At 45.0% G+C, this 128628-nt stretch overlaps 6 protein-coding genes and 1 pseudogene across 7 annotated transcripts; 5 read left to right on the top strand and 2 right to left on the bottom strand.

Annotated features, from left to right (window-relative positions):
- The first annotated feature begins 10410 nt into the window (after positions 1–10410).
- On the top strand, positions 10411–16199 carry LOC109742000 (disease resistance protein Pik-2-like; annotated as a pseudogene).
- Positions 16200–26667: 10468 nt separating this feature from the next.
- On the top strand, positions 26668–28997 carry LOC109742022 (uncharacterized). The gene is made up of 5 exons (XM_020301107.4): positions 26668–26972; positions 27073–27231; positions 27890–28000; positions 28121–28187; positions 28280–28997. Exons 1-5 carry the CDS (start codon positions 26757–26759, stop codon positions 28555–28557), a joined length of 831 nt encoding a protein of 276 aa, XP_020156696.1. The 5' UTR covers positions 26668–26756; the 3' UTR covers positions 28558–28997.
- An 18259-nt stretch (positions 28998–47256) lies between these two features.
- LOC109741991 (uncharacterized) lies at positions 47257–52451 on the top strand. The gene is made up of 9 exons (XM_020301082.4): positions 47257–48253; positions 48762–48817; positions 48896–48978; positions 49204–49282; positions 50298–50408; positions 50982–51091; positions 51225–51308; positions 51825–51862; positions 52030–52451. Exons 1-9 carry the CDS (start codon positions 47359–47361, stop codon positions 52098–52100), a joined length of 1527 nt encoding a protein of 508 aa, XP_020156671.3. The 5' UTR covers positions 47257–47358; the 3' UTR covers positions 52101–52451.
- A 147-nt stretch (positions 52452–52598) lies between these two features.
- On the bottom strand, positions 52599–54698 carry LOC109742027 (protein DEHYDRATION-INDUCED 19 homolog 6). The gene is made up of 5 exons (XM_020301112.4): positions 54430–54698; positions 53499–53611; positions 53307–53384; positions 52961–53199; positions 52599–52869 (listed from the first exon to the last, which is right to left on the bottom strand). The coding sequence occupies exons 1-5, from the start codon at positions 54518–54520 to the stop codon at positions 52761–52763; spliced, it is 630 nt and encodes a 209-aa protein (XP_020156701.1). The 5' UTR covers positions 54521–54698; the 3' UTR covers positions 52599–52760.
- A 12223-nt stretch (positions 54699–66921) lies between these two features.
- Positions 66922–71702, bottom strand: LOC109742017 (transcription initiation factor IIA subunit 2). The gene is made up of 4 exons (XM_020301101.4): positions 71473–71702; positions 70735–70873; positions 70553–70603; positions 66922–67342 (listed from the first exon to the last, which is right to left on the bottom strand). The coding sequence occupies exons 2-4, from the start codon at positions 70861–70863 to the stop codon at positions 67202–67204; spliced, it is 321 nt and encodes a 106-aa protein (XP_020156690.1). The 5' UTR covers positions 70864–70873; positions 71473–71702; the 3' UTR covers positions 66922–67201.
- A 12600-nt stretch (positions 71703–84302) lies between these two features.
- LOC109742025 (uncharacterized) lies at positions 84303–88245 on the top strand. Its single transcript, XM_020301111.4, has 2 exons — positions 84303–87673; positions 87789–88245. The coding sequence occupies exons 1-2, from the start codon at positions 84958–84960 to the stop codon at positions 88028–88030; spliced, it is 2958 nt and encodes a 985-aa protein (XP_020156700.1). The 5' UTR covers positions 84303–84957; the 3' UTR covers positions 88031–88245.
- Positions 88246–115441: 27196 nt separating this feature from the next.
- On the top strand, positions 115442–126912 carry LOC109741993 (ABC transporter D family member 1). 2 transcript variants are annotated; one of them, XM_020301086.4, is made up of 25 exons: positions 115442–115987; positions 116116–116407; positions 116963–117187; positions 117950–118147; positions 118270–118724; positions 119263–119401; positions 119481–119559; positions 120650–120888; positions 120988–121292; positions 121377–121482; positions 121566–121727; positions 122154–122253; positions 122327–122435; positions 122642–122732; positions 122958–123082; positions 123181–123330; positions 123436–123508; positions 124100–124280; positions 124379–124537; positions 125076–125222; positions 125307–125513; positions 125660–125814; positions 125904–125956; positions 126046–126124; positions 126283–126912. In XM_020301086.4, the coding sequence occupies exons 1-25, from the start codon at positions 115926–115928 to the stop codon at positions 126367–126369; spliced, it is 3978 nt and encodes a 1325-aa protein (XP_020156675.1). In that variant the 5' UTR covers positions 115442–115925; the 3' UTR covers positions 126370–126912. The 2 variants fall into 2 exon arrangements, with proteins under 2 accessions (XP_020156675.1, XP_020156673.1); XM_020301084.4 differs by having other exon boundaries at positions 124379–124552.
- Positions 126913–128628: the final 1716 nt, after the last annotated feature.

Below are 128628 nucleotides of genomic sequence, written 5' to 3'. Positions count from 1 at the left end.
TGATGGAGGTGCATCTTTGCATACCTCTCATCGCTAACTCAAGCTATGGGCACGAGGGGTCAATGATGCGGAACCAGCACCAGAGGCCCGTAAGCCGCTCAAGTGGTCCCGCACGCCCATCATCTCTGATGAGGAGGACCACCCTGGCCGCACCATTGCGGTAGGGTGTTTTCCATTGTTGGTCTCCCCAACGATTCGCAACCTCAAGGTCACAAAGATGTTGGTGGACGGTGGGGCCGGGTTGAATTTGATTTCCCCGGCAGTCATGAACAAGCTTCAGATAGGAGAAGAAGAGCTAGAGGTTACTGGCACGTTTCAAGGAGTCAATCCCGGCAGGAGCCATCCCTAGGGGAAGATTACGTTGTCGGTGACATTTGGGGGAGAACTGAACTATCGGACTAAGAAGATTGTGCTTGATGTGGTTGATCTCCCCTGCCGTACAATGGGATTCTGGGACGCCCGGCCCTGGCTAAGTTCATGGAAGCATATCTCTATGCTTATAACACTTTGAAGATGCTTAGGCCACTGGGAGTCATCACTATCCCATCAGATGAGAAGGATGCAATTATCTGCGTGAACAAGATGTACTGGGACGCAGTCGCGGCAGAGGCTGTGGCAGCAGCAGCTCCCGCCAAGGAAAGAAGAAGGATTGTAGGGCCTCCGGCAATGAGTCCGGGAAGTGTGCCCCTCCGAGTGCACGGCACCCGTTGACGACATGCCGGAGTGTTCCAACAGCAAGAGATCCGAGGTTGCTGCACCCCAAGTGAAGAAGGTCCCGGCAGGGCTGGCTGGCGTTGACGGTACTTTCACTATCAGCGCCATCCTTGATGACAAATAGGAAAGCGCTCTCGTTGCCTTCCTGCGGGCGAATATCGATGTGTTTGCCTGGCAACAATCTGATAATCCCCGGTGTTCCCAGGGAGGTAATCGAGCACCACCTTGCTGTCTGCCCACACGCCCGACCCGTCAAGCAGAAAGTCCGGAAGCAGGCCTTGGAGCGGCAGCAGTTCATTGCCGAGGAAATCAAGAAACTAGAGGTAGCTGGATTGGTCAGGGGAGTACTGCATCTTACATGGTTAGCAAATCCAGTGGTGGTCCGGAAGGCGAATGGGAAATGGAGGCTTTGCATTGATTTCACATATCTCAATAGCTTGCCCGAAGGACCCATTCCCCTTGCCGCGCATCGACCAGATTGTGGTTCCACTTCAGGTTGTGATTTGCTCTCCTTTCTGGATGCATACTCCGGATATCACCAGATCTTCATGTCCAAAGAAGATGAGGAGAAGACATCGTTCATCACACCATGTGGTACATATTGCTTTGTCCGCCCTCCTTTCGGATTAAAGAGTGTCGGGTCCACTTTTGCAAGAGCAGTTCAGATTGGTTTTGAGCCACAGTTGCATAGAAACATAGAAGCCTATATGGATGACATCATGGTTAAAACCAAGGACAAGACCACCCTTATCCAGGATTTGGAGGAGACATTTGCTAATCTACGCAAGATTAACTTGAAGCATAATCCAGAGAAGTGTGTATTCGGTGTTCCCTCCGGCAAGCTACTTGGATTCTTCGTATTCCATCGGGGGATTGAAGCCAACCCCGACAAGATCAAGGCCATTGAGCAGATCCAAACGCCAAGGATAGTTAAGGATGTAAGGCGCCTGACGGGATGCGTTGCCGCACTATGCAGATTCATTTCCAAGTCTGTCGAGCGTGCCCTGTCGTTCTTCAAAATTTTGAAGAAAGCAAGGCCCATGAAGTGGACCCCGGAAGCAGATGCAGCTCTGCAAGAATTGAAGGCCTACCTTGGTTGCACCCAAACCCCAAGAGCCTTTGTTGCTTTACTTGGTGGCAACCAACCAAGTGGTCAGTGCAGCCTTGGTAGCACAACGAGAGGTGGATGAGACAGAAAGTGGCCAGATCACGGCAAAGTCAAAAAAGGATCAGAATAGCAGTGAGCACGACAACGATAGCAACCCCAAGGACGCGGCAAGGAAGGAAGTGGTGCCGCGCCCAGTGTACTTCGTCAGCTCCTTGTTGCAAGGGGCTAGATCGAGGTACTCTGGCATGCAAAAGTTGAACTTTGGCCTCATCATGGCCTCAAGGAAACTGCGCTGGCAGAGTTTATGAAGAATGGACGCCAACCCCTGATAAGGAAGTGGCAGAAACAGCTCTCCCCGGCAAGGAATCACCCCAAGAATGGATTATGTATTTTGATGGTGCTTTTTCCCTACAAGGTGCAGGGGCTGGCGTGCTTCTTATTGCCCCCTCCGGGGAGCACTTGAAGTACGTCGTCCAAATGCACTTTGCCCGTGAATAAGCTACCAACAATACAACTGAGTATAAAGGGCTCCTTGCAGGGCTCAGGATTGCAGCAGAATTGGGAATCAAGAAATTGATCATTTGAGGAGATTCACAGCCTGTGGTGAGACAAGTCAACAAGGATCATCAAAGCCCATTGATGGAAGCATACGTCGAGGAAGTGAGGAGATTGGAGGAGCACTTTGATGGGTTGCAAACAGAGCATGTACCCCGTGCGGAAAACAGCATAGCTGATCACCTGTCAAAGCGTGATGCGCAGAAGCTTACTGTGGAACCAGGAACTTTTGTTCTCCATCTCTCTCAGCCCTCCGTATCAACAGCCATATTGGCCCGGAAAAGGAGAAAGTTGGACTATGGTAAGCCTTTCCCGGTCGAGCCATCCACCCCCGGCAGAGACCCTGCCGGAAACAACTCCTCACAGCCTGTCGGACCACCCCCTCCAGCCGGGCCTATGGACCCCACGAACGAGGCTGGTGCTCCCATAGCAGAGGAGGTGCCGCAAGTCCTCATTGCCGAGCCCCAGGCTCCAACTTGGGCAAGGCACATCGTCTGCTTCCTCCAAACCGGAGAACTTCCCGGCGATAAAGGTGAAGCTGAGAAAGTAGCCCGGAGGGCCAGTATGTACCAGTTTGTCGATGACACTTTGTACAGAAGGAGGCCCAACAGTGTGAAATTGAAGTGTGTTTGCCGGGAAGATGGAAAAGAACTGCTGGCTGAGATTCACAGAGGAATGTGCGGCTCACACATTGGATCAAGGGCATTAGTTGGGAAAGCATTCCGGCAAGGATTCTATTGGCCCATCGCCCTCTATGATGTAGTTGAGCTTGTCACGGCATGTGAAGCCTGCCAGTTCCATTCCAAGAGAACACACCTGCCTGCCCAAGCCCTTTAGACAATCCCCTATCATGGCCATTTTCGGCCTGGGGGCTCGATATCCTCGGCCCCTTCCCCCGAGCAATCGGGGGCTTTGAATTCTTGTTCTTTGCCATCGACAAGTTTACAAAGTGGCCGGAAGTGACTGCCGTCAGAAAGGTGACTGCTCAGTCAGCTATCAACTTCTTGAAAGAATTGATGTGTCATTTCATAGTACCGGCAAGGATCATCACTGACAAAGGCACCCAGTTCACGAGCCACGCCTTCATGCAATACGTTCATGCCCTTGAATGCAAGATCTCATTCACTTCTGTGGCACACCCCCGGAGCAATGGACAAGCTGAGAGGGCGAACGCTGAAGTGCTTCATGGACTCAAGACAAGAACTTTCGATACGCTGTAGAAGCACGGCAGGCGGTGGATCGAGGAGCTGCCGGTAGTTCTTTGGTCCCTCAGAACGACACCTAACCGAGCTACCGGGCAGACTCCCTTCTCCCTGGTCTACGGGGCAGAAGCAGTTATCCCCACGGAACTCATTTACGGATCCCCTTGAGTGCTTGCCTATGATGAAGTAGCGCAAGATCAGCACCGGCGTGATGACGCTGTGCTACTGAAGGAGAACCGTCTCCGGGATGCTACGCGTGTTGCACGCTACCAGCAAGCCCTACGTCGCTATCATAGCCGCAGGGTTCACGCCCGGTGTTTTGAGGAAGGTGAACTTGTCCTTAGGCGCGTTCAGTCTGCCAAGGGTACAAACAAGCTATCACCGAAGTGAGAAGGCCCTTACCGGGTGGTACGAGTCACCAGACCCGTGCAGCCCGTCTGGAGACCGGAGATGGCACTCAGCTGCAAAACTCATGGAATATTGAGCATCTCCGGAAGTACTACCCGTAATGCGCGAGGCTCACCCTTTTGTATAGGCCTTGCCTCGGCTGCATGTAACCCCTTGTACAAAGCCAGGGCGATGACCCCATGCAAGAAAAATTAAAGAAGCGCTGTAGGGGGCCCCAACTAAGATTTCATGCATGCACGAGAACACCCAGATCACTGCATAAGCATTTCATGAGCATTTTCATATGCATATAGATAGGATTGCATCCTTCATTCTCATCTACATGGAGTTGCAGGTTCCTACCGTGAACTTAGCTTCGACAAAGGACGAGAAGATTACACGGCGCAACGATCCCCGGCAAAGCCAAACTGATAAGTTTACTTCTTGTCCATTAGTGTTCTGTAAGGCTATAACTTCGCATGAGAAAACCTCGCCTCTCTCTTGAAACTTAGGTGCTCCCATCCATGACTCAAGTGTTGCTTCGGTCAGGATGGTCGCAATTGCCTTTGATAAAAAGGAGTTGGCAGGGGCCTGGCCCCTTTGTCTGTTCCCCGGCAGACGTAGCTCTCCGGCACACAAAGAGGGTGCCGGCAGGATATCCTGCCGGAGAAAACTCGTTTATTTTCATTAAAGAGGCACTCCACCTCTGCATGGACATACACATGCACAGGCTCCTGGAAAGGTTTATCCTTTTCATTCATATGCTGATACAAGTACAAGCATTACATAACACAAAGATGGACTCAAGAGATTACATTATTTGAATTAAAATTTGGCAATTGCCTACTAGTTTAAGATTGAAAAAAGATAAGTGCCCCGTTCGCCTTTACCCCTGTCCATCCCCTGCAGGAAGAGGTCGAAGGAGCTGGAGGCGGGCACAGCTGGGATTCGGCGCCTCCCCAGGATCAGGACGGCGCCGCTCCCCAGCAAGGAGGAAGAAACCGGAGGGCAGGCATGGATGGTGACGCTGCCGGAGGACCAGATGAGAGACACGGAGTCACCGGCAAACACGACTCGTCGGAACGATCGTCCCCGTTCTTGGTGCGTCGTGGGTTGCCGCTGCCGTCCGCATCACTACCACCTGAAGACCTCGGCGCGACCACAGAGAGCATGGTTGTCCCCGGGAGCCCTGGCGTTGGAAGCTACCGCACGTCTTGAAGACGCGTGAGAAAGCAAGGAGCCTCCCTGATCGACGAGATGACCGCACCCAGGAGGAGCCAGATTTGCCCCCGTTAACGGCAAATCCTTCCTACGGCTCCTCCCCGATACCGCCGGAAGAAAAAGAATGAGGAGCGGTTGACTAGCACGCATCGTGCCCTCTTCGATCCACGACATGGTGTCGGCCGTGTCCACTCCCACTAAGATCAAGGCTACGGGTGACACAGCAGCGAACGCGCCGGGGTTGCCGCCCCTGGCATCAGCGCCTCGCCGCCCGAACCTTCCTCCCAGATCCAAGGGAGACCCCAAGCAGAAGCCCGGGGGCTGGCTCCAGGCTCTTCTCTTTGACATCACCAAAAGAAGCAAAAACAAGAGAAGAAAAGGAGGAATGCAGAGATGGATGGCTTCGCCCTGCTCCCCTTCCTTTATTAGGCCGGGTGGGGAAGGGCAGCTGCTCCATCAACAGGTGATCACCGCCCTCCACCACCAATTCAAGGCAGGCGGGCCCTCTCCAAGATGCTCTCCCGCGCCATGCCCCTCCATTACCTACCCCGCGCGATGCATGCAGCCTACGTGGCCAAAGGATAAGGGCGCGCTGTGGGAAGAGTAAATTGGCAGTTTCTACCCCGTGCGTTAAAGTCATTCATGGGCCATCACTGGAGCAGCCCACCACTATTGGCTTTACACCGCGCGCGGGGAAATCGGAAACCGCCCTAAGATCAGGACTAATGAAGCAGTAAAGGAAACCTTAAGGGGCCAACCCCTTTAGTGATCCTGCCTGTGCACTTATTAGGCCCTACCCCGACGACGCTCAGCAGCGCGTTCGGGGCAGGCCCGGGGGCTTCTGTCGGTGCAACAAACCCTGGGTCTGTTGCCCAACTGTGCACAGGCACAAGATCAAGATTGAAGCACCAGCTCAAGTCAGAGATTAAAGAGCCAACAGATTTGAGGAACCAACATGCAGCTCAGAGAGACCATGATCGAGCCAGAGGAGCAAGATATTGGCAAGAGAAGGGCCTCCCTTGCCGGGCAGACGAGCCCGGCAAGGGGCGAGGCAACCACCAGAAGAAAGCAACCAAGGATCCCCGGCAGAGCCTGCCGGGGCTCGCGGGGGCTAAACCACCCCGCCAACCACTCAAGAACAACCCACGTCGTCAATCAGTGCGGTGTCAAGCCGCAAGATGATTAAGTGGCAGCAATTCGCCACATGGCAGCCATTTCCTACAGGAGAAACCCACAGATGACACCCGTCCTGCGCCGTGTCAAGGGAACAGGCGCGGAGCTGGCAGGATAGCCCGGCAGGCCTTGCCGGGCAACCAGTGATGTGACACTAAGTGGCGCATTTAATGCATCCTGTCAGCCCGCAGAGTTAGGTATGATAGCACTGTTTGCTATCATATCACTGGATAATGACCACTTTGCCACCGTGGTGACCCCTTAATCTATAAAAGGAGGCCCATGGCACTCGTAGGAGGGGTTAGAAGGTTTGAAAGTTGATGAACCCAAGCCACCATATGCGCCTAGTCGCTACGGCCCCGAGGCGAACCCTGCCGGACAAGTGTACTACGCACCAACACACTCATTCCACCATCAATACACCAAAGCAGGAGTACGGTCTTATGCCTCGCAGCGGCCCGAACCTGGGTAAATTGCTTGTGTGCTCTCTGCCATGCTGTCGTGCGCTGATCTGCTCTTTGTGCAACGCGACGTCCCCCCGCCGAACCAGCAAGGGGCCACCCGGTCCCATAGGTGGCTACGGATATCCCGCGACATAGGGTTTAGCCCACAACTTACGATCTTGAGGTAGATCAACTTTGTACTTTGATACACCCATAATACAAGCAACAACAGAACATAGGGCTTTACCTCCTTTAAGCGGGCCCGAACCAGGGTAAAATGATCGTGTCCTCTGTCTCTTGTTACATATCGATCTGATTTCACAACTCATGCCCCCCTACCCGAGGTCTGTCGGTTTTGACATTGACACTAGTGCTTTCATTGAGAGCTCATTGTGTGATCGCCTAGGATTGATGGCTCACTTGCAGATCGATAGCAACATTGGTTGTGGTGACATCTTCGTCCCCGGCAAGCTCTTCGCCTTTGGCAGCATAGTGTTGCACGCTGACCTGACTAGCCGCCTAGGCCGTGTCGAGAACTTCGCCCCAAACCAGGTCATCATGTTTGGAAGCCTGGAGTACATCATGGATGCCCGAGGTGATCTTGTTCTCGCGGGACCGATCTTGAATCAACTTGAGGATCCCTCCAGCGCAGGAACTCCAGAATAGGTTTCCGATCTTATCCTCGAATCCGACCTCCCGATGGAGCCAATCCCGGAGGTAGATCTGGTGGCCACCACGTCCAATCCAAGCCCTGCCTCCTCGGATGATGGCTCGGAGCCGAACTCATCTTCGTACCCGACAGCGGTCTCTGAGGCAACTTCTCCGCCCGCCAACATAGGGTTGGCCTGGAGCGATCGAGATGACCGGGCCCGCGCCAAGCGGAACGAACAAACCACTTCATATCAGAACGGTTTATAGCCAGGTACTCGACACCAAGGAGCTCTCGCAAACAAATGAGGTGCTGGATCGAATCCAAAACTTGGCGATCTCGTTTGCTGTTTATGATCAAATCGGGTGTCAAGTTGCTGATCGGGAAATTTTCATTCCGCCCACCACCCACCTAGTCGCCACGATCGAGGACGTGACCGATGCGCCTAACTACGGCTCCGACGAAGCAGATCCACCCGCGGCCAAACCCTGTACAGGGAACTGGGCTGCAACATCTATCTACGACGTCTACATGGTTGACACCCCGAAGGACAAGTCTAAGGAGAAACCCAATGAAAACCCTAAGCGTCACCACCCTAAGAGGCAGACGAAGGGTAACAATGGAAGCAGAAGTATGACCAACACTACGGGCGCCGCCGATAACGATGACGCCGCCACCGCCCAGAATACAATCGAGGAAGGGCACGCCTCACCCGCCCAACAAGATGGGCCCGTAGGAACACCACCGAAGAACGACCCCGAAGACACGGGTACCCACGACGATGGTCGGACAGGGACTACCTCCCCGGATCCGATGACGAGCTTAGCCTCGGACCCGAAGACTTCGTGGTACCTATAAACACGTCCGAACAGGCACGGTTCCAACGACAACTCATCACAACCGCGCGAAGCATGAAGAAGAACCAGCAGGAGTAGTATACTCACGAGAACACGCTCAACGACAATTGGATGAAAATCCTTGTGGTCGAAGCGAACCTCGAGGACTGAGGCGTGGCCGCCAAATCGTTCCCGAAAAGGCAGCTGCTGCCCGACTTTGACGATGAGGTAGCTGATAACGAACTACTCATGCATGGCCACGCAGGCCAGGCTGACCGCCCCCCTAGAGGGCGACATTGCCCAACAGGCACAAATAAAAGAGCTCCCTATAAAAACCCGCCCTCACGGCAAGACCGCCGTCGAATATCCTGAGCCCTTCGATTTGCGCGACAAGATACAGGCCAATAAAGCCCCTCCTCGATCTATTTATGGATCACGTGATCGCGCACCTGCCGGTCCAGAGGGCTACGATGCTTGGTTAGACAGGCATGAAAGAGATCGGGAGCAAGCTAGGACGAAGGCCAACGCCCGCCAAGACACGGATCAATATCGAGGGTCCGCACATCCAGTGTGTTCCACAGACGAGGTCATGGAGCATCACTTCCCAAAGGGGTTTAAACCAATCAATATCGATCAATACGATGGAACGACTGACCCGGCTATCTGGATCGAGGATTTCCTCCTCCATATTCACCATGGCCCGAGGTGATGACCTCCACGCCATAAAATACCTGCCACTCACATATAAAGGACCGGCAAGGCATTGGCTTCACAACCTCCCCAGAAATTATATTCGAAGCTAGTAGGAGCTCGAAGAGGCCTTTAGGGCAAACTTCCAAGGCACCTACGTTTGACCCCCAGACACCGACGACCTCAGCCACATCGTTTTTGAACGGCGAATCAGCTCAAAAATTCTGGAACCAGTTCTTAACTAAAAAGAACCAGATTGTCGATTGTCCCGACGTCGAGGCAATTGAGGCATTCAAGCATAGCATCCGGGACGAATGGCTCGCCCGACAGCTCGGGCAGGATAAGCCGAGAACCATGGCGGCTCTTACCTCACTAATGACCCGCTTTTACGCGGGCGAGGATAGCTGGCTGGCCCGTAGCTCCCGCAGGAGCGACTCTGACACCTCGGAAGCACGCGACGGGAACGGGAAATCCAGGCGCAACAGATACAAGCACCGGAACAAGAACAGTGGCAGCGATGCCGAGGACCCAGTAGTCAATGCAGGGTTCAGTGGCTCACTGACCGGACCCAAGAAGAGGCTCCTCAAAGTTCAAAGAGAACAAAGACGTCTCAGAACATGTATTAAACTATTAATACAACATATTTGATAACATCATTGTTTCTCTAGGGCACTGCTGGTTTTACTTCCTGCAAAGTGTAACGTCGTACCGCACATCATATATAGCGGAAAAATCTTGTTTATTGACCCAATTCGAATTTTGATCTGAAACGGGGCACTTTCAGATAGTACACCAATCTTTTGCCGCTTCCTAAAATTCAGAAATCACACATGTACATCTTTGAACAAAATAGTACTTCCTCCGTAAACTAATATAAGAGTGTTTAGAGTATTAAAGTAGTGATCTAAACGCTCTTATATTAGTTTACAGAGGGAGTACGTATTTGCAGATTTCATGTGCCTGTGCAGAAAAGGAAACAAAAACCAATTTCTGTGCTGAAAAAGTTGCTAAATTGCCCCTTTATCCCTGTCTTGTCTACTACTAAATGCTACAGTAGTGTACATCTGTCACTGTTGACTAATCAGGTTCAGATCGAACTAGTACATTTCGACGAGATTCGCATATGCTCACCCAGCACGTAAAACTAAGTCTAGTTAAATGTACATGTGGGTGTCAATGCATGTTTGGGGACCAAATTTCTTGCCTCGGTTCGATTAACCTGAATTCATCACGGCTAATGAGGCTCTCTTCATTAACTCACTCACACACCCCCACCTCTGGTTGTCTACTGCACTTGCACATGTGCCATTGTTGGGTGAGCCAAGGAAAAAGCTCGCACTACTTGTCCGAGTTCACTCCGCTAGCTTAGCTCCCATCACATCACACAAACTCAAAGAGAGGTGGAGTGCAGAGACAAGGAAAAGAGAGACTGATGGCGCCTGTGGTGAGTGCTGCACTGGGCGCATTGGGCCCCGTGCTGGTGAAGCTCACCACGTTGCTCACCGATGAGTGTTACCGCCTGAAAGGGGTCCGGCGTGAGATCCGCTCCCTCAGATCAGAGCTGACCAGCATGCATGCTGCGCTCCAGAGTTACAGCATGCTAGAAGATCCCAGTGTCCAAGTGAAGGCATGGATATCGGTGGTGAGGGAGCTGGCCTACGAGTACGACACCGAGGATTGGATCGACAGGTTCATTCATCGCCTCGGCCTTGGCGGGCAACAGGGCGGCATCAACGAGTTCTTCCGCGGCACTGTTCGCCGTCTAAAGACACCTCGATCTCGGCGCCGAGTAGCCAACCAAATTGGCAATCTGAAGGCTCGTGTCATGGAAGTGCAAGAGCAGAAGAATCGTTACAAGCTGGATGATATTCCTCGTGCCACCTCTGGCCATGTTGCTGTGGATCCTCTGCTGTCTGCTCTTTTTGCCGAGGAGGCACACCTTGTGGGTGTTGAAGGTCCCAGAGATGATCTTGCCAGGTGGATGGGGGAAGAAGGAAACGGCTCGACCGAGCATCATCGCAGGGCGCTGTCTATTGTTGGGTTTGGAGGACTGGGAAAGACAACACTGGCGAATGAGGTACATCGCAAGATTCGGGGCCATTTTCGTTGTCGTGCTTTTGTATCAGTCTCGCAAAATCCAGATGCAAAGAAGATTATCAAGGATGTCATCTCCCAAGTGATCTCTCAAGTAACTTGCCAGGATGGTTTCACAGAAGATATCAACATTTGGGATGAAAACAAATCCATAGCAAAGCTAAGAGAACTGCTACAAGATAAGAGTTGATTAATTTCGGCCTTTACACAAAGCATGATGCTCCATTGTAGTCCTCATTATTTGGGTAGTTGCTACTGCCTGTGCTATTAATATTCACATACCGAGTAACACTGCACCACTGACAGTGCTTGTTAGTTGTTACCACATGGCCTGAACAATTTCAGGCATCCTTGCAAATTGCCACACCTACCAGAAAGTTTCAAATAATGTAACCAAGGACACACACAATACTGCATACCTTTACCGGAGGTGGAAATCTTCTTCAGAAACCTGGCTAATAAGCTTTACACAAGTAATATTTGTCATCATGCAAATATGTAGTATAACCTTACTGCATGGGGATATGCATTATTAATTAGTTGAGTACCTGAAGGCATTTACAAAAAGGATGTTTCCTTTTTCTTGTTGAATTCCTTATAATAGTTGTTTGACTATGTTCTACTATCTATCAGCTATCTCGTCATCATTGATGATATATGGTCTATACCGGCATGGGATGCTATTAAGTTTGCTTTTCCAGAGAATAAATGTTCTAGCAAAATTATAGCTACTACACTCATTGTCAATGTGGCAAGGTCATGTTGCTCAGGTGGTGATGACCGCATCTATCAAATGGAACCTCTGAGTGATATTCACTCCAAATATTTGTTTTCTGCAAGAATATTTGGTTCTTGGAACTGCTGCCCTGATATGTTCAAGGAAATCTCAAATGAAATTTTGAAGAAGTGTGGAGGGCTTCCATTGGCAATTATCAGTGTATCTAGTTTGTTGGCAAACAGAGCAACTGTCAAAGAAGAGTGGGAGAGAGTAAAAAGGTCTATTGGTTCTGCACCGGAGAGAGGCAAGAGTTTGGAGGGAATGAATAGCATATTGTCCCTTAGTTACAGTGATCTCCCACCAAATCTCAAGACTTGCTTGCTGTATTTGAGTCACTTTCCTGAGGACTCTGTGATTGAGAGAGAACGGTTAGTGAGGCGATGGATAGCAGAAGGCTTTATCTCTGAAGAGCGTGGACAGAGCCAGCAAGAGGTTGCGGAGAGCTGTTTTTACGAGCTTATCAACAAAAGCATGGTCCAACCGGTGGACGTTGGCTATGATGGTAAGGCTCGTGGATGTCGAGTCCATGACATGATGCTCGAACTCCTCCTATCAAAATCCATGGAAGAGAATTTCATCGCTGTGGTAAACGGTGGGCAAACAGTCTGGGAAAATTCCCATTGTTACATTCGGCGACTCTCGATACAGCATACTGATCATGAGCTTGCATCTATGTTGACAAATAAAGATCTGCGCCATGTTCGTTCGTTCACAGTAACATGCTCAGGTTGCCTCGAACATTTGCCTAGTCTTGATGAGTTTGAAACTCTGCGTGTACTGGATTTTGAAGGATGCAACAGTTTGGAAGGGTATGATATAAACGGTATGGACATGGATATCAAAGCTACCACCAGAGGTTGTGATGCTACATGAGCTAGAGACACTAGATATCAGGGATACATATATACAAGAGTTGCCTGCTGGAATTGCTCGACTAGTTAAACTACAGCATCTACTCGCTACCAGACATACTATTCATGGGAAAATAAGGATACCAAATGGAATTGGAAATATGAGGAACTTAAGAAAGATCTCAGGGTTTAATGTGACCATGAGTTCAGTTAGTGCAGTGGAGGAGCTGGGGAACCTGACAAGTTTGGATCAACTCCATGTAGCGCTGAATAATGGAGGATTGGATCATTACAAGAGACATGAAGAGGCGTTACTCTCCACACTACGCAAGCTTGGCACCTGCAAACTCCAGACTCTATGGATATACAGTGATAATGCAACTCCCCTCGAGTTCTTAGATTCTTGGTGCCCTCTACCATCTTCCCTCCAAAGATTCCAGATGAGCACCTACTACTATATATTTTTCAAGAACTCCGACATGGATCACGCAAGCACTCGCCAGTCTAGCTTTTCTAGACATCAGTTTAACTCAAGTAACAGAGGAGGACCTGCGCATCCTTGGGAAGCTGCATGCTCTGCTTTTTAAAAAAAAAGGCTTTCGCCCCGCTTTATATATAAAGCAAACCGCCAAGAGCACACATACACGGACTAGTTCAAAACACACACACCCAAGTCACAAAACAAGAAGTACCAAGGTTCTGCTGAGGGCACAGCTCAACAAGCCCAAAATAAACAAAAAGGACGCGGCCGAGGCAAGGCGTCTAATCCAGCTCCGGGGGTGGCGGAGGGGGCGGCGGCGACAGACGGACGGCCATCGAGCGAAGGTCGGCGATGAAGGCGGTGATGGCGTCGCGGTCCTGAGGGCGCCTAAGCGGCCGCCAAAGCTGCAAGTAACCAGACAGTTTGAACAGAGCGTCAGTAGCCCGTCAAAGAGGAATACGCTGGATCACAACCTTATTGCGAATCGTCCAAAGAGTCCATGCTAGAACCCCGATCACGAGCCACCTAATGTGGCGAGAGGGGGAAGGGGAGTTCTGGAGTTCGGCGAAGAGGTCGGGGAAGTTGGTGTGACACCAATCGCCTCCCACTGCCTCCCTAAAGCAGCTCCACATGAATTGAGCTGAGACACAGGAGAAGAAGATGTGATTCGAATCTTCGGGGGTACCACACCGGGGGCAGATGCCGGACCCAGGGCCATTGCGTTTGCGGACCTCCACCCCAGACGGAATCCTACCGCGGATCCATTGCCACATGAATATCCATGCTCTGCTTTTTTTCAGGACTATGGCTGGAATCAGACCCAAAGGAAAGGATCACAATCCAAGGATTTTCATGTCTGAGGGAGTTTGTCCTAGTTTGCAGAGAACGTACAGGCCAGGCGTATGTTACGTTCGTGAAAGGGGCTATGCCGAAGCTTGAGAAGCTCAGGCTGCCATTCCATGTGTCGATGGCGACAACCTGTGGCTTCTACTTTGGCATCGAGCATCTCCCATGTCTGAGAGATGTAGTGGTATATCTCTACAAGGAGGGTGCTGGATACTCTGAAATCAGGGCTGCGGCAGCTGTAATCAGGAATGAAGCACCAACCCTCCCAGAGTTATTATTTCTGGAGAGGATGATGAAGATTCCGATGACTAAAATATTCAACCATCCGGATGAATTTCCCTCTATCGAGTTACACGAGGTATCTTAATGACATAGGCGCGTTGTTTTGTACAATCAAAATGCATATCCTCTTTTACCTTTTTTCTACTATATGTCCAAGTTGCCCAAGGGTTCTCAAATTCATATCCTCTGCTGTTCCACGTTTCCTGTGCAGGATTATCATCTGTTGCTCGCTTTCCTGTAACGTCATCCTGTACGGCCACGGCATCGAGGGGCTTGGTTTCTTCCATCTTGAGGTCCCAGATCTTCCCCCGCCCACCCCCTCCCTTCAGGCGATCGTTACGGTGGTCGACGGGGTGGCATCCCCGGAGATGATTGAGGCCGAGCTCAACCACCTCTACCGTCGCCAGTGGGACTGGGCGGTCACTCCCACGGCCGGCCACATCTTCACCGTGATCTTCCCCGACACCGTCAGTTACGGCTACGCCACTTGTAGTGGCCGGATCACCCTCGCCCTCAACCAGCTTGTCGTCGACATCACCGAGCCGGTCCTCGACGCCCCTGCGGTGGCTGTTCTGGATACCGCCTGGCTCCTTGTGGGTGGTCTCCCCGACATCGCCCGGTCAGAGCTCGTCATCCGCCAGATGTCCAGGACTCTCCCTCCGCAAGGAGGAGGAGGTCCGGGTCAAGGTCAAGTGCTTAGACTCCTCCAAGCTCCACGTCACCGTCCGTGTTTTCTTCAACGACCAGGGCTACGACCTCCGCATCGCCCCCGAGCTCCCCAACCACGTCGGTCGCCCCCGCTTCACCGACGATGGGCCTCCTGGCGGCAACCCGGGGCCGGTGGGGACTACCACGGCCGACACCGCCCCCGCTCCCGCCGGTCGGAGGACGGGGAGGGTTCGGATGACTCGCCCTCCCGGTCGCAGTCCCGATCACCTTCGCCTCCGGCCGATGGGGGGCATGGGCGCCAGGCCGTGCCGGGTCCCCTCCTCGGTCCGGTGGCCGAGTCCCCTGCCGCCAGCGATGCCTCCAGCGTGGGCTTGGTCGTCTGCCCCGCCTCCTCACCACGCTCCCCTGTCTCCACCGCTCCAGACGGGCCGGTCCTGGACATGGTTCTCCTCCCTACAGGGTCGGTGATCCAGGACCCGCCCTCACCGCTCGCCGGGGGCGTGGTGGCCGCCCCTGCTCCCTCCCCCGGCGCCGCTCCCGACGTCGCCCCGTCGGCCGCCCTGCCGCCTCCGGCCGCGGCCCCCCTGCTGTCCCCGGCCCCGCCTATGGCCCGGACGGCTCTCGTCACCGACTCTGCTCCACCACCATCATCCCCGACACCGATGCCATCGCCGTCTTCCACTCCGACCCCGGCTCTTCAGCTACTCCCCGCTGCGGTCTCTGGCCTGGACGGGGAGTCCCAGGTGACCACCCCCCTGGCTGCCCCGCCTCCGCCTCCACGCGTCGTGGCCTTCCCTCGGCGCGCCGGTTCGGCCTCCTCTCCGGCGACTGCTTCTCGCCGGAGTGCTCGGTTGGACGCGGCGCGCCCGGAGGATTGCCCGGCGCTACCCATCCGCGAGCGGGCAGAGCTTCGTGCCGCTGCACGGAACCTGGAGCCAGGTACCCCTTCAGTCCCCCCCTCGGCAGCTACTTGTTCCTTCTCTGCTCTCGAGTCGGTGCCGCTTGGAAACCTTGTGAAGATCGCCACCGACTCCGCGATCATCTTTAGGGGGGAGGTCGGCCCCCCCTTAGCCCAGATCGAGGCCATTAGGGCCCGCGAGATCCTCGACGGGAGGCTGGCTGCGGCTAGAGCAGCCCTACTCTTGCCCCCCGACTCGTCGTCCGAGTCGGCGGAACTTATGCCGCCCCCTCCTCGGAGGATTGGTGGAATTCCCCCCTGACCGCCGCCGAGCTTCGGGGTCGTACCCGTTCTCGGACTGCCGCTCTCCGCGCCCAAAGCGCATCCCGTGTCCTGGGGTCAAGCAGCCCCTCAATGGTTGCGTGATGCGTGCCCTCTTCTGGAACATTCGCGGTTTCGGCCATGATGGCCGCCGCCGCCAACTCATCGAGTACATGCGTGACGAACACATTGATATTGTCGCCATCCAGGAGACCATGCGTACGGATTTCTCCCTCCCTGAGCTCGACCGCCTGAGCTCCCACCTTTTCGCCTGGCATTGGCTCCCTTCTAGTGGGACCGCGGGCCATTCCGGTGGCATCCTGTTAGGTGTGAAGGATGCCACCTTCGAGGTGGGTAGTATGGACCGGGGTCAGTTCTTTGTTAGCATGGAGATCTTTGAACGCTCCCTTAACTTCAAGTGGGAGGTCATTATTGTCTACGGCCCCGCCGACCACAGCCGTTCCGCCTCCTTCCTCGAGGAGCTTCACCGGAAGGTGTCGGCTGCGTCGCTGCCGGTTGTTGTGGGGGGTGACTTTAATCTCCTTAGGTTCGTGGAGGACAAGAGCAATGCCAACGTCAACTTTGCCCTTATGCAAATGTTCAACGATTGCATTGCGGATCTTGGCCTCCGTGAGATTGACCGGGTTGGTGCCAGGTTCACCTGGACCAACCGTCAGGCTGCCCCGACCCAGTCCGTCCTGGACCGGGTCCTAGTTTCTCCAGAATGGGACCTCCGTTGCTCCCTTGCCTCCCTCCGGGCCATCACTCGGATTGGCTCCGACCACGTCCCCCTCCTTCTATCTTCCGCTGATGAACGCCCCCCGGTCCCCCCCCCCCCCCGTTTCCGGTTTGAGACATTTTGGCTGTCCCAAGCTGGCTTCATCGACGCGGTCGGCGCCCGTTGGTTGGAGACTCGCGCCTTCTTGCAGTCTCTTGCTCGCCCTCCCTCCACTGTCGACTCTTGGCACGTCTGCGCCAAGCGAGGCCGACAGTTCATGAAGGGGTGGGGCGCCAACCTGGGGCGTGACCTCCGCGAGCGTAAGAAGGCTCTACTGTCTGCGATCCAAGCCTTGGACCTGCGTGCCGATGCTACCGGCCTTTCTCCCGAGGAGTGGCTCTCCCTCTACGACTTGGAAGATCAGCTCTCTATCATCTACGCCGATGAAGAGGCCTACTGGTGTTTGCGTGGTGCTCAGAAATGGGTCCTGAAGGGAGACGCGAATACGACATATTTCCAAGCCATTGCTAATGGCCGACGTAGGAGCAACACCATCCCTCTCCTTTGGGATGGCTCGACCCTCCTGCAGTCCCCGCGGGACATTAGGTCCCACGTCGACGGCTTCTATAGGTCCCTGTTCACAGCCGCTCCTCGGAGCGGCTTATCTCTGGCCCCTGACTGCTGGTCCGGTCGCCAGCTTGTTTCCGAGCCTGAGAACGCGGCTCTTATGGCCCCCTTCTCAGAGGGCGAGGTCTGGGCCGCCATCAAGGGCATGAACCCTGCCTCGGCCCCTGGCCCGGATGGCCTTCCAGTTAAGTTCTTCCAGAGCTTCTGGAATGTGATCAAGCCGGAGGTCATGGCCATCTTCGACGAGTTCTACGTTGGGTCCATCGATCTCGGGCGCCTTAACTACGGGACGATCTCCCTCATCCCCAAGGTTCCTGGTGCTTCTGACATTCGTCAGTTCCGCCCAATCACGGTGATTAACGTGATCTTCCGGATTCTGGCTAAAGGGTACGCCAATAGGGTGACCCTGCTCGCGGACCATATTACCCACCCCAACCAATCGGCTTTCATCCAAGGCCGTTATATTCTGGATGGGGTGCTGGTCCTTCACGAAGTCCTCCATGAGGTCCGCTCCAAGCACCTCAACGCGGTCTTCCTGAAGATCGATTTCCATAAGGCCTATGACACTGTTAGCTGGCCCTTCCTTCGGGAAGTTCTCCTGCGGAAAGGCTTCGATGACCGTTGGGTGACGCGGGTTATGCAGATGGTCTCGTGTGGTCGCACGGCCGTCAACATCAATGGGGAGATCGGCCCCTACTTCCCCACTTACTGCGGGGTGAGGCAAGGTGACCCATTCTCCCCGTTCCTGTTTAATATGGTGGTCGATGCTCTTGCGGCCATCCTGGACAAGGCTAAGGCCGCGGGTCATATTCATGGGATCACCCCCCACTTGACCGGTGGCATTGGCATCTCCCTGCTCCAGTACGCTGACGACACCATCATCATGGTCGAAGGCTCGGATTCGGACATCGCTAGCCTTAAATTCCTCCTCCTCTGCTTCCAACAAATGTCTGGTCTTAAGATCAACTTCGACAAGAGTGATGTGATGGTGATGGGCTATTCTCCGGCTGAGGCCCTTGACATTGCCAACCGCCTCAATTGCCGCCTAGGTTCCCTCCCAACGACCTACCTGGGAACGCCCATTAGTGACTCTCGGCTCACTGTGGCGGACCTTCGTCCTGCGGTAACCAAGTTGCAAACGCGCATTGAGCCTTGGCAGGGTCGTTGGCTCTCGAAGGCGGCCCGGACGATTCTCATCAACTCCTCGCTCTCTAGTCTCCTCCTATTCCTTATGAGCTTCTACAGCCTCCACGAGACCCTCCATCACAAGATCGCTAAAATCCAATCTCGCTTCTATTGGGCTGGGGACAATAACAAGCAAAAGTATCATATGGTTAGTTGGCCCGACATCTGCAAGCCCCGGGAGCAAGGAGGCCTTGGCATCATGTGCTCTAAGCGCATGAACATTGCCCTCCTCTCCCGCTGGCTCTGGCGCATCGCACAAGGGCATGGCGTTCTGTGGTTAGACATCATCCGGAATAAATACTTGCATGGCCAACCTCTGGCCTTCTGCCAACGGTCGGGTGGGTCCCAGTTCTGGCAGTCGGTCATCCAACTGCTCCCCGTCCTCCGCATTGGGACTTCCATCTCGGTCGGATCGGGAGCAGCGACCTTGTTCTGGTTTGACCGATGGGCGGGTGACGCCCCCTTCGCGGCCCGCTTTCCCGACCTCTTCTCCATCGCTGTCGTCCCTACAATCTCAGTTCAACAGGCCCTTATTGACTTAGGGCGCCTCTCGTTCCGGAGGCCATTTGGGCCTCCGGAAGTGGTCGCCTGGCATGAGCTTCTTGATTGTATTGCTCTCCATGAGCCGACTGTCGACGCTGGCCCGGATGAGGTTCGGTGGCGCCTTGAGCCTTCGGGTCAATTCTCCTCCGCCCCGCCGCCCCTCCAGACGGTTTGGTCCATTCGCCTGCCCCTTAAAATCCGGATCTTCATGTGGCAATGGATCCGCGGTCGGCTCCCGTCTGGAGTTGAGGTCCGCAGGCGCAATGGCCCGGGCTCTAGCCTTTGCCCCCTTTGTGATACCCCCGAAGACTCGAACCACATATTCTTCTCCTGCGTGTCTGCTCAGTTTGTGTGGAGCTGCTTTAGAGAGGCGGTTGGTGGGGATTGGTGCCACTCCAACTTCCCCGACCTCTTCGCCGAACTACAGGCCTCCCCGCTGTCCTCTCTCCACATTAGGTGGCTTGAGATAGGGGTCCTCGCGTGGACGCTCTGGACGATTCGCAATAAGCTTGTGATTCAGAGCTCCCCTCTTCGACGATCTACTGACGCCCTCTTCAAACTGTCTGGTTACTTGCAGCTCTGGCGGCCGCTTAGCCGTCCTCGGGACCGGGACGCCATCTCCGCCTTCATCGCCGACCTCCGCTCGATGGCCGTCCGCCTGTCGCCGCCCCCACCGCCGCCTCCACCAGAGCCTGATTAGTCGTCTGTTGCTCTCCGGCCTTGGCCCCGGCTGAGCCTTGTCTCTTATTTCGTGTGTGTTTTGGGCTTGTTGAGCTGTGCCCTCAGCAGTACCTCTGGATTTATTATTGTGAGACTTGGGTGTGTGTGTTCTGGACTAGTCCTTGTCTGTGCTCTTGGCGGTTTGCTTTATTTATAAAGCGGGGCGAAAGCCTTTTTCGGTAATGAGGCCTGACCTAATCTGCTCCTTCCAAAAAATAAAAAAGTGTGGTGTCAGTGGCAACTTGCTCCATATATTTCTTTTTGATCCTTTCCATTGTTAGCTTGTAATGATAAAGCTTGAACTAAATCTTGTGCAACTTATCTATGCTTAGGCATCAGCGGTGTTGGATTATTTCTGTTGAAACAAATATATGCTGAATATGTGCATTGCAATTGCATTGTTTTGTGGATTATTCATCTGGAATACTTCCTGATGTAAGTGGAATGTTGATTCTTGCTTGCCTGCTTGCCCCTGTGGCCGGGCAGGTTGAATGTCTGCTTTTGCTCCTGTTTTTGATGATATGAAAAACGGGCTTGGGTTTTCCTTGGCCTTGCCTCTGCCAGTTGCCTATGGAAGATTCTGCTTTTTGGGTCTGGAGAATGACAGTACAGTACATTACAGGTGAATCAACAATAGACTCTTCAGGTCCAAGCCACCAGCTGGTTGACGATTGACCGTCCTGGTGGCTGGTAGTGAGCTTCATCATTGCCGGGCTGTCGGCGGCGACGATACACCATCTTCATCGCAAACCTGAAGGCGACGCCTTCTCCCTTATCTCCCTGGTCTCTTCTCTACCGGCCAGTCTGCACGCATTGATATCAAGGTGTAATACTGGCCTTTTCTTTGAAATAAATAAATAATGCTGAATGGCTCTGCTGTTTCTTCTATTGCAGTGTATGCAGGGAGGCCCAACGATGAAGCTGTGCCCTGATCTCGCCTTCGATATCTGATTCGGTAGCTGAGCTGCAACTGCATGCAAAGAAGGGCTGCTGCAAGTTTGTGCGCTGAAATATGCCAGGACAGATATGAACACAGCATGTGTGATTACCATTATTTTCTCTCCAGACCCCTGCTGGTTTTATTTCCTGCAAAGTAGAACAGCGCAATCTTGGTTATTGACCCAATTTGGATTTTGATCCTTCTCACAAATAAATAAATAAATAAATAAACTGGATTCTGATCTGAAATGGGGTACTTTCAGATATGTAGAACACTTTCTTTTTTTTCAGTTTATGAAGTTTCAGAAAGATAATTCACACATGGAAATGTTTGTATAATATATGTATTTGCAGATTTCATGTGCTTGTGCAGAAAAGAAAAGAAAATGGGGTACTTTCAGATATGCAGAACACTTTTTTTTTCAGTTTATGAAGTTTCAGAAAGAAAATGAACACATGTACATGTTCGAATATGTACTCATTTGCAGATTTCTTGTGCTTCAGAAAAGAAAACAAAAGCCGAGTTCTGTGCTAAATTAGCCCTTCACCCCTGTCTCATCTAAATGTTAGTGTACATCTATCACCGTTGACCAATTAGGTTCAGATCAAACTATATTTGGATGAGATTCGCATATGCTGCTCATCCAGCATGTAAAAATAAAAGCCTACTTAAATCAATGTACAAGTGGGTGGCAAGATGCATGCTTGAGGGCCAAATTTCTTGTCTCGGTTCGACGATTAACCTGAATTCATCACGGCTACTGGGGAATATACTACGGATACTGAACCAGATTGCAGAATACTGAGTGATGAGTAGTAGCTGGTACTGAATGATGCAGGAGCATCATCCAGTCAGTCAGGATGGTGCGTCTCTACATACCTTGTTCGTCGGCATTCTTGAGTGTACTGATTTATTCACCACTCTTCCTTTTGTTCTTCCAACGTATATAGTCGCCGCTCCCCCCTTTTTTTTACGCCAAGATATTCGTCGTTCATTCTGCTTTACTGCAAAGAAGATGTTCGTCATTCTCCATTTATCTGTAAAGAAGATATTCGTCAGTCTCTATTTTTCTACAGGGTAGATATTCATCAGAGTCCCCTCGCAGAAAAAAAGATATTCATCAGAGTCTCACTAATCCATGTTGCCATCATGGTGATGTGCATTCATGGATGAATCGGGTGCAACCAATGCTGTGGGACGAGGGTCCTTGTTGAAGGCTTCTTCCATACCGCAAACGTACCACCAGGCACAGCAGCGGTAGCAAGGATTAGCGCAACCGCTGACAAGTTTGCGGTTATGGAAACAGCCTTCAACGAGGCCGTTTGATCGTCCCATTGCATAAGTTGCATCCCCTTCATACATGAATGCACACCGCTGGACAAGGAATAGCGCAGCTGAGATGCTCGTGATCTTGGCAATGGCCAGTGGACCTAACAAGTGGTTGAGGCATGATTCAGGAATCCAATGCAATGAGATGCTTCGCCTGGAGGCTTATGAAGGTGGACATTGCTTTAAATAGGAGATGGTGTATGAAGATGGTGTGAGGCCATGAGAGCTTCACGGGTGTTGTGTGGTGGACGCAAAATTGGTTGCATGCATGCATGTCTAGGCGTACCGGCCACCGCTTGCCCGTTGTATTGACCGAGCACCCAAAAGTGGCCACCGATTAGATACCCTGAAGAATTCCTAGGAAGCAGGAGTACCATCCATCTAGATAGTCATTCATAAGTAGTGAGGCAATTTTGCTCTTGTCTAAATGTACATGCTTTCATGTCTGAGATTAAGTCAAACTAAAACATCTTAGTAGGCAGAGGAAAAGACTAAGAGGCTATTTGGTTTGAGACTAAAATTTGTTTAAGGTTGTCACACCTAAGGTTAGGAAACTTTGACCAACTTAGATGGAAGTTTGGTTTAAGACGCATCATAGGCAAGATGCTTTTTGCCACACTAAGACCCCATGTCGCATATTCTCAAAAAATGTGGCAAGATTATCTTATGTTTGCCAACTTGTGGCTCCAATTTATGAAACTAACCTGAGGCAGGTTTGCCAAAAATATTTAGTGTGGCATTCCTAGGTCTAATACCAAACAACCCCTAAACCTTTGTACTTAATCCATTGATTTTATCTCTCAGGAATACAGGTCTCATTCTTGTTCTTGTTCAAGATTTGGTCGGTACTATTGTGCATGACTGACTAACTTGTGATCTATTGTTTTGAGATTGTAAATTTGCAAAATGCATGTAGTGTTGGTTGGTTGTGCGGATTGATGCCCCAGAGTGTTTTATGATTAAGATGCTTGAACTGAAGCAAAGAAATTATTATTTTTACATAACTATGTTTAAGTCTGAGGATTTATGCATGTGCACCATATAATTTAAATATATCTTTTTTGAGTTTGCAAAGCAAGATGTCCAGGTTTATCCCATATACATTTTATCTATCTGATGTCTTTCTAATAAAGACATCGTGTTATGGTGTTAGGTGCAACTCAACCTTCTAAATTTTCCTTGGTAAGTTTCATGTATAGTGTAGTGTGTGACACCCTATCATTAGATGGAAAATGTGCCTTCTTTAACACTGGGACACTGGGTCATTTCCCCTCTTGGTCCGCCCCTGATAGTGAGCTGGAACATGCAACTGAAAAATAGGAAGACGATAATAATTAATGAGGTGACATGTGTGATAAGGTGGCATGTGTGCATATTGAGAAAAATAAAAGTAGTGAGAATCAACTATCTTGGTATACTAGAAGATAACTATCTCTCTTTTCCTGCAAAAAAGAAGAATATAACTCTCTCATTGCAGCAGTAAGACATGCTAAAATTGGTAGGATAATGATATTATGAGGATGAGTTGCATGGCAAACATGCATGACTTATTAAGGTGGATGAGTTGCATGGATAGGAAAAAATGTATAAATTATGAGGATTAACTATGTTGCCATTGCATGTTGATGATGTGACAAATGTGCATGACTTATTGATGTGGATGAGTTGCATGGATGGGAACAACATATATAAATTGTGAGAATTAACTATGGTGGTGATAATGGCATGGCAAACACGCGTTACTTATTGATGTGGATGCATTGTATGGATAGAAAAAAAAATACTAAAGTGAAGCATGAAACTAAAGAATAGAAAAAAGAAAGCAATTGATGAGGTGATATATGTGATTGTGTGTGTTTTAAAAGAATATAAGTATTGGGCATCAACTATTTACTTGCCATTTCTACTTCTCCATGGAGAAATATTCATCGATGCCAAGCTAATCCTGGTTGCAATTGTGATGGTGTGCATTCGTGGAAGGGGTGACACTCATGCTATGGGACGAGCTGCCCAATGAAAGGTTTCTTCCAAACGACAAACTTGTTAGCGAGGGTGATGACAATGGTTGCTACCATGATGGCAACAATGGTAGGTGCAACTGCTAACAAGTTTGGCGTGATGGAAGCAGCCTTCACCGAGGCTGCTCGGCCAATAACATGAGTGACACACTGCCCATCAATGAATGCACACTACCGGTTGTCCTAACAAGTGGCTGAGGGATGATTTGGGAGAGATGTTGTTGCTTCCAATGGGATGCTTCATGTGGAGGCTTATGAAGGTGACCAATGCTTGAAACAGGAGATAGTGCATGAAGGCCACTTGAGGCCACAAGAGCTTCACGGGTGTTGTGCGGTTGGTGCAAAATTGGTTGCATGCATGCATGTCTAGGCGTATGGATCACCGCTTGCACATTGTATTGACTGAGCACCCACGAGTGGCCACCCATTGGATACCCTCAAGAATTACCAGGAAGCAGGAGTACCATTCATGCATGTAGCTAGGCATCCATAATTATTGAGACGGTTTGCTCTTGTATGAATGTACATGCTTCTAGGCCTGAGATTGAGTCGAATAGAAAACTGAAACATCTTAGTAGCTAGAGGAAAATACTAAACCTTATATCTGTTTGGATTTCCATTGATTTTATCTTTAGGAAATGTTTATGCCATTATTGTTCTTGTTCAAGATCCAATCGATACTTTGTGTGCATGATTGACTAGCTTTCTAATCCCTTGTTTTGAGATTGTAAATTTGCACAATGCATGAAGTGTTGGTTGATTGCTTGTTTTGAGAGTGTTTTATGATTAAGATGCTTTAATTGAACCAAGAAATCTTAGTTTAGATCATTATGTTTATGTTTGATGCTTTATGTATGTAAAACATATTTTTTTTTTCCCAATATTCCTCTCCTTCATTGCAAAGCAAATCTTCAAGTTTAGCCCATAACATTTTATCTATTCGATCTCTTTCTAGTTAACTGTGTTAAGGGTATCACAAACTTTAAATTAACACACACATCTATTTAGCCTTCCCTCTCACTAAAACCCAACTAATTAATTAATATTTTTATTCTATGTATAATGTGTGGCGCTCCTATGATATAAGTGGCCTAGGATACAACATATTGCAGTAACCATACCCATTCCACACCAATTACAACTTGAAGTCCAAACGCAATTCGACGGTTGGATTTTTGTAGGTTGATACCCGAAAACTCATGGGACATGAATTAGAAATAACCTCAAGGACCCATTGGGCACCCATTTGATAGGTGGGCCCACATGGAAGTGACCCAGGTCATATAGGTAGTCCCAAAGCCCAATGGCCCAAAGGTGAATACATGTCGTGCTTGTGATGTATGCAAGGCTAAATATATGTGTTGTAACATGTGCAGACTTCCAATATTGTTATTGATGTCATACCGTTGTGGTTCTTGTTCTTATTGTGGATGTTCGGCGGACAAGACACAAGCAGAAACTGTGACCCATGAATATTTTCGTGGACGCGAAAATGGGAAATGGGTGGACGTGGATATGGTCATAGATTTGAAAGAGGTTTGTCCGTCCAACCTGCCCTCATTGCCATCCGCGGATAAACTACAGACCTCTAGTGGACCCTCATTGTCGTCATAGGTGGCCATACCTGAACCGAGCCAGTAATGGTCCGGCCCACTCTAGAGCGCTCATTTAGGCGGGTGCGATTTTTTTTTCTTCTCTTCTATTCTAGTAGGGGTTTTTCTTTTGAAAAACCGAACGTTGGACTTTTTCAAAGGGATCTAAATAAAAACCCTACTTTGATAAATAAAACAATATTAATCAAATTTTGGTGTATATTTTTAAAAAGTTCAGTATGTATTAGAAAAAATAGTTCACATTATATTAAAAAAAGTTTACCGCATATAAAAATTGTTCATCGTATATCTAAAAAATGTTCAGTGTGTATTAAAAAAAGTGTTCGCTTATGTTAGAAAATTTTGTAGTACATAAAATAAATTTAAAAAAAGTGAAAATAAAAACCGGAAGAAAACCAGGAAAAAAATCAAACCTCAAGAAAAGATGAAAATAAAAAATAAATAAAATGTAAATAAAAAATAAGGCCATACAGAAAACCAAAACAAAACCATAGAAGAAAAATCGAAAAAAATACGTAGCTTTCAGCGGACGAGACAGAGTAACCGGACGCGAACTCTGGAACTGTGCTAACTCTGTCTCGGGCGCTGGCGTCAACTAGGGTTTGCCTTGCCGATAGATCATAGTACTTTTTTTTTTCTTTGTAGAAGATGAGCCGATAAACCATACTCAAACAACAACAGGTAAATTCAGTATGGACTTTGGTGGGCCGTGAGAAAGCCCATTTAACCTCAGGCCCAACCCAAACCACAGAGAGAGAAAACAAAAACTTAAACCCATGTCTAAACCCATAGTGGGCCACACAGCTCTTCGTCTCGGCTCGATCCCCATTTTTCCCTTCCTCCCGCTAGGGTTGCGTCGCCGCCAATGGCCGCCGCCGCCGCCGCCGCCATGGCGCGCAGGCTGCTCTCCCCCTCGGCCTCCACCACCTCCGCGGCTGCCGCCCGCCTCCTCCTCTCCCGCCACCTCTCCTCCGCCCCTTCTTCCTTCCCGCGCGGCGCCGCCCCGGCGGCGCTGATGGACATGCTGCGCCCGGCGGCCGTCGCCCCCTCCTCCTCCCTCCATCAGCTGATCCGCAATGCTGTAGGTGCACCACTCCTCTCCCGCTCCAATTTCTTATACATGATCCGCGTTGTTGATGAAATTCGCTGATAGCTCAAATTCCCCTGGTGTTTCGTTGCAGGGGATATCGACCACGAGGAGCCTGCTTGCTGCGGATGATGCCATGGTACCCGTTTCTTCCCCGTTGTCGTCTCCGTTGGGGGCTGCGGAAGAGACCGACAGGAAGGGAGCGGTAGTGAAGCGGACGAAAGTCCAAGCCATCAAGAAGGACATCAAGCAGGTAAACAGCAGCTTGGTAGTAGTTTGTTAGTTATGTTCCTCAATCCTCAGAGATATCCTAAAATGCTTGAGTAATGGCATGTGTTGTGCAGCCCTGTGACGGCCGTGTCAAGTGCGCAGTTTCCTGAAAGCTTTCGTTCACCATGTAGTTTTGTCGAAATACATGTCATTTCCATGAAACTTACTGAAAATTGCTTGAGTAAGGACATGTGCGCGGTTCTGTGGCAGCCATGTCAAGTAATGCAGTGTACCTGAAACTTTCTCTTCAACATGTAGCTTAGTCAAGATACAGGTTGTTTCCATGACACTTACTAAGAGTGTTTGGATGCTTGGTATGTCGGAACCACCAACCGGTATGGAGAAGATAAAGCATTAGGCGCATGAAGCTTTTTATGCACATCATCTGCAATTGTTAAATATGTGTTCTTGAGATTTGCTATGGCTACTTAGCCTACTGGTTATTCATTGCTGAATTTTTATGTTGGTTGGAAAACACTTGCTTATCTTACTTTGCTGGAATATAATAATGAGCATGTAGAGAGACTAAGGCTGCCCGGCAGACTTCATGAACTGGTGTACTGCTCATAATAGTATATTGCTAGTACCATCAAGAGATATTTCTTTCCTCCAATTGATCTTAATGTTCCTGGTTGTTTTAGAGCCCCAAGAAGGTAAATCTGGTAGCCAAGCTGGTTCGAGGAATGCGCGTGGAAGATGCCCTTTTACAGTTGCAAGTGACGGTTAAAAGGGCTGCGAAAACATTGTACCAGGTTCGGCAATCAGCAAAAAAAAAAAAGATACCTACTCAAGTAACTCTACTTCTTTCTGCGATAGGTCCAGACTGACCAATGATGTTCTTCATGAGAATTTCTTCCTATCAATTGCTGTAGGTGATCCATTCTGCTCGTGCGAACGCAGCTCACAACCATGGACTGGATGCAGATAAACTTATTGTGGGTAAGATAAGATTGCAGCAAAGCTGCTCACATTTTACCTCCATGTCTGCAATAAATTAAATCTCATCACCCTCCTCCCCGACGACACTGCAGAAGAGGCTTTTGTGGGAAAAGGACTTTATCTCAAGAGATTGTCTTACCACGCCAAAGGGAGGTGCGGTGTCAGGGAGAGACCTAGGTGCAGGCTGACGGTGGTGGTCAGAGAAGCCACAGCCGAGGAGGAAGCTAAGATTGCGAAACTCAGGGTCATGAACTACAAGAAGCTCACCCGGAAGGAGAAGCAGCTCATGCCGCACCGGCTTATCGAGGTCAGCCCGAAATGGGCTCGCAAAAGGAAAGAGGAGGAGGAGGAGGCTGGTGCTTCAGCGTAGTACAAGTTTCCGTTTGCAGCAGGGTCTGTCTTTCTTGGCGGGCCTGGAGCCAGAGATTAGTAGCTGCATCTGCAGTCGTCTGGTCTATCTGTTGAGATTTACTGAAGAACAGCCGTGGCGAGGCGCTCCCGTGGAAGAATTCGTGATCTCGTTTGCCTGACCAGCCTCTGTAGTGTTTGTGTCATCCATACGAAATCTTTCAAGACATTTGCTCTAGTTAGCAAAGAATAAGTTGGCCTCTGATTTGTTGTTCGGCATGTCTCTTCTTATACATGCCATCGGTCTGTTTTTTGAATTCACGGAGCAGTAGAAGTGCTGGTTCTTTGTCTCGGCAACGCTAGTTGTGGGGTAAATTTTGAATTTTTGATACTAGTGTGGGTGACAGTAAACAGTTGCTGCCTGCCCTCAGAAGTTGATATTTAAGAGTGTTTAGGTTGTCAGTGTGTTATTTTTTGAAAAGTTTTTATGAATGTTGTTAATCAGTGGTTCGATATTCTCCCAAATTCTGGACCAGAAAAAGAAAATGCATTTCTTGCAACTCGATTAGTTTCCCTTGTTGGTGAGAAAATGCAACTTGATTAGTTTAGTTGTGTGATGAATAAACCTGATTATTATTAGATTATAAGTACGTATATTTTAAAATCTAAGTTTGGCCAGTCAAACCTATTTCATACCCATATATTGTCAAAACCATCTAGCTTTGCCGGACTGAAAGCAGCTGTGACAATGGTGTGTCCATAGTTGTCTTTGCACGCCTAGCAGCCCAGTCAAGACAAGACTTGAAAAGTAAGGGAAAACAAAAACAAAAAATGTAAGTAAGAAAAACATATATTTATAGAATTTTTAAATGATGCATGTTAGCCTTTCAAGGACAATCCTGATTTTTTTTTCTTCTAAATTTTCCTTCAGCTTAACATGTTAATGGGAGTTGAAGCAGCGGGTAGTACACATGGGGTGGATGATCAGATCAAGTGGTTACTTTTATTGCTGGCTAATGTGGATGAATGGTCTCTCAACATGCAAGAGCTAGCTTGTTCATTCTTTCTGGAGAGCCTGACATTTGATTTACGCAATGATGATGGTATGTTTTTGGATAATTACCGGACTTCTTTCACGGGGGCGATCAGGTATAATAATGATTTGTCCGTGGACGGGCGGAATGAAGTAGGACAAGACGTTCCCGTGACCCATCGAGCACTCCCTTTCATTATCTTTTTTTTATTTCTTCCCCTCCTTATCCACTCCCTTCCAGCATCTTCTTCATCATCACGAAGACATCTCACTGGAAAAGTCCATCCACCGCACGACTTTGACTGACCTGGCGTGTTGTAGATCCATACCAGGCGTCCACGAGCTGGTTTTTGAGGGTACGAGAGTGGGAGGCAAGATAGTGGGAGGCGGAGGGGCGGCACGGCGACTAGCTGCAAAGCAGGCCGCAAGCCGCGACGGTGCCACTACATGATGGGGAGCGGCAACCCCTGGCTAGCGGAGCTGCAATCAAGGCGTGGTCGAGCTGCATCCTGTGATGACCGCCAAATGGCTAGCTACAAAGGGCAGTTCCCAGAGCTGCAACCGCCCGTTGGTCGAGCTTCATACCGCGACGCAGCCGACGGCGAGCTGCAACTGTGCAGTACAAGCTGATGCAGGGGCGGCGACGACGAGCTGCAATAGGTGATCTGGCTTTGCTGGAACAAGTGTTTTCTGTGTGTGCTGGAACTAGGTTTCCAGATCCTCTTCCTCCCGCAGCCCTGATTCTTCCACCAGTTTCTCCACATCATTCATCTCCTTTGAACCTGCAACCGCAGATCCTGAAGCCTCGCTTGATGACATCTCGAACCCTAACCCAACTAAAAATCGACCGGGCCTTCCTGAGGTAACCCTAAAGCCTCCGCCTTCCATAGCCTCGCCAGGAACCAGGAGGCGTCGCAGAGAACGCTCCTTGATGGAGCACGAGAATCGTGGAACAAGACCAAGGTTGGGAAAAACAATAATATAAGATGATATTACAACGAATATAATCACATAGGCTAAAAATGTTCATGCCCATTTAAAAAATATATCATGACATTTTAAGAAAATATTCACATATGTTCCAAAAGAAAATGCCTGTGAAATTTCCACAAACAATTATACGATTTTAAAAAATGTTCGCGCAGTTTAAGAAACGATTATTGCCAATTAAAATGTATACCGTTTATTTTAAAAATGTTACCATGTCTTTTTGAACATTTTTTAAATATGTACATCATGTATTTGAAAAAGATCCAGCATGTAACAGAAAAAATGTTCCACGTGTGCTCTAAAAATGCGGATTGTGTACTAAAAAAATAAATCAGCTCTGAATACCTTTCGTTGTCAAAGTTTCTCACACACCCAAAAATTGCCTTTTTGGCTCAAACTCCTCAGAGGTCTAAACACCACGAAAAATTGCACGCACATGAGAATCTTGGTTGCCTAAATTTTTTCACATAGCTTGCTTGGTTAAGTTAGTGGTAATATGCCTGTCGGCAGCAACAAAGGCTGCATGCCTTACTTAGTTAAGTTAGTGGTAGAAACGTAGCTTACTTGGTAAGCTAGCATGTGACGCAAGTGCTTGCCTCAATGCTAGTTGATATTTTGCTTCGGTCGGTTTGGCTGTCCTATATAAGGAGCTTCACACCCCGGGTTGTAACTCAAGCCATTTTCAATCCAAAGCAAGCCAACGAGCTACTTTCAGGTTCAAACTAGTAGTACGAGCAGTTCCATGTTAGTGTATGCATGAGTTTGTTCTGCTAGCTTACGCAAGCTGTAGTTTAGGTTGTTTCTCTTCTGCTCTGTCCGATCCTCGGAAGCTATAGTCGGGCTAACAGTCAGTGCTGTTTTGGTGGTGGTGTTCCCTAGACGGGCGGAATTATCCATGTATGCGTTCTCAACCCCTGCGCCTGCTTGCTAACTGAACAGTTGAGATATGTAGCGTGGCGTCGCAAAATCAACAAGAAAATCAGAGTGGCACAGCGGAAGTATGGTGGGCCCATAACCGATCAACAGGTCCCATGATCGAAACCTGGCTCTGATAAGCGGTTCTATCAGGTTTTGTCCACCTGATAAATCTTGATTGGGCCACATTTGTATGAGCGTCTATATTTCTATTGTCTTTTCCAAAAAGAAATGTAGAGAGGGTACTGGAAGAGGAGTAGGGATGAAAACAGACGAAACTGGGTGATGTCACGTTTGTTTTCATTTTTTTTTTATGAAATGGAAACGAATACAGAAATCCTGAAAACAAATACAAAAGCGAAAACTATCGGAAATAAAAATGGAGCGAATACAAACACGGAGTAGAGACGAAAGCAAAGTGTTTTCCAGAACTAAAGTCTAAAGACCCCGTGAACCATCGACCCAAAAACAAGGAAACAAACATAGTCCTACAATTGATAAGATGATTACTAAATATTATGATATATCATGGCTATATAATAGGATATCTGATTGATGGCAACGTGCTAGATTAGGAATTAGGAATTCTGCTCGCATGCTCCCGTGCTCGATGCAGTAGTAGTACTGTAGATGTTGGGCCGTCTGAGCCATTCTGCTTATTATGTGTAGGGCCTAATTGTGTCTTCATATTCAAATAGAAAGTTCCTTATTAACAGAAACGGAAAATTTCTTTTCCGCACCTGTTTCACCGAAAAACATCATTCCGTTTCCATTTCCACTTCCGTTTTTCCTCGCCGTTTCCATTTTTCTACTCCATTTTCATCCCTAGAGAGGAGGAGGGTGTGGTTGCTGCCAAAAAAGGAGTAGACGTGAGTACATGCGTATCTCATTTCACACCCATGTTGACGAAGCAAAGTAATCTGTTATTCTGTATATATCAACGCAAGGATATTTTGGCCAGTTTCAATAGAAATCACGTAGCGCAAACACATAATTAACGTCACTTTATTCTTGCATGATACGGTGTACAGTAAGTCACAGCAGCGCTGCTGCAGGGACGAGCGCTACGTACGTACGTACACGCTGGTATCTATTACATTCCGTTCACGTACGGGGGCCAAGCCCTAGCCCTAGCCGATGACGGGCATCTCGGCGACGAGGAAGTCGTCTTCTACGTTGTCTTCTAGGAAGAAGACGGCGACGCGCCCGGCCACGTAGCCGCCCGGGAGCGGGGTGCCCAGCGAGAACGGCACGGCGACGAGGTCAGGCCTGTCCTTCTCGATCTGGTCCATCGCATGATTCACCAGGGTGCCCACCAGCTCCGGCCACGACGACTTGCTCATCTTGGTAGCTATTAGTATATGTAAGATGATAGCTAGGTAGCTAAGATGCGTATCTATGTGGCGCGTTGCACCATGGTCTATTTATAGGGAAAGCCATCATACATTTGTAAACAAGTTTGCGCCTCGTTTGGTCAGTGCAATTTTGGTGGTGGTGTTCCCTGGACGGGAGGAATTAAGCAGGACAAAACCATCATTCATAAGAGTGACCGCCCATGTACGCGTCCAGGACCCTGCTTGCTTGCTAAGAGGCATCTTCAAGGGATACCCGTAAAACTCCGGTATAAGTTTGATTGGACACTTTTGTTCATTTTTGTAATCCATCCTGCATCGGTCCGCGAAGTAGTCTGGACGTCTGTTTTCCGGCAAATCGGAGACAAACATGGAGGAGCTATACCGGAGTCCGGACATCCACTTGACCAACCAAAGAAAAGCCTTCGCCTGGTCCTTCTCTCTTCTCTCTCTTCACATGCATGGTCCCTCTCTCATCTCTCTCTCCTCTCAACCGGAGACCACACCACAAATAACCCACCCCATATGGTCCTCACCTATGTTTTCTCTCCCAGTCAGATACTTTGTAATTAGCGTTGGATGGCTCCCTCATGTATCATGTCCGTGGACCACGTTCGAACACAAAAACGGGTATATACCGAAGGAATTTGTGGGTTGGCGTTGGAGATGCCCTAACTGAGCAATTTTTTTTTGAGACAAAACTGAACAGTTGCAGATATGTGCCTTGACGTCGCAATTCAACAAAAAATCAGAGTGGTGGAGAGGAAGCATGGTGGGCCCATCTATACCAATATAAAAAGACCCAAAGGGGTAGATCCAAACCATCTTGACCGTCAAATCATTTTATCTAGCGGTTCAAATCGCTCCAATGTTGAGCACCGAACATGTTTAACGCTCTAATTACCCACCACTGCTATTGGTTATAAACACGTTTTGACTCAACGCTATCCCATGAAATCTGCCATGTAATTAATATCCTATCGTTCCCGCGTAAAAAGTAATTGATATCTTACTAAATATCAACGTGCAACAGATATATCTTACCTAATATAACGTGCAACTAATATCCTACCTAATATAAACGTGCATTGCACGTACATTATTACTAGTAACCCACAAGCCCCGGGATTGAAACCTGACTCTGATAAGCATTTTTGTGATTTTATTTCTATCGGCCTCAGTCCAATATGATCAGGAGTGCGTTTTTTAGAACAATCGGGAGTGCGGTTATGTGCATGTAGAAAATGTTTAAAACATGTATTTTTTTAAATGTACATTATGTATTTAAAAAAGTACAGCGTGTATCAGAAAAATGTTTCCCGTGTACTCTTAGAATGTATATTGTGTATTGAGAAACAAGTATATATATGTGTGTGTGTGTGTGTGTGTGTGTGTGTGTGTGTGTGTGTGTGTGTGTGTGTTCAAAAGAAAGAAAACTGATACAAACCGACAAAGAAACAAAAAATGGAGGAAAATGAAGGAAAACAAGAAAGAACAAAGAAAACAAAAGTATAATGAAAAAAGAAAGAAAAATTGAAAAAAAACAAGAAGAAAACAAAGAAAAGCAAGTGAATTGAAAAAAAACAAAGGAAGCATGTAAAAAAACAAAAAACACAAAGGAAAAAAGAAAAAGAAACAAAAGAAAAAGAAAACCAGAGCTGTGAGCGAACCTACATGCGACTAGCAGAACGTCCATGCGTTGCTACGGGCTATGCATATATAAATTAATTAAACAAATGATTAAGGTTGTCTATAAGGTCAAAGCTCATTTGTTCTCAAAGGTCCGGACATGTTTAGACATCAAATGAACGCTTAGTAGGCTCTTCAAAATTCAACCATATGAACAGTCCGGACTCCCCCAAATTTAGACCATATATGAGGGAGAAATGCGGTTGTTCAGACTATCCCCCATGTTATCTCCAACACATGGGCCCAACACAAAAAACCCCACCCCACAACGTATCGCCCCCTTTTTCTTTCGGACCCTCTCTTTCTCACTCGGTTTCTTGCCGTAGTGTGACATTTCTCGCTGGAGCCTCCTTCTTTAAAATCAAATGACACCCACCTCACCTTCGTCGTGCGTTCCAAGAAAGATGAAAATTTTCATATTTATTGTATAATAAAATGGATTAAACTAACACATAATATTGGCACAAAATAATAAATAACTATAGAGATCAGTCTCAAAGGTCCATTCAACTTCGCAAATGCACACTGACATGGGAGGTAAGTGGCAACCTGAATGTATTCCTAGTCACCGATAAGCTCCACCTCCAGCCCAGATACCATTCATTGCTAGAAGGGATAATTGATGTTCTTCTCTTCCTCGTCTTTCCCTACATCTTCTACTCCTAGTCTCTTCGCCAACCCGTTTTGTTGACGCCAACATCAGCGCGTTTGTCAGCGATGCCTCATCTTCTTCTTCTTCCTCCTTCCTCGCCAGTTTTAATTCTCATTCCTACTTATTTTTTATAATACTCTTCCTTTCTTGTTTCACTTTATATTTTTGGAACACTCTTTCCATCTCCAACACCATGGACCACTTGGTTGCTTTAGTTCCTTTTTCCTTCTTATTCATGGAGCACTCTCCCTTTCAACTGTAGCATGAACCACCTCACCAATCTAGTGTCATGTTGTACTCATCCGCGAACGTTTCAGCAACCGTCAACATATGAACATCCTGCAGAGCATGGTCGTCATCCATCTTGGTGAACGCTAGGTCGTCCATGTAATTAATTACACAAATAATTAACAACCTACGTAATTCTCCGCACGCCTGATTAACTGCCAACCAAATCAACTAATTACCAGCCTAATTGGAAAAAAATCTCTACTTCTAATTATTTGTAGGCATAATTAAGTGTCTACCTAAACCATTAATTACATTAATGATTTGGTTTCAAAATTGATTGGGTACAAAAAAATAATTTCTATTTAAATGGACCTAATTAATTGCATACATAATTAACTGTCTACTTAATTAATTATATTAATGGTTTTATTTCCAAATTGATTCAGCGCTCGATTTCCAAAATATTTTCGCATGAATGGCTGCTACGAATGACGACTGCCACCAAGTATTGTAGGACACATTTCCTTAACGAATTTCTTGATATTTGAATGGACATACTTGATTTGAGAATGTAGTCTGTGTGTCTCTGTGTATTAATGACAAAAAATATAATATGACCGTGTCCAGGAACACATGTACATGGTGGTATGACGACACGCCTTCCATCACGGCCGTCCTCGACGTCGTGATGCACGCCTTGGCATTCTCGAGTATCACGCAAGTGTTAGGCCCGGCCGCGACATCCTCCATGGTGTCACGCACGGCGTCCTCCATAGGGCACGCGGATGCGTACGCCCACAAGTAAAAGATATGTTCTTTTGTTGTTTAGGAAACATGTAATAGTCAACTAATAGCGGAGATAATAATAATGATATAGTGAGCAGGATTAATGATTTGTTATTGAGGAATATATCTCATTTTGTTTTAAAAGGTTATCGAGGAAAATATTATGTCTATATTTTAGGAAGGTAATCTTAAATATATGGTGCGAGTTCTGAATTCTTAATTACCTATTATTTACGTGATTGGAATGAATCAGAACCTTCCAAAGTAAACACGAAACAAGATATCTCCTTCAATAAGATTTGGTTTTTTAATGGAAAGGAGAAAAACCAGTTGATGGGAATGGTGGAAGGTGACGAATAAAAACCGGATAAAAATAAATCATACCAGGCTACCAGCTCCTCCATTAGCAATAGAGATACGAATGGCAGTGAAGCAACCGCGCAAATGAGGCGGCCTGGTTTTTTAGCGAAAAAAAAACGTGACTTTGACCGAAAGAAAAAAAAAGTAAACGCGTTTTTTCGCACAAAAAAAAAATTCAAACATTTTTTTTGGTCGAAACGCTAAGGAAGACCGGGAAAAAACCAAAACGTCGAAAAACCCGGAAAAAAACCGTTTAAAAAGCCGAAACGCGTGTGAAAAAATAAAAAAACAAAATCTGGAGGGACCGTCCAGAGCGCGACACATGGCGAATGGCTGAGAGCGCGCCAAGTAGCGCTGATCGTTGCGAGGCTCCCGAAGGAGTGCTCGTTAACTAGTTGCTCCCGTCGGTCGTGGCTTTAGGCTTCATTCACTAGCGATTCCAGGCCTCATTTTGTGTGCTCGTATTCATTCGGCTGGTCAATGGTTGATTGGTCGACCATTGACTTTTGGAAGAAATACAGGATTTAGAAAAAAAAAGGCTTATGAATTTAAATAAAATGTTAGTGGATTTGAATAAGTTCACGATTTACAAAACAAATCGCAGATTTGGAAAAAGTCATGGATTTTTTTAAAAGTTCATAAATTGAGAAAATTGTTCATAAATTTGCAAAAAAATCATGACTTTTTTAAATCATGAATATGTGGCTCTCGGGTGCCACACATCCCTATATGAGTATTAAATTTTTTAAAATATCAGGAAATTTAAAAAAATGAAATTTTGAGATGCCTGTGAAATTTTCAAAAAAATTTATAAATTTAGAAAAATGTTTCCTAGTTTAAAAAATGGTTGTTGCAAATAAAAATGTACAACATTTATTTTACCGTGCATGTAGAAAATGTTCAAAACATGTTCTTTAATGTATATCATGTATTTAAAAAGGTATAACGTGTATCAGAAAAATGTTTCTCGTGTGCTCTAAAATGTACATTGTGTACCGAGAAAAAAGTACATATGTGTTCAAAAGAAAGAAAACTGATACAAACCGACAAAGACACAAAAGAATAGCAAAAAATGGAGAAAATTGAAGGAAAACAAGAACAAAAAACAAAAGTATAACGAGAAAAGAAATAAAAAAATGAAAAAGCCCAAGAGGAAAACTAAGAAAAGCACGTAAAATGAAGAAAAAAGAAAACCAAAGAAAGCTGGTAAAAAAACACAACGGAAAAAAATAAAAAGGTACAAAAAAGAAGAAAACCAGAGTAGTGAGTGAACCTACCTGCGACACTAGCGGCAGCGAAGCAACTGTTCTAACGAGGCGGCCTGCTAGGCGTCGCCCGTTGGCAATTTCTATTAGGAATCGAATACAAGCGATGGGCGGCTGTACAATGATTGACGCGCTACTATACGGTGATTGACGCTCCCGCTGGTCAACTGGCGCTCACATGCACACTGGTGTGGGCCGGCCTATCAAGCAATGTGCTTCGCTCGATCAGTCGCGGCTTCAGGCTTCATTCACGGGCGATTCAAGGCCTCATTTAGGTGGTCGTATTCATTCGCTCGGTCAATCGATGATCGGTCGACCAATGACTGGTCGACCATAGACTTTTGGAAGAAAACCCAGGATTTAAAAAAGGCTTATGAATTTAAATAAAATATTAGTGGATTTCAATAAGTACAAAAAATTACAAATAAATAGCAGATTTGGAGAAAATCAGGGTTTTTTTTAAGTTCTTGAAATTGAAAAACTGTTCACAAATTTGAAAATTGGTAATGATTTTGAAAAATTGTTCACGAATTTGGAAAATTGTTCATAAATTTGGAAACAAAAATCATGAATTTGAAAGAAATAAAAATCATGGATTTGTCTCTCGGGTGCCACACATCCCTATATGAATATTAAATTTTAAAAAATATCAGGAAATTCATAAAAAATGAAATTTTGGGATTTCGAACCTGGGTGCCCATTCTACTCCCGCGTTTAGTTACGTGAGGAATGGATGCCCTTGGTATCCGTGGAGAAGAAAATATTGCCCAACATATGATCCATCCAAATAGGTTTTTCTACACGGAATTCTTTGTTTTTTTATCGAGAATATCACGAGCTCCCACTCCTCTCGAAACTAAACATGGGAGTATAATGGGCACCCATGTTTGATATCTCAAAATCCTGGTATTTGCTTTAATTTAATATTCATATAGGGGTGTGTGGCACCCGAGAGTCACAAACCCTCATCCGATATTACAACCAATATACTCACATATCACGTATGTTAAAAATATTTTTTCTATTAAAGAAAAGTATTGTGACATTTTAAGAAAATATTCACGTGTTTCCAAAAAATATCTGTGAAATTTTCACAAAACATTATGCAACTAAAAAAATGTCCATGTAGTTTAACAAATGGTTATTGCCATTAAAACAAATGTATACCGTGTATTTGGAAAAAATGTTACCATGTATTTAATTTTTTTCAAAACATGCATTTTTTGAAAATGTACATCATGTATTTCAATAGGTCCAGCATGTATCAAAAAAATCATGTGTGCTATGAAAAAGTACATTGTGTACTGCAAAAAAAGAAGATATGTGTTCGAAGGAAAGAAAACCGGTACACACTGGCAAAGAAATAAAAAGAAAATAAAAAAAGATGACAAAGGAAGACAAGAAAGTACAAATAAAACCAAAGTATAACAAGAAAAAAAGATAATAAAGAGTAGCCGGTCAAAAAATGAAGAAAAAAGAAAAACCAAAGAAAGCCGGTCAAAAAACAAAAATACACAAAGGAAAAAAAAACAAAAAAGAAGAAGAAACTGAAGCAGTGAGCGAACTTGTTGTATCTTTTAGTTAAACTTAACTCTTTGGAGTTGTTTTCTTACCACGGTACAGAGCAGACGCAAAGTCACCACAGACGCCTCTGTAGTCGACCGGGACGTGATAAAGGACTTGAAGCTTGGTGGGATGATTCCACCATAAATAACCTAATCTTCTGAACTAGCCTCAGTTCGCACTCTTAGGAGTTGTTGTATATATATATACCAATCGTTACATCCACATGGCCTACATGTTCCCATGTGTAGGTTCTATGAAGGTGGCATTTTATGGTTGATATTATGTGGAGACTAACGAAGGTAGCTAGATCTCTATAGTTTTGTCCATGGATGCTACAATGCCCATTAGTGCAGAACCGGACTTTAGCGCCGGTTCATAAGGGCCTTTAGTGCCGGTTCTGCAACCGGCACTAAAGAGTGGAGACTAAAGCCCCCCCCCCCCCCCTTAAGTACCGGTTCATCACGAACCGGTGCTAAAGTGCCACCACGTGGCACGAGCCAGGCCTGGGTGCGTGCAGGACATTAGTACCGGTTGGTAACACCAACCGGTACTAAATGTTTGGGGGTGTTTTGGTATTATTTTTTATTTTTCCTTTAATTTTGTGTTTTCAATTTAATTTAGTGATTATTTTAGTTGTTAAATCATTAGGTGAAAGTACCGCAGATTAGTTTCGACTGGATGCATGTGGATCCTAGCTAAGTGATCAAGTATATGCCATATCCATATTATACTTGATCACCTATAATTAAGTGATCAAGAATAATATGGATATGGCATATACTTGATCACTTAGCTAGGATCCATCCAACTGAAACTAATCTGCGGGTTTTTTATAAATGATATAATAACTCATCATCATCATCATATTAATATAAAAACTCTTGCATCATATCATCAACAACAGTAAATTAGCTAGCTAAAAATCATCGTCATTACCACTGTTTAAACATCATAGTCATTACCGCTATCTAATCAGCACCAACACTAGCTTAAAGAAAAAACATTCACTTGTACCAGAAGCAAAGATATCATCGAGTTCAACATGGTCATCATATTATAAGCACTCATAACACCACAAAAGCAAATCACCCTTTGAGATTAAGTTCAGGACGAAGAACACGGACATGAGAGGACAAAAGTACTAAGAGCATGAACTAGCTAAATCACTCCTGCTGCTCTCTCTCAGGTAAAATAGCATAGAACATGTATAGCTCTCCGGATTCATCATACTGGAGCATGCAGATGAATCTGTCTCCTAATCGTGGGTTGCGCTTCTCATTGCTGCCCCCTAGTACTTCTTTGTTGGGATCGTTAACAATTTTGCTCCAATCTTTCACTATTAAGCATTCATCGCTGTTAGAAATCCTGAATGCACTCATGTGCAATGTAGGATATCTTGGTCGTAAGCTAACCATTGGCATGTGACCTTTAGTCTTGACCCACTAAGGCACAACTGTCATCGGGAGTCCCTGTTGAAGAATATCGTATAGTAATTAATATACTTAGCAATGAAAGTTTAGCAAAAAAATAATGTATGCAAAAGATGCACTGAGGACAAATACTTACCATCTTTCGTAAATAGATGCGACCGTAGTTCAATACGATCACTATTGGTCGCACGTTTTGAGTACTAACATTTCTAAGTGCAGGAAGAAAATTTGTCTTAACAGTATGAAGATCCTCAAGCCATGAAACATAATGACTTATCTCCTCGCAGTTTAGTTCAGCTCCGGGACAGTAGTAGGTCCTGTCTACCAAGCGTCGGACATGTTTGCTTGATGGAAATAAGCTGTCAATAGAAATTAGTTTTAAACTATTTTTGAATAAACAATATCAAAGACATAAATATGGTTGAGAAACTCACATAATGGTAGAACTGGAGGCGTCTGCACATCAACTCAGATGTCTCTATTACCTTCAATATCATATTCCGGACGAATATCAAAGGTGATAACCATATCAGGCTCAAATGCATAAGCCTTGCATAGTGCTTGCCAAGTTTTGCATCAAAATAGGTGTACGTGTCTGCATTGTATAATTTGACGTTGAAAGTATAACCATGCTCGGTCTTCAGGTAAACTCTCTTTATCTCCATAGTTTCTATAGCACTGAAACCTATCTTATCCAAGACAAAAATTCTTGCATGGCAGGGGATGCTATAGTAGAATAGTGAAAAATTAAAATTATAAGTTGAAGCAAATGAAGCATATATAAGTCATGCTTAATTACGAAAAAAGACTTGTCGTTGTGACTTACTGTATCCACTTCGAAGGTCTCATCCAGCTTGATGCTGAAGCACCTATCATCAACAAGGAAATTTCTGTCGCACAGGCCGCGCTGGTCTTCACAGTATTCGCACTTAATGAAATCTTTTTCGTCGTCAGACGACATTTCCTATGTTCATATAGGTGAAACATTAAACACTTACTCGTTCTATTAATTCAACTAATTCAACTACTTCTATTAGTTCAACTAGTTCTATTAATTCAACTAATTCAAATAAAGTAGCTAGTTCTATATAGTAATATTTTAATTAGATCATCAAATCTCAGATATCTAAATTTTCTTACTAAAAATAAACTAGTTCTATTAATTCAACTAATTCAACTAAGAATTTACTAGAAATAAAGTAGTTCAATTAATTTTCTTACTAAAATATATAAAGTAGCTATATATATAGTAATATTTTAATTAGATCATCAAATCTCATATACCTAAATTTTCTTACTAAAAATAAACTAGTTCTACTAATTCAACTAGTTCAACTAAGCATTTACTAAAAATAAACTAGTTATATTAATTCAACTAGTTCAAATCTCATATATATACCTAATTAATATCTAGCTAATTCATCTAAAATTGACATTAATATTTAACATATTTTCCATATAATTCATCTAACATTAACATTCTAACATTCTTATCTACGTAATTTGTCTAACATTAATCTAAACAACAGAAAACAGAAAATAAGTAAAAACAATATGTGTGTGTGTGTCTGTCTGTGTGTGTGTGTATGTGTGTGTATGTGTGTGTACGAGTGGGGGGCGGCGGCGTACGGGCGGCGGCGCTCAACGGCGATGCGACGGGGACGGCGCGATCGAGACGGCGACGGGCGGCGGGGGCGACGGCGGTGACGGCGACGACGGGCGGCGGGGGCGACGGCGACGACGGGCGGCGGGGGCGGCGAGGGCGGCGGGGCCTGCGAGGACGGCGCGCGATGGGCGACGGCGCGGCGGCGACGGTGATGTCGCGCGAAGAAGTTGGAGAAGAAGTGGTGGTCGATGAAACTGAATTTTTCGTAAGTGCCATATATATAGGAGGGGCCTTTAGTACCGGTTGGAGCCACCAACCGGTACTAATGGCCAATTTTCGCCAGGCCAAGGGGCGGAAAACTGCCCCTTTAGTACCGGTTCGTGGCTCCAACCGGTACTAAAGGCCCCCCCTTTAGTACCGGTTGGAGCCACGACCCTAACTGAAACTCCACCTGCCCTCTGCCCGCGACAAACAACATCTTCTCACCACTACAACCGAACACTTCAATTTAAACCCTAACTGGGCAACTAAAGAATATAGAGACAACCCAAACCAGAGCCCCCCCCCCCACTTCGGTGGCGCCGGAAGGCACCCGAAGTCAAGGGTTATCGACGACGGCAGCGGCGGCTGTAGGAGGAACCCTAGTAGGTTGCTTGTTTTCACATGAGGCACATGTTTGGTCACAAAACAAGCTAATTTATTATTTTGTGGTAACACATGAATAATTTTCTTTTTCACAATAAATACCATGAAATATTTATAGTAGCGAATAAATAATACAACGTAGAGATACAAGAGCTGACTCCTGTGATTACAATATAAAGTCTAAAAGAAACAAGTCATTTTTCAAGATCTTCAAACTCTTTCTTCTTCCATGACACAATCTTGTGCTTTTCTGAAGGTAGCCATAGGAAAATAACAAAGATATCAAACCATAGACCTGTAAATACCAGTGAGGATTCTTCCATAATTTTAGTTTGAGCCGCAATGCCAAAGACTACGATGCACGCACGCAACCATTATAGTAATTGACCAACATCGGCAATGGTACCAACACCGGTATTCCAGGGAAAAACAACCGAACAGCTAGGTCGACGTCACTGGGAGCCGAGAGTACGAATCACCATTGTCGAGGACGTAGCAACCGTCGCGGCGACGATGAGAAATTATCCAAAATCGATCTGGCGAAGTAAGATCTGAAGGACCATACATAGACAAATTTAATCTTCCAAACACCAGCATTGACGCCGAGAAGGAGATCTGGTCGACGATCGAAGGGCCAAAGATTACTTTTTTTAGACGATCCCATCTTCAAAGATGAAGAAGACGGCTACCGAAACCCTAACCCAAACACTACTTTTATCGAGAACTTCACACATGGATCGGGTTCCCCATCCTCCTGACGCCGGCGTAGCGGGATGGGGAACCGATCTATGGTGGATGCGAAGATGTTGGCGGTGGCTAGGTTTTCAGGAGGAGCCCTCGTAACTCACGTTCCGGTACACATACCAGCTAGTTCTCATAGAAATCACGTAGCACAAACACACGACGTCACTTTATTCTTCCATTATACCGTAGTACAGTAGTCACAGCAGCACTGAAACCGTCGCGGGAGGCTAGCTGATGACGGGGGGTCTTGGAGACGCCGCCGCCGAGGTTGATGAAGACGCGGACGCGCTGGGCGTTGTAGTCGGGCATCAGCGGCGCGCCCGGCGGGAGCACCTCGACGGCGACGTCGGGCCTGTCGTGCGAGATCTGCGTCGCCAGGACGCCCACCAGCTCCGGCCACGACGACTTGCTCATCTTGGCAGCTAATAGCTCGTGAGCACCTGACCGAAGATGATAATAAGCTAGCTAAGATGCGTATCTAAGTGGCGTGTTGCACCATGGTGTATTTATAGGGAGAACCACATCGGCCATCATGCATTTCTAACCAATTTTGCGCCTCGTTTTGTCAGTACCGTTTTTGGTGTTGTTGGTGTCCGTGGACGGGCGTAACTGAGCAGTTGCATATATATAGATTGACGTCGCCAATTTAACAAGTAAATCAGAGTGGCGCAGCGGAAGCGTGGTGGGCCCAAAACCCACAGGTCCTAGGATAGAAACCTGGCTCTGATAATTAGATTTTTATTATTGGGCTTGGGATGATGAGCAGTCAACCAGCAGCCCATAGGACGTGGCTCGTGTGCAGTCACCCGAATTTATTTTTTTACCCATTTCTTGCTTTATTACTATTTTAATTAAATGCATATATTCCAAAAACCTAAATGTACTTACCAAATTTAAAAACATGAAATTGAAAAATGCTAATCTAGGGTTAAAAAATTAGCGCAGTTTGAAAATGTCGATAACTTTCAAAGCAAATGTTCATCATAATGGAAAAATGTTCCCGCCTTTCAAAAAATGCATGCAATTTTTTTGGAAAATATGAAAAGAATGTTAAACAATGTTTGCATAATGTAAAAGAAATGGTTCGTGCCACTAAAAGAATGTACGTCACCTTTGCTGGAAATATCCTCGTGTTTCCAAAAAATATCCATGACATTGTAAAAAATGGTACTCACTTCATCCCATAATATAAGATGATATTACAATCAATATACTCACATATCACGTGGGTTAAAAAATGTTTAGATGGATCATGACATTTTAAGAAAATATTCGCGTGTTTCTAAAAAAATGTTTGTGAAATTTTCAGAAAAGCTATACAATTTTAAAAAATGTTGTATGGTTTAAAAAAAAGATATTTCCATTAAAAATGTATTTGAAGAAATGTTACCATGTATTCATAACGTGTTAAAATATATACTTTAAAAAAATATCATCATGTATTATTAAAAGATCCAGCATGTATCAGAAAAATGTTTTACATGTGCTCTTAAAATATGCATTATTTACTGATAAAAAGGTAGATATGTGTTCAGCAAAAAAAACTGATACAAACTGACAAAGAAATAAAAGAAAAGCAAAAAAATGGAAGATAACAAAGAAAAAAGCAAAGAAAACCTAAGTATAACGAGAAAAGAAAGAAAAATTGAAAATCCCAAGAAGAAAAGAAAGAAAAATTGAAAATCCCAAGAAGAAAAGAAAGAAAAGCAAGCAAAATAAAGTGAAAGAATAAAAACCAAAGAAAGCTGGTCAAAAATAAAAAATAAAAAATAAACAAAAAGAAGAAGAAATCCGGGGCAGTGAGCGAACCTACATGGGATATGAGCGGTGGCGATGAATCTGAGCTAACGAGAGGCGGCCCGCTAGGCGTCGCAACAACTTGAAGAAAGTAGTGGAGGCAAAGCTTAGCAATGGTAGCTGTAGCAAGCTTCGCCCCTTTGTGCCAGCTCCTTGTTCTAAGAGCACAGTTTCATCCCTGAGCCCTTATGAATTGCCCTTGCATCTCAATATCTTCTACTCCCTCTGTAAACTAATATAAGAGCATTTAGATCACTATTTTACTATTCTAAACGCTCTTATATTAGTTTACGGAGGGAGTACAACTCAGACTTGTTATTATCGGACTACCTATGAGGATGGAGTTTGGTATCAAAAAATGTTTCCGACCAGCTTTAAGTGACTTCATCCTAATGCAACTGTAGAATGCTTCAATTTCTTCATTTCCTCTCTTGGAACAAAAGCAAACCATTATGTACACACTATTCATCACATCAGTGCTAAATACCAACTACATGACGTAATTTTGTACTTTTTCACGCAAGCTTTACAGAAAACTTGAGTTGTACTCTTGAAGTCATTTTTTCAAAGCATTTGAGTAGGTTTTCCTTTTGACAATATACCATACCTTCATAAGTCAACATGTGTTCAATATGGAACATGTGATGTTCATATTCAGAGTGGATTACGTCGGTGACTTGACAACTTAAATTTTTTATTTTTTAATCGAAGATGTTTGTGTGCGCAAGGTTCGTGCAAAATTTTGTGCTGTTTGGACATATGAGGAGCTTGTGCATAAAAAGACAATTTTCGGGTGTGTGAGAAACTTTGGAGAATAACACTGTTCAGAGCTGATTTTGTCTTTTTTGTATGAGCTACCCAGATGTCTAAACATCACGAAAACTTGCCCACACCTTGCGCACTTGAGCATCTTGGATGCTTAAAATAATTCAGATTTTTTATTTCGTTCACTAAATTTTTTTTGAGTTTATTGTTCAACGCGCGTGTAGATGAGCCTGGGCACCGTTTTGAATTATAGCTTTATATTCATATATTGTAAGAATGTGAAAATTCTAAGGTTGTCGGGTTTACGCTTATTAAGATACTTCGGTCTTGGTATTTGTTGTAACTACTAATACTGGTTTAATTGTCAATACAATCCCAACAAATCTAACAATTTTTAGACATACGAATGTTCATTTGCTCATGAACAATCAATGGTGTGGACATAAACTAAGTTGGTTGCGTCACTAGTATCAAACATTGTAGATGACTCATAATTTATCTTGTGCTTAAATATAATGCTAATTGTAGTATGTTCCCTTACTTACGGGAATCATAATAGATCTTCGCTCGGCTGTAAAAATATTGAAATTACTATGAGTGAAATTTGTACTTCAATTGATCTTCACTCATTTTTATCGAAGTTGTAAACTAGCATGCTTAACTCTACATCAACCTGTATATACACAAATACTCCCTTCATCTGGAATTACTTGTGACACAAATAGATAAAAATAGATATGTCTAGAACTAAAATATGTCTAGATACAACCATTTCTTCAACAAATATTTCCGGGGACCGAGGGAGTGGTAATATTGGAAAACCCTAGTGAATCAATCAAACTATTTAAATCCTTCAATTTGAAGAGGCTCTTTCTGTCTGCTCTACAAACGTCCATCTGGACCGTCCATCCAAGATCGAACGGCCGAACCAGGAAAGAAGCCCTCGGCGATAACACCGTCGCGCAGCCACACGGGGGGAGGGGGAAGTGACGGCGAGATGCTTCGGAGCGGCCGACCGGCAGTGGCCACGGCGGCGGCGCTGCTCCTCTCGCCGGCGGCGCCGGCGCCCCGCCTCCCGCGCCGGTTCCTCTCCCTCACCGCCACCCCCTACCCGCTCTACTACGACCTCCTCGTCCACCGCCCCGTGAAAACCCCCAAATCCACCCCCTCCAACGCCGACGCCGCCTCCGACCCCCGCCCCCCGCCGCCCGACGCGGAGGGCGCCGAGGAGAAGCAGCAGCCCGCTCTCGACCGCGCGCAGCGCAAGTACCTCCGGAAGCGCCGCAGCCGGCAGCTCCCGGACCCGGACGCCACCACGGGGACCAAGCCGACGACCACGTCGGAGATGGTGGAGCTGCGGCCGGAGGTGGTGGACTTCCCGCGGCTGCACGCGCGCGAGGAGGCGCTCTACTTCCACGACGCCTTCGCCATGCCCTGGGAGAAGGACAAGCACTACCGCATGCTCTACCGCCTCGAGAAGAAGTACTTCCCGGAGCAGTCCCTCGACAACGCCTTCGTCGCCGCCGACGACGCCGCCCCGGCCCAGCCGCCCTCCGACGCCGACAAGGGACTTGTTTTCTTCGAGGAGGAGAAGAAAGAGGGCGAGGCGGTCGGGAAGAAGGAGGGGGCAGACAAGGGGGAGGTGCTGGAGAGGAAGGTGGAGGAGTTCTTCAGGGCCCTGAAGAAAGGGCCTGGTGAGGGGAAGGCTGACGACGCTTCGACAGCGGCGAAGAAGAAGACGGTGTTGGGAAGGGCGCCGAGGCAGGTGAAGCGGGATGCGGAGAGGGAGGAAGAAGACTGGCCGCGGCCGCACCTCGCGAGCACGAGGACGGAGCTGCCGCCTCGGTGGGACGGGCCGACCGGGACCGTCGTGCTCATTGACAAGCCCAAAGGTGACACGTTCGCTTCCACATTGATGAATGCTCTCAGTTTTTTGTGAATTCCATGGCAATGTATTGGTTGTGTAATATGCCGATGGCGATGCTAATTAGCAACCCATAGATGAGAAGCATACCACCAGTCCACCTTTTATGTAGATGCAGTGTGTGTAAATGCATACTTGCAGCCTTTATTTTAGAATTGGTGGCCATCTTGCAGAATGAGTAGGTTAGATGGATGTGGTACATTTGATTTCAGATTTGTATGTACCATTGCAGGTTCACGAACTTTTCCGTAATGCAGTCTAGAGTTCATGCTTTATGTAGTTTAGATTTGGCATTTTGAATTACTGGTTTGTTTAAGTGAGTACATACATTACAATGTCCTGTCACCGTAGCAGCACCTTTTATTTGGCCAGTTTTCTTGAAGCCGTTTAATTAGTAAAAGAAATGGCATTGGCAATGATGCTGAACTTGTCTTTCTACTAACTCAAAATGAATTTTGTCTTTTTACGGAATTCAGGGTGGACCTCATTTACTGTTTGTGGAAAACTACGGCGGTTGGTGAAAGTGCAAAAGGTGACTTAACAGCTTTCATGGTGTGTTGTTAATGTGGTGTTTGCTCCCCCCACATGTTTACGGTAGCTTTGGTTGCAGGTTGGCCATGCTGGTACTCTGGATCCTATGGCCACTGGATTGTTGATTGTTTGTGTGGGCAAAGCAACCAAAGTTGTTGATAGGTACTTTCTATTCTTCTCTTTTCGGGGAAACCGTGAGGGTTACTGGAACAATCTTCCTTTCAATTGTCACATTTCAATTTCAAGTTATTCTAGATTGTTATGATTTGGAATAATATCATCTGCATTCTGAAGAACTGGACTGATGACATCGTTCCGTCTCTCCTGCACTAGCATTTTGTGAACTTCAAGCCGATTTTCCTGACTCAATGTTTTCGTGATCTGAAGATATCAAGGCATGGTTAAAGGCTATAGTGGTGTTTTCCGGCTTGGAGAAGCAACATCAACCTGGGATGCAGATTCACCCGTATATATCTTAATATCTTTACAATGATCTACTGAGCATTCTTCTATTATAGGAATTATCAAATGGTTCTACTTTTGACTTATATGATAATCCCTCCATCCTAAAATGTAAGATCATTTTTGACACTATGGGACGGAGGGAGTATGAATCATATGAGGAAGTATAATGGAATGCAAACTTATTAGATTGACAATTAGTTATGCTACCTATGGACTATTCAATGTTGCCAGCAAACTGGAATGTAGATATGCTATCCTGAAAAAAAAAAACCTGATTAGCGATTACCTTGTTGACTGAAATGACCAATGTCTCATTCTCAGTTAGTGTAGTTTAACTCTATACGAATTTGCATTATCCTCTGAATTGTGATGATTCTGGTCCTATCCTTGTGCTATATACAATGTCACAGAAATCACAGTGTGTTTAAGACCAACACATACGAGGTTTGAGGTGCAAACCACCCTTAGGTGTAATCATAGAACTTGGTCGGTTGAGGCACCAAATCAACAGGAATAATGCCATAAAAAGTACACATGTACTTCTGAACTTACTCTGCATGTATATCTTGAAGTTCAAATTCATTTTCTGTTAGTAGGAATAATGTGAAAATTGTGACAGATGACCAATCAGAAGGAAAGGGTTACTATGCACACTCAACTTACCTTTCCTTTGTTTCTTTTAACACATTTTGAGTTTCGTGCTGATATTTTGAAGAGTGCTATAACACTTCAGAGACTACATAATAAATTGCATTAATTTTCATCTTTACTTGGTGCTAAATAAAGCCAGGTTATACTATTGGGCCCTGAAGATTTGCACCTGATATGTTACCATTAAGATCTTAAATTCTGATTTATTCGATCTCACCTTTTATTCGAGGACAATATATTACATCCATTTGTTCTTTGTCACTCAATCCTTGCTACCTAATGAAAACTGTTAATGTTCACACCGACTTGATTTAAATCACGTGCCATCTAGTTTATATTATGCCTAACCATCCATTTGTGACCAGGTTATTCAGAGGGAATCATGGGAACACATCAAAGATGAAGATATTAGAAAGGCAGCAGCATCATTCATGGGTGAAATATGGCAAGTTCCTCCGATGTTTTCTGCCATTAAGGTACACTATATCCTTGTATACTGAAGCCATTGTTACTCCTTGTAATTTATGTCATTCGGTTGCTAGTGCTGGACTTTATAACTTCTTGTTATGTATGAATGAGTGTCTTTGAGACTTGGATGGTCTGCACAACATGTCTCACGCATCTTTTGCATAACAGTCTACACACCGTTCGTATATATTTATGAAAAAAAAGGAGAAGGGCATTGAAAGATATGATGCATTTTTTTTACCCTAGCCGCCCTATCATACTGTAGCTGCTGTAAATAATGTTATGAAGTTGTAATTGGGCATGGTTTCTGATCCTTGGCTGCACACTTGTGATTACATTATCTTGCACAGAAATGTAGAATTACCAGTATATTCCGTTCTTGGCCAAGCAAGAGGATGCTAAACAACCCATTAACATTATATATAGAATAATAGCAGACTATGATGTTTATACAAGTATAATTGTTATGTCTTCAGTGTGTTGGCACATGGGTTTTTCCTGCCTATTACTCACCGCTTATCAACCAACCACGCTGTAATAGGTTCATAACTTGTGTGTTTGCAATTGATCATCGGCATCAGGTTGGTGGAGAAAAAATGTATGACAAAGCAAGGAGGGGTGAATCGGTAGAGCTTTCACCAAGACGTATATCAATATACAAGTTTGATATCGAGCGCAGTTTAGAAGACAGGTATTCTTCCTTATTCCTCCCTTTTTCGACCTTCGCATTCCATGTGGACAATACAGATCCATACTTAAGTGCCTCATACTCTCATGCCATGTTTGAATCCCCTTGAAGATAAATTTTATTTGCATATCTGCAGGCAAAATTTGATATTCCGAGTTACTTGCTCGAAAGGAACATACATTCGGTCCCTCTGTGCAGACTTGGGGAAAGCGCTTCGAAGGTGTGCTCTATTATTCTTTGTAGTAGAGCTTTGTTTTGTTTGCATATATTCCTATATGTGCGACATGATTTAACTGAATCAAAGGCCATAATTACCTTCATATTTATTTATTGGGTTCTCAAAGAGAAGATTGTGCTATAAGTGTGTGCAAATATCATGTTACCTTGTTATCATCTTATTAGTTTATCAAATTGCTTTCTCCCCTAATGAGTGATAGGACTTCATGTGCAACAAGTATTTGCATGTCATTGAACTGGGGGATTCTTTATTGAATTTAACTATTGCACTATAGGTTACTATCTTCTGGTACTGATTCTGTTGAATGTAGTATCACAAAAGTGTCTTCCATTTTATTTTTCTGGAAGCATTTAATGGTTCACTTTTATCTTTTCATATGTGGTCTTAGAGGAATCCTGTTGTTCTACTTGTCATGAATTACTGCCCATGGATACCTCCACCTCTTTTATGCTGATACATTGCGATGACTAAATCTAATGTGTACGCATTTTCCTGCAGCTGTGCTCATTTAACTGCCCTTCGGAGGGACTCAATTGGTATGTTTTATATGAGCATTATATACATCCTGTGTTTTTTTTTTTCACTAGTATCAATAAGTTAGATATCAGCATTATATACATATGTGCTTTCAAGACACATAAGACTCTTTGGCTTGGAAAATGCAAATACTTTTATGCCATTGATTTTTATGTCTGCTTCACAGGTGACTATTCGGTCAATGACGCTTGGAACTTCGACGAACTGCAAGAACAAATCACCAAGGGATACCTATGAGAATTGGCCATGCCCTTTGGAAGATTGCTTTCGAGCGCAGCTATTTCCAGACATGTGGTGGACTGAGGCACTGAGCACTCATGGTCGTGGTGCAAGCCGCTGATACAGTGTTATGGTCTGCATGAATCTGCAATCTGACTTCTTATGTCTCCTTGGAATCAAAAAATTCTTCCGCTAACCCTGACCGATGTATGGCTGTTGCAGTTTTACCATTTGCAAAACTATAATGAATGGATAGCCCTATGTTTTGCAAAATTGTAATGAATCCACTCATGATGTAGCTCTTCTGCCGCAATTTTTTGTCGAATACATTATTTTTTAAATAATATAATGTGACTTTACCTGCCCTTTTGTCTTACCATGTACTTGCTGGATGTTTCTTCTCTGTTGAGACTTTATGTTCTTGCATTATGTGTACTTTTAGTGCAAAAGAGTGAAGTGTCAATTATGTAAAAGAAAAATAAAAGTCACCAAACTGGTTTCTCCTGGGAAGAGACATGGATGTAACCAGAGCTTAGCTTAAAGGATCAAGATTGGTCAATTCAGGTATCCAAGGTTGCAGGTGTACATGTGCCAAGGGGTCAATCTCAACAAAAATGGCACACTTCCAAGATCCTGGGCAATCCTAGCTACTCAAGTGCTATAACCAGCCCTGGAGAATCAGTCCCAAGCCATCGTCGTCATCAGCATCTGCTTCACAAACTCGACCCTCCGCAGCCGCTCCTCGAGGTCCTGCTTCGACGCATCATCCATCACAACCTGATTCAGCCTGCAAGCAAGAAGGAAGCAGAGCATTTGGAGCAGTCAGCCACCATTGTTCAGATTCAGGACCTTTCAAGCTCTATATGCACTGATCATACCTCTGATCATCTGAGGAAGGTGCAGCATGATCAACCTCCTCGGCCTTGCTGGGCTCTGGATCGACGACCGGGGGCGCGACGGTGCAGATGAACTGGGAGAGCAGAGGGTCAGGGGAATGATCATCAGCTACCGGCCGGCCCATGATGTATGAGGATTCTTCATAGTAGGAGTCATCCTCTTCATATGCCTCCTTGTCAGCAGCTGCTGCTCCTGCCCTGGAAGAAGAAGACTTCCTCATCTGTTGTGATCAAAATGGCATTCCCAGTGAGCTGCAATGTGGTTTGCAAATTGATTGCAGTGTCTGTTCATGACATTACTGCAAGTAAAGATGAAGTTTCACTGTACCTTGAGCTGCTGTGAGTGCTGCTCCCTGAAATGCCCGGCCGTGTCGGCCCCGAGGTTGTCGGCGCAGATAGGGCACACCTGGAGAAGAAGAAGAAGCCACTCAATCACCAGAGAGGAATTTTTACATCAAGAGAAGCCACTGAATCACCAGAGAGGGAAATGCACAATGATTTTTTTTTTTCTTTTTCTTACAGCGTTCTTCATGTCAAAGCAGTGCTCCTCCTGCAGGTGGTCACAGAGGAAGGGGACCTCCACCTCAATGTAGCAGAAGGGGCAGGGGAAGTACTCCCACCACTCATCTTCTCCTGCAAATTTGTTTGTTTTATTATACAGTGGTAAAAGATGTGGAGCCAGTGCCTCTGAGAAGAGAGAAAATCAGTAAGTTCACAGCTGCATTTTATTTTTTTCAACTGCATTTGTGAAATTTATCTGCACTTTGAGGGCATTTTTATGGTTTGAAAGGAAAGGATGGGAGTCACAAAAGCTGTGAGCCAACTGGACAGAGACAATATGCAGATAAGCCCAAATTTTCCCACACAAATCCCTCTCTCCCTCTCTCTCTTTCTCCCTCATGTGATTCACACTGCAGACCCTTGCTATTACTGGTTCCCTCCCAGAAATCAAAAGGTTAAAAAGACCATCATACTCTAATAAATTTCGCTGTTGAGAATCTTTTCCTTGTGCAGAGCCGATCTGCTGGATCACATCACAAGATAACGCATGATGTATCCCTGAAAACAGGAAAAATATTGCCTTTGTTGCTCCTGCTTCTAATAGAACAAGAAGATAGATGAGACACATACAAACCTCCCAGAAAGTTTTCCGAAGATTCTCAATAACGCAAGCCACTCCTCAGAAGCCAGTAAAACGAGGGGAGACGGGGAAAAGGGGAGGAGGGGGGGCGTAAATTTGGGAGAACCAAGAACCAAGAACCAAACAGAGCCTTCCAAAGATTCGATCAAACAGAGGGATCAACCAGCAATGGCTGCCCAAGATGTAAAATTTCTATTGAAAATGCGGAGGAAGATCACTGGACAGGAGAAACAAAAAAGAAGAGAGCAGAGAACTGTGGCCAAGAGGGGGAAAGAAGAGAATGGCCAAGAGTTCTTGCAGAGACCCCTACCTGCGGGAGGTTGTTGGTGAGCCTGGCCATGGCCATGGAGGTGCTGCTGCCTCCCTGTTGGTAGGAAGCCATGGCGAGCCTGCACCTCCATCTCCTTCTTCTTCCTCTCTCTCTCTCTCTCTCTGCCTCAGAGTTCTCACTGCTTGCTCTTCTATTCTTCTTCTCTCTCCTGTTCACCTCAGCAGCGGCAGCAGCACACGCCAAGTAATGGCAGAGCAGGGAGGGGGTGGGGTGGGTCAGCCTCGTTGCTCCCTCTCAGCTCCTCATGTGGTATACACACGCGTTTATAAATAAACTAGGATGCCCGTCCGTCCATGGTGGGCGCCTCCTCGCCTTTGTGGCCACAGGAATATCTTCTTTTCTTCCCGTGCGATGACATGTTCAAAAGCAACGCGAGCGAGAGAAGAAAAAGGATGGTGAAAATGACGCCCGTGATGGAATTTGGTTAGGTGAGGGGACAATGTCAATTATGTGTCAACATGAACCCTTTGTTTTCTTGATTGCTCACTTCTGCAACTATCCTAATTGTTGAAGTTTTTTATTATTATACTGCTGTATATTATTTATATGCAAAAAAAACTAGGTTCATGTGCAGTAGTGAAGAGAATGGTGTTTTTGACACTAGCGTAGTGTTAAAAACACTCTTATATTATGGGACAGAGGGAGTAGACCACTTGTGTTCTCCTAATTGCAACTGTCCTAATTGTTCAAGTTTTTTTTATTATATACTGCATATTATTATTTATATGCGAAAAAATAGCTCCATGTGCAGTGCAAAAATGGTACTCCCTCCGGATTTTTTGAAAAATGTCAAATCTCACAAACTTTGACCAAGTTTGTGAAGAATAATATTAACATCTGGAGTGCAAAACATATATCACTAGATTCATCATAAGATGTAGTTTCACATGATATACTTTTGTTATCGTAGATATAAATATTTTTCTCTACAAACTTGATCAAAGTTTGCAAAGTTCGACTTCTCAAACAATTTATATTATGGGATGGAGGAAGTAGTACTATAAAACAATGCGGTATTGGTCTCGTCCATCTTGCTCTTATCCTAATGTGACTTTGGATTAAGCAGGCAGGCACTCTCAAGGCATATTTCTGACCTTTGTTGTCAGCAAGGCACGTTGCCCTGTACGGAACCCTGGCATAGAAAGATTATAGAGAACATTATAGAGAGCATGTGGCATGTGGTTAAACAAATGATGCAACTTGCACAATGACCAGGTTTGTTTGTGCGTGTCCTGATCTAACTCTTAATTAACTGTCTTCATGGCCGGCCTTATGTTGCTTCTCTTTCCAATAAGTAACAGCAGTTAATCACCTTTCTGAGGGAACTTGGGAGCCAAGCCAAGTTGGAAAGTGCCAGCAAAGGAAAACAAAATGTGTACATGCAGTGTGTTTGTTTGTTTGAGACCTGGGCCCGAGTGAGTGCTTAGCCATTAAGGCTGAGCTTTCTGCATGCATGCCACTTGCACTCACTCAAGCCAAAAAGTCTGCCTTTTTTGCAATAATGATGATGATGATGATACTCTACATGACTTAATGTGCAGGGGGTGGGATCTTGGAGAACGCCCCTGGGCTCTTGGGTGGGTAATATGCACATGGTATGCAAAAAAAGTACTATTAGTTGCAGAAAAGTTTGAAAATATCTAAAAAAATTTGGAAAGAAACTTGGCCTGCCATTGTACGGAACAAACAAACATTGGGAGTGTTGGTGTTGCTCATCATGACCACCCGACTTAATTATCAGTGCGTTTTGTTTCTCCCTCACTTTTGGATGGATGGGACTTTTTTTTATTTTATTTTTTCCTTTTTGAGGATCGATGGATGGGCCTTTTTTCATGAGGGAACTTGGGAGGCAAGCCAAGTTGGAAAGCGACCCCAAGAAGAAGAAAACAATGGTGTGCATACATGCAATGTTTGTTTAGGACCTGAGTGTGAGTGCCATTTGCCACACTGGAAAGGCACACGCGCATATTATTATTTTTTGGCAAAAACAATGGCTTAAAGAGTGGACGCATTCCTAACCAACCTGTGTTCTCGTCGACTACGAAGGTGTATGTGGAAACATGTGTTCTCGTCAACTAGAAAGGTGTGTGTAGCGACTTCGTCAGTTTGATGATATGCCCTTTCAGTCTCTCGGAGGTGCTTATATGGATATGATATGCATGCATGCATGCATTCAGAGGGTTGAGTGTATATGTGTATGTATTAGCGTTTCTGTTTGTACCATGTTCTTTCTTTTTTATGAAAAAACTTTCGATGTATATTCATCTTCAATCATGGCAGTGAACACGTGTAGGTTGCTGACTGAAGAACCACAATAAGCCTTTCCAGCTAGTACTTCCTCCGTACCAAAATTCTTGTCTTAGAGTTATCTAAATACGGATGTGTTAGATACGGATTAGTACTTTGGATTGTCTACGAAAAGCATGTTAAACTTGTGCACGCAAAACGCTCTGGGTTCAGTGGACCGGTGGTAGAGCGGCTGAAACCAGGCAGGCACATGGAGGAGAGCTTTGGCTGGCTCCCCCTGTTCTCTGAGCAAGTGTGTGGCCGTCAAGGCTGAGCTTTCTGCATGACACTTTCTCACACTCAAAAAGGGCACCCTTTTTCTTTTGCAATAATGATGATGGCTTAATGGGAAGGAAGGGGGTTGGAACCTGCCATGAATGGACATGTGTAGCTTGCTGGTTGGAGCACACACCACAGCTTCCTCTTGCACTTTGTAATCTTGCAACTTGCTATGGCGGGTCAGGCGCGGGAGGTGGAGCAGTGGGCTGCCTCACTCGTATCGGGCGGGCTCGGCGGGCCACCCAGCCGGCTTGTATGCCGGATAACTGCTCTTCAGAAGCCATCAGAAAATATGGGGAGCGGTGGAGGGGTGTGATTCTTGCCCGGCGCCTGGCCTCGTTTAAATAGAGGGCAGACGGGAGGAGTTCGGCCGGCGTTGTGTTTAATGCCGGTCCTGGCATGAATGGACGTGTGGCCAGAGTAGGTTTCTCGGCTTCCACACTGGTTTAATGGAGACGTATGAATGCGGCGAGGAGGCGTGTTCAGCCAGGCGTGCAGCGGGGGGCGCCCTCGGCCGGCGCGCCACTTCAATGGCGGAGGCAGTGAGAGGTCGCGTCCGCCCTGAGCCGCCTTAATGAGAAGCGGTGCACTCTACAGCGGCATGAATACAGGCAGCTGGCGTCGGGGGATGCGCGCGCGGGAAGGGGGAGTGTTTTTTGGTGGCCATGACGGTCAGAAGCCGGTGTGGGATCGGTCCGGACTCCTGCAAATCTCCCCCACTTTGTATCCGGTTTGCGGGAGAAATTGCGAACGGACCGCTCCGTGGAGCGATACAGGTCGGTGTTGGATGGCTTACACGGTCTGAACCGTGGTGGGAGGTTTACGGTGCGTCTTGGAGATGCCCTTAGCCATTAAGGTTGAGCTTTCTTTCTGCATGTGACTTGCAATCACTCAAGCCAAAAAGTTCACCTTTTTTGCAATAATGATGATGATACATGACTTAATGTGAAGGGGGTGGGATCTTGGACAACAACCCTCAGCTCTTGGGTGTGTAATATGCACATGGTATGCAAAAAAAAAATAGTAATTATAAAAAAGTTGAAAATATCTGAAACTTTTTGGGGGAAAAACTTGACCTTCTGTTGCACTTGTACCAGAAGTTTAACAAAGGATTATTCGACATAAACCACTTTTTTTAAAAATTGCTCAGGTCGCCACCTAATGATTTTTTTCCTTTCATATTATACACAACTTTCTGTATTAAGTCATGTATGCGGCCCGGTCATGAACGGACTTGTGGCCAGAGTAGGTTTCTCGGCTTCCATACGGGTTTAATGGAGGCGTATGAATGCGGTGAGGAGGCGTGTTCAGCCAGGCGTGCAGCGCGCGCCGCTTCAATGGCGGAGGCAGTGAGAGGTCGCGGCCGCCCTGAGCCGCCTTCAATGAGGAGCGGTGCACTCTACAGCGGCATTAATGCGGGCAGCTGGCGCCGAGGGGATGCGCGCCGGGAGGGGGGAGTGTTTTTGGTGGGCCAGGACGGTCAGAAGCCGGTGTGGGATCGGCCCGGACTCCCGCAAATCTCCCTCACTTTGTCTTCGCTTTGCGGAAAAAATCGCGAACGGACCGCTTCACAGACCGATACAAGTCGATGTTGGATGGCTTACACAGTCTGAACTGTGGTGGGAGGTTTACGATGCGTCTTGGAGATGCCCTTAGCCATTAAGGTTGAGCTTTCTTTTTGCATGCGACTTGCAATCACTCAAGCCAAAAAGTTCACCTTTTTGCAAGATGATACGAGACTTATGTGAAGGTGGTGGGATTTTTTTTTACTATTTACTGTAGAGCAACAGCCCCACAGTCCTTTTATTCCAGAAACACCCCTTGGCTCTCCGGTGTGTAATATGCACATAGTATGCAAAAGAAAATAGTAGTTGGGAAAAAAGTTCAAAATATCTGAAGCTTTTTGTGGGGAAAACTTGACCTTCTGTTGCACTCGTACGAGAAGTTTAACAAAGGATTATTCGACATAAACAACTTTTTTAAAAAAATTGCTTAGGTCGCCACCTAATAATTTTTTTCCTTTCATATTATACACAACTTTCTGTAACTTATTAGTGTCAAGAAACATCTTCTACTAATAAGTTACACATGGATCTGGATTGAGATTGAGCAGATCTTTGTCGGTTACCGCTGCCACGTTGCCCTGAACTGTGGCACAAAAAGTTTATAGCAGGAGAATAGGCACTGGGAGCATGTGGGGTAAACAAAACAAATGATGCAACTTGTGCCGTTAAGTATGTGCGAGTTGCCAAAAACTTGAAATTATTATCAATGTGTTTTGTTTCTTCCTTTCTGAATAGGTTGGCCTTTTTCATGAGGGAACTTGGGAGGCAAGCCAAGCTAGAAAGCGACCCCAAGAAAGAAGAAAACTATTATGTGCACACATGCAATGTTTGTTTTGGGACCTGAGTGTGAGAGCATCTCCAGCCGTTGCCCCCCACCCCACCCCAGGAGGTATAAAAATCGCCGCCTGGGGGCGAGCCGGCGGTAGAATCGGCGCTGGGGCGGTTGGGCATCCAGGTCGCCCTCAGGCGCCGATATCGGCCCGTTCGCGGCCGCTTTTTGGCCCAGATAAATAGAAAAAATGGCCCGATATCGGTGAGAAATGGCCCATATTCGGCGTGGTTCGGCGTTGAATTCTCAATATAAATATTTTTTTATCAGATAGTTCATCACAGAAAATCAAATAATTCAATAAAATAGTGCAAGAACAAATAGTTCAATACAAATTATATATAGTTCAACAAATAAAAACTCATATGTCATCACACGTCGAGCTAGGCGTCGCCCTTGATCCTCCATAGATGCTCCACCAGATCCTGCTGCAGTTTGAAAGATCGTTGATGTCGCCTAGAGGGGGGGGGTGAATAGGCGCTTTAAAATAATTACGGTTTAGGCTTGAACAAATGCGGAATAAACCTAGCGGTTAATTTGTCAAGCACAAAACCTACAACAACTAGGCTCACCTATGTGCACCAACAACTTATGCTAAGCAAAATAAACAACTAGATGATAGCAAGATATATGACAAGAAACAATACGGCTATCACAAAGTAAAGTGCATAAGTAAAGGGCTCGGGTAAGAGATAACCGAGGCACGCGGAGACGACGACGTATCCCGAAGTTCACACCCTTGCGGATGCTAATCTCCGTTTGGAGCGGTGTGGAGGCACAATGCTCCCCAAGAAGCCACTAGGGCCACCGTAATCTCCTCACGCCCTCGCACAATGCAAGATGCTGTGATTCCACTAAGGGACCCTTGAGGGCGGTCACCGAACCCGTACAAATGGCAACCCTTGGGGGCGGTCACCGAGCCCGTACACTTTGGCAACCCTTGGGGGCGGTCACCGGAACCCGTCAAATTGCTCGGGGCGATCTCCACAACCTAATTGGAGACCCCGACGCTTGCCCGGAGCTTTACACCACAATGATTGAGCTCCGAACACCACCAACCGTCTAGGGCGCCCAAGCACCCAAGAGGAACAAGCTCAAGGGCACCAAGCACCCAAGAGTAATAAGCTTCTCAACTTGTAACTTCCACGTATCACCGTGGAGAACTCAAACCGATGCACCAAATGCAATGGCAAAGGCACACGGAGTGCCCAAGTCCTTCTCTCTCAAATCCCACCGAAGCAACTAATGCTAGGGAGGAAAATGAGAGGAAGAACAAGAAGGAGAACACCAAGAACTCCAAGATCTAGATCCAAGGGGTTCCCCTCACAAAGAGGAGAAAGTGATTGGTGGAAATGTGGATCTAGATCTCCTCTCTCTTTTCCCTCAAAAACTAGCAAGAATCCATGGAGGGATTGAGAGTTAGCAAGCTCGAAGAAGGTCAACAATGGGGGAAGAACACGAGCTCAAAAGATAAGGTTCAATGGGGAAGAAGACCCCCTTTTATAGAAGGGGAAGAATCCAACCGTTATGTGCTCAGCCCGCACACGAGCGGTACTACCGCTCCACGAGCGGTACTACCGCTCCACGAGCGGTACTACCGCTCTGGCGGAAGAAGCAGGGAAAAGGAGCAACCAAACATGAACCTTGGGGCGGTAGTACCGCTTATAAGCGGTACTACCGCGCACCCCAGCGGTACTACCGCTGGAGGAGCAGAACACGGGACCAAAAATGCAGTAGCGGTACTACCGCCCGACCGGAGCGGTACTACCGCTTACAGGCGGTACTACCGCCCATCGGGGCGGTACTACCGCTTATAGGCGGAACTGCCGTGCAACTACTGCAAAACTCGACACGAAAAATGCAAGACCCAAAATCGAGGCGATACCAGCGCGGAACCGTAGCCGTACTACCGCTTATGGCCATAGGCGGTACTACCGCTTTGGACAGCGGTACTACCGCTTGGGGCGATAAGCGGTACTGCCGCTCTGGTCGCGGTACTACCGCAGGGAGAAAACCAGAACTGCCATAACTTCTTCATATGAGCTCCGAATTGAGCAAACTCAAGCTTGTTGGATAGAGGAAGAGGAGTAGCATCAAAACAGCTCCAAATAGAGGAGTGAAACCTCCAACCGAGAAGAACCGGCATAACCTCCAACATCAAAAACATCATAGAAGATGCGAGTGAACTCCGTTTTCGATGAACTCGAGCTTGTCATCAAGATGACCATAAGCTCCAAAACTCACAAAGAGAAGAACCAAACAAGAACCAACAAAGATGATGCAAGGATGCAATGGTTTGAGCTCTCTCTGAACGATACGATCAAGCTACTCATCGAGAGCCCCCCTTGATAGTACGACAATCGATCCTATAACCCGGTCTCCCAACTACCATCATGAGACCGGTAAAATAGAAAACCTATCAAGAGAAAACCTTTGCCTTGCACATGGTCCACTTGAGCTAGATGATGACGATCTTGACTCCCTCAAGATGGACCACCTTTCTTGGTTGTGTTGGCTCGATGAAGTCTAGTTGATTGCTCCCCCATACTCCACTATGGGTGAGCCACTCTTCCGCACATCTTCACCAGTCCATTGTCACCACAATGGACGGCAAGCTTCAAGCATTTGATCTCGTCATGATGCTTCACTTGAACTTGCACACCGCAACATTTTCACAAGTCCATTGTCGCCACAATGGACGGCAAGCTTCAAGCATTTGATCTCTTCATGATGCTTCACTTGAACTTGCACACCGCAACCTAACCCCACAAAGAACTCTCACGAAGATCATGGGTTAGTACACAAAGCGTAATTGACAATGCTTACCACACCATGGGATCGCTTGATCCTTCTCGGTACATCTTGTGCGCTTTGTGTGTTGATCAACTTGATTCACTCTTGATTTAGTCTTGATCAACCTTGACTCTTTCCAACTCTCTTCATTTGGATGATGTCTTGAAGGTAAGCATGAATGATCACACAATCTTCTTCTTCAAGACATGCTTGCAATAAGCTCTACTCTCACATGACCAATCTTTGGATAATTCCTTAATAACACCTTGGTCACCACATAAACTCCTTGAAACCAACACATGGACTTCAAGAAAAGCCTATGGACAAATCCTTCAAATATAACTCAAGGCAACCATTAGTCCATAGAGATTGTCATCAATTACCAAAACCAAACATGGGGGCACCGCATGTTCTTTCACAGTTGATGATGCACCTGTGGGTCTCGGATCTCCTGACGCATACTGAGGTAGGCAGTCCAGGTTGCCTGTAGCTGATGATTAACTTCGGCTAGAGGACCCTGCCTGTAGTATAGTTCAGTGTCAAACACTGGCTCTTCATGCTCGCTCTCGATGATCATGTTGTGCAAGATGACACAACAAGTCATGATCTCCCACATTTGATCTTTCGACCAGGTCTGAGCAGGGTACCGGACAACAGCAAATCGAGATTGGAGCACACCAAATGCCCGCTCGACATCCTTCCTGCAAGCCTCCTGCACCTTGGCAAAGTGGGACTTCTTGCCTCCTGGCACAACGTTTGAGATAGTCTTCACAAATGTAGACCATCTCGGATAGATGCCATCAGCTAGGTAGTACCCCATGTTGTAGTGCCACCCATTGACCTCGAAGTTCACCGGAGGAGAATGACCTTCAACAAGCTTGGCAAAGACAGGGGAGCACTGCAGCACGTTGATGTCATTGTGAGTTCCTGGCATACCAAAGAAGGAGTGCCAAATCCAGAGGAACTGTGTAGCCACCGCCTCAAGTACCACACTGCAACCACCTTTGGTGCCTTTGTACATCCCCTGTCAAGCAAATGGGCAGTTCTTCCATTTCCAATGCATGCAGTCGATGCTTCCAAGCATCCCAGGAAATCCTCTTGCTGCATCCTGTGCCAGGATCCGAGCAGTGTCTTCCGCATTGGGTGTTCGCAAGTATTGCGGTCCAAACACTGCCACCACTGCCCGACAGAACTTGTAGAAACACTCAATGGTGGTGGACTCGGCCATGCGCCCATAGTCGTCGAGTGAATCACCGGGAGCTTGATGACCCACAAGTATAGGGGATCTATCGTAGTCCTTTCGATAAGTAAGAGTGTCGAACCCAACGAGGAGCAGAAGGAAATGATAAGCGGTTTTCAGCAAGGTATTCTCTTCAAGTACTGAAATAAGTGGTAACAGATAGTTTTGTGATAGGATAATTTGTAACGAGCAACAAATAACAAAAGTAAATAAAGTGCAGCAAGGTGGCCCAATCCTTTTTGTAGCAAAGGACAAGCCTGGACAAACTCTTATATAGAGAAAAGCGCTCCCGAGGACACATGGGAATTATCGTCAAGCTAGTTTTCATCACGTTCATATGATTCGCGTTCGGTACTTTGATAATTTGATATGTGGGTGGACCGGTGCTTGGGTGTTGTTCTTACTTGAACAAGCATCCCACTTATGATTAACCTCTATTGCAAGCATCCGCAACTACAACAAAAGTATTAAGGTAAACCTAACCATAGCATGAAACATATGGATCCAAATCAGCCCCTTACGAAGCAACGCATAAACTAGGGTTTAAGCTTCTGTCACTTTAGCAACCCATCATCTACTTATTACTTCCCAATGCCTTCCCCTAGGCCCAAATAATGGTGAAGTGTTATGTAGTCGATGTTCACATAACACCACTAGAGGATAGACAACATACATCTCATCAAAATATCGAACGAATACCAAATTCACATGACTACTAATAGCAAGACTTCTCCCATGTCCTCAGGAACAAACGTAACTACTCACAAAGCATATTCATGTTCATAATTAGAGGGGTATTAATATGCATATAGGATCTGAACATATGATCTTCCACCAAATAAACCAACTAGCATCAACTACAAGGAGTAATCAACACTACTAGCAACCTACAGGTACCAATCCCGGACTTAGAGACAAGAATTGGATACAAGAGATGAACTAGGGTTTTGAGAGGAGATGGTGCTGGTGAAGATGTTGATGGAGATTGCCCTCTCCCGATGAGAGGAGCGTTGGTGATGACGATGGCGATGATTTCCCCCTCCCGGATGGAAGTGTCCCCGGCAGAACAGCTCTGCCGGAGCCCTAGATTGGTTCCGCCAAGGTTCCGTCTCGTGGCGGCAGAGTCTCGTTCCGAAAGGTTGCTTATGATTTTTCCCTGGATGAAAGACTTCATATAGCAGAAGATGGCCACCGGAGAGCCAACAGGGGGCCCACGAGGCAGGGGGCGCGCCCTGGGGGATAGGGCGCGCCCCCCACCCTCGTGGGTAGGTGGTGGCCCCCCTGACGTATTTCTTCCGCTCAATATTTTTTATTATTTCCAAAAATAACTTTCGTGGAGTTTCAGGACTTTTGGAGTTATGCAGAATAGGTCTCTAATATTTGCTCCTTTTCCAGCCCAGAATTCCAGCTGCCGACATTCTCCCTCCTTATGTAAACCTTGTAAAATAAGAGAGAATAGGCATAAGTATTGTGACATAATGTGTAATAACAGCCCATAATGCAATAAATATCGATATAAAAGCATGATGCAAAATGAACGTATCAACTCCCCCAAGCTTAAACATCGCTTGTCCTCAAGCGAAAGCCAATAACGATATGCGCCGATGTGTCGCGGCGACGCGGCGGTGGTCATCGACCAGCGCGCGGCAGCGCGGTCCCCAGCCCGGGCGGAGGCAGTCCACGGGGCGCAAGACGCAGCGCAACCACCAATCGAGTGCACGCACTGCACGCGGCATCATCGGTAACCATGGCCAGAACGCACGAATAGGAAGGAAACGATTGATTCCAATCCACGCACACAAAAGCAGGAGATTGATTCCTATGCACACACGCACGGGATGAGGATTTGGTCCACGGCTCCGCGTCGGCCCCCTCCGCTCCGTGCCGGCCCCGCTCACCGCCTCGCGCCAGCCGGTTTCCCGCTCGCCGACTGGTCGGCTGCCGCCTCGGGCACCCAGACCGCGCTGCCGCTGCCGCCTCAGCTGCCCGGACTGCGTCGGGCCGGCTCCGCCTCGCCTCGAGCTCGCCATCGGCCTTGCTCCGCCCCCCGCCTCGCGCCTGCACCCCGCGCACGCCGGCTCCACGGCTCGGCCCCGCTCCTAGCAGCGTCGCAGCTTCCGCCTTCCCTTGCGCCGTCCCGGTCGGCGGTGGGGACAGGCACGACGGAGCCGGAGGGGAGCTCGAGGAAGAGGAGGAAGCAGAGGTACCCCGCCGCCGCGGAGCGCCAGGCGGTTCGGCGGTTCGCGTGGTGGTGGTGGCGGGGATACGTGCGTGGGGCGAAGCGAGTGGATATTTTCTCGATCGCAGGCAAAAAAATTCGCCGGAAGCCCCCCAAGGGGCGATAAAAATGCCTCCTGGGAGGCTCTACGGCTGGAGATGCTCTAAACTGTGAGGAGGGAGGGCATGCTTTGATTTTGATTTTTCTCCCCTGTTGGTTTTCCTGTCAGTGGGAACAGTGGTTGGAGAAGCGTGTTACAGTATCTCCCATGGTCAGTACAGTACCAATCAGACCTGGCCTGAACTGAAAGGTGGCCAATGGCAGTGGAAGCCACCTCATGCATGCAGTTATTATTCCTCCTCAAGAAGAAGAAAACAATTGTGTGCACACATGCAATGCTTGTGTTTAGGACCTGAGTGTGAGTGCTTAGGCATTAAGGTCACACCTTTCTGTATGCCACTAGCCACACTGAAAATGCTCATCTTTTGTAATACTAATAACGGCTTAATAAAAAATTGTGTGTGTGAGCTTGCCATGAATGGATATGTGTAGGTTGCTGATTGGAGGAGTGAATCTAAGAATCACACACCACAGCTTCCTCTTGCAATTGCAATGTGTAAACTGTGAGGAGGAGGGCATGCTTTGAGTTTTTTCCTCCCCTGTTTTCCTGTCAAGGGGAACAGTGGTGAGTGTGCATGTGTTACAATAGTATTCTCTCCGTTCCAAAATAGATGACTCAACTTTGTACTAATTTTCATGGTCAGTAGCAATCAGAGTATCAGACCAGATCTGAAAGGTGGCCATCGCCAGTGGAAGCCACCTCATGCATGCAGTTATTATTCCTTCTCTCTCTCTCTAGCCCCTCTGGCCCTACACAGAAAAGCAGAGCAGCTCTGCTCACTCCTGTCACCGGTCATTCGGCTCAGCTGTGCATGCGCTCAGCTTTGGTTCTCTTCTCTGCCACCAATAGCAACAATCGCATGCAGGGCTGTGTTGTCTGGTGCAGGCTTGGCATTGGAGCTCAGCTCAACACAGAGGGGAACACATACATCTTGACTTTCCCAGCTGAAACTGCAACGCAAACAAGGTTTGCCAAGAAAAATGCTCCGCTTTTCTGCTTGTTCTTGGCACAAACAAGCATTTCCCAGCCAAAAAATCCCAGCTAGTACATATCAATGATAATATGGCAGGCTGGAAAAACCCGGCATGAGTTCGGCGAAAAACACCGGCAGCACAAAAGATCTGCTAAATGTCACATACATTTTCCAAACAAAGTTTTGATTGCTACTTACTCATTCAGTCACCAGTTATATCAAAAGTTCCGGAAACAACATTACAACGACACGGATCGGAAAAAAGTTCTGTGGCTGCGATGCGATGCGATGCTCTAGAGCATCGCGTACCAGGAGATCCTACAGGTACCCATGGATTATGAAGATGGCAATGTGGTGGCGGCGGTGGTGTTCTTCTCTAGCGGAGGTGGGGGTCGAACGAGCCCCGCCTCCGGGGGTCACCAGCTCGCTCGCGCCGGAGCGAGCTGCTTATTGGCTGAGTAGCTTGGAGTCGCAGGCCACGATCTTCACCTTGCCGACCTGCTCGGTGGTCTCCTCGTTCTTGAACTGCGCATCGGTTAATATGAATGTCCACACGTTGTCGCAGAACCTGTAGGTGTGCAGATGGCCCTGCATATATGCACAGAAAAAGGAACAGGGATGAGTATTATTCTGGCAAAGATTATCAATCTAAGCTAGATGCAGTGAGAATCATGGCAACGAGGAGAAAAAGGTCTGAAACTAGAGCTGAATTTCGTGGCGACAGCATTAACCTGATGGATTATCAGTGCGACACGGAATTGGATTATCAGTAGCACACAGTCTGAACTACAGCTGTAGCAGAGAACAGGGTGTGCAGATGGCCTTGTTTGTAGCCAGACACGGACAGGCATGAGGAATGCAGATGCAGTGACGACCATGTCAATGAGAAGCAAGCACAAGTCTGAACAACAGCTGAATTTGTGGTGACAGTATTAAAAAGCTCGAAATAACTCCTCCCACGTCAATCCACACATTAACTAAAAGAGATCCATTAAACAAAGGAGGTTTCCTAGAACGGCAAAGAGTATCTTGGTTTACTCAACCAATTGACAACTCTACACATTTTCAACAACAAAAAATCAAGTTGTTTTTGTGGGAACAGTTTCAGCAAATTGACAGGAGATTGGTCGATGCCAGGTTCCATCCCTAAAGTTGCAACCAAGAATCCAGTTCACCGTCAGATTATACACGCACTGTCAACCCTCTAGAAGAACTTCACACAAACAGCAACCGGGAGCCAGGAACCAGTCCTGCTTGCGCCCTCTGTGCTCTATCAGCTAGGCCCAGCAACGTATAAGAAAATGGTAATTATATGCTTTAGATGTTTTCGAGTACAAAAAACAGGCTACAGGCAGCATTTATGAGCACACAAAGGTACAAGATTTAGTTAGTGATGACGGCGGTTCGTTGTATAGCCTCCAGTAACAAGGATGTCAAATGCAGCTTGCAGATCTAACTTGAATTCAATTCACAGAAACTGCATACGAGGTGATTTTCAGGTCTGACTGTCGTGAGATAGAGAATATTGTTGGCTGAGTTAGGACTATGTTTTTGTTTCATGCCACGGGTGGAATGTATTCATAAGGTATTGCAGGACAATCATCTTTGGTTTCTATATAGGAGACCAGGGGACTCCTTTCTCAGAAAAAACTAAACAACTTACCATAGTTGAGTGAAAACAAAATAATTGGCAAATCCATGTCTTTGTGATTATCCCATATTCCAGACTCTGACATCAGTTCTCTATCAGGTTCAAGTACAATGTAGAGAGGAATCAATGAAATCCTTAATAGCGCCTGCTATGGTGAACTATGGACGAGACAGGGTGTCTGTTTGGATGGCTAGCTAGAGCAAGGCTGAAGTGCTCACAGCCTGCCGACCCACGCTCGAGGCTCAGCCTCCGCAGGCTCGCCTTTCTTCTTTTTAAAAATGCTACCAGGGTCTAGCATTGGTTGACTTTTTATGGTGAACCATGAACCACATAATCTGATATTAGAAGCTATTTAACACATTATCTTTGGTTTCTATATAAGACCAGGGGACTCCTTTCTCAGAAAAAAAGTAACACCCACAGTTGGGGGAAAACAGAATATTAACATCTCCATGTATTTGTGATTATCCGTATTCCAGACAAACATCAGTTCTCTATCAGGTTCAAATACAATGTGGACATGAGGAATCAATTGAAATCCTTAATGGCACCTGCTATGGTGAACCATGGAAGAGATCGAGCGTCTGCTCGGGTGGCTAGCTAGAGCAGGCTGAAGTGTCGGCAGCCCGCCAACCAGTGTTCGAGGCTCAGCCCCCACCTTTCTTCTATATTTAAAAAAATGGCACCGAAGGCGAAGTACTGGTTGGTCGAGGTTTTTTTTTATGGTGAACAATGAACCACCATATCTAATATCAGAAATCATTTAACACTATTGTCGATAACTTCATTTATTTTGTTGAAGATCAATCAGGCAAGCGGAAAATTCTAATGCATTCTACTCTTATTCATTTGCGCCATAAAAGGATATAAAAAATTCCACACTCCATCTTAATGTTTTGGATATTGAGAATATCCAGTAGTATTTGAAATCATGCAAATTAAGGTGACTGAAACAAAAGAATTAGAAACAAGTGGTAGCTTCAGAAGCTCATTTTTAGTTGTACACATACATTATGTCAACAAGTTTTGTTTTGTAAACAAATTTTTATTACACAATTCCAGAGTTGCCCAAAATTGTGCGACATCCCTAGAACTCGGAACATCATGTACAAACAGATTCCCCAGGACCTTTCCCTTTACGGCCTTGGAAACACTGAACTTATCTTTAGTAATCAATGAAATCCTTAATGGTAGCTGCTATGGTGAATGATGGCACCTGCTATAGTGAACCATGAACAAGACCGAGCGTCTGCTCGGGTGGCTAGCTAGAGCAGGCTGAAGTGCTTGCAGCCTGCCAATCTGCGTTCGAGGCTCAGCCTACTCAAAGTTTGGTGCTTGCCTTTCTTGCTAGCAAAAATGCCACCAAGGGCTAATCCTGGTTGGTTTAGTTTTTTTTACGGTGAACCATGAACCATAATCGGATATCAGAAATTATTTGATACTATGTTGATAACTTCATTCATTTTATTCAAGATCAATCAGGCAAGCAAAAAATCCCAACGCGTTCCACTGCAATTCATTTGTGCTACAAAAGGATATTTTCTTCCAAATTCCATGTTAATGCTTTAGTTATTGAGAAAAACCAGTACTATTTGACATCATGTAAATTAAGGTGACTGAAACTATGGTCACAAAAGAAAACAGAAAATAAACGGTAGCTTTAGAAGATATTTTTGGATGTGAACACACATTATGTAAACAGGTTTTATTTAGTAAAACATGGTTTTTACACAATCCCAGAGTTTCCCCAAATGGGCGACATCCGTTGAACTCAGAACAAACAGATTCTCCAGGATCTTTGCCATTACGGACTTGGAAACGGTGGCCCGTATCTCTAGTAAGAACTAAGAAGTATATGCATATGCACCAAAAAAAGTTAAGGATTGTTTCCTTTACAGAGGTCTGCGATGTGAACAAACAAGCTAAACTGCAGTGCAACGTGGCACTGGTACCACGTGTCGTGCGGATACTGATCGACCGCTATCTAGAAAAGCAAACATATTTATCATACTCCAAAAGGTCATAACCTTTTTAGAACCCGACAAATTAATTCACGGCAGCATATGGCAAATAATAACGGGCCGACCGAGCAGGCGAACACCGAAATGGCGCGAAAAATTACAACTTTGTTTTCCCAAAGCACGTACCTTGACAGTAACCTTGCTCTTCACTTGGTTTTCCAGTGCCTCCGTCATAGACTGCACACACACACGAGAAACACAGAGAAACCATAAATCAAATCATCTGCAAGATAACTAGAATCATGTTCCCCCAATCTGAAGGGGGAAGACTGGCGTTAACCGAAGGAAGAATGTCCCAGCTGTCGCACCTTATCGAACTGGACGAGCACTTGGATGGCGAGCTCGGGGCTGAGGGTGCCGCTGGAGACCATCTCGTCGAGCGTCTCGGTGAGGCACATGCCGATGGTGGACCGCCTGTACAGCTCGAAGGTGGCCATATCGGCTTGCCTGCGCCGAACAAGCACACTCTCGTCAGATATTTGCAGCAAGCTAGATAAGTATCCATTCCATTCATGTCACATACAGAGTAAAGTCTAGTACTATAACAACAAGCAGAGGCGATTCAGTCATGCCATGTGAATCGTCTCTGAACAAAAGATCCCCCATTTGATGGTGATTCGATACGAACAAGTAGTAAGCTATTACTACACATCAACCAAAATCAGTGGCTCATCTGGCCGGTTCCTCTGCTAGATGCAGATCAGCCACTCCCCACCCCCGCAAGGAAGGACGAATAAAAAGATCTTTTTTTTCCCGGCGGGGTTCCATTCCGGCGGCATCTCCCCTCCCACCGAATCCATCGACGAATCCGCCGTGGAACGGCAAGCCCAAGGGGGGCGACTAATCCCCCCCTCCCACCGCTGGACGAACGAACAAGCGAGCGAACCCTAGAAAAGCAGAGCGGGAGGCCCCGGGGGCGGCGGCCCAGCCCATTCCGGCGGGCAGGGCTGATCCCGGACGGAGCAGAAGCCGGCGACAGAGCAACACAGCGGGCAGCGATTTGATCTGCGGGACGGAATCGAAGGGGCGACGGAGAGGGGAATCACCTGCGGTGGCTGCGGGTCGACGACGGTCCTGGCGGCGAGATCCGGCGGGTCCTGGAGCGGGGTGAGGGTGCGGATCGGGGGAGAGGAGTGGGGGGGAGGGGAGGGGATGGGGGGTTCGAAATCGGGAGGCTTTATATGCTGGGAGACGAAATTGGGGATTATATATAGGGAGCAGGCGGATGAGGAGCTCTCTCTGCTTATCGCTCTCTGTCTCTGCTCTCTCTGCCTCCGGCTCTTGGTGGCCGCAGGCTGGCTGTGGCTGGTCGGCACCGGTTGACGGTTCTGCCCCTGGGCCACGCTGCCACCCACCATGGGCCGGGCCGGGCCGGGCTGGGCTGGGATGTACTTGACCGTGGGCCGGAGCCACATGGGCCAAACACAAAAGTCAGTTCCCAAACAATAAACTTCAAACAAGTTGCTCAACAAAAAAAAACTTAAAAGAAAAGGCATTTTAAAGACCCGATTTTTCCCTGGAGGAACGCGGTACAAACGTAGACGCTTGCATAGCGCGCTCACCCCCCCTACGTCATTTCGCCACGAGAATCTACACGCTCAGCATCTTCGATGAAAAGAGAACTAATCCTATTTATTTATTTATTCTTGTTGTCATTTTGTTTCTGAATCTACTGTTCATGTGGTGGTAAATGAGTCCCGCCTCGTCCATGGATTATCGCATACGTGGTGGACCACTTTCTCCTCCCCTCTACCTCTTCCTTGGGCGGGCTCTTCTAATTGGTCTCAACCAGTACTCGGCCCGGCCTGCATTGGCTGCTTGAGATTGTGACAAACAAAACACGGTGAGCGGCAACCGTGGTGGATGTGGAGTGGCAGAGGGCCGAAGGCAAGCGTCGGTAAATTGGCCCAAGCGCCCTCCCGTTGGAGCAGAGGAGCTAGATGAGCTCGATGGAAATGGCGACGAAACATAAGATTTGTGGGCTCCTCCTAAAGAATGCCACGTCGGTGTGCAACTTCAGGATTCTCCCCACAAAAGGCACGCGGAGGGGCGGTGGACTCCTTCCATCAAGGTAGACTCATAGGCTGAGTAAAATAGGGTGACTGGCCCGTGCCTCCAAAGGAGGACAAACTCGAATACTAAATATACGAGTAGACGTTGTACTGTTACACATTTCCTCCAAAAGATTATCGGATACGCTAACAAATCTTAATATCAGGAGCACAAGTTGACACTACATATCTATAGTGCATATCACGTAGAAACAAACCAATCTGATTGACAAAGCTAAGTTTAATTAGTTACGCCCTTATGAAAAAAATATGCTAAGTAAATTTCTATGTGTACAAGTTTTTAGTTGAGAAACGGGCAGGGAATACTGTACACATTGAATCGAAATTCAAATAACCAAACCATAAGTATGCAGACATAGAATTAGCAGTTTTTTGGTGTTCTTTGATTATTACAATAATGATTGTTCTTTGAATACAAGTACAAATCATGCGCAACTTACTATTGAACCCAACTTACAACATATAGTTTTCAGACTCTAGAAATTTCTATAAATGGTTCTTAGCTAATAATACACTGGTTATTTGCTTAGAAATCACTACCATGATATCTAATGGTATTAAAAATCTCTATATGATATAACACACACACACATGCAAATAAATCAAATAAATTATATATAATTCATGCAACTTCCAAAATTAATTCAAATAGAACCTTTTACATTATATAGTTTAATACACATTACAATTTTATAGCTAAGAATAATATGACAATTTATCTAATAGTTGTGCTTATCTATGATAGCAAGTAATAGAAATTAAACCATTAAGTTTATAGTATGATACAATTTATTCAAATAAGTACAAAAGTTTACTATAAATTTTGTAGTGTCACTAATGGATCAAATATTTGTGTCACCAGTTTTCTTTTTCGTTATTTGATACTCTCTCCAATCCTCTTTACCATGCAAATAACTCATAGCCCGTATACCAAAGAGTTTAGTTTTTGTCTTATCTTGGACCATTTTACCCCTGAGTGGATCGAATGACATGGATCAAGAAAGTTGTACGTAATAAATATGCACAATGACAATGATAGGGTCTAAACTTTGTTTTGTCAAGCTTTAAAAATGATTTCTTACATCATAAAAAGGAATAAAAAAATATATTAATTTATTAAAAACAAACATATATATGGTAGTAGTCCTTTTGCGATCATGCATACTTTGATATGTATTGATAATATTATTGGCGCAAAACTAATAATAAACTGAAATCATGAACAATTTTTGTTTCACGAACATTTTTTAATGAGATCGTGAACGTCTTTCAAATTCACGATTTTTTTATAAATTGTGAATAGTTATCAACTTCATTAACATACTTTTTTTGAAAATGTGAACATTTTTTTGCATATACAAACATTTTCTTAAATTTAGACAAAAAAATCAAAATCTTTAAAATTGTTTGTTTGACAAACATTTTCTTGAAAGGCACGGATTTTTTTGAATCAATGAACAGTTTTTGAATAGATGAATTTTTTTTATCCACAATCACTATTTGATTTTGGTCAACATTTTTTAAAATTTCATGAACATTTTTTGAATTCACGAACAATTTTTAAAACGCACTAACATTTTCTCAAACACATGATTTTTTTCGAATACATATGTTTTTTTCCAAAATCATGAATATGTTTTTGAATCCACGAACATTTTATCATTTCCTGAACATTTTTCAAAATTCATTTTTTGAAATCTGTACTTTTTTTGCAATCTCGGATTATTTTACCAATAAAAACAAAAACATAAAAGAAAAAAAAAGAAAAAGCAAAAAATGAAATGAAAAAACTCGCCCCACGCATGGGCCAACCCAAAAAGGTGTGCAGGGGAAAAAGTAGAGCAACTAGTGAAGGAAATATGCCCTAGAGGCAATAATAAAGTTATTATTTATATTTCCTTATATCATGATAAATGTTTATTATTCATGCTAGAATTGTATTAACCGGAAACATAATACATGTGTGAATACATAGACAAACATAGTGTCACTAGTATGCCTCTACTTGACTAGCTCGTTGATCAAAGATGGTTATGTTTCCTAGCCATAGACATGAGTTGTCATTTGATTAACGGGATCACATCATTAGGAGAATAATGTGATTGACTTGACCCATTCCGTTTGCTTAGCACTTGATCGTTTAGTATGTTGCTATTGCTTTCTTCATGACTTATACATGTTCCTATGACTATGAGATTATGCAACTCCCGTTTATCGGAGGAACACTTTGTGTGCTACCAAACATCACAACGTAACTGAGTGATTATAAAGGTGCTCTACAGGTGTCTCCGATGGTACTTGTTGGGTTGGCGTATTTCGAGATTAGGATTTGTAACTCCGATTATCGGAGAGGTCTCTCTGGGCCCACTCGGTAATACACATCACTATAAGCCTTGCAAGCATTGTAAGTAATGAGTTAGTTGCGGGATGATGTATTACGGAACGAGTAAAGAGACTAGCCGGTAACGAGATTGAACTAGGAATTAAGATACCGACGATCGAATCTCGGGCAAGTAACATACTGATGACAAAGGGAACAACGTATGTTGTTATGCGGTCTGACCGATAAAGATCTTCGTAGAATATGTAGGAGCCAATATGGGCATCCAGGTTCCGCTATTGGTTATTGACCAGAAAGGTGTCTCCGTCATGTCTACATAGTTCTCGAACCCGTAGGGTCCGCACGCTTAACGTTCGTTGACGATATAGTACTATGAGTTATGTTAGTTGGTGACCGAATGTTGTTCGGAGTTTCGGATGATATCATGGACATGGCGAGGAACTCCGGAATGGTCCGGAGATAAAGTTTGATATATGGGATAATAATGTTTAGTCTCCGAAAGGGTTCCGGAATTCACCGGAAGGGGTTCCGGATGTTTCCCGAAATGTTTGGGTACGAGAACACTTTATTTGGGCCAAAGGGGAAAGCCCACAAGGTTTTTGGAAAGCGCAAAAGGAAGTTTTGCGGAGTCCAGGGGCCAGATGCCAGGGTCCCTGGCGTCTGGGTCCAGACGCCGGGAACCCTGGCGTCTGGCCCTGGAGTCCGAGAAGGACTCTTGCCTTTCAGGTGAAACCGACTTTGTGGAGACTTTTACTCCAAGTTTCGACCCCAAGGCTCAACATATAAATAGAGGAGTAGAGCTAGCACCAAAGACACATCAAGAAACACCAAGCCGTGTGCCGGCAACCCCGTCCCCTCTAGTTTATCCTCCGTCATAGTTTTCGTAGTGCTTAGGCGAAGCCCTGCGGAGATTGTTCTTCACCAACACCGTCACCACGCCGTCGTGCTGCCGGAACTCATCTACTACTTCGCCCGTCTTGCTGGATCAAGAAGGCGAGGACGTCATCCAGCTGAACGTGTGCAGAACTCAGAGGTGTCGTGCGTTCGGTACTTGGATCGGTCGGATCGTGAAGACGTACGACTACATCAACCACGTTGATAAAACGCTTCCGCTTACGGTCTACGAGGGTACGTAGACAACACTCTCCCCTCTCGTTGCTATGCATCACCATGATCTTGTGTGTGTGTAGGATTTTTTTTTGAAATTACTACGTTCCCCAACAGTGGCATCCAAGCCAGGTTTTATGCGTTGATGTTATATGCACGAGTAGAACACAAATGAGTTGTGGGCGATACAAGTCATACTGCTTACTAGCATGTCATACTTTGGTTCGGCGGTATTATTGGATGAAGCGGCCCGGACCGACATTATGCGTACGCTTACGCGAGACTGGTTCTACCGACGTGCTTTGCACACAGGTGGATGGCGGGTGTCAGTTTCTCCAACTTTACTTGAACCGAGTGTGGCTACGCCCGGTCCTTAAGAAGGTTAAAACAACACTAACTTGACGAACTATCGTTGTGGTTTTGATGCGTAGGTAAGAACGGTTCTTGCTAAGCCCGTAGCAGCCACGCAAAACTTGCAACAACAAAGTAGAGGACGTCTAACTTGTTTCCGCAGGGCATGTTGAACGGTTCAATCTTTGTATCAAACCTCAGATTGGTATCTGGGGATGCTAATAGTGTTGATTACATCTTGTAGTTGATGCTATTTAGTTTACTTTCTGGTGGAAGATTATATGTTCAGATTGTTAATCGCATATTTATATCCTTTGATCATGAACACAATTATGCTTTGTGAGTAGTTCTATTTGTTCTTGAGGACATGGGAGAAGTCTTGTTACTAGTAATAATGTGAAGTTGGTTTTCGTTCAATGCTTTAATGATATGTTATTGATGTTCTTGCTCTAGTGGTGTCATGTGAACGTCGACTACATGACACTTCACCATGTTTGGGCCTAGGGGAAGGCATTCTGGAATTAGTTTGTAGGTGATGGTTTGTGGGAGCGATGGAAACCTAAACCCCATTTTATGAGCTATTCCGTAAGAGGCTGTTTTGGATCCTTATGTTTCATGTTATGGTTAGATTTATCTTAATTCTTGTCTTGTATTTCTGGATGCTTGCATGGAGAGGATAATCACAAGTAGGTTTTTTGTTCAAGTAAAAATAACACCTTAGCTCTGAAACTTATCAAAGCAATGAATGCGAGTTAACGAATCATGGTGAAAGTAAATAGATGAATTCCCGTGTGTCCTCAAGAGCGCTTTAATCACTATAAGAAGTTCTTCTGGCTAGTCCTTAGCAATAATATGGATTGCGCCACCATGTTGCACTTTGTTACCTTGGTTAATGCCGAATATCCAATTCTAAGCCCGAGCTCATCTGCACCTGGTCAACAAACAATTCATAAAAAAAAATTCTATTTTTTGTGTGCAAGGTAGACAATTTGGTGCGTGAGGTTCGCTGAAAATTTGGACACCTAAGTAGCTCTCAGCAAAAAAGACAAATTGGATCAGAACAGTATATAAACAGCACACTTTTTAACAGACCCCAGATTTATCTTTTTTGCCGAGAGCTACTCAAATGTCCAAATGATTTGAAATTTGGAGCGGACGTCACGTACCAAATTATGTACCATGCAAATTTTTTTTTGGAATTTTCAATTTTTTCTAGTATTTTTTTTGAATTTTTTATTCAGCACGGGTGCAGATGAGCCTGGGAGCCAAAAGGCCTCACTCGGTTAATGCTTACTTGCTATCATATTTGCTATCAAATGACCTTACAACACTTGCAGGAAATACTTTGCCGAAAACCTCTTATCCATTCCTTCTGCTCCTCGTTGGGTTCGACACTTTTATTTATAGGACAATGATTGATCCCCTATACTTGTGTGTCATCAAATACCTATTAACAAAACGGTAATCTCAAGAGAGATGATAGATATGCTATTACAATGTTACTTTATATAGGACAACACAATAAAAATAACTCAAACATATTCCATCTTCTTGGCAAATTTTTTGTATCAGAAACCACAAAGGATTGTTCTCTGGGTTTACTTTATAAAAAGAGCATTATCTATAATGCATTTAGTCAATTACTACAAGTATAGTTTCATAAAAATCATTATAATTGTATAAATTCAAACAAAATAGCAAAGCATCAGTTGGTTGGCACAAACATTGTTAAAAGATGAAAGAACAAAGAAACAAGAAAAAACATATATGATACTTTTGCAAATGAGTAAATTATGCAACAATGTTGCGTGAGTTCGCGCAAACTAGAATATATTTCAGCACCGCTGTCCAAATTTTCTCTCTTTCTCACCGCCACTCTTTTTATCTTAAGTCTAAACAACTAGTTGGCATGTGTAGGTAATCTACTAGTGTCGGTGTACAAAAGTAGGGGTCCCTTTTTGCACCCCTTTACTTGTGCGCGGGCAGTCGCAGCCCCACACCCCTGACCACGCTTGGCGGGGCAGGAGAAGCAAGGGCACAAGACAACTAGATCAACGCCAAGACCAGAGACACAAAGAGCAAGAGGGCGAGGTGGACTCCCCCAGCGAGACCCTTGCCGGGGCGGCCCCCGCAGCCCCGGCAAGAGCCTTGCCAGGGCAACTTGCCCGACGCCAGCAGAGCGCGCCACCCTTGAGCCCAAGGGTTCCAACGCTATCAACCACATTGGAACCAAGGCTCGGGAGGCACCTCCATGGTGGCATGCAGATCTTTGTGAAGATCATAAGCACACAAGATCAGATGAGGACCAGAAGACGACGATCCTCGGCAAGATCCTGGTCGAGGAAATCCACAAGACCCCCGGCAAGATCCTTGCCGGGGACAACCGCGATGCCACTACAAGACCCTTGCCGAGGCCCCGGCAAGACCCTTGCCGAGGACACCTGCAGGGCCACGGCCAGGCCCACCTCTGCCAAGGCTCCACCGCTGTTCCCATACAGCTGCCAGCCCAACCAGCTGGGCAGGCACCTGCGTGGCGACGCGCGGCCTCAAGGCCAACTCAGCAAGCACCTACGTGGTGGCATGCAAATCTTCGTGAAGACTCTGCCACCGCACCAGCCCAGCAGCCAGCCAACGTGGCGCTACAACGCCTCATCAGCTCGGACGTGCATCGGAGCCAGGCGAGGCGGCGACAGCTGGGACGAGCTTCCCCGCCGTCCCCGATAAAGCAAGAAGGGCACGTCGGCAGCACATTAAATGCATTTGTCCGACGGTGCCAGAGGATAGACTTAACCACTGTATACCTTTCCACCTCCTGTGTGCCACTATGGCAGCCCCTTTTGACTATAAAAGGAGGCCCGAAGCATACTGGAGAAGGATTCGGATCTTTTGGACTACGCACGCACCACAACTAGTTCGAGGTCTCACGAACACTCAAATATACACCAAAGCAGGACTAGGGTATTATGCATCCTTGCGGCCCGAACCTGGATAAACGATATTTGTGCTGACTACCAGACCCACTCTTTGCACAACCCCGCGCCCGCCAACCGTAGAAGGGATCCCAGTGATTCCATAGGTGTCGTTTCCCCCGACAACTAGGCAACTAGCTGGATCCGTACGTGGTCATCACTCAGCCATGCAGAAGCCAAGGAGCTTATGGATTATGGGTGCAACCATTGGAAGACGGTAGCACATGATACTTACAACCGGTTTGGATGGTGGTCCAACAACGACAAGATAAGTGTTTAGTCATCTTGTCCTATTTGTGCCAGTTGTGACGAGTGTTATTTGATTCATTTCAGCTCATTTTGTGAGTGTGTACCGAACTACGTATCTGATGTTTACTTGGTTTAATGAGATGGCTGCATGCATAATTTTGATGTAGAGATGGGGGTAATCCTCCTTTTTTAAATGCATCATTCCATATATACATTTGGGAGCCATCTCATACTCTTCAAATACACCCTCGATTTTGTTTTTGAGGAAAGGCCATCATGGCTAGCTTTATTCAAAATCAAAATAGGTTTACATCGTCTACGAGTTTGCTGACAACAATGTCAGGAGGCTCGTCCAACCAACTATAGGAAGTCTTATTACAATAACAAAAGTGAGCTAGCACATGAGCCGCTTGATTAAAAGATCGATAACAATGCTTAAAAATGACCTTCCCAATCAAATTACTAATGTCCAAACATTCTGCGAAGATAGCCGCCGACGCATCCCACCAAGTTGTTTGGCCGTTGCAACAATTAATGACTTGCAGATAATCTAATTCCGCTTCCAACTGATTGCATCCGAGTGCATTAGCAAACACAAGTCCATCTCGCATAGCCAAGGCTTCAGTACTAATTACATCTGCTACGTAAGGAATTAATTTGCATTGACCTCCAATAAAGTTACCTCTGTCATCACGCAAAATCGATGTTGTAGCCCCTACACCCTCATCAGGATAGTAAGCTGCATCCACATTAAGTTTAATAAATCGAGGATTAGGTCTGCACCATTTTGCTTCCGTAGTGTTCCTTGTTTGATCCAAGGCTCTTTGGTGGTTACTTGAAATAGATAATACAGAGAGCGGCCACTTCCACATTGGCGGGATTGTTTCATTATGTGTCACATGTCTCCGTATCCACCATAGATACCGCCCTCCAACAATTATAACTTGTTTGAAATTCAATTCTAGATGAACTGCAAGCTGTAGATCATGTAAAGATAGGATAAATTCGAGGATCGCAGAGCCAGATCTATCCACCTGTAGTGCTTGGTCAATAATATGTGTCACACCCAGCCTACGCCATAACTCTCTGGCGTTAGTGCAATGAAATAGCAGATGTTGGATGTCCTCGGCTCCCTGATTACAAATAGGACATGTCTGATACATCTCCAATGTATCTATAATTTTTGATTGTTCCATGCTATTATATTATCAATCTTGGATGTTTTATATGCATTTATATGCTGTTTTATATGATTTTTGGGACTAAGCTATTAACCTAGAGCCCAGTGCCAGTTTCTATTTTTCCCTTGTTTTTGAGTTTCGCAAAAAAGGAATATCAAACGGAGTCCAATTGACCTGAAAATTTACGGAGATTATTTTTGGAAAATATAAAAAATACTAGAACGAAAAGATACCGGAGAAGAGTCCCGAGCCCACCACAAGGGTGGAGGGCGCGCCCCCTACCTTGTGGCTGCCTCATGGGTCCCCCTGACTTGTTCCTGACGCCAACACCTCATATATATCCCCAAACCTCCAGAACATAACCTAGACCGGGAGTTCCGCCGCCGCAAGCCTCTGTAGCCACGAAAAACCAATCGGGAGCCTGTTCCGGCACCCTGCCGGAGGGGGAAACCATCACCGATGGCCATCTTCATCATCCCGGCGCTCTCCATGACGACGAGGGAGTAGTTCACCCTCGGGGCTGAGGGTATGTACCATGGATTTGTTTGAGAGAGAGAGAGAGACCATCTTCATCCTACGCCTCCCACTGATTGATAAACCTTAGGTCATCCACTTGAAGAAAATTTGCTACTGTCCTACAAAACTTTGTGCTTGGAGGCCCAACACGAGTCTACAAGAAGGTTGTGTAGTAGACATCAATGCCCCATTCGAACCAATGTGCCTGTTAACAAGTATACCTCGGAGCGGTATTATTCATCTCAGTATTCTCCATCCAAAAATCTGAACTTTACGTGGAACTTGCAGTTTCCATAAAGTTTTCGATACTGCCAAAGGGGTAGACCCACCAGCGTGTCCTACCACGGTTGCATGCACCCGAAAACTATGCATCCATTGCATATGGTAGGCACTCTTAACTGAAAACATTCATGTTCTATTTGGGTGCCATGCAGTGAAGTCGTCAAAACCTTGTAGATGTAATGGAATCTGAAGTATTCCGTCGACGTCCACTGGGTTAAACAAATCTGTAATCAATTCCTCATCCCATGACCCACTTATAGGATCAATTAATTCACATACTCTTTGTGATAATTGTTTGACCTCTTTGGGGTGAAAATCATTCTCTCCGCACTAGAAGGAATCCATGGGTCCCTCCAAATGTTTACCTTCTCTCTAGTTCCAATCCTCCATATATAGCCTTTTTTGAAAGTGTCAAGCCCCTTCAAAATACTCTGCCATGTGAACGAGGAGCCACTCTTTGGTGTTGCATCAAGTAAAGACCCGTTTGGGTAATACTTTCTTTCAGCACTCTCGCAACCAAAAAATCCGGTTCATTTATTAGCCTCCAACATTGTTTCGCTAGCATTGCTAAGTTAAAAGAGTACAGGTCGCGGAACCCCATCCCTCCTTCACTTTTAGGAACACAAAGCTTCCACCAAGACATCCAATGCATTTTTTTTGTTCTCCTCATCATCACCCCACCAAAATTGCGCAATGATATATGTGATGTCCTTACAAACCCCTTTAGGTAAACTGAAGACAGACATAGCAAACACGGGTATAGCTTGGGCAACAGATTTCAGTAATATCTCCTTTCCTCCTATAGATAGGATTTTTTCCAACCAACCCACTAACCTAATTTTGATTCTTTCCACAAAATGCCCGAAGCAATCACTTCTGTCAGCTCCCACTAATGCTGGAAGACCAAGATACTTATCTGATAATGCCTCGGTATCAATATCCAAAATTTGACAGATCTCTGCTCTTGACACCATACTAGTATTAGGACTAAAGAATATATATACTTGACTTGACCAAACTCACCATCTGTCCTAAACTCTGATAGTAGGTATCTAGTGTCTGCTGTAAGGAAGTTGCATTTAACACATCTGCTTTCATGAGAATTAGAGAATCATCAGCAAATAAAAGGTATGAAACTGATGTTGCATTTCTGCACACTCTAATCCCATCCATGCCACTAACTTCTTCTTCATACTGCAACATACTAGAAAGCCCTTCTGCACAAATAAGGAGCAAATATGGGGAGAGAAGGTCCCCTTGCCGAATACCCCTCGTTGGAGTAAATAGTTCTGTTTCATGGGAATTAAATCTTACCTTGTATTTTATAGAACTAACACATGCCATAATCAAGTCAATCCATTGTTCATGAAATCCAAGTTTTTGCATCATGCTCCTCAAGAAAATCCACTCCACTCGGTCATATGCCTTGTGCATATCCAATTTTACTGCACAAAGACCTGTTTGTCCTACTCTTTTGTTCTTGATCTTATGGACACATTCATAAGCAATGAGTACATTATCTGTTATCATTCTGCCCGGGATAAACGCACTTTGAGTAGGAGATCTAATATCTGGCAAAATGCTTTTGAGCCTCAAAGCTAGCATCTTTGAAATGATTTTATACAGAACATTGCATAAGTTGATAGGTCTATACTGAGTAATTAATCAATTCAGGCGTGTCTACTTTGGGAATAAGAAGAATGGAAGTATTGTTCCACTCAGCTGGAGTCTGGCGGGTGTTTAAAGCAAACAAAACCTCTTGTGTAATAGCATCACCGAGTATATGCCAATATTCCTTAAAGAAAAGGGCATGGAGGCCATCCGGACCGAGAGCTTTTAAATCACCAATACTGAAAACAGCTTTACGTACATCCTCATGAGTATACGGCTAAATGAGTGCATTCCGTATATAACACTTTGGTCCATGAAGGAGCTTCCAGACTTGAGATCTGCTTTCAAAAGATTACGATCTGGGTAGTACCTCGCTATAAGAACCTGGTCGCGCAAAGAGGATGGATTCTTTAAAGGCCTCCAGCACTGATTTGCCAACATGGCCGTATTAAAAGTGTGAAGATCACAAAGCCCATCCTTTGGTATACAAAGTTTCCACCAAGCAAGCCAGTGCATCCGTCGATGGTCGTCATCAACTCCACCCAATATATGCGAAATAGCATATGTAATTCCTTTGCAAAAGTTTTTAGAAATCTTGAATAGTGTCAGCGCAAAAAAGAAAAAAAAAATACTGTCATCACAAACACCGGTATGGATTGAGCGACTACCTTCAAAAGAGTTTCTTTCCCACCCATAGATAAATTTGTTTTTTCTTCCAACCACTTACCCTTGCTAGGACTATTTCAAACTAGCTAGTTCTTAAAAACAAATCACTCATGTCAGTTCCGACCATTGCAGCTAAGCCAAGATACATATCATTAAGGGATTCTGTCATAATATTTAATTCCTGACATCTATTACATTTTGAGTGTACGCGGCCCCAACATTTCTCCTAAACAGTCACTTTCCATTTTTAGTGGCCCACAAGCCAGCGCGGTACTTTAGCATTTGTGCGAGGTGAAAACATGCAAGGAGCAGAAGTCACTTTCCATTAAGGACGAATCCAATGTGATATACTCATCCCGCAATATAAGAGCGTTTTTTACACTACACTGGGACGGAGGGAGTAGTAGTTTTGAAGGCAAGGCAAACACGAGCAGCATCATGAGACAACTGCAGTACTATAGTAGTACTATTATTGACAAGGACTTTCAATGAGTGAGCTGCGAGCACATTGATTATGTGCATTGCATCCAATGCAATCATGCCATTCTGCAGTGACTGTGTCTGTGTGAACTACTACTAACTATGAGTGATCTAGTAGGTGACTCAGTTCCGTCCCTTTCATACTGTTGGAGCCAGTTGTCAAGGAGGTTCATACTTACATGTGTGTTGCAGCATAATTTTCGGATCGGTCCATCGCCTATTTTTACATAGGCGTATGGCATCATCTTGTTGTTTTATCCATGTCAGACTGTTGGAGTTGGATGGGTGCATCTTCACTATGTAGAGGCTGGATGTTGCTCATCATACTTTGTATTCACTTGATGCTACATCGTTGAGTAAATAAAAGCTCTTTTTATCGGTAACAACGAAAGCCCTTTCATACGGCAGCCAGCTCCCTCCTTGACAGTTTCCCAGAAATTGGAGTGAAGCTTCCTGCGTGCTTGAAGCCTTGAACGGCTTGTAGTAGCTCACCTCCGCTACAAACCAAGCCCATATATACTACTAGTAGTAGTCGTCCATCTTGATCTTGTGACACTACACCAATCAGCCACATACAAGAGGAGCTAGAGCTAGAGCGCTAGCAAGCTGCACAAGGGCCGGCCGGCGCCATGGCAGCGGCTAGAAGAAGAAACCATTGGAGGCTTGTCACTGCCCTCGTCCTGCTAGTGCTACTACTCGCCTCACCATGCCGATGCACAGGCGCTGCACCGGCGGCGACGACTTGCGAGCTCTCCTCTCCTTCAAGGCCCTCATCAACGGCGACCAGGAGGGGGCGCTCTCCTCGTGGGTGAACACCAGCGACCCCTGCGGTGGCTGGCGGGGCGTGGGGTGCCGCTCGCTCCGGCACCCTCGCCGCGTCACCAGCGTGGAGCTCACGTCCTCCGGCCTGTCCGGCACGGTGTCCCCCTACCTCGCCAACCTGACCTTCCTCCGCACGCTCAACCTGTCAGGCAACCTCCTCGCCGGCACCATCCCACGGGAGCTCGGCTCCCTGCGTCGCCTCTCCGAGCTTGACCTTAGCGACAACAACCTGCAAGGTGAGATCCCTTCGTCCCTCACGCGCTCCTCCAGACTTCGCGCACTACTTCTGGGGCGCAACAGCCTGGTGGGAGAGATGCCCGCCAACTGGAGCCACTGTCGCCACCTCGAGGTCTTGGACGTTGGCGTCAACAACCTCACCGGCCAAGCTCATCCACTGCTACTTGGCCTCGCCTCTCTCTCCAACCTCAAGAAGCTTCGCCTCTACACCAACAATCTCGTGGGCACCATCCCTTCCTCTCTTGGAAACCTTACATCTCTAGTGATTTTGAGCATGGGTAGAAACAGATTAGTAGGCGAGATACCAGAATCCTTTGGGCAAATGACCAAGTTGCGGTATCTCCATTTAGCCTTCAATGAGCTCTCGGGCACCATCCCGGCATCCATCTTTAACTTGTCTTCAATCAGACAGATCCAGCTGAGTCACAATGAGTTGTCTGGTGTTATCCCGAATGATGTTGGATCTGCTCTCCCAAACCTCGAGCTTTTGTTGCTCTATTCTTGCAATTTCCATGGAAGGATTCCCGGCTCATTAGGAAATGCTTCTCAACTCGTAATGATTGAACTTGCCAACAATCAGCTCCATGGATCTGTGCCACTCAACATTGGCAGCTTGAGAAACCTCGAGGTGCTGGCACTAGAGAATAACCAGCTACTAGAAGCAAGCTGGGAAAAGGACTGGGACCTACTGGCATCCTTAGCAAACTGCACTCAGCTTTTCGCACTGGCCCTATCCTCTAAGCGTTTCCGGGGTCCATTTCCACCATCCATTGCGAATCTCTCTTCAATTGAGATGATGTATCTCGAGGGTAACAGCATACATGGCGAAATCTCTCCGGATATCGCAAAGCTTAAGAAACTTACCAACTTTCAAATTGGTGGCAACTTGTTAACCGGCACAATACCAAAAACAATTGGGGAGCTTCACGACCTTCAAGTCCTAGAATTATTCGGGAACAACATTCAGGGACTAATCCCTTCTACAATTGGTAACCTCACACGTCTGTCCCGTCTTGTCCTTTCTCACAATAACTTGATGGGATCCATACCCACAAGTTTTGAATGGCTGGACCGCATGGCCAGTCTAGACTTATCACACAACCAACTGAGAGGTACTATACCAACACAACTAGTCAGCCTCACCTCTTTAACCAAGAAACTGGATCTTTCTCATAACTTTCTTCATGGTCAAATCCCATTTGAGATAGGAAGTTTAATAAACCTGGTGCAGCTCGATTTTTCAAACAATAAACTATCAGGAGAGATCCCCTCACCTCTTGGAAAATGTACTGAGCTAGCCAGTCTTGATCTCCAAAATAACATCCTCACTGGTCGCATCCCCCTATCCCTTGGTGGCTTGAAAGGGATACAAGAAGTAGATCTTTCAGGAAACAACTTGACTGGACAAGTTCCAACTTTCTTTGACTCCTTGCCCTTCTTGGTTTACATGAATCTCTCCTGCAACAACCTTGACGGTCCCATTCCAGTAAGTGGCGTCTTTAGCAATGCAAGTAGAATCTTCTTAGTCGGCAATCAGGTGTGCGGTGGTATTCCAGAGTTACATCTCCCACACTGCACCCTCAAATCCTCCGATGGGAAGAAGCATACACCAAGGAGAGGTTTGCTCATCATATGCACTGTTTTCGGAGCATTATCAATACTTGTTATGCTCTTCCTATATCTATATGGCATGTGCCGGTGCTCTAAAAGGCAACAGGGGGAGGGCCTGCAACCACTTTCAGAGGATAATCATTGGCAAGTCTCATTCCTTGATCTACAGAGAGCAACGAACCATTTCTCTCCAGATAGTCTTGTTGGGACGGGAAGTTTTGGAGCTGTGTACAGAGCAACTTTGCACAACAGGGAGGTTGCAATAAAGGTGCTGAACCTTTTGCAACAAGGGGCCGAGGGAAGTTTCCTGCGCGAATGTCATGCCTTGAGAAGCACGCGTCATCGGAATCTTGTAAAGATCATTACGGTGTGCACAAGTGTTGATCACCAAGGAAATGATTTCAAAGCTTTGGTGTATGAGTTCATGCCCAACGGGGACCTTGACAGTTGGCTACATACAAGTCAAGTCATGGAGGGTGAAGCACCAAGGATGTTGACCATGGTGCAAAGGGTGAACACTGCACTCGATGTTGCCCAAGCACTTGATTATCTGCACAACCGGGGTCAATCACCAATTGTTCATTGCGATATGAAGCCAAGCAATGTGCTTCTAGACAATGACATGGTCGCACACGTAGGGGATTTTGGGCTATCACGATTTGTTGATAAGATGATGAACAGCAGCTCAACGGAGGATCCAAATGCTGGAAGATCTGCTGGAATTAGAGGATCCATCGGATATATTGCTCCAGGTGTGTGTACTGTACTCTGATGTTTGCCTTTCCTTCTACCGTTTCTTCCAAAAGAGTTGTTCCATCCACATAATCATATCTGATTGTGCTACATTTTATTGCTTGAAATCTGTAGAATACGGGATGGGTGGGGAAGTCTCCGTTGATGGTGATGTATACAGCTACGGAGTGATGCTTCTTGAGATGTTCACGGGAAAGAGTCCCACGGATGGCATGTTCCAAGGGGACCATACTCTGCGATTCTATGTTGCGTCAAACTATCCGGACAGAGTTACTGAAATTGTTGACCCAGCATTGTTACAAGCCGAGCAATGCAGCGGAATTACAAAGAGGATACCAGGTTACAAGGGTGCCTAGTGGCGGTCTTCCACGTTGGGTTACAATGCACGGAGGAATCACCAAGAACAAGAATGAGCATCAGAGATGCCATAAATGAGCTGGTAATGCTAAGAGAGAAATTCATTGAGTAAGCACAAAATAATGTGGTAATTAAGATGCTGTTATTTGTAACTTGTAAGGTTGATAATCACAGTGCATTGTGCTTCTACAAAATCAGAAGGTTCACAATGAAATTTATTCTCGTGACTAGGATGAATGATGCATTTAGTCCACATGATCTAGCCTCCATGGCTCCACCACGAGGACATCGCTAGTTAAGGACACATGAAACATTAAACATGAAACACGATGCATAGTATTATGATGTGACCATCAGTGCTAAAGTTCTTGTATCATGTCCGAACATTGCTCCAGCTACACCGGACCAGAAAGAGTTTCAAGTGGCAGGACAAAGGAGAAAGACAACCCGTATTTTAGGAGATGTTCCATGTGCTATGGAGGATAAGGGAATGAACTTGGGTCATGATAATTTGATGCAACAAGTTTTAATTTGTTCAATGCTGCTCCATATTACTCAACCGTAGGAAGAAGTCATACCAAAATTTAGGACTCCGGCAAGAAAAAGCCTTGCTTCATTCGGTTGGAAAGAAATAATCAAATTTGGAATTTAATCTGTTGCGGGCTGCGGTGGATCCCCCCCCCCTCCCGCGACGCGCCCCGCGCGCGCGTCCGGGAGCCCTAGATCCGCCGCCGCCCAAGCTCCCCCTCTCGGCTCCTCCTCCCCCTCGCCGTCGCCGGAGCGCGCCACCGGGCGAAGCCCGTGCGCCGCGGGCGGCGGCGGGGCGTCTCCCTCCCTCCCCTGTTCGGGATTCCGGCGGCGCGGGCGACGCTGCTCGTGGGGGAGCGGGGTCCGACGGGGTTCCCGGTGGCGGTGACGTGTGGATCCGGCGGCTGGGCGGCTGGGAGGTGGCGGGCGTCCCTGCAGCGCTGGCGGCGGTGGTCTAGGTCACGGCCCGATCAGGATCTCGTCGGGAGGCTGTGAGCGCAGATGGCGGGTGGTGCGCACTGGTGGGCCGGCGGTGGTGGTGCGCACTGGTGGGCCGGCGGTGGTGGCTGCTCCGGGCAGCGGTGGCTGCTCCAGGTCTGGCCTGGCCAGCGACGAGGGTCCAGGATGACCTGGTCTGCGGGCGGCCGCCCTTGCCACGGCCTGTGGCTGGTAGGGGTGGCGGCGCAGCTGCAGCGGCCTTGGCGGACGTGTTGGTCGGATTCCAGCTGGCTCCGGTGGCTGGACGTCGGCGAGCGGCGTGGTTGGACTCCCCGGTGAGCGGTCTTGGTGGTAGGTGGTGATCTGTGGGGTCCCCTGGCTGGTGAGCGGACCCTCGTTGGTGGCCTTGTGCAGATCTGCTTCGACCGCCACAGTGGGGCGACACAATGGTTGTCGGTGGGGAGGTTGGTGGGAGGGATGGGCGGCGCCGTCGCTCAGGCTGCCCGTCGCCGGCACGAGGTGTGTCGGTCGTGGATGCGTCCGCTCCCCCTCCTCCCCATTCCCCATCCGTTTGTGTGCGGTGGCAGCTCCGGGAAGTTCAAGGCGGGACGCGGGCTGCGGTTGCTTCGGTTTTGTGTGTCCTCTCGGACCAAAGCTGGTCACTTTGGCTGCACTTGGGGAGGTCCGTATGTCGGGCGGCGGCCCGGGTGGCGGGAGGCGCGACGTTCTTGGGCAGAGCTTGCGTCTCAGGTGCGGGCAAGCAGCCATGGCCACGCGGGTGGCTTGGTTGTGGGTGGTTGGCAAAGCTAGGGTGCGTCGGAGGGAGGCGAGCGCCGGGGTATATCACCTGTCCAGCCGTGTTCTGCCCGACGGTGGCGGCATCGGTGACGTCGTACCCTTCTTGAAGGCTCCGTCGCGGCGTTCCCTCTCCCTCCGTCTCCCTCCAGGTGAAAACCTGATCTCTGGATCAGGCGGTGGCGGCTCTATGGTAATTACCTTCGGGGAGGCACCGCTCTGGAGTCCTGGCTTTGTCGTTGTCCGTTTCACCTCTCCATGGTGGTTTGTCATAATGGAGGTCTCCGTTGGCTCCAAGCGGTCTCCTTTGCATATTCGTAGTTAGCTTGGTGGTCGGTGGAGTGGTGTTTCGGTGCCCGCCACTTTTGTATCTAGCCTTGGGTGTGTGTTGTGTGCGTTGATGGCGTGAGTTTGTATCGTCTCTCGAATTTGCGGTTGTGCTTTATAATATAAAGCGAGGCAAACCCTTTTTCGCAATTGAATCTGTTGTTGCGACGTGACGTTCTCAGTTAATGTTGCATCGTCCAAAAAATTGTGTGCATGTATTTTTTTTCTAGTACTAATAGTTATACATACTAGTAGGTTGAGTCCTAGTAGTTCACGGCCTACGTGATCAGCGTGGCCGGGTCATTATTTTGTTAAGATATGATTAGCTGCGTTTAGATGAGAGTCCAATTAAGATATGTTTCTTAGCCTGTTACGTACACAAGGCTTGAAGATCAAGTTTTCAAGATGTGCGCCACGCCTATATAACAGGCCGGCTTCGGCCGTGTACAGAGGTTATATTTTTCAGTTAGACAGCGTCGTGTATTGACTATTATAAGCAGCCCACTTTGGGTGTCGCGGGTATTAATTTGTCTGGTGTTATCCCGAATGATGTTGGATCTGCTATCCCAAACCTCGAGTTTTTGTTGCTCTATTCTTGCAATTTCCATGGAAGGATTCCCGGCTCATTAGGAAATGCTTCTCAACTCGTAATGATTGAACTTGCCAACAATCACCTCCATGGATCTGTGCCACTCAACATTGGTAGCTTGAGAAATCTTGAGACGTGTCGGTGCAGCAAACATGGGCGTTTGCTCCTCTGACTTATGCACAGACGTGTTGCAGCTCCCTCGGCAAGAATCGAACTTCATACACAACCAAACAAGAGAAGCCGCTCTTCATAAGATCAAGGAGCGCATTAAGAAGACCAAGGCTTGAAACAAGCTGCGAGATTCACAACAGAAGCAACTAACCCTGGCAAGAACGAGCCCGCAAGACAAGGCCCGGCAAGCCCCTCGAGCACGGACTTCCTGCCAAAACACCAGCGAGACCTCTCTGGCTAGCTGATCGTTGATCAGTGAGGTTTCGAGCCCGCAGGTAGTTAGGTGGAGACAGCTCGTACGTGTCAGCTTGCTGGAAAGAAGGATTATCTTTATTGACACCCGTCGTCCTACTAGCGTGTCAAGCTAATAGGAGGTAGTTGGGCAAGCGGTGCGGCAACCTTGTCGGGGCTCCTCCTCCACACGACACCTTGCAGTGCATTTAATGCATTTTTGTCCTAACTAGCAGAGTTCTGTATCTATCTAATCACCATGTAATGACCTTTTTGCCACTGTGGTAACCCATTGAATTACTCCCTCCGTCCCGTAATATAAGAACGTTTTTGATACTATACTAGTGTAAAAAGCGTTCTTATATTATGGGACGGTGGGAGTATTAAAGTAGGACCAAGGCAACCTTTACAAGGGTTCGAACCCTTTGCAACCCCACGCATAGGTATCTGTGCAGCTGCCCTCTCCTAGCGACTTGTCGGGGGAGAGCGCTCTGTGTACTTGTGTTCACAACCACCCAATACACCAAAGCAGGAGTGGGGTTTTACGCTTCTAAGCGGCCTAAATCTGGGTAAAATCATGGCGCCTCTCGTTGCCCTTGATCTTTCCTTTGAGTGCTCCCCCTTGCCGAACCAGGAAAGGGGCAGCAATGCCCCATAGATCGCTAGCTCCACGCCAACATCTTTGGCGCGCCAGGTAGGGGGCGCATTCGCGTGAATCAATACAACGAGCAGCGCGTCGACTTCATCAAGATCGACACCTTGATCATCATCCATGATGCCCAAGAAGAAGGGCTCCATGACGGCGAAACCATCCACCTCCAAGCTTCCGCCACACTCGCCTGCGGCTGGCGCCGCTGCGGACGGTCATATAATAAGAGGGCCTAGAAAAAAATCATATGGATTCAACCCTCTAAACTTTCAGTGAAAAGATTTTGGATCAAAGATACCCTAAGGTGGAATAGAAAGACCACCATGGCCACAATTATCATCAAAAGTGGTTGATGTTTGTTATGAACTATTTTGAATACAAATAATCAGAAATAGGCCAAATATTTATTAGACTCGGAGAGGATGTGGCGTGCAATGGTGTTGGAGTAGGCAGATACCAGAGTAGACGTGGCACGTTGACCCGCTTATATATATACTATGTTTTTCCCGTTGCAACGCACGGGCATATTTACTAGTAGTCAAAAAAACAGAAAGGAATAAATAAAATAGCGACAAAAAAGAAAACAAGAAAGAAAAAAACCAGTGCAAAACCGTGGAACAATGTGAAAACTGAAGAAAACTAAAGGGAAAAAATGAAAAAACGATGCAAAAGAGTGAATGCAGTAAAAAGTGGTGCTACATCACTGGACCGGCCTGGGCCAGCCTACTACTGCTTCAGATGAGAGAACACTGTGCTTTAACAACACGCGAGCTTTCGTCCCTCGCACAGAACCCGGGCCGGCCCGATTATATTTCCTTCGATCGCTGGCGCTCGGGAGGGAGGGATCACCTCGCTGGTTCGCTTCCTTCTTCTTTTTTTCTCTTCTGGTTTTTCGTTTCTTCTCCAGCTTTTTTTGTTGTTCCGTTATTTTTCATCCGTTTTCTTTGTTTTCTTCATGGTTTTATTTCCCTTTTCTGTAATCTTTGCTTTTGCATTTGTTTTCGTTGTTTCTTTCTCGATTCTCACTGGTTTTTGTTTATCTTTGTTTTCCTCTGTTTCTTTTTTGCTTTTGCTTTTGCCATTTCCCCCATTTTTTTTGTTCTTGTCATTGCTTTTATTTTTTTGTTTTTAGTTTTCCCGGTTTCATTTTTTGCATTGTTTTCTTCGGTGTTTCAATATTTTGTTTTTTTCTTGGTTTTTTTTTGTTCTTTTGTCAATTTTTATTGGTTTCATTTTTGTTCAACACGTGTTAACTTTTTTCCAATACACATTCAAAATATTTCTTATATATCAGAAAAAAATTCTGTATACATATTTTAACATATTTGAAAGACTTGATTAACATTTTTCGAAAAGTTATTTTTTTAATGTCTACTTTGTTTTCATACACATTTTTGGGTATATATCAAACACATAAATTTCTAATACACGTTTAGCATTTTCAGATCCCAGTATAACATTTTTTGAATAAAAGGTCAACAATTTTTTATTTCTTGGTTTCAATATTTTTTGTTTTTCTTTGTTTCTTTATTCATTTTTACAGTTTTTAATACTTTTTGCATTTGTTTCTTTGGTTCATGTTTCGTATTTTTTTATTTTTGTTGTTTATACATTTTTTTTATTTCTTTTGTTTGTCGTACTACATTTTTTGCATACGTTAAGAATGTTTTCTATTACAAGTTTAAGATTTTTCAAATACAGGTTTAACATTTTTCGAATAAATGGTCAACATTTTTTAAACAATTTAAAATGCTTGATTAACATTTTTTTAAACCTCGGTCAGCACTTTTTCTATTTCATATTTTAAATATTATCAAGTGCTTGATTTACATTTTTCAAATAAAAGACTAACATTTCTTAATATATGGTCAACATTTCTCCTATACATATTTGACATTTTACAAATTCTTGATTAACATTTTTTAAGTGCAATACTAATTTTTTTAATACATGGTCAACATTTTTCCTATACATATTTGACATTTTTCAATTGATTTTACGAATATTTTTTAATGCAATATTAAAAAATTAATACCTGGTCAACATTTTTTTATACACATTTAACATTTTTTATACAAGGTCAACATTTTTCTATAGACATTTAACATTTTTCAAATGCTTGATTAACAGTTTTACAAATGTAATGAATATATGTTCAAAAAAAATTATATACATTTAACATTTTTTTCAAATGCTTGATTAACATTTTGCAAATACAAGTTTAACATTTTTTTAATACAATACAAGATCAATGCTTTTGAATACACGGGCAACATTATTTATATACAAATTTAAGAAAAATCAATGCTTGTTTAACATTTTTTTAAATAACAAATCATTTTTTTCACACACATTGAATATTTCTTGTATACATTTGTCTGGTTGGGCTTGGACGCTCTATTCGTTTGCCTCACGGCCATGCAACCATTCAGATTATGAGCGAGGGTTTACCCATTGGTTTTCTTTTCCGGATTCTCATCCGGTTTGTATTTCTTTTCATTCTTTGGCGCTACTGCTTTCCTTATTTTGTATGGTCTCCTTTATGATATTTTTTTTGTTTCCATTTATTTATATAATTTTTTATTCTGTTCCTGTTATCTGTTGTCTTTTTATCTTGTTCTAAATTTTGAACATATAAAATTTCATAAAAAATATCAAAAGATTGATAAACATGATTTTTATATATTTATGAATAATTTATAATATCATAGCATATATAAAATTTGTGGTTTTAAAAAATTGTGTACAATTTTAAAATAAAAATTTAAAGATATGAACATTTTTCTAAATCAGTTAACACTTTTTAATCCGCTAAAAATGAAAACACAGGATTTAAGAAATCCATCTAATTTTTTAAAAGGTATAAACACTTTTTCACAATACATTTTTGTGAATGTCAGAAAACCCCGTGGCCAGTTTTTCTCGGAGGCAAGAGTGCCTTTTTTCGATCGTTTCTTCCTAATAGCATATTCTCTTTTGAGAACAACTCGGTGGGTGCCCCTTGGGGGGCTTCCATAGAGGGTACTTCCTGCCCACGCTAGGGCTACCACATGGCAAGGGGAGCAAACATGAGGTTTTTCCCATTTTATGTGTATTTCTTGTTTTTCGCATGTACTGGCAAATTGTGGAAGTACATGTTACATTGTATGTACTGCTCATATGTTTGCTCCACTGTATGAATGGTCTCGCGGTGCATGCAGTTGTGCACCCATGTCGAAGTTTGCTCCCACGCTGGGTACAAGTGTGTTGAACAACTTAGGTCACGTTCAGATCACAAATTAATACTAGTTTGAAGCACATGTTAGTTCTCATAGGTCCGCGTCCGACTAACAGCCCCCCGACCCCCGCGTCGTCCCCAGGGCGGCTCGGGGGAACCCTAGGTACGCCGCCGCCGCTCCCCTCTACAGCACGGCCCCCCTCCCGCCGCCGCCGGATGAGTCCGCCGGGCGAAGCCCGCGCCAGAGGACGGTGGCGGCGGGGATCTCCGCGCGCTCGGCGGCCTAGGTTGCCAGCGTGAGCCCGTGGTGGTGAGAGTCTCGTCCTCGGTGTCTCCGGCCGGCGTGGCGGCTGCCCGGCGCGGCGTCCTCGTCCTCTCGCAGGTGATGGGCTGCCGGCTGCTCGTGGCTGCCTCGACGCGACGGCGTCCCGAGGTTTCAGATCTGGCCGTGGCGGGCTAGGCCAATCTGGCCCGTTAGCTTCGGCCGGCGGTGAGGTTGGTGGTCGTGCGTGGTGATGGCGCCACCGTTACGCAAGAGGTGCTTGGGCCAGTGGGTTCGCTTGCTGGCGGCGCTGGGGTTCCCCCATCCTCGTCCGGCAGCGTGAGGGTGCGGAGGTAGGGTTGCTCCGGGCGAAAGCCGACGGCGCGGTGTCTGCGGATGTCGCTCTCCTCCTGGGGGCCGTTGTGGAGTTCTCCGACCTCCTCCGCTCTCAGGTCACTTTCTTCGGGTGAAAGCCCAGAACCCGCGGTGCGGGACCAGACGATGGCGTGATACGTCGCTTCCCCTCCTGAGGGCGTCGTCTTGAAGATTGTGATTCCCTGCGTGCTTTCCGAGAGCTGGACTTGCACGACATCGTGGCAGGTGGTCGGCGATGCGCCCAGAGGTGGAGCGGTGTTTTCTCCTCCGCATCAAAGACGGGGGATCTCGGCGGCGTGGCGCAGCGGAGACTCGGCGCCCGATGCGTGTAGATGGACTCGCGCAGGAGGAGGTGGCTGTCTGGCGTCATGGTGGCGTCGATGGCAGAGTGGCCTGACAAGGTAGAAGCCTCAATATTTGCTCTGAAGACGGACCTGTGGAAGATGGCAGCGATGACACATGTGAGTGCGTCAGACCGGTTTGTGCCCCAGACCTGGTATGTGGCTCGGCTGGGGCTTCCGGCTTTTGATGATAGGTTTAGGTGAGTGGTCTGGGTATTTGGCCCAGCTAGCATCCCTTCATCATCTGGATAGGAGTAGTAGCATATGTTGCCAAGATGGCGGATTCAGGCATATTGTTGTAATACTTTGTAAGGTCCTCGAGAATAATTAATAAAATGGCCGCATGCATCTCCCAGATGCAGAAGCCGGGGGTCATCCTCCTTTTCTAAAAAAAAAACAACATGCGCTTGTATAAAAGTTTGTCGAAAACTATAAACGAGAAGAGCGCAATGATGAAAATTGTTTGTAATTTCGACGTACTGTTTAGGAGATATTGTAGTTTTTATAACAGATTTAGAAAAAAAAAAACATACCAGCCCTCTCATCCCTTCCACGACTGAGAGAAAACCCACTAAAACCCCATGATGGCGGCAAATGACGCACGTGTGCATCTCCACTTGTCGCCACCAGAGAAGTTTAGAATGACCTTACAAGGATACCGCTTAACTATGATTTCGTTCTCTTTCTCGTGCTAGAGGAGCACACACACAACCCACTAGTTGAGCCGTCCCAAATGCGTGTTTTAGTGTCCCTCGCATGGTGCCATGGCTTGTGTGTTTTAGCATTTTGGGCTACCTTTTCAGTTCTCGAGGGTGGCCACCCGGGAGCAACAATGAACCAACTCCGACGGCGATAAGACATGACTGCTACATGAGGCCACCAGTCCACCACCATCTATGGGTTCCACAGTGGAGAAGATCCATGAGAGCGGGGAACCATGATAGCAATAAGATGGTGTGGCTTCACACACATACAGTGAACCCCCTTCTCTCACGGTCTCACCTCATGGACACTATATATGTTCCTCCCATCCAGGTTTATTAGGCCCCTTTTGTTTTGGGTCAAAGTTTGACCATAAATTTTAACTAATAAAATATAAATTAGAACTTACAAAGTTTATACCATGAGAAAGCTCTTTCGGATACAAATCCAAAGACATACCTTTTGTAACATATATACTTATGTTTTGCTAGTCATATGGATGGTTAAAATTTGACCCAAAATACAAGGAGTCCAACAAACCGGAAGGGAGGGAGTACTCCCTTTATTCCATAATATAGACGTCACAAGCAGAGTATTGCCAACGGCATCTGTCTGTGTACTCATTACTCAACTGTACGTAGCTAGCACGTACGGCAACCGTGCACGCATGCATGTGTTGCCACTGTCATGCAATAAGCACTTGCACGCTTGTCGCGCATTAATTTTCTGGTTGACAGGCAGTTCCAACCTCCAGCCCACGTCTACGCACGCGTACGTACGTCCATCGGGTGTGCACGTATGGTGACCTGACCGGGCATGCAACTGCACGGCTGCAAAATAATTAATCCTATGGCTCTCGCGTCCAGGCGGCTGGAACCCTAGCCGCCGCCGCCCGTTAGGAGGTCAATCTTCTAGCGCCGTCCTCTGGCGGCTCCCCTCTGCCGGCGACCTCGGTCATCGGTGGTGAGAGGGGTCACCGGATCCACGCGCGTGGATCTTTTTACTCTCTCGTAGTTTAGGTTTTTAGGTTCTTCATCGTCTTGGTTTCGACAGCGATGATGACGGTGCTGAATAAAGATTCTTCGGATCCATCCCTGATGAGGCCATCGGTCTTATGGTTGAGGATGAATTTGGAAACCAGTCTGTTCAAATAAGGATGGGTGGCGGCGGCGGCATCCTCGCGGTGGACCAGTGTCCTCGGGCTCTGCTGTTGCGACGACTTTTGCTCCAGCGTCGGCGCGGAGCTTGGGAGGTAGTCCAGGAGCGGATGCAGATTGTGGTCTGCATCGACGTCATCTAGAAGATGGAACGTGCGTTGGGTTCGTGGTTCATGGATGGTAGGTATGGTTTCCTCCTTCGGCGTCTTAGTCGTGGTGGGGTGCCGGATCTGGAGTTTGATGGCGTGTCCGGAATGTTGCCCCGGTCTAATTCGTTCAACGGCAAGGGCTTCACTTTTGGTGAGCCACCTTAGAGGTCCGCAAAGCTGCATATCAGCGATGGAGAGCTCGGGTGAGGAGGTGATTCGTCATTCTTTTTTTCGGTGGCTGCTATGGTGGTACCAGAGACATGTGACAGGTGTTGTTGTCAAGCTCAGAGATGTTCTACTATCTTTTTAGTTTTATCATGTTGGTCTTACGTGACTTATACTCTGTTCTTTATAATATAAATAAGACATGTATTACAATGCAAAAGAAATTAATCCTATGCATACGTGCGCACGCGTAGGGTTAAAATTTAGTCTTTGAACTTGATATTAGGCTTGACCTTGGCTTAGAAGAAGCTCGTGAAGGATCGGGCTGCGCTTGGCAAAGCTCGTTAACCAGATTTAAAGAAATGAACAAAAGAGTGACACTTGGAAATATGGTTCGAACAATTTTGGTAGTAGTTTCATGAACAATTCTTTGTAGGATTTTTTTTTGAACATCAGTACAGACACAAACGCTCATATACACGCCATACATTCACCCTATAAACACACACACGCACACCCTATCCCTATGAGCACCTCCAAAAGACTGAGCCGGCATTTCATCTTGAAATTTACGAAGTCCCCGTAGGCACCTCGTCGTCGACGGGAACGTCTCCTCCCACTGAATGCGCATCGCCGGAAATCCTGAAATAAATCCAGGAATAAATGCGAGCACCAAGATTTGGACGCTGGTGGGCTGGAAATACCACAGTCCCTCTAACCATCCAACCACAGGTTGGTTCGTCTTTGTGGGATTGGGTTAACCAGGCTCCGGCTCAGCTAGACAAAATCACATAGATATGTATCTATATGTGCTAATCAAACTATTCAGGATTGAGCTCAGCTTGTTCAGGGCTCGAGTCGGGCTCAAACTGTGCCAAAATCGAGTCAAACTTGAATAACCCATGGAGCTTGAACTTTTTTACGACCCTACATGTAACCTCTCGAATTGGCAAATGCATGGTTTAGTTAATCTCTACCTTTCTTAACAAACAAAAATTAATCAATGAAGATGACATATTTAGCTCGTGCGAATCAACATGGGATTGGATGGTTAGGAGGACAACGGTATCCTTGGCCCGCAGAGTTCAAATCCTTGACTTGACATTGATGCTCATATTTTTCTGGATTTATTTCAGGCCTTTCGGCGATGAGCGTTCAATGGGAGGAGACGTTTCCGTCGACTATGAAGACATCGGTGCCGACTCTCGTCAATCTCAAAATGATGTGCCAACTCGGTCTCTCGAGGTGCTCAGAGGTAAGGTATGTGTGTGTGCGTTCATAAGAGCACAAAAGTACATATGGTGGCCGGGCGAAGGGAGCTCATTCTTGTTTCAACGAAAATACAGTTTCTACATTCCAAAATAATCTGAAAAAAATACAAATAAGCATATATGTATGTATGTATGTATGTATGTATGTATAAAATTTCATAAACCTGTATGTTGATATGTGACGTACAAAATATAAAATACATAGATTAAAATGACCTTTTTCTTTCTTATATTTGAGTCCAAATTTTCCTTTTTTTGTGTAGTCTGTAAATAATCGTATTATTTAATGAACTTTACAAATACTTAGAAAACATGCATATGTATTTGTAAAAACTAATATTTATTTTGATATATATTTTTTGATTTTTTTTCCTTTTAAAACAGGCTCCCTATAACCCGTCCTATAAAACGTTGCGTTCCAAATGAGTAAAAAATAAGGGCATAGGCCTCTCATGGGTGCATACCTCTTGTGGACCTTGCACTACATTCAAACAAAAGAAGCAATGAAATTAAAACCGGCATCTGATGGAGCTTTAAATTCAAAGATCGGGGTAGGGGGCGCTGGTGGTGTGGCGAGATCGGCGACCTCCTTTCTTGGAGCGTGGAGCAAGCCGTATCCCGGCGTGTCAAATCCGTTGGTCATGGAGGCGCTAGCACTGCAAGATGCTGTCAAACTTGCTAATATTCGTGGATTCACACAGGTGCTTATGGAGACCGACTGCTTTCAACTAGTCGAGCTATGGAATACCCGGTTCCCAGCGCGTTCTGTCGTGGCACCGCTTTTAGATGAAATTAGAGAGCTATCCCTTCAGTTTAATTTCTTTGTAATTCGGCACATTTATAGATCGACCAATGTACCGGCGTATATGTGTGCTAAGCGAGCTTGCACGCTAAGTGTGTCTGAAAGTTGGATCGATGAGACTCCAAGCTTCCTGATCGGCACCCTTTTGGCGGACTGCAACATGAATGCATTAGTTGAATAAAGCTCTAAAGTTTCCTGCAAAAAACAAAAAAACGTCAACCCATAGAAAAGTCGAACCTGAAAACAGTCATGACCAACGCCAAAAACCTTTTCTTCTTCTTTGCCAAGCTTGGGTACCAACGACTTTTCTTCTTCTTATCCAAGAGTTCAAGGTAAGATCCATGTTAGCTAATTTAAATAATTAACTATTAAATCGCCGTAAAAAAAATTAACGATTAAATCCTTGCACGTTGTTGTGAACGAAGATCCCTGCCTACGACCTTGCCTTGATTTCACCGTGGAGGTAGCCACGTGCACATCCTTGTCACCAGTGAATCCACCCGCAAGCTAGCGCTAGGGCTAGGTTGGTGGGGTACCATGCCATACGCATCATGCATCATGCACGCATGGCATGACGTACGGACACGTTACGATGCTACTAGCGTACAGTGGAGGTTGTTGTCCGCTCAACATGTGACGAGAGGGACGTGCTGTGCCAGATCATGGAGCTTCTTCTCAACGGCAATGGCGGGCCCGTGCACGACACAACCAACGTGTACGTACATGCCGGGGCTTGCCATTCCTATCATATATAAAAGCTACTAGCTTGCATTTGATATTCAGAGATTCACCCTTTTGTACTAGCTTGCACAGTACAGACGCAAACGCTCATATACACGCGCATATACTCACCCCTATGAACGCACACATGCACACCGGCCTATCCCCTATGAGCATCTCCGAAAGACTGAGCCGGTATATCATTTTGAAATTTACAAAGTCATCGTAGGCACCTCTCCCACTGAATGTGCATCGCCGCAAATGAAATAAATCCAGGAATAAATATGAGCATCACGACTTCAACCCTGATGGGCTGGGGATACCACGGTCCCTCTAACCATACAAGCACATGTTGGTTCGCATGCATGCGCCGGTTACTACATGTGGTTTGTCCAGCAGCTCCTAATGTGCAGATCGGATGGCTATTGTGGGCTCATCTAGTATATTCAATGGCTAAATTAATTTGGGTGATGTGGCTTAAGGAGAAGCAAGAGAATTCCTAGTAACGGAGGGGCTAGCTATTTAGATACAGTAGATGATCTAACAATGAGTCCCGGCCATTCGGTACACGTAGCATGCTATGTCGAAGTTCTCTTTCTACCTTTTTTTTTCCTGCACGTGAATAGATCGACTGACTTACTTGGACGCATTTTTGTTAACGGCCGTCAGATGTACAACCGCACCATATCTTGCAGTTGGTTTTGCTAAACAGTTTAGGCGAGAGCGTGGGATGTGTCTGGCTCATGAACACGAACCAGTCCAGACTACCCCGCAAAAAAAAAAACTGTCCAGACCAAAAAAAAAAAAACAAAACAAAAGGAGGAAAAGCACACGTGGCTCGCCGTATGTATCTGACAGGCCGTGATCCACCTAGCAGATCACTCTTGAAAGTTTAAATATGGCAAAACTTTTGCCACATGATCATGCGATAATCTGGATGAGAAAAACGGTTATAAATTGGGTAATTAACTTTAAAACTGTCAAAGGATGAGGTAAAAGCAGCTGGATAGATTCTCTAGAAGCGAACCATCAATTTTAATTTGGTCGCCGAGGAGGAGGAGCAAGGAGATGCATACGTGCATGGAAGCTCACGACATAAGCGGAGTGAAGTGCCCAGCACGACACACGTTGCCGTTGCGGCGTTGCGTCCGCTTAATTCCTTCTCCATGGGTTCTGTTGAGTGCTTGCCGTCTAAGCTTGATCGTCGCTCATGGGTGCGTGTGGTCACCGTACATGGAAGCTGAGGCTGACAGAGAAAGGGAAACGGGCCCATCATCAAATTAAGAACGACGCCCCAACCAACGGTGCATGTGGCGCACTTCCAAACCAGCCCTTAAGCAAATTCTCTATTGTTTTGGCACGCATCTTTTTTTTTCCTCTCTCTGTTTGACAGACTTTGTATGCACTTCTTTATGGCTAATTTTTTTTAAAATAATACATTTTTTTATTAAATTACACAAATATTACGCCAAAAAATATTTTTCACAAATAATACACCGTCGGCCTTGGCCGACAGGGTGCGGCCCCACCTCGCGCGAGGCTGGCCGGCTCCGATGCGGTGGCGCCTGAGGGTGCCACCGGACCTTCCTAGAGGGCGTTCGGTGTCACCCTTCCATTCTCCTTGCCGTGTATCGGGGGAAACCCTTGCAGCAGCGTCGTCATCGTCGCGTTCTTTCTTGGAGGTGTTGCGTGGTACTGGCGCTTCGGAGTTGGAGCTTGGTGGAAGATCCCCGGTGGGCGCAGCGGTCGCGATGATTCTTCGTTTTTGTTGATCCGTTGTTGTCGGCATTTGTTTCTTTTATATTTTCTCTTTCGTTTCTTTTGGGCGTGCCTGTGCTGCTTCCGCCCCAGCACCTATCGTGGGTTGTATCGATGATGGTTGCTTTGTAATACAAAGCGGGGGGAAACCCTATTTCGAAGTATTGGCCTGATTTGTTTCGAACCATTTGCTGCTTTGGCCCACTCATAGAAGCATTAATTGGTTTGTTTATGCGTATTATCGTCGCCTACTTGGTTGGCTTAATTTGCATGATTTTGGATGGAGACCACCTTGAATATCTTATGACAATAGATTGAAAACTAGGTAGATCATGAGAGGGCACATGTTTTTCTCGCATAAGGCATAGTTTCTCTCTAAAAAGGAAAAAAACCAAGCTTCACATGATGAAGTCCACGCAACATGAACAATTTTGTAAGAAGAGCAAGAATGTTCCATGCGAAGGTTATGAGGCAGCAATGTTCAGTTTCTAGGAGAACATGATATATAAAGCTCAAAAGTGAAGAACTCAAACATATTCCATCTAGAAAGCAAGAACTAGTCACCGGACCAATAACTGATTCGCTCGAATGTACCATCTTACGATCAAAACGCCATCATTTGCCAATGCTTTTTATGTAGGAGAACACGCTAATATCTAGAGAGATGATAGATATGTCATTAGTCATTACAATGTTTCTTTATTTAGTACAACACGATAAGCTCTAGAGAAATATAATCATTAATCAAATGTACTATTCCATCTTCTTGGCAAGTTTTTTTATTTGAAACCACAAAGGATTGTTCTCTAGGTTGAGTTTATCAAAAGAGCCATATCAAAAATGCATTTAGTGAAATATTAAAAGCATAGTTTCGTCAAAAAACATTAAAAGTATAGACATTCAAACAAAATAGTCAAGCACGTTGACACAAGCATGAGTAAAAGATGAAAGAACCAAGAAAAAATAAAAAATGATGCTTTTGGAAATGAGCAAATTGTGCTACAAGTTGCGTGAGTTCATGCTAATTATAGTATATTTTAGTTCTCTCCAAATTTCTCTCTTTCTCGTTGCCACTCTCTCTTTGGCTTAAATCTCAACAACTTGTCTGGCATTCACTATGATATAACATGATAATTTCATAAGAAAAAGAGAGAATGCTTTGTCAAGGAGCTAAAGTGCAAGAATGCTCCATCGAGGAGTTGCTATCATAGCGTTCTTTCATTTAGGAGAACATTGTGAGATCAAGAAATGTAAATATCTCAAATATAAGCTATCGTCTATGCACCCTTTGTCTTAGAAATAACAAAAAAGTTATGCATCTTTAATTTCTTCAATGCCATTGATTACATGTGTAGTCAAATATTAAACCATAGTAATTCATCAAAATAGAGAAGTATCAGGCATGACACAAGCACAACTAAAAATGAAAAGAAACAAACAATACGTATATGATGCTCTTGCAAGTGAGCAAAGTAAGCAACATACTTGTGTGCGTTCAGGCTAGATAGAGTAGATTTTAGTCAAACTCTCTCAAACTCCCTCTTCCTTGCCATCATTATCTCTTTATCTTAAATAAATCTCGTCAACTTGTTTGCATGCTCCATGATGCAAACATAAGCAAGTCCACAAGCAGAGCAAGAACGGTCCATCAATGCACTAAAGAGCAAGAACCCGCCATAGAGGAGCCAATACCACAATGTTCTGGTATCTAGGGAAGAACAATAAGTGCAAAGTTGTTTATCTCAAATGTTAGTCAATCTTCGCCTTTTGTCTTAGAAACCACAGATAAAAAGTTCCACACCTTTAATATATATTTCCAATGCATACTATTTACTTGTGTGCTCCAACATTAAAAAAAATCCAACAAAAATATATAAGCATCAAACAGTCGAGATAAGCACAATTGAAAGAGAAAAGAATATAGAAAAAGGCCCAGGATGCTCTTGCAAATAGGGTACATTAGCAATGAGGTTGCATGAGTTTGTTCTGAGTACAATAGGATTTTGATTCCTCACTCTAAATTTCTATCTTTCTCGTCGTCACTTCCCTTTCTCTTGAATCTCATCAATTTGTTTGCATGCTGCTATGATGCATCATGAAAAATTTCTTAAGAAGAACACGGACACTCCATCAAGAAGCCACGTGAAGTTTTACTACGGTATTCCTGTATCTAGGAGAGCTCGAGAGTGGTAATATCCCAAATAATCTTCTATCACCCTTTATCTTGGAAAATACATGTTCACCTCTACTTTTCAGAAGTACAATGTATCAGTTCTCGAATATATGTAGCACCGAGGACCTCAATACCGGTCCAATTTATAACTACAGGGATCCCCATCAAAGTGTTTTTGTTGTTGGCTTCTATACAAGGACAAGCTAAAACACCAAAGACAATCTACTTCGCAAGCACATTGGTCAAACTAGTGCTTGAGCGTGCAGTCAAGCACTCTACGAAGATGATGAACGTCTCTTCATCTTCCACCTAGACAAGGAGCCTACAAGGGTTCATTCCTCCAAACTCAATAGAAAGAGTTAGGAACATCTACAACCCCTCAAGCCGCGATCTGCTCACCTGGCCAGCCGTGGCTCTCACCGTCCTATGAAAGTTTCGAAATTGAAGAAATACCAAAGTACTGTTGGGGAACGTAGCAGAAATTCAAAATTTTCTACGCATCACCAAGATCAATCTATGGAGTTTACTAGCAACAAGAGGGAAGGAGTGCATCTACATACCCTTGTAGATCGCGAGCGGAAGCGTTCAAGAGAACGGGGTTGATGGAGTCGTACTCGTCGTGATACAAATCACCGATGATCCTAGCGCCGAACGGACGGCACCTCTGCGTTCAACACACGTACGGAGCAGCGACGTCTCCTCCTTCTTGATCCAGCAAGGGGGGAGGAGAGGTTGATGGAGATCCAGCAGCACGACGGCGTGGTGGTGGAAGTAGCGGGATCCCGGCAGGTCTTCGCCAAGCGCAAGCAGGGAGGAAGAGGTGTCACGGGAGGGAGAGGGAGGCGCCAGGGCTTAGGTATTGCTGCCCTCCCTTCCCCCCACTATATATAGGGCCAAAGGAGAGGGGGGGCGCAGCCTTGGCCCTTCCTCCAAGGAAGGGTGCGGCCAGGGAGGAGTCCATCCTCCCCAAGGCACCTCGGAGGTGCCTTCCCCCATTAGGACTCTTCCTTTCCCTTATCTCTTGGCGCATGGGCCTCTTGGGGCTGGTTCCCTTGGCCCATATAGGCCAAGGCGCACACCCCACAGCCCATGTGGCCCCCCCGGGGCTGGTGGACCCCCTTGGTGGACCCCCGGACCCCTTTCGGCACTCCCGGTACAATACCGATAAAGTGCGAAACTTTTCCGGCGACCAAAATAAGACTTCCCATATATAAATCTTTACCTCCGGACCATTCCGGAACTCCTCGTGACGTCCGGGATCTCATCCGGGACTCCGAACAACTTTCGGGTTACCGCATACTAATATCTCTACAACCCTAGCGTCACCGAACCTTAAGTGTGTAGACCCTACGGGTTCGGGAGACACGTAGACATGACCGAGACGACTCTCCGGTCAATAATCAACAGCGGGATCTGGATACCCATGTTGGCTCCCACATGCTCCTCGATGATCTCATCAGATGAACCACGATGTCGAGGATTCAATCAATCCCGTATACAATTCCCTTTGTCTATCGGTATGTTACTTGCCCGAGATTCGATCGTCGGTATCCCTATACCTTGTTCAATCTCGTTACCGGCAAGTCTCTTTACTCGTTCCGTAACACATCATCCCGTGATCAACTCCTTGGTCACATTGTGCACATAATGATGATGTCCTACCGAGTGGGCCCAGAGATACCTCTCCGTTTACACGGAGTGACAAATCCCAGTCTCGATTCGTGCCAACCCAACAGACACTTTCGGAGATACCTGTAGTGCACCTTTATAGCCACCCAGTTACGTTGTGACGTTTGGTACACCCAAAGCATTCCTACGGTATCCGGGAGTTGCACAATCTCATGGTCTAAGGAAATGATACTTGACATTAGAAAAACTCTTAGCAAACGAACTACACGATCTTGTGCTAGGCTTAGGATTGGGTCTCGTCCATCACATCATTCTCCTAATGATGTGATCCCGTTATCAATGACATCCAATGTCCATGGTCAGGAAACCGTAACCATCTATTGATCAACGAGCTAGTCAACTAGAGGCTTACTAGGGACATGGTGTTGTCTATGTATCCACACATGTATCTGAGTTTCCTATCAATACAATTCTAGCATGGATAATAAACGATTATCATGAACAAGGAAATATAATAATAACCAATTTATTATTGCCTCTAGGGCATATTTCCAACAGTCTCCCACTTGCACTAGAGTCAATAATCTAGTTCACATCACCATGTGATTAACACTCACCGGTCACATCACCATGTGACCAACATCCAAAGAGTTTACTAGAGTCAACAATCTAGTTCACATCTCTATGTGATTAACACTCAATGAGTTCTGATTTGATCATGTTATGCTTGTGAGAGAGGTTATTAGTCAACGGGTCTGAACCTTTCAGATCCGTGTGTGCTTTACGAATATCTATGTCATCTTGTGGATGCTACCACGCGCTACTTGGAGCCATTTCAAATAACTGCTCTACTATACGAATCCGGTTTACTACTCAGAGTCATCCGGATTAGTGTCAAAGTTCGCCTCGACGTAACCCTTTACGACGAACTCCTTTTCACCTCCATAATCGAGAAAATTCCTTAGTCCACTAAATACTAAGGATAAGTTCGACCGCTGTCATGTGATCCATTCCCGGATCACTATTGTACCCCTTGACCAACTCATGGCAAGGCACACTTCATGTGCGATACACAGCATAGCATACTGTAGAGCCTACGTCTAAAGCACAGGGGACGACCTTCGTCCTTTCTCTCTCTTCTGCTGTGGTCAGGTCTTGAGTCTTACTCAATGCTCACACCTTGTAACACAGCCAAGAACTCCTTCTTTGCTGATCTATTTTGAACTCTTTCAAAATCATGTCAAGGTGTGCGTTCTTTGAAAGTATCATCAGGCGTCTTGATCTATCTCTATAGATCTTGATGCCCAATATGAAAGCAGCTTTATCCAGGTCTTCCCTTGAAAAACTCCTTTCAAACAACCCTTTATGCTTTCCAGAAATTTTACATCATTTCGGATCAACAATATGTCATTCACATATACTTATCAGAAATGTTGTAGCGCTCCCACTCACTTTATTGTAAATACAAGTTTCTAACAAACTTTGTATAAACCCAAAAACTTTGATCTCTCCATCAAAGCGTATATTCTGACTCCGAGATGCTTGCTCTAGTCCATGGAAGGATCGCTGGAGCTAGCATACCTTTTAGCATCCTTAGGATCGACAAAACCTTTCTGATTGTATCACATACAACCTTTCCTTACGAAAACTGGTAAGGAAACTTGTTTTGACATCCATCTGCCAGATTTCATAAATGCAGCTAATGCTAACATGACTCCGACGGACTTAAGCATCGCTACGGATGAGAAAATCTCATCGTAGTCAACTCCTTGAACTTGTGGAATACTCTTTGCCACAAGTCGAGCTTCATAGACGGTAACATTACCGTCCACGTCCGTCTTCTTCTCAAAGATCCATTTATCTCGGATTTCATGGTTTCTAACCATTTGTCGGAATATGGGCCCACCATCGCTTCTCCATAGCTCATAGGTTCAGTATTGTCCAACAACATGATATCTCAGACAGGATCACGTACCACTCTGAAGTAGCACGCATCCTCGTCGTCCTACGAGGTTTGGTAGTGACTTGATCCGAAGTTTCATGATCACTATCATAAGCTTCCACTTCAATTGGTGTAGGTGCCACAGGAACAATTTCCTGTGCCCTGCTACACACTAGTTGAAGCGACGGTTCAATAACCTTATCAAGTCTCCACCATCCTCCCACTCAATTCTTTCGAGAGAAACTTTTCCTCGAGAAAGGACTCGTTTCTAGAAGAAATTACTTTTGCTTCCAGATCTGAAATAGGAGGTATACCCAACTGTTTTTGGGTATTCTATGAAGATGCATTTATCCGCTTTGGGTTCGAGCTTATCAGCTTGAAACTTTTTCACATAAGCATCATAGCCCCAAACTTTTAAGAAACGACAACTTAGGTTTCTCTAAACGGTGTCGTCTCAACGGAATTGCGTGGTGCCCTATTTAAAGTGAATGCGGTTGTCTCTAATGCCTAACCCATAAACGATAGTTGTAATTCGATAAGAGACATCATGGTATGCACCATATCCAATAGGGTGCAGTTATGATGTTCGGACACACCATCACCCTGTGGTGTTCCAGGCGGTATTAATTGTGAAACACTTTCCACAATGTCTTAATTGTGTGCCAAACTCGTAACTCAGATATCTCTATGATCATATCATAGACATTTTATCCTCTTGTCACAACGATCTTCAACTTCACTCTGAAATTACTTGAACCTTTCAATAATTCAGACTTGTGTTTCATCAAGTAAATATTCTCAGCATCTACTCAAATCATCTGTGAAGTAAGAACATATCGATATCCACTGCCTGCCTCAGCACTCATTGGACTGCACACATCATATGTATTACTTCCAACAAGTTGCTCTCTTGTTCCATCTTACTGAAAACGAGGCCTTTCAGTCATCTTGCCCATGTGGTATGATTTGCATGTCTTAAGTGATTCCAAACGATCCATCTGCATGGAGTTTCTTCATGCATATATACCAATAGACATGGTTCGCATGTCTCAATCTTTTCAAAAACGAGTGAGTCCAAAGATCCATCTACATGGAGCTTCTTCATGCGTTCTATACCAATATGACTCAAGTTGCAGTGCCACAAGTATGTGGTACTATCATTACTATCTTATATCTTTTGGCATGAACATGTGTATCACTACGATCGAGATTCATTTTAGGTGCAAGACCATTGAAGGTATTATTCAAATAAACAGAGTAACCATTATTCTCCTTAAATGAATAACCGTATTGCGATAAACATAATCCAATCATGTTCAATGCAAACACCAAATCTCGATAGTAGAGGGAGCATGCGATGCTTGATCACATCAACCTTGGAAACACTTCCAACATACATCGTCATCTCACCTTTAGCTAGTCTCCGTTTATTCCGCAGCTTTTATTTCGAGTTACTAACACTTAGCAACCGAACCGGTATATAATACCCTGGTGCTGCCAGGAGTACTAGTAAAGTACACATTCATACAATGTATATCCAATATACTTCTGTCGACCTTGCCTGCCTTCTCATCTACCAAGTATCTAGGGTAGTTCCGCTTCAGTGACCGTTCCCCTCATTACAGAAGCACTTAGTCTCGGGTTTGGGTTCAACCTTGGGATTCTTCACTAGAGCAGCAAATGACTTGTTGTTTCATGAAGTATCCCTTTTCCCCTTGCCCTTCTTAAACTAGTGGTTTTACTAACCATCAACAATTGATGCTCCTTCTTGATTTCTACTCTCGCGGTGTCAAACATCGCGAATAGCTCAAGGATCATCATAACTATCCCTGATATGTTATAGTTCATCACGAAGCTCTACTAGCTTGGTGGCAGTGACTATGGAGAACTATCACTATCTCATCTGGGAGATTAACTCCCACTCGATTCAAGCGATTGTGGTACTCAGAAAATCTGAGCACATGCTCAACGATTGAGCTTTTCTCCCTTAGTTTGCAGGCTTAAGAAACTTGTTAGAGGTCTCATACCTCTTGACGTGGGCACTGGTCTGAAATCCCAATTTCAGTCTTCGGAACATCTCATATGTTCTGCAACGTTTCAAAAATGTCTCTTGTGCCACAATTCTAAACCGTTAGCATTACGCATTGAACTATCACGTAGTCATCAAAACGTGTATGTCAGATGTTTCGCAACATCTACAGACGACGCTGAGGTTCAGCACACCGAGCGGTGCATTAAGGACATAAGCCTTCTGTGCAACAATGAGGACAATCCTCAGTTTACGGACCCAGTCCGCATAATTGCTACTACCAACTTTCAACTAAATTTTCTCTAGGAACATATCTTAAACAGTAGAACTAAAGCGTATGACATAATTTGCAAATACCTTTTGACTATGTTCATGATAATTGAGTTCATCTGATTAATGAACTCCCACTCAGATAGACATCCCTCTAGTCATCTAAGTGATACATGATCCGAGTCAAACTAGGCCGTGTCCGATCATCACGTGAGACGGACTAGTAATCATCGGTGAACATCTCCATGTTGATCGTATCTACTATACGACTCATGTTCGACCTTTCGGTCTCTTGTGTTCCGAGGCCATGTCTGTACATGCTAGGCTCGTCAAGTCAACCTAAGTGTTTCGCATGTGTTCTGAGGCCATGTCTGTACATGCTAGGCTCCTCAACACCCGTTGTATTCGAACGTTAGAATCTATCACACCCGATCATCACGTGGTGCTTCGAAACAACGAACCTTCGCAACGGTGCACAGTTAGGGGGAACACGTCTCTTGAAATTTTAGTGAGGGATCATCTTACTTACTACCGTCGTTCTAAGCAAATAAGATGCAAAACATGATAAACATCACACGCAATCAAATAGTGACATGATATGGCCAATATCATTTTGCTCCTTTGATCTCCATCTTTGGGGCACCATGATCATCTTTGTCACCGGCATGACACCATGATCTCCATCATCATGATCTCCATCATTGTGTCTTCATGAAGTTGCCACGCCAACGATTACTTCTACTTCTATGGCTAACGCGCTTAGCAATAAAGTAAAGTAATTTACATGGCGTTATTCAATGACACGCAGGTCATACAAAAATAAAGACAACTCCTATGGCTCCTGCCGGTTGTCATACTCATCGACATGCAAGTCGTGATTCCTATTACAAGAATATGATCAATCTCATACATCACATATATCATTCATCACATCTTCTGGCCATATCACATCACATAGCACATGCTGCAAAAACAAGTTAGACGTCCTCTAATTGTTGTTGCAAGTTTTTACGTGGCTTGTATAGGTTTCTAGCAAGAACGTTTCTTACCTACGTAAAACCACAACGTGATATGCCAATTTCTATTTACCCTTCATAAGGACCCTTTTCATCGAATCCGTTCCGACTAAAGTGGGAGAGACAGACACCCGCTAGCCACCTTATGCAACTAGTGCATGTCAGTCGGTGGAACCTGTCTCACGTAAGAGTACATGTAAGGTCGGTCCGGGCCGCTTCATCCCACGATGCCGCCGAAACAAGATAAGACTAGTAGCGGCAAGAAGAATTGGCAATATCTACGCCCACAACTACTTTGTGTTCTACTCGTGCATAGAAACTACGCATAGACCTAGCTCATGATGCCACTGTTGGGGAACGTAGCAGAAATTCAAAATTTTCTACGCATCACCAAGATCAATCTATGGAGTTTACTAGCAACAAGAGGGAAGGAGTGCATCTACATACCCTTGTAGATCGCGAGCGGAAGCGTTCAAGAGAACGGGGTTGATGGAGTCGTACTCGTCGTGATACAAATCACCGATGATCCTAGCGCCGAACGGACGGCACCTCCGCGTTCAACACACGTACGGAGCAGCGACGTCTCCTCCTTCTTGATCCAGCAAGGGGGGAGGAGAGGTTGATGGAGATCCAGCAGCACGACGGCGTGGTGGTGGAAGTAGCGGGATCCCGGCAGGGCTTCGCCAAGCGCAAGCAGGGAGGAAGAGGTGTCACGGGAGGGAGAGGGAGGCGCCAGGGCTTAGGTATTGCTGCCCTCCCTTCCCCCCACTATATATAGGGCCAAAGGAGAGGGGGGGCGCAGCCTTGGCCCTTCCTCCAAGGAAGGGTGCGGCCAGGGAGGAGTCCATCCTCCCCAAGGCACCTCGGAGGTGCCTTCCCCCATTAGGACTCTTCCTTTCCCTTATCTCTTGGCGCATGGGCCTCTTGGGGCTAGTTCCCTTGGCCCATATAGGCCAAGGCGCACACCCCACAGCCCATGTGGCCCCCCCGGGGCTGGTGGACCCCCTTGGTGGACCCCCGGACCCCTTTCGGCACTCCCGGTACAATACCGATAAAGTGCGAAACTTTTCCGGCGACCAAAATAAGACTTCCCATATATAAATCTTTACCTCCGGACCATTCCGGAACTCCTCGTGACGTCCGGGATCTCATCCGGGACTCCGAACAACTTTCGGGTTACCGCATACTAATATCTCTACAACCCTAGCGTCACCGAACCTTAAGTGTGTAGACCCTACGGGTTCGGGAGACACGTAGACATGACCGAGACGACTCTCCGGTCAATAATCAACAGCGGGATCTGGATACCCATGTTGGCTCCCACATGCTCCTCGATGATCTCATCAGATGAACCACGATGTCGAGGATTCAATCAATCCCGTATACAATTCCCTTTGTCTATCGGTATGTTACTTGCCCGAGATTCGATCGTCGGTATCCCTATACCTTGTTCAATCTCGTTACCGGCAAGTCTCTTTACTCGTTCCGTAACACATCATCCCGTGATCAACTCCTTGGTCACATTGTGCACATAATGATGATGTCCTACCGAGTGGGCCCAGAGATACCTCTCCGTTTACACGGAGTGACAAATCCCAGTCTCGATTCGTGCCAACCCAACAGACACTTTCGGAGATACCTGTAGTGCACCTTTATAGCCACCCAGTTACGTTGTGACGTTTGGTACACCCAAAGCATTCCTACGGTATCCGGGAGTTGCACAATCTCATGGTCTAAGGAAATGATACTTGACATTAGAAAAACTCTTAGCAAACGAACTACACGATCTTGTGCTAGGCTTAGGATTGGGTCTCGTCCATCACATCATTCTCCTAATGATGTGATCCCGTTATCAATGACATCCAATGTCCATGGTCAGGAAACCGTAACCATCTATTGATCAACGAGCTAGTCAACTAGAGGCTTACTAGGGACATGGTGTTGTCTATGTATCCACACATGTATCTGAGTTTCCTATCAATACAATTCTAGCATGGATAATAAACGATTATCATGAACAAGGAAATATAATAATAACCAATTTATTATTGCCTCTAGGGCATATTTCCAACAAGTACTAGACAATACCATTAGGAATACTGTTGTGGACTTCACTCTTTGGACTGGTAGGTTTAAAGGACATACTCAAAATGCAAATATAACCTCTTCATCAATACCTTTTCTCTTGCATCGACCCAGCCTTATAATTCAGATGTGGGTTTCAGCTTTGAGTTATATATACGAGTTATTATAAAAGAACATTAAGTTATGGAAATAATTCATCAATGGAAAACATAACACAATTTTGACACAAAAGGCACATAGGATAGTGAAAAACAAGAAAAATGCTTAGGATGCTTTTGCAAATTGTAGCAATGCAGTTGCAAAGAGGTTTCTCCAAATCTCTCTCTACCATTGCCACACACACACACACACACACTCTTAAATCTCTATATGGACCCTCCCTCTCCCTCTACGAAGACGACAGCCATCTGTCCATCTTTGCCCGGATCCTACCCAGGTGAGGAGTCTGCTATGGGTCTGCTATGGTTCATCCCCCCAAACTCGACATGACGGGTTTGGGACATCTACAATCACTTGAGCCGCGATCTGCTCACCTGGCCAACCGTGGCTCTCACCGCCCTATCTTATGAAAGGTTTTAAATTCAAGAAATGCCAAAGTACTCCACGATACCATTGGTATATTGTTATATACTTCACTCTTTGGACTCATAGATTCAAAAGACCTAGTCAAAAGTGAAACAGTATGTCTCACCACTAATACCTTTTTCTCGCATCGACGCAACCTTATAGTTTTGAATCTGGGTTCAGCTTCGAGTTATATATACGAGTTATTATAAAAAGAGCATTAAGTTATGGAAATAATTCATCAAAAAATGGAAAAACATAACACAGTTGACACAAAAAAGCACATACGATAGAGAAAAACAAGAAAAACGCTTAGGATGCCCTCTCTCTCTACGAAGATGACGACCATCTCTCCACCTTCGCGAGGCTCCTACCCAGGTGCGGAGTCTGCTATGGTTCTTTTACCTAAATTCGGTAGAACGGGATTGGGACATGTACAATCACTCGAGCTGCCATCTGCTCACCGTTCTATTAAAGGTTTTTAATCCAAGAAATGCCAAAGTATTCCGCGATACCATCTGGAATATTGCTATATACTTCACTCTCTGGGCTCATAGATTCAAAGGACCTAGTCAAAAGTCAAACAACATGTCTCGTCACTAATACCTCTTTCTCGCATCGACGCAACCTTAATAATTCTGAACCCAAGTTTCGACTTCGAGTTATACATATTATTATATAGAAAAACTAAATTACGGAAATAACTCAAATAAAATGGAAAACATAACACAGTTTTGACACACGAAAAAAGCATACAAGAAATGCCAAAGTATTTCGCGACACCATTTGGAATATTGCTATATACTTCACTCTTTGGGCTCATAGATTCAAAGGACCTAGTCAAAAGTCAAACACCTTGTCTTCGTCACTAATACTTTTTTCTCGCATCGAGGCAACCCTAATAATTCTGAACCCAAGTTTCGACTTCGAGTTATACATATTATTATATAAAAAACTAAATTACGGAAATAACTCAAATAAAATGGAAAACATAACACAGTTTTGACACACGAAAAAAGCATACAAGAAAAATAATTAGGATGCTTTTGCAAATTGCAGCAGATGCAGTTGCAGAGAGTCTTCTCCAAATCTCTCTCTCTCTCCATCGCTGTCACACACCCTCTCTTGAATCTCATCAACTTGTCTCTCGTACTCACCATTTTTTTACTCCCCCAATCTCCTCTCCTCTTTCCCTCTACCCGCCTCCCTTGCTTCCCGGCATCTACTGCCCCACCGCCGGGGATCTCGCCGCCGAGATCGAGGTCACCACCCCTCAAGATTCCCCTCCACCGGCTGCGCGCCCCACTTCGCCCTCCCGCGGCGATCTCGGAGGCGGTTGAGCCGCCCCTTCTCTGCTCCCGTCCCGGTTCCGGCGGGCGCACGCAGAAAGGGCCGGCGACGATGCGCCGCGAGGAAGGGAGGCGCGGCTCGGCTCCGCGTCGCTGCCGTAGATAGCAAGATCTTCTCCCCCTCCGGCGGTGAGCCCGGCCTGCTGCTCCGGGGAGGTCGCGCCTCGCGGCCTGCCGCTGCTCCGGGGAGATGCCGTCCCTGCAGCTGCTGCAGCTCACCGAGCGCGGGCGGGGGCTCCTGGCGTCCCGGAGGTGCGTGCGTGCTCAGCTGCAAAGTCCTGTTCTTTTTCACCCCTTACCATGTTCTCCTTGATTGGTGTCTGAATAGTATTTTTTTTTGTTTTGGAATCTTGAATCTTGTCAATTTTGGGTGGAAGCAGGAGGACGCTGGCGGTTGTCTCCGGCGCGCTGGTCGCCGGCGGGGCGTTGGCGTACGCGCGGTCGGGCCGAGGCCAAAGGAGGAGAGGCCGTCCGGAAGCCGCCAATGACGGTGATGATGCATTGGCCAGGAATGGGGAAAGGCTGGGTCACAACGGCACGGATGGCCGGTTGTCCGGGACGACGAAGCGGAGGAAGAGCGCGCTCAAGTCCTTGCATTTCTTGGCCGCTATCCTGCTCAAGAAGATTGGCCCGAATGGCACGCGATACCTTCTTGGCTTGATGCTGACAGCAGTAAGTTCAGAGAATTTTGCAGAATTGGTAGTTCTTCATAAGCAATGTCATGTTTTTACCGTGCCCGAAGAAGCGAACTGCTAGCTAGCTTTGAGTTTAAGTTTTGCACAATAATTAAGCTCCCTTTTTTGGTATGCGTACAAAAAACAAGGACTTTTGTAACCGTCGATCTGGTCTGCAATCATGCCGGTCCTGCTAATAGTAAGGACAACGTAGAGCATACTGCTTGGATCTGTGACGCCTATTCTACTTCCTTAATAGAGCAGGCAAATATATAGCAAGTTTGAGAAGACACATTTTTGTTACTTCTGCAGTGCCCCAGTGGCACAGTTCAAGTGAATACACGTTTCATATGTTTGATTGGTGATATTTGAAATGGCTAAGCTCACTCCTGTTGTCCTATATTGAACGTTCTCAATATGATGTAGTACACAGATGCGACAATATAGAAAAAGCACTGATACTACTGCGTTCTGTTGTATTTTAAGATGGCATTTGAAGTATACTACGTATTTAATGATCGGAGACATTACTTTGGGTATGTTTTCTTTTCAGGTGCTGCGTACTGCTGTCGGGCATAGATTAGCAAAAGTTCAAGGCTTTCTGTTTAAAGCGGCATTTCTTCGGCGTGTTCCAACCTTTACACGCCTAATTATAGAAAATCTGATCTTATGCTTTCTCCAATCAGCAGTATACCAGACCTCAAAATACCTAACTGGGTCTCTGAACTTGCGCTTCAAGAAAATTTTAACAGACCTCGTCCATGCCGATTATTTCCAGGTACATCAGTTGATCAATTTTGATTATGTAGTGGCTGAACATTCCTCACTTGTGTTGGTCTCCAGAATATGTTAATGTTTATTTTCCAAGTTTCTGTCTATCAGTGGACTTATGGTTTCTTGCAAAATAAGAAGTAAAATGGACTCATATGGTTCCGAGTCAGTATGCTCGGGAGGATTATGTCATGGGTTATAAGAACCAGTGGCTTAAAAGTATTGTCAGTGTTGCAAATGTAACAAGCTGATGAAAGAATAACATACATGCACCTTGTTGCTAGCTGAATATAAACTTACAAACCCCAAAACCAAAATCCAAAACTATAGAGTACTGGGGGATTACTGATCTAGTTTTCATGTGCCTTCCTTTTCAATTTAATATGAACACTCTCATTTATGTGATATTTAGCTGTTTCTTCTAGGTTGTTCATGAAGCAATCTATTTACTGTTTCTTCTATTTTGCTTCCTTTCCCTCTTCCCTTAGTAGCATTTTTTCTATGCTAGCTGAATTTGCTTTCTCTATTAATTTATTGGAGATGGCGTCAATTGTTTTTGTGTTGCCATGTCAAGTCATATCTTTTCTTTCTGATTTGATGTTGAAGTAGTGGCCATATCAGTTCATGTTCTTCTTTCTGAAGAATTGTTATAAAAATACAGAAGATTCATATGGTGCATGCACACACTTTTAGAATACAGGTTAATCAATAGTTTGATCTTTTGGAATACAGTGTTAATATCTTGCCGCTTTTTCTTCTGTATGTCCAGAATATGGTTTACTACAAGATCTCTCATGTGGATCATCGAATATCAAACCCGGAGCAAAGGATTGCGAGTGATATACCAAAGTTCTGTTCTGAACTTAGTGAACTTGTACAGGATGATCTGGCTGCAGTTGCAGAAGGGTTGATATATACCTGGCGTCTCTGTTCTTATGCTAGTCCAAAATACATGCTTTGGATTCTGGTAATTATTGATATAGTTTTAATACACGATAATACCCCTACCAATGAGGAGCAATGCTCAATTTTTATATGTTTTGCTTCCTTGGTTTTCCTATAATGTATTAATATGCAAAATGCTTTCAGGGATATATACTAGTTGCTGGTGGAGCAATTAGAAATTTCTCTCCTGCTTTTGGAAAGATGAAATCTACAGAGCAGCACTTAGAAGGGGAGTATCGTCAACTTCATTCACGCTTAAGAACTCATGCTGAGAGTGTAGCATTTTATGGTGGTGAGAAGAGAGAAGAATATCATATTATGCACCGATTCCGAGCTCTTGTTGGGCACTTGAAGCATGTACTCCATGAAAACTGGTGGTTCGGCATGATTCAAGATTTCTTTCTGAAGTACTTTGGTGCCACTGTAGCAGTTGTTCTTATTATCGAACCGTTCTTCTCCGGCGACCTTAGACCTGATTCATCTACACTAGGAAGGGCTGATATGTTGAGTAACCTTCGATACCACACGAGCGTGATCATAGCACTATTTCAGTCTCTCGGGACCCTTTCTATCAGCTCTAGGCGTTTGAATATCCTGAGGTAAGTCCATCTGTCATGAAAACTATTGATAACACCGAATAGTTTCATTTCATTTCCGATCCTGTTACTTTAGGACTCATTGCTTGCATCTTTCAGAAGTATAGACATTTGATGGAAGTGAAAATGTTTAAGTACTTGCTGATATATTGCGAGCTTATGTTTTTCTTTGTCATTCTTGTACATGTTTTAAGAGTTCTTTTGAAACAACACAATTTATGGCAGTGTGTTGTTCAGTCTGACCTGTTACCTATTGTTGGATTTAGGAACCTTTTGCATCTTGTAGTGTATGAGAACTGGCGGAGCCATTAGATTTTTTACTGGGACCTTCCATATCGAGGATTATTTGAATGGGTTATCTTCTCTATAGTTTGTATATCTAGACAACTGTGGCCTATATATGCAACTATGGCTGTAATTTTGCAGGGCAAACTTTACTGTGGTCCTGTGACCTACTGTCTCTGATGCTATTCTGCTGTCTTCGAGTTCTGATATTTTTTTGTGACATGATTGACAATGGACTTTCACTGTAATTTGACAGTGGCTATGCAGACCGGATTCGTGAGTTACTAGATGTTTCACGTGAGCTGTCTGGGGTCCGTGATAGATCGTTGAATCACAGCTCTTCTGTTGGGAATTACATCAGCGAAGCAAACCATATAGAATTTTCCGGTGTTAAGGTAATAGCATGCTTGGAGGAGCACGTTCGCTTTCTGTTTCCTCACATAATTCCATCATTCTGATATGAAATGATTACAGGTGGTGACACCTGCTGGGAATGTTTTGGTTGATGATTTAACTCTCCGAGTGGAAACTGGATCTAATCTATTAATCACCGGTAATCCTCTCCTACCAATTGAATTTGGATTTTTGGCTTAAACTGTTGCAATGCTTGCTTTAATCAACACACACAGCAGCAGCTACCCAGCACTTATGAGAATGTATGTAGCCTCATGCACATTTTTCTTTTACATGTTCTAGAGCATCTGTAAATCATATCCAGATATCAGACTGCCTGCAGTTATGAACCATGAAACACGATATGTCGTGACATTGAAGTAGTTTCATGTCTGGCCTCTCTGTTTCAATCTCTTATAGCCTTAAGTAATCTGATAAAACTAGAAGTTAAAGAAAACTTACATTATACTAGCGGATAACAGACTTTTCTGTGTCGCAACTGTAAACTGATCTTATAAATTATAATATCTATGATGACATTTCTTATTCACTATTTTGTTTTCAGTTTTTTTTGGATCGTAAGCCCTAAGGACGTGAATACAAGAATATGTTAGGTTGTGTAGTAATTTGAAAACATGCTGAATTCAGTTTCATACATCTGACAATTAGTTCCTGAAAGAAGATTAATTAACAACACTGAAACAAAGTTGGATAATATAGCATCTGCAAGTTTGAATTGCATTGGTAATCAGCTTAGTTACTACTACTTACGGAGTTGCTATTCAAAGTCGTGCGTATGCTGTTTAAGTGCGTCTCCTTGAGAGGATAAGATTTGAACTGGATGCTTAAAAAAGGGCAGCCCGGTGCATGTAGCTCCCGCTTGCGCAGGGTCCGGGGAAGGGCCCGACCACTTTGGGTCTATTGTACGCAGGCTTTCCCTACATTTCTGTAAGAGGCTGTTTCCAGGACTTGAACCCGTGACCATCGTGACCTCATGGTCACAAGGCAGCAGCTTTACCACTGCGCCAAGGCTCTGGATGCTTATATTCTTATAAAATAATCTAGTACTCCCTCCGTAAACTAATATAAGAGTGTTTAGATTACTACTTTAGTGATCTAAACGCTCTTATATTAGTTTACAGAGGGAGTACATCCAAACTCTCAGTGTCCAACTGTCCATAGTCCATGCATATTTGCATGAAATGCCATTTAAGTGAAATGTTGACACTCTGATTTTACTCTTATTTCAGGTCCCAATGGTAGTGGAAAAAGCTCCCTTTTTCGGGTTCTTGGGGGCCTATGGCCACTGGTATCTGGCCATATTGTCAAGCCTGGTGTTGGTTCCGATCTTAACAAGGAAATCTTTTATGTCCCACAAAGGCCATACACAGCAGTTGGCACACTTCGCGAACAGCTAATCTATCCTCTCACAGCAGATCAGGAGACTGAACCACTTAGCTATGATGGCATGGTGGACCTTCTAAAGAATGTAAGTCTTCGTATCTATATGATATTTGTATTTTACATCATGGCTTCTTGAGTTATGTCTCTTAACCTGCTGGAATTTGTAATGATGCTCCTTTTGCAGGTTGATCTGGAATACTTGCTAGAACGTTATCCTCTTGACAAGGAAGTTAACTGGGGTGATGAGCTATCCCTTGGCGAGCAACAAAGATTAGGAATGGCCAGGCTGTTCTACCATAAGCCAAAGTTTGCTATTCTTGATGAGTGTACTAGTGCTGTGACAATTGACATGGAAGAACGTTTTTGCAAAAAGGTTCGAGCGATGGGAACATCATGCATAACAATATCTCATCGCCCAGCGTTAGTTGCATTTCATAATATTGTTTTGTCATTGGACGGTGAAGGAGGGTGGGATGTTCAGCACAGAAGGTATAAATTCTGAAATAATTTGCTGAATGTTTATTGGTCCAAAATTAATTCACTGTAAGTTTAATATCACTCTTGATTTTGCAGGGATGACTCATCCTTTTACACTGAAGAGTCTGAACTTACATCACTGGAAACTGAACGTAAATCGGATGCCCTAACTGTTCAAAGGGCTTTTATGAACAGGGCAAAGGTATAGAATTACCTGGTATGTCTATTCCATTATTATCAACTGAATTTTGGCTGTGACACAGTTCTATGTATTCTCTTTACTAGAGCAATGCTTCGTTAAGGTCCAAGGATTCCTACTCTACAAAGGTCATAGCAACTTCCCCCAAGTTGGAAACAGGACAAACAGTACGAACACCTGTAATCCCACATTTGCAGTGCTCCCCAAGGCCTCTGCCTCTGAGAGCAGCTGCAATGCTCAAAATATTGGTATGTTCTGCTTCATACATAACTAGTTCTCTTTAATGTTGTTCCAGTGAGTCAATAGTGTCTTTAGAAACTGTATCTTGTTACTAGCCCTTGTATACATAATAGATCCGTATCTTTTTTGATAAGAGAAAAATAGACGATATATAGATCTGTGTATTAACATTCTCGTCTGAACAGCCCATCGTCTATTAACATTTGCCTCCACTCACTGGCGTCGCTCTTGTATCTGAGATGTTAGGATTTTAAGATGCAGGTGCTAGTAATTTAAGGATCCGAGACTCCGAGTATACTGAGGCAATATATGTACCAAGAAAAAAAACTGGCATGGCATATATCTGATGAAGCATATTAAATTATCTCAAGGAAACTTATATCCAATGTTAATATGTTCTTGAAGTCTAGTAATGCTCCCATCTTGCTTCCCAGGTTCCTAAATTACTTGACAAACAAGGAGGGCAGTTGCTTGCTGTCGCTCTACTTATTTTCTCTCGCACTGTGATCTCGGATCGTATTGCTTCACTGAATGGTTGGTTTCTTCAATATCTTCTATTATCAGAAGAGCCACACATAAAATTCTGTCTGATTTATCTCATCTTCAGGGACTACTGTGAAGTTTGTCTTGGAGCAGGATAAAGCTGCTTTTGTTCGGTTAGTTGGTGTCAGTGTTCTGCAGAGTGCTGCCAATTCTTTTGTTGCACCATCTCTGAGGTAACTTGTTTATGTGCACTCAGTAGACTCTTTTGACATGGTATCATGAATAATCACTTTGTAAGTTGGTTTAAATGAATAACCTGCTGCTTTTGGTTTGGTGCTTGTGCAAACTGTTCTTCTGGCATGCAAATTTAAGCTTGGCCTGTTGATGATTATTCCGTGTATGTTTGATTTCATGGTTTTGATAATTTATGTCTTCACAGAACCCTTACTTCAAGACTTGCCCTTGGATGGCGTATTCGTTTGACCAACCATTTGCTTCAATATTATTTGAGAAGAAATGCATTCTACAAGGTATATCCTGTATCTGCTTGTGTATTCAAGTTGTCTCAGTGATGCGTGGGAAAGGTTGTCTGTTAGGCCAAGTCTTTTGATGAGTTCTGGACAGGGTTTTGGTCAGTTGATGTCTATTGGTGTGTATGAAATCTGGTTGTGGAATAAGACTGCATGTCAAACAGAGTTAACATTGTGGATTTTGACTTTTGACTGAAGCTAAGTTGTTCTAGTATATGTTTTCAGGTATTCAATATGTCAGGTAAAAGTATCGATGCAGACCAAAGATTAACACTTGATGTGGATAAGTTGACCACTGACCTTGCTGGCTTGGTTACTGGAATGGTAAAACCACTAGTTGACATTCTTTGGTGAGTTATCTTTGGAATCAGCACTCATATCTACTTGGTTTAATCTTTTGTTAGCATGTAAGATTCGCTTAACAATGTCCATGGATATGACTCACTAGGTTTACATGGAGAATGAAGCTTTTGTCCGGCCGAAGAGGAGTTGGTATATTGTATGCTTACATGTTACTAGGATTGGGTTTCCTGAGAGCTATATCACCCGACTTTGGTCATCTTGCAAGCGAAGAACAAGAACTTGAAGGAACATTCAGGTAATATTTCATTCCTTGCTGTTTCTTGGTCTTCTTGCCAGACCTGAATTTTTTATTGCTTTGAGAATTTCTGAATGTCGGTTAACCTGGTGAACTATGTACTAGGTTTATGCACTCGAGGCTGCGGACACATGCTGAATCAATTGCTTTCTTTGGTGGTGGTTCAAGAGAAAAGGCTGTGAGTTTCTTCACCCAGAATGAGAAACGTTTAAAATGTGTATATACTGATGTGTTGGTAGTGTCTGTTCATTTTTGGGTCAACTATTTTAATTTGAATCATGAACTGTGATGATCTGTAAACTCTGGTAGGTTGGATGCTAGTTGCATAGTTCTGTAACTATGCCAAGTATGAGCAAAATACTCTCGTGTTGATATCTAGTATATATCTCCAAATATGAAGCTAGTGTCTTCCTGTTTAGTTCATCCATATTCTTGATAATGGAAAAGGTTTGTTTAAGCATAACTATTTACATTCATAGTTACTAAGGCCTTGCTTTTCTTGAAGCATCAATATCAAAAAACTCCAGAAGGTTTTGTACAAAGTAAAACATAACTAATCCATTTTGCTGCTGTTGAACTTTTTCCCTGTGTTACTAACATTGTTAGTTGTCTTTGCTTACTCGAACTAGTAATACGATATGTGCTTATGATTTCACCCTTCTTTACGTTCTTATGAATCAAAAGATGTTTTCAATAACTTTTGCTGGCCTTATTTTGTTATGAGATATTAATTAGTCTTCCTTCTTATGGTTTTGTTCTCTTATATCAGATGGTTGAGGCTAAATTCATGAAATTGCTTAACCACTCAAAGGTTCTGTTGAGAAAGCAATGGCTTTATGGTATTGTTGATGATTTTGTGACAAAGCAACTCCCACACAATGTGACATGGGGTCTGAGTTTGTTATATGCTCTGGAGCACAAGGGAGACAGAGCTTTGACTTCAACACAAGGTTACTAATCATCAAAATGCTTCAATTTCAGGACTCAGGACTAGATTATTTTAACCTTCCACTTTGCAAAAACCTTAATGTTCTCTTTGGTGCAACAGGAGAGCTGGCACATGCTCTGCGGTTCTTGGCATCAGTGGTGTCACAAAGCTTCATAGCCTTCGGTGACATTCTTGAGTTGCATAAGAAATTCCTTGAACTTTCTGGTGGGATTAACCGGATCTTTGAACTCGAGGAGATTTTGCGTGTAGCTCAAAAGGGTAAGTTTCAGTTAGGTAGGACTTGGTTATCGCAGCACTTTTGTTTTAAATTCTTAGCTGGAATTTTCTTTTAATTTTTCAGTATGCATATGTAATAGTGTGGCTGCGCTAGTACTGTTGCAGGGTATAACTAATCTTGTTGTATGGCATGTAACATGTTTGGTGTAAATTGTGGCAATTTCCTACACCCTGTTTGTTATGGCACATCCTGTTTAACATATTATGATTGAACTTTGGCACATGAACTACAGCATTCTCGATCTAAAACCGTTTGCCTGCTCATTATGCCGAATGTTAGTGCTACATAGAGTGGTTGCAGGAATTTGATGTTTCGTTAAAAGCTGCAACTTTGTGTTAAATTATTGATACTTTTTAGCATTAATGACCAGCTCTGGGCATAGTTGGTAACTTGTACCACTGGGTTGTGTTGTAATTTTATATCAATAATGTCCTAAGGTAGCGGATGTTATGATCATTTGCAAATTTTACAGCAATATCTTCCGCTAATTAAGCATGTCTTTTCAATGATTTCCTGCAGATACCCCAGTGCCTTCCAGTGCCATTAGTGCAGCCTCAGCCGAAATTATTGAATTCCATGAAGTGGATATTGTAACACCTTCGCAGAAGCTATTGGCTAGGAAGCTGTCATGCAGTGTGGTACAAGGGAAAAGCCTTCTTTTGACTGGTATGTCTGCGCTCTGAAACCTTCAGTCATCTTTATAAGGCAGTGAATCATGCTGACGTTCCTTTTTACCTTGATTTTCTGAAGGCCCCAATGGTACCGGGAAGAGCTCTGTGTTTAGGGTGCTCAGAGATTTATGGCCTGCCTTTTCTGGGAGAGTTACCAAGCCCTCTGAAGGGATGTTCCATGTTCCTCAGAGTCCATACACCAGCCTGGGAACTCTTAGGGATCAGATCATATACCCTCTGTCAAGGGAGGAAGCAGAGATGAAGATTCTTTCATTATATAAAGCTAGTAGGTGCCACTCAGAATATGGGCATATTGAATTACCGTAAACTGTATATATTGAACTGCATATCCTTCCTTTTTACTATGAAATTGCTTGTCAAAATGAAGTAGTAAGTATTCTCCTGGTAACCTGAAATCCTGTGCTAATGTAGGCAACAGGTCTAGTGCTCCTGAGTTGCTAGATGACCACCTGAAGACGGTTCTTGTGAATGTCCGGTTGGTCTACCTTCTAGAGAGAGAAGGCTGGGACTCTACCCCAAACTGGGAAGACGTTTTGTCGCTGGGAGAACAGCAGAGGCTTGGGATGGTCAGTGTTAACTCCACTGCAAGCTGTGCAAACTGCCAAAACCATTGTCTGTCCCCTTAATATCTTCTGATTGAACTGTTTTGTTCCAGGCTCGTTTGTTCTTCCACCATCCAAAATTCGGCATCCTCGACGAGTGCACAAAGTATGTGCAGCGCCACAACTCTCTTTGACCATTTTTATTTTCATTCACTGATCAATTACTGTGGGTCCTAAAATCGCACTTCATTGCAGCGCTACGAGTGTTGATGTTGAAGAGCATCTGTACAGGCTAGCAACAGACATGGGCATAACTGTGATCACTTCGTCACAAGTAAGTGTTCGCGTAATTCCCGCTAATTGTGTAAAGTATCTGCTGCGACCGCAGTTCAGTTATTTGTTGTAGCCTCTGCATTTCAATTGTAAACTTATTCCCAGAAAATCTGAAGTTGAGTATTTTGCTGAAACTTCTTTTCCCCGCTCCATTTACAGAGGCCTGCTCTCATACCCTTCCACTCCGTGGAGTTAAAGCTCATCGACGGCGAGGGAAACTGGGAGCTGTGCGAGATCCAGCATTGATTGACGCCACCAGCTAGAGTTTTATCGGCTCTCAGTCACTTATGCCGTACGGAAGAAGATGCTGCTGCTGCTGCTACTGGTGCTGCAGCAATTTGTTCATAACAGGTGGCCCTCACGGACCGTCTGAAAGCTGGAGCAGTCTGTACATCTGCGAAGCAGTTCGAAACAAAGAAATGAATCCTTGCCAGGAACTCAAAAGACGCAGAACATGTCGGTCGTAGTCTAGTTATACCGAATTTAGTAACAAACTGAACGAGCAGGTGATGACGGTAAACCGGATGCTTAGGATTGAGAGGTGTTTCAGTTTGGAGGTGTGGAGTGAAGTAGGAAGAGTGTATAGCAGCAGTACATAATCTCAGAGCAGCTGTTAATGTTAATTCATCCATCCTATTATTGATTGATTCCAAGATAGTGTAGTACATATGGAATAAATTTGGCTGTTCTTGCCATCATCTTCATTGTTGTCGTCGTCGTCAGAAAAGATCGTGTAAACAAAAAGGCAGGAAATTATGGAATAAGTTATTGGTTGTTGCCATCACCAAACTGCAATTGAATGTTTCTTTTGCATCATGGATGATCATATGTTTGGTTGTATAGAACTAGCAAAAGGGACCGTGCGCTGCAATAGAAGAAAAAAAACATAATTCGGTGCCCAGGCTCATCTGCACCTGGTCAGAAAAAAATTCAAAAAAATTCAATTTTTTTCCCATGATAGACAATTTATTGCGTCAGGTTTGCTCCAAATATTAGCTCATTTGGACATCTGAGTAGCTCCCTGCAAAAAAGACAAATCGGGTCAAAACAGTACATGAACATTAAACTGTTTTACAGAACCCGAATTTGTCTTTTTTGCGGAGAGTTGCTCAGTTGTCCAAATGATTTGAAAACTTGGGCGGACCTCATGCATCAAATTGTCTATCATGGGAATATTTTTTGGAATTTTTTAAATTTTTCTAGTATTGGTCTTGATTTTTTTATTAACCACGGGAGCAGATGAGCCCGGGCTTAAAAGATAATTTTCGCATTTTGCTGCATTATTGAGATACACTATCACTCTCTTCTCATTGCGTGTGTCAACCCGGGACAAACGTACTTTTCCAGCCGCTACTGTGTGGGCTGGCCCAGGTGGGGGTGAGGATTCCCCTGTCTAAAACGTATTTTTCCAACCGCTACTGCATGGGGTTTCCTATTTGGCGCGTAGCAACCTAGGGAAAAACCTATTTGACGCATGCTGCGTCAAAATATCAACAAATCGGGCCGGCCCATCTGTAGCCTATGTACACGTTCCGGTTTTGGGAACCTTCCCCAGCCGGTTCTTATTGGTTTTGGGAACAATCTAGAAGGTTCCTGAACCGGTTTTTTATTTTTCCTTTTCTTTTTCTATTTTTGCTCTTTTTTTATCTTCTTACTTTTTCTGGTTCTTTTTTCTTTTCTTTTCGTTACTTTTTTGTTGTCTTTCAGTTTTCCTTTTCAAGTTAATTTCTCTTTTCAACAGTTTTTCTTTCTTTGGTTTTTTATTTTCATTTTAGTTCTTCTCCTTTTTTCCAAACTTTTTTCAAAATATTCAAATTTTGTTCGTGTTTCCAAAAAATGTTCTCAAAATTCAAAAATTCTTCTTGTTACACAAAAAAGTTCAAAACTTTCAAATTTCTGAAAATGTACCGGATTTCAATTTTTTGTTCATGTATTAAAAAAATTCACGCTACCAAATTTGTTCGGGATTTTTCAAAATTGTTCTCCGTTTGAAAATTTGTTCTCAAGATTCAAAAAATGTTTGTGCTTCAATTTTTTTTCTCCTTTTCGGAATTTTTTCTCAAGATTCAAAAAGTTTTCGTGCTTTATTTTTTTTCATAAATTAAAAAAAGTTCATATTTTCAAAAAATGTTTGGTAAATTCAAAATTTGTTCGTTTCCATTATTGTTTTTGCGTTTGTGAAAAAAATTGTACGTTAAAAAATCTACTCAGAATTTGTGTTTTAGACATCTTAAAAAAATTACTCAATGCTTGTGTTTTTGAAAAAATGTTCGTAATTTCAAAAATATTCCGGTTGTAATTTTTTGTTCCTGTTTAAAATAAATGTTTGCATTTCCAAAAAAATGTTCATAATTTAAAATATTATTCTCCCTTTCAAATTTGTTCCTTTTTTCGAAAAATGTTTTGGGTTCCCAAGATGTTTGACTTTTTAAAAACATTGTTCAAAATTTGAAAATGTTCGCATTTCAAAAAATATTTACTCTTTTCAAAAATAAAATCACGTTT

The sequence above is a fragment of the Aegilops tauschii genome, chromosome 1 (assembly GCF_002575655.3).
Source record: "Aegilops tauschii subsp. strangulata cultivar AL8/78 chromosome 1, Aet v6.0, whole genome shotgun sequence".
NCBI classification, from domain to species: Eukaryota; Viridiplantae; Streptophyta; class Magnoliopsida; order Poales; family Poaceae; genus Aegilops; species Aegilops tauschii.
This window is presented reverse-complemented; position numbering and strand designations above follow the sequence as displayed.

Coding starts and splice junctions, on each gene's coding strand:
- LOC109742025 (XM_020301111.4), top strand. CDS start 84,958: ATGCCGATGCACAGGCGCTGCACCGGCGGCGACGACTTGCGAGCTCTC. Junction 87,674..87,788: donor CATCGGATATATTGCTCCAG/GTGTGTGTACTG, acceptor TGAAATCTGTAG/AATACGGGATGGGTGGGGAA.
- LOC109742022 (XM_020301107.4), top strand. CDS start 26,757: ATGGCCGCCGCCGCCGCCGCCGCCATGGCGCGCAGGCTGCTCTCCCCC. Junction 26,973..27,072: donor ATCAGCTGATCCGCAATGCT/GTAGGTGCACCA, acceptor GTTTCGTTGCAG/GGGATATCGACCACGAGGAG. Junction 28,188..28,279: donor TGCAGATAAACTTATTGTGG/GTAAGATAAGAT, acceptor ACGACACTGCAG/AAGAGGCTTTTGTGGGAAAA.
- LOC109742017 (XM_020301101.4), bottom strand. CDS start 70,863: ATGGCCACCTTCGAGCTGTACAGGCGGTCCACCATCGGCATGTGCCTC. Junction 70,604..70,734: donor TGCTCGTCCAGTTCGATAAG/GTGCGACAGCTG, acceptor GTGTGTGTGCAG/TCTATGACGGAGGCACTGGA. Junction 67,343..70,552: donor AGAGCAAGGTTACTGTCAAG/GTACGTGCTTTG, acceptor GCATATATGCAG/GGCCATCTGCACACCTACAG.
- LOC109741993 (XM_020301084.4), top strand. CDS start 115,926: ATGCCGTCCCTGCAGCTGCTGCAGCTCACCGAGCGCGGGCGGGGGCTC. Junction 125,223..125,306: donor GAAAAGCCTTCTTTTGACTG/GTATGTCTGCGC, acceptor GATTTTCTGAAG/GCCCCAATGGTACCGGGAAG. Junction 125,514..125,659: donor TCTTTCATTATATAAAGCTA/GTAGGTGCCACT, acceptor GTGCTAATGTAG/GCAACAGGTCTAGTGCTCCT.
- LOC109742027 (XM_020301112.4), bottom strand. CDS start 54,520: ATGGAGGTGCAGGCTCGCCATGGCTTCCTACCAACAGGGAGGCAGCAG. Junction 53,200..53,306: donor AGCACTCACAGCAGCTCAAG/GTACAGTGAAAC, acceptor TGATCACAACAG/ATGAGGAAGTCTTCTTCTTC. Junction 52,870..52,960: donor CCTTCCTCAGATGATCAGAG/GTATGATCAGTG, acceptor TCTTGCTTGCAG/GCTGAATCAGGTTGTGATGG.
- LOC109741991 (XM_020301082.4), top strand. CDS start 47,359: ATGCTTCGGAGCGGCCGACCGGCAGTGGCCACGGCGGCGGCGCTGCTC. Junction 48,254..48,761: donor GCTCATTGACAAGCCCAAAG/GTGACACGTTCG, acceptor TACGGAATTCAG/GGTGGACCTCATTTACTGTT. Junction 48,979..49,203: donor GCAACCAAAGTTGTTGATAG/GTACTTTCTATT, acceptor CGTGATCTGAAG/ATATCAAGGCATGGTTAAAG.